This window comes from Oenanthe melanoleuca, chromosome 20 (assembly GCF_029582105.1).
Source record: "Oenanthe melanoleuca isolate GR-GAL-2019-014 chromosome 20, OMel1.0, whole genome shotgun sequence".
NCBI lineage: Eukaryota > Metazoa > Chordata > Aves > Passeriformes > Muscicapidae > Oenanthe > Oenanthe melanoleuca.
In genome coordinates, this window is record NC_079353.1 from 2,185,709 (window position 1) to 2,325,073 (window position 139,365).

General features: G+C 46.1%; 7 protein-coding genes across 13 annotated transcripts; 5 read left to right on the forward strand and 2 right to left on the reverse strand.

Moving 5' to 3' along the window:
* The first annotated feature begins 32,399 nt into the window (after positions 1–32,399).
* Positions 32,400–39,704, forward strand: FAM210B (family with sequence similarity 210 member B). Its single transcript, XM_056507201.1, has 3 exons — positions 32,400–34,539; positions 36,291–36,463; positions 37,967–39,704. Exons 1-3 carry the CDS (start codon positions 34,417–34,419, stop codon positions 38,181–38,183), a joined length of 513 nt encoding a protein of 170 aa, XP_056363176.1. The 5' UTR covers positions 32,400–34,416; the 3' UTR covers positions 38,184–39,704.
* A 385-nt stretch (positions 39,705–40,089) lies between these two features.
* Positions 40,090–45,088, reverse strand: AURKA (aurora kinase A). Of its 2 annotated transcripts, none has more exons than XM_056507199.1 (9): positions 44,995–45,088; positions 44,795–44,874; positions 43,886–44,165; positions 43,269–43,368; positions 42,556–42,747; positions 42,216–42,354; positions 41,749–41,897; positions 41,031–41,205; positions 40,090–40,771 (listed from the first exon to the last, which is right to left on the reverse strand). In XM_056507199.1, the coding sequence occupies exons 1-9, from the start codon at positions 45,080–45,082 to the stop codon at positions 40,586–40,588; spliced, it is 1,389 nt and encodes a 462-aa protein (XP_056363174.1). In that variant the 5' UTR covers positions 45,083–45,088; the 3' UTR covers positions 40,090–40,585. The 2 variants fall into 2 exon arrangements, with proteins under 2 accessions (XP_056363174.1, XP_056363175.1); XM_056507200.1 differs by having other exon boundaries at positions 44,789–44,874; positions 44,995–45,053.
* A 147-nt stretch (positions 45,089–45,235) lies between these two features.
* On the forward strand, positions 45,236–54,491 carry CSTF1 (cleavage stimulation factor subunit 1). Of its 2 annotated transcripts, XM_056507202.1 has the most exons (7): positions 45,236–46,054; positions 46,686–46,847; positions 47,537–47,732; positions 48,918–49,195; positions 50,801–50,998; positions 51,427–51,817; positions 53,043–54,491. In XM_056507202.1, the coding sequence occupies exons 1-7, from the start codon at positions 45,935–45,937 to the stop codon at positions 53,300–53,302; spliced, it is 1,605 nt and encodes a 534-aa protein (XP_056363177.1). In that variant the 5' UTR covers positions 45,236–45,934; the 3' UTR covers positions 53,303–54,491. The 2 variants fall into 2 exon arrangements, with proteins under 2 accessions (XP_056363177.1, XP_056363178.1); XM_056507203.1 differs by lacking the exon at positions 46,686–46,847.
* A 1,059-nt stretch (positions 54,492–55,550) lies between these two features.
* On the forward strand, positions 55,551–75,888 carry CASS4 (Cas scaffold protein family member 4). Of its 2 annotated transcripts, XM_056507120.1 has the most exons (7): positions 55,551–55,664; positions 55,800–55,851; positions 66,067–66,435; positions 71,051–71,155; positions 72,080–72,226; positions 72,733–74,061; positions 75,475–75,888. In XM_056507120.1, exons 2-7 carry the CDS (start codon positions 55,807–55,809, stop codon positions 75,886–75,888), a joined length of 2,409 nt encoding a protein of 802 aa, XP_056363095.1. In that variant the 5' UTR covers positions 55,551–55,664; positions 55,800–55,806. The 2 variants fall into 2 exon arrangements, with proteins under 2 accessions (XP_056363095.1, XP_056363096.1); XM_056507121.1 differs by lacking the exons at positions 55,551–55,664; positions 55,800–55,851 and adding an exon at positions 59,567–59,909.
* Positions 75,889–78,207: 2,319 nt separating this feature from the next.
* Positions 78,208–101,420, forward strand: RTF2 (replication termination factor 2). The gene is made up of 9 exons (XM_056507127.1): positions 78,208–78,313; positions 78,985–79,079; positions 79,176–79,269; positions 79,503–79,642; positions 80,568–80,646; positions 95,154–95,267; positions 97,977–98,034; positions 98,440–98,541; positions 100,074–101,420. The coding sequence occupies exons 1-9, from the start codon at positions 78,245–78,247 to the stop codon at positions 100,256–100,258; spliced, it is 936 nt and encodes a 311-aa protein (XP_056363102.1). The 5' UTR covers positions 78,208–78,244; the 3' UTR covers positions 100,259–101,420.
* On the reverse strand, positions 82,747–91,009 carry LOC130261177 (beta-1,3-galactosyl-O-glycosyl-glycoprotein beta-1,6-N-acetylglucosaminyltransferase 7-like). 4 transcript variants are annotated; one of them, XM_056507126.1, is made up of 7 exons: positions 90,665–91,009; positions 88,474–88,571; positions 88,281–88,384; positions 87,682–87,783; positions 86,007–87,031; positions 85,514–85,609; positions 82,747–84,590 (listed from the first exon to the last, which is right to left on the reverse strand). In XM_056507126.1, the coding sequence occupies exons 5-7, from the start codon at positions 86,974–86,976 to the stop codon at positions 84,364–84,366; spliced, it is 1,293 nt and encodes a 430-aa protein (XP_056363101.1). In that variant the 5' UTR covers positions 86,977–87,031; positions 87,682–87,783; positions 88,281–88,384; positions 88,474–88,571; positions 90,665–91,009; the 3' UTR covers positions 82,747–84,363. The 4 variants fall into 4 exon arrangements, with proteins under 4 accessions (XP_056363101.1, XP_056363099.1, XP_056363100.1 ...); XM_056507124.1 differs by having other exon boundaries at positions 88,281–88,571; XM_056507125.1 differs by having other exon boundaries at positions 87,584–87,783; positions 88,281–88,571.
* Positions 101,421–124,724: 23,304 nt separating the features above from the next.
* Positions 124,725–132,672, forward strand: TFAP2C (transcription factor AP-2 gamma). Its single transcript, XM_056507504.1, has 7 exons — positions 124,725–124,772; positions 125,953–126,429; positions 126,949–127,000; positions 128,424–128,646; positions 129,310–129,428; positions 130,654–130,795; positions 132,393–132,672. Exons 1-7 carry the CDS (start codon positions 124,725–124,727, stop codon positions 132,670–132,672), a joined length of 1,341 nt encoding a protein of 446 aa, XP_056363479.1.
* The last annotated feature ends 6,693 nt before the right edge of the window (positions 132,673–139,365 follow it).

The window sequence follows — 139,365 nt, forward strand, 5'->3', positions numbered from 1 at the left end:
CCTGCACATCCTGCTCTGTGTTTGATCCTCAGCATCCCACAGGGAACAGCCCCATGGGCTGTATCATTTTCCTGGGGCTCTCCCTGTGCTCCTGCCCCACCACAAACCAACCTCACCTTCCCTGTTTCTCCTAAATTCCCTGAGTTCTCACTTCCTCCAGACTTCCCCTTTCCAGCACTCCCTCTGCTCCAACACTTACCTAATCCTATAACCCTTAATTCTAGAAAAGTTAAATTTAAAAAAAAAAGAAGAGCAGGACAGGCACTAGTGGAAATTCTCCCTGTTTCAGAAGAGACCAAAGCAGAGCCCACTGGCTGGCAGAGCCAAATGCTCTCAGCTTTGTCTGTGTCACCAAGCCCAGCTCAGCAGTACCAAGCTGTCCTGTGAGCCCAGCCTGGCACACTTTGCAGCAGCTGGTGTGGCATGGAATGGAATGTGGGATGGAATTGATGTGGGATGGAATCAGCAAGGGGAACCACATCACTTCTGTGCTGTGCAAGGACTGTGCCTGCCTGTTGTAAAAAATCTCTGCTTTTTTCAGTGTTCTGTGTCTTACACTCTGGAGCATGGTTTGCCACGATGTTCTGCCTCAGGTCATTGTGTGTTTAGCTCTTGTTGCACCTGATGTCCTATTTATTTCTCTGATGTCCTACTTTTTTCTCTTTTAAAAGCAATTTAAACAGGGCTGATTCATACAGTGCTTTGCCTTTAAGCAAAACATACTCTGCTGAATAAAATCTGGAGAGATCACTGAGAATCATGTTTGCCTCTGTCAGATCACCACATCACACCAAACCAGTCTGGGGGCTCACAGAACCAGAAATGGAGTCTAACACTGGGCAGAAGCCTCTTCATTCAGAGAATCATGGAATGGTTTGGGTTGGAAGGCACCTTTAGCAGCCAGTCCACCACTACCCCAGGCTGCTCATGGCCTGGAATTCCACACTCTGACCACAGAGTTCCACAAAAAGGAGGAGAAAAAAAAAAAATTCCAGATTTTCAGTCCCATGTGCAAACACAACAGAAGGAAAATCCATAAAATCCCCCAAAGATCTCTCACCCCTTCTGGCCCCAAGCTCCCCACAGGTTATCCAGGAGTTGTGCAGAAGTTTATCCAGAAGTTTGTTCAGCCCCAGGTCGTTCTCAGCTCTCAGCCTTGCTTTGGAATTCGTGGGGCACGGATCCAGCACTGCAGGATCACAACAAGCCTGTCCCTGATGGGAAGGGACACAGGGAATGGCCATGGGAATGAACCCACAGCAGGAGATAGGGAGTGAATAGTGACAGCTGCAGAGCCAGGGGGAAGGATGGGAAAGGGAAATGGGAAAATGGGAAATGGGAAAATGGGAAAGGGGAAATGGGAAAAGGAAGGGAAGGGAAGGGAAGGGAAGGGAAGGGAAGGGAAGGGAAGGGAAGGGAAGGGAAGGGAAGGGAAGGGAAGGGAAGGGAAGGGAAGGGAAGGGAAGGGAAGGGAAGGGAAGGGAAGGGAAGGGAAGGGAAGGGAAGGGAAGGGAAGGGAAGGGAAGGGAAGGGAAGGGAAGGGAAGGGAAGGGAAGGGAAGGGAAGGGAAGGGAAGGGAAGGGAAGGGAAGGGAAGGGAAGGGAATGTAAAGGGAAATGGAAGGAGAAAGGGAACTGAAATAGAAAGGAAAAGGGAAAGGGACAAGGAAAGGGGAAGGGAAGGGGAAGGAAGGGAAGAACAGGGCTGCACTGCCAGCAGTGGGACAGATGTGAACATTTTGCTGAGGGGGAGCCCTGGCAGTGGTGCCCAGAGTGTTTTCAGGACAGAACTGCAGCCAGAGCTCCTCCAAGGGACACAGAGCCAGGGCAGTGCCCCCCAGCCCATCCCAGCACAGAACCACAGCCAGAGCTGGGAGCCAGAGCAGCATTTCCAGCTGGGAATCTGCCCTGAGCAGGACTGCAGTGAGATGCCTCCACCTTCAGAGCTGTCACTTGAAAACCAACATAAAATCTGCTGGGAATAAGAATTTTTTCTTCCTTGAGGAAATGCTGGGCTGAACAAGATATGTGCAGTTTCCCCCAGATGGTGTAAGAAATGGCAGGCTGAAATTATATCTTTTGCATCTAAAGGTATCATTATTATGGATTTATTGAGTCAGTTTTTCTGCAGGAACATCAAGAAGTTCACAGACACAGTAGGATTAGCATTTGCTCAAAGATGTGTCAGGAAATCCTCATATATTTAAGACAAATATTTGAATTCACAGGAACATGAGTTATCTGCTAAGTCAACACAGCATATTCTGCAAAATACAGACAGATCTGTTTCTTTCACATTAAATTCAGCACTGTGTAGGCAATTTCCCCATCAATAAATGTCTAAATATTTTATAATTGACAGCATTTGTATTAATGGGCAGATTGCTGAGTCCAGGCACAGAACTCTGCAGTCAAACAAGGTCTTTATTTGGGCCATTAGTACAAACAGCTTCATCACATTCCCACTGAAATAAGTTGTTTCTGTTTGTTGCAGCCCAGGTGGGGAGCAGGGCTGGCTGTTTGGTGGCTGCACTGAACCACTGAGGTGATTTGGGAGGAATCCAGAGAGGAATGGGGCAGCACAGAGACCCTGGGAGCCCCTTGGCTGTTGGCAGCCCTGGGGCAGCACAAGGGACACCAGGGCACTGAGACCCAGCAGCTCCTGGTGCCACATCCAAGGGCAGAATCCACCCATGTGGGATGAGTCAAGTCTTCAGACTGGATTAGAGGAGGGCTGGATGGGATTTTGGGCTGGGATTGCTCCCTGGGAGGGTGCCCAGAGCAGCTGAGCTGCCCCTGGGTCCCTGGCAGTGCCCAAGGCCAGGCTGGACAGGAATTTGGGGCAGGGGAAGGTGGGATGAGATCATCTTTAAGCTCCTTCCAACCCAAACCATTCTGTTCTGTCCCTACCAAAGCAGGCAGAGGGATTTGGGCAGCACTCAGCTGCAGGGTACAGGGCAGGGGGCTCACCCATCCTTTGGGAGCAGCCCCACATCCCCTGTCAGAGCTGTTACTGAGCCCCACCAAACCCTCTGCTGCTCCCCCTTCACAACAGCTCCCAGCACAGGCACCAATCCAACATTTTAATCACAGCTGTAACACAGATCAATCCTCTTTCAGGTGCAAGGCAGAGGAAAGAAACAAAGACTCACACAAATTATCTCTGAACAGCTTTCAGATGTGCTGCTCTGCCCCGTTCTGAAGGTTGAGGTTGGAAAGATACAAATGCAGGCTTGATTTGCAGTGCTTCAGTTAAAAATGCACATTAAGTGGGCAGAGGCTCTGAGGAAGGAGGAGAATGCAGATTTTTAGGGGCAGAGCCACAGGTGAACCCTGGCAGAGGTGCAGCAGCACAGCTGTGTCCTTTCCCAGGCTGGCAGTGGGGTCACAGCTCCAGCCAGACACCCCTGGTGATGGAAACAACCTCAACCAGAGAAAAACACAGCTCTTGATGCTTTAAATCCACCTGGAAAAGAAACATCTTTCTGTTCCTCATCAGAGTCATTCTAGATTTCACAGGATTTCAAATTGCAGCTCAGGGCTCTGTTCATTCATCACTCTCACAAATACAAACCTGTTAGACTCAACCTGAAACCACTGGGCAGGCCCCAGCACAGACCCTTGCTCTGGCACTGGTTTGGACAAAAGGCACATTTTCCATCCCACTACAGAGAGCAGCCCTAAATCTGCCTGGTATGAGAGGACTGGATATCTCAGGCAGGTCAGAAATGCCTCTGAAACAGAAACCATCACACTGGAACATGGAAATGTGCTGTGGTCAGTGGGGCAGGAGTCCAGGAGCTGGCATTTTATCAGGAAGACTGAACCAGGGTTTCAAAGAGTTAAGATAAATTTATACAATGTTCACATCATTCTGCAAACACTCAAGAAATGCAGATCCACTTGCTATGCACAAGAACAGGACAAACCTCCTTGCTCTGGGATGGTGATGGAGATAAATTTATTATCTGGTAAAATAAATAATCTGATATCTTCATGAGCCCACAGTTAAGGACCTGCCCTAAGCACTTAGGGATTTCCAAGCTTCTTTTGTCTTGTTTTACATTTTCCACTTATTTGTTTATGAAAAAAAAACCACACAGCTTTTATTTAAGATTATTCATCTCTTGTGATGACAAACTAAAGCACTGCTGGAGTGAGATTTACTCAGAAAAATCTGCAAACCCAAATTCTGCTGCTCCAAAGGTCTCCATTAGTCACAAACAGTCAGAATCCACCTCCAAGCCTCAAACTGCTGCAGTTTGGGTTTGTTCTGTGTCTGGTACTGGTTCAAGGCCAAGAAAGAGCATTTTAGAGACAAATTAAAGCACAGAGAGCAGCACAGGCAGCACAACCCTCCCAGCACAAGTGATGTAATTGCCACAGTTGTCAGGATGAGCTTTGGGGTTAATCCAGCTGCAATTGAGCTGCAAAGCCAGAGGCCAAACCTGATGGATGTGACACTACTCTGTATGAACATATAAATGTTATAAACAGGTATTTACTGATATAAAAATCAATGTAATTTAAATTAACAGCATGAAAACTTGTGGGTTTATGACATAAACACATGATCAGGAGCATTCCCAGCCATTTAAACTCAGTAATTAGGTATGAATTAATATTTAAGCACAAAACCCACAGACATCCTGAGAAATGTACATTTCTTTAGATTTACATATCCACAGAGGGACAAGACAGTGCAGGTGAGGGAGAACAGCAGAACTGTGGAACTGCAATGGGGAAAAACCATGAATTCTGTAAGAAGTAAAAATTAAAAGGGAGGGTTGTACATTAGGGGGGAATCTCAGAGTCTGTGCCTCTCAAGTACCTCAGGCAATGGGGAAAGAGAGAGGGAAATGCAGCTGGGAAAATGGGATGAAAAGGGAGGCTGATCCTCCAAAAATTGGAGAGAGCCCAGGGGAATGCCCCATTATTGGAATAAAGCAAAGAGGACTCCTCTGTCTCCTTTTTGGACATAAACCTCTGGTGTTTGTGGGTTAATTTTCCTGACACTCCCAACCCAAACCATTCCATGATCCCCCAGCAAGGGATGTTAACACAGAGGAGCTCGTTCTGCCAGTGAAATGCAGACTTTCCTCACTCAGGGTGAACACCTCTAAGGAAATATCAGTAAAAAAGGAGAGGCAGGAGAAGGCTGGTGGGAGGCAGAGGCTGTGGTGGTGTCTGAGGTGAGGAGAGGGCCAGGTCTGAGGGTGAACATCTCTGGTGCCCATCAGGAGACAAGAAGTGTGAAATCAAGAGCCTGCAGCTAATTAGGAGACACTGAGCCCTTGTTCCTGTCTGATTTCACAGAGCCTGCACCTTACTCCTGTCTTCAGCCTTCCAGACCAAAGCACCTCTTCACAAATCACTCAGAACGAGTCTGAGCTCATATTTCACTTGGGCAAAACACCAGACCTTGTACTTGCAGGCTTTTATTGCCTCTATGTACAGTCAATTATGTGCTACTTGTAAAGAGATTTGCCTTTAGTAATCTTAAAATTGTACAGCATGTACTTGGAAAGGTCTAAATCTAAATCAAGGACTCGTAATTTCAGGTTTTGAAATGGTACAGGGACAGTAAATAAATGTCATCTTTCATTTTCAAATTTCTCTGCATGAAGGGGGCTGAGGCAGGCTTGGGGAATCCACAACTTCTGGCAAAGCAAAGCAGAAAGGGGGAAGGACCAAATATGAGGCATGCAGCAAACTTATCTTTAAGAAAGCAATTAATGTGTTTGCATGGCTTGATGTACAGAAATTAAACCAACCACTTCACTGCTGCCTTCATAAAGTGAGCTGCATTATCTCTGGTGTTTGTGTAACAGACAATCTGTCTCTTCTGAAGGACAGCTGCCTGTCTCAGTGGAAGCAGGGCTATTTTAATGCACAAAGCAAGGGAAAATACCAATCCTGCATTGTGCTGTGACCTGAACATTCAGCTCTAGTGGAAGGGAACAGCAAAAATGGACAGAGTGCTCATCAGGGAACACCAAAGCACTGCTAAAACAAATCCTCTTTATTTAAAAGCAGAATCAGCTGCAATTGTCTCAAATCAATTTTCCCTCAGGTTTGTTTAAGCCTGTGCCACCCTCCCAGCAAAGGGCTGGGAGGTGCTGCTGTGGTTCTTTGGTCCTGCCCCTCCCCAGAGGCTGGGCAGCCTCTCAGCTCTCACCCTGCTGCTCTGCACTCCTCAAACAAAACCCAGCAGATAAATAATCCCCTGAGTGCTGTTTGACAGTGCTTCACTGTTTAATACTGGGAGAAAAAAAAAAAAAAAATCAATAATAATCCATGTGTGCACGTGGCACAAACCTGCCATGCCATAAATAAATAAATAAACCTGCAGCTGTGTGGCTCCACTTGCTGGGATGTCATTCCCAAAAAAATGCAGATGTGTGCCCAGGAGGAGCTCTGAGCAAGTTCCTCTTGGCAAATCCACTTTGGAGAGTCCAGAATAAACATTTACCATCAACTCAGGTAAATGCAATCACCCCACAGGGGATTCATTGTGAAATCAAAGAATCCTCCTGTCATTAAAATGAGAAGCAGCAGGAAAATGTGCACTGAGAATGTTAAATCAGGAATTGTGTGTGTTTGTAGACAAAGGGACAGTTGCATATTTCAGTGGTGAAAAGCTTTTACTAATGAGCAATTGTTCTCTTCTGCTACCTGCATTTAGATCAGAAAACTCAGGGCTTTTGCTTTTAACTGAGCAAGAGAAGTTGAAAGTGAAATTATATCCAACAAGTGGACTTGTGGGTGTAATAACAGTGCAAGTGTTGTTCCCATCACTGATTCATGGAATTCAGCCTCATTGTGGGAGATCTGATATGCAATTTGATAAGTCTGTCCTATTGTTATTGCCCAAAATCCATAAATCCTTTTGTTCTTAAGACAAGCCTCTTTAAAATAGGAACCAGACATGTCATAAATTCAATTACAAAGATAATAACTACTAAACCCTAAGTTTTAAATCATAAGCTGAAAAAAATGGGGATGACATGGGAAACAAGTGAATTATCATAAAACAGTACATTTTTATCAAGAGATAAATGAGTGTAGTTCTTTTTCAGAATTTCTATCAGTGGGTAATAAACAGGTACAAAACCTGTTGAAATTAAACAAGGCATAAATGGAATCAGACAGGGCACACATAAGTGACCAAATATTCTTTATAAAAAACAATTCACCAAGCAGACAAAACATGATGTTCTCTGAGTTTCACTGCATTATTTTCTTTTTCATATCATCTTACCCCAACTTGGTTTGGATTTGACTTCTCTGGTTGTTTATTTTGCTGCTTTCACCTGGAGCTGACACTACACTGTGACTTCTCCTTGTAAAGGGTTTTGTCTTTGTATTAAAATATTTCCTTTGCTGAAAGACAGAAAAAGCTGCACCTCCAATGCTCAGGTATTTCCAGAGGCAAACACAGAAATGAGACAAGGGAACATTTGCCTCCACCCTGCTCTCTTAACAAGAAGATTTTTTATTGTTTTATCCAGACTCCAGTTGGTTTGATAGGAATTAATCCCAACCACTGCTCATTCCCAAAAGGAAAACATCAAAAAAATTCCAGAAAGTTTTGGCTTTTGGCTTTGGTATTATTAATTTGTATTAGCTAAAAACATATTGTACTTGTTGGGTTAAATGATAAATAAGCCAATAATCCTTTAAAACTTAAACTGCAGACATATAAAGCACCCAAGACCAAATAACAAATTTCAATAACAACTAACAATTTTTTTTTTGTTCAAATAACAAAATATCTTCTAACAGGTGTCTGAATTCTGTGTGATAGCACAAGCACAGTGAAAATCAATGCTCTCCCTCAAAATGAAACTCATTATTTCTCAGGCAGGGTGGGTTTTAAATATCATCTTTTGACCTACGTGCAGCTCCTTAGCAGAACCTAAGAGCTGTTAAATTACTGACAGGCTGCATGTAGGAGAAATATTCAAGCCCAGCTCAATTATTATGTGCAAAGCAATATGAGAAGAGGTGTTGGGTTTCCCACTGGGCACCCCAGGTTTGCTTTTCTTTGGGAAAACTGGAGAAAGGGATTTGCTTTCCTCTGGCTGATGCCCTGCAGACCAAATGGGACTTGAGTGGTACCAAGGACTGAAGCATCTCCTGCATCCCTCCCCTGCTGCTGCCCTCTCCTGAAGGAACAGGATTTCTTATTTAGCCACCACAACCTGCTGCTCAGGAGTTTTCATCCTGGAAGGGGAGAGATCACAAAATATGTAGGGGACCCCACGGCTTTATCAAAGTTTAATAATGAAACTAGGAAAGTTGGCAGGGAGGATATTTAGCCTAAGGAACAGAGTTTTCAAAGACAGCTCAGGGAACAGAGTTCCCTGGAGAGCTGGAGCTATGTGACAGTTTTGTGGTTTGTTTTCTTAAATGCTGTCCCTTTGGAAGTTCTCCTTAATGAAAAATTATTCAGCTATCCCAAAGTAATGCTTTTCTTTTAATGTGATAATTACTAGCAATTTGTTGTCTAACTGCTGATCAGAAAAGGCAAATAACTTCTGAGGCACATGCACAAATATTGCTGTTTGCAAAATTAAATCACTGCTGGGCTGCCCCTTTCCTTGCTTTATTGGGAGCTGGATTGAGCAGGACATGCAACACAAGGTTCAATATCACTTTTTCTGAAGAGATAACTATATCAAGACTGCTCTGTAAATGGTGAGCAAGAGCCCTGCATGATCAAAACCACCACATCAAAGGGCTGGGAGCAATCTGATAGAATAAATAAAGGCAAGGATGGAATTAACTAAGAATACAGCTCCCACATTGAAGAGCAATGAATGCCAGGTCATTAAGCCATCTGCATAATCAGTGTGTTAAAAGCAAGGAGTCATTTCTCTAAGGGAGAAAAGTCTGGCAAAAAGCCTCATCTGATTGAAAAGTTGTAATTGTTCCCAAAAACCTGCTTAGCACGCTCACATTAATGCTGTGATGAATAGATTCCAAATAGATTTTGTTTCCTTTGTGAATCCAACAGCCCAGTGTGCAGGAAGCTGGGTAGTCACAGCCACTTTGGCTGGACATTCATGGGGTCTAAGTAGCCAAAATGGGCATTTTCACATCCTGCAAGTGGCAGCTCACAGTAAAAAACAGCAGCTTGCTAAGAACTTTCCACTCATCATGAGTTATAGATGTTTTTATACATTTATATTTATATATAAATATGCATTTCTACCTGGAGATGTACAAGCCATGCTTCATTTTCCTTATGGGTCCACACTTGGGATCAGTGGCTGACAATTCATAGAAAATCTGGAATTTTCTGGGTTTTGCAGTCACATTTGTCCTTGCACACATGAAAGCTGGTTTTGTTCATGTTGTTTTAATGAGAATTTAAGCACCTTCAGCTCTGCTGTCTTACACCCAGCTAGTTTCAATTTAAATGTGGAAAACAAACAAGACCCACACATTTACAAGGGTCATTTGAAGACAAACTGGCACAAAGCAATTTATAATTGACTTAGAAAGATGAACAAGTGACTCTCTTCTAGACATTCTATCAACTTAATCCAACCTTATGATTTTTATCTTATTTTCTGGAACTACAAAACACAGCTGGAGAAATTGGATGGAGAAATTAGAAAATGAAGGTGACTTTTTGTTTTTTAATTTCTCTGTGTACTTAAAGAATTACTGGGGCCAAATTTAAGGCTAAGAAAACTGGGATAATGATGAAAGAATTGGGATTGTTCAGCCTGGAAAGGAGAAACTTTGGGGTGACCTCAGTGTGAGTTCCCAGTGACTGGAGAAGCTGCAGGGAGGATGGAGAGAGGGATTTCCAAGGGATGGAGAGAGGGATTTCCAAGGGATGGAGAGAGAGGGCAGGACCAGCAACAGGACAGGACAGGACAGGACAGGACAGGACCAGGACCAGGACCAGAACCAGAACCAGAACCAGAACCAGAATCAGGATAGGATCAGGACAGGATCAGGACAGGACCAGAACCAGGACAGAACCAGGACCAGGCCAGAACCAGGACCAGGACCAGGACCAGGACCAGGACCAGGACCAGGACCAGAACCAGAACCAGGAACCAGGACCAGGACCAGGACCAGAACCAGAACCAGGACCAGGACCAGGACCAGGACCAGAACCAGGACCAGGACAGGACCAGGACAGGAACAGGACCAGGACCAGGACAGGACCAGGACAGGACCAGAACCAGAACCAGAACAGGACCAGGACAGGACCAGAACCAGGATCAGGACCAGGACCAGGACCAGGACCAGAACCAGAACCAGGACCAGGACCAGAACCAGAACCAGGACCAGGACCAGGACCAGGACAGAACCAGAACCAGGACCAGGACAGAACCAGAACCAGAACCAGAACCAGGACCAGAACCAGAACCAGGACCAGGACCAGAACCAGGACCAGGACCAGGACAGGACCAGGACCAGAACCAGGACCAGGACCAGGACAGGACCAGGACCAAGACTGGGGCCAGCGCAGGACCAGGACAGGAGCAGGAGCAGGAGCAGGAGCAGGAGCAGGAGCAGGAGCAGGACAGGATCCGGACAGGACCAGAACCAGAACCAGAACCAAAACCAGAACCAGAACCAGAACAGGACTAGGACAGGAGCAGGAGCAAGCACTCCACTGTCCTGCAGGAGGGCCTGGGTCCAGACAGATGTAACCCAGTTCTGCCTTCTCCACCTGGCCACAGGTGTTCACAGACTCGAGCAGTGTGCCAGTGTTTCCCTGAGATTCATGCTGATCAACTCTGGAAGGAAATCAGCATTAGGAAGCAGAACAACAAATAATTGCCACAGACAAGTACTGCAAAACAGCCAATTTGGCTGTGATTCAAATGAAAAATTACTATTACTCGGCCTTCATTTGCTATCTGCTGTATCAGAAGCTGTTATTAATCATATTCCCAGATCAGACTCCAGGAATAATGCAGTTTAATACCCAGCAGGAAGTGATACATCGACATAATCACCAGAGTGTACATATTTTGCCTGAATAATTGCTTTCTTTCAAGGGAGGAAGATTATGACCCACCACAAATCTTACCTTGACAAAAAACTTCCTTTTAAACAGACACCACTATGGGAAGAGTCACTCAAGTGGAAAAATATAAGCATTGGATGGAACAGTGCACATTAAATGGCAATTAGAGAAATTCTTCATTAAAAGCCAAACCCAAACCAAGCCACAAACCCAAGACAAATTACAAATCAATTACCTCTTACTGTCAAGCACATGGTAATGAAAGCTTTCTTGATGCCATACTGTGAGAGACTGGCAGGGGTTTTCTGTCTTAAAAAATAAAAAAAAAAAAAAAATCAAGGCAAGCTCTGCCTTGTTACACTGACCCACTTCAGTAACAAAAATGTTTGAGAATACCCAAAAACTGCTCCCAAAATCCATCAGGGAGATTCCCAGAGGGCTCAGTGTGCTGCTGGGAGCAGATGGGACTGGGAGCAGCTACAAACCACAACAGCAATACAAGGGGCCCATTTCCCCACAGTCTGGCTGCTGAAATGTGAATATTTGCAACTCCAGATTCTCCATTTACACTCTCCAAACAAAATCAAGCAGCCAGCAGCTGATGGCCGTGGACACTGAAGGAAATGCCCACTGAGAAAGAATGAGAGGAAAGACATTTCCAATGCATCAGCACTTCTGATATCATCAGTCATTCTTTTCCTGCTGCTTTTATTATCTTGGATGATGCCAATTGTTCCTTCCCTGGGCTTCCCTCAGGCAGCAGATTTTGTTTCCTGGCTGCTCTGGTTTGTGACACGCTGCCACAATTCCACATCCGTGCCTCTCGTTCTCCTGCTCTTGTTAGAAAGTGTGGGGCTCTTGGACAATAGATGATTGTCCTCTCTCTGGGGGCTCCTGCACAGCCAAGAAATCCAGCTGTGAGGCTCACTGGTGTTTCTGAGCAGTGCCAAGAGGTCATCCCACCCACTCTGATTTGTTCTGGCTGTGCCACCCTGATAACATTTTTACCTCAGCCATGCTGCCACTTAAAAGTTTTGCCATAATGCACTGGAAAGGGTTTTGTTGGGTTTTTTTTCCCTCCTCCACGTAATAAAAAGAAGGAAGACTGGAAAGATCCTGCTACTTCTGTAATCAAAAGCAGACTTCTTACACTTTTTAGCAAATTTTATTGCGTTTCCAAATGAACACGACAGGATTATTTGTTACTGCTGCAAACACTACGTCTGAGAACAGTGGTAAGTAAGGTAAAGGAGAGGGGCTGCTGCCACACATGGCAAATATTTCATGCTGAATTTATCTCAGAGACCTCTTTTCCTCAATACCTTTCCCCAGCTGCCAGTTTTCCAAGCAGGTTTGAGGTAACTCACGTCAAGAGGAGCTGCAGGAGAATTTCTGTTGGGAGAGCAAGTGCAGAGGGACAAAGCAGAGACCTCTCCAGCCCCTTCAGAAACTGAAAAATCAATGATTTTCCTGCCCCTTCCCAAGACTTTTGATTGCCTGTGATGTTTAGAGGTGGGCTTGGATTGTCTTTGATGTTCAGAGGTAGGGTTGGGTTTAAAAGTAGGTTCAATGACCTCAAGGCACCCTCACCAGTATTGATCCAACCTCAGTAATCCCATAACTGCACCCTGGCAGCTGTTCCAATGGGTTAATCCTTTTTGGGAAGCACAGCTGTTCCCCTGCTGGTGTCACAGCTCCTGTCACAGCTCCTGTCACAGCTCCTGTCATGCCATGGTGCAGCTCACACCAAACACCAGCAGCTCCAGGTCAGGACTGGGAAGAGTTTTAATAGAGACTCTTTTAGCAAACTTCTTAATGCTTCCCTCTCTTCTCACTCAGCTCCCTTCTCCCCCAGGAGATGAATTCATGTTTTATGAAGGTATTTTTATGCTACGGGGATAAGGGTGTAACTGTCAGGAGCCACCAAAAGCTCAAAGAACCACAAACACTCAGTTCTTTCCTTTCCTAGGATAAACTGACACAAAATGATGGAGTGTTTGTTTTTTTTCATCTTCTCACCTCTGCTATCAGCAGCAAAGATCTTCTTGCAGCATTTTCAGCAGGAGGAGGTGACTGGAGGACACAGCACTGTTTTCAAGGAAAACTTGTTTTTTTCAGGTACCTGCCAAGCACCATCAATACTTCATGGTGGTTGTGCTGACACAGTTCTCTGCTCACTGCCAGGTGCTGGGGCTGCTTTTATCATCCTTGAATATATAAATCACCAGCAAATATTTATAGTTTGTCACAGAAAAAACTTCTCAGTGTCTACCTGGTGTTGGTTACACAGTCCTAGGCCAGCCTGTAGGAAACAGAAGCAAAGATAAACAATTCCTGTGGATTGTTTTTCATTGTGGTGAAAATGGGATTCTTGATGGAAGCTTCAAACCAAGCATTACCTGGATAATCACAGAAAAATTAAAGCTGGGGAAATATTTGCAGCCATTCAGTTCTGCAGCCCAGCACCAGAAATTCACCTCCACAAGAAGAAAACCAGGTGGGTCCTTGCAGTGCCAAGTGGGGGTAAAATGTGTTTCAGGCTGAGCAGCTGGGAAACCTTCCAGAATCACAAATACATGCTAAGAAAACTTTTTTCTGTTTGTTTTGTGGTATCTAAAGATAGAGGAATTTTTCATGTAAAAGTCAAGTGTTAATCCTTCCCCATATCTTGTAGATGAACTTTATTTTCCAGTACCTAAAGGGGCTTTAGGAGAGCTGGAGAGGGATTTTCCAGGGACAAGGAGTGACAGGGAATGGCTTCAAGCTGGCAGACTGGGATTAATTACAAGCAAAAAATTCTTCATTTATTCAGAGGGTGGGGTGGGTGCCCCTGGATCCCTGGAAATGCCCAAGGCCAGGCTGGACATTGGGATTGGAGCACCTGGGACAGTGGAAAATGTCCCTGCCATGGCAGGGGTGGAGATTTCTTTAAGCTCCCTCTCAAAACAAATCAAATTCTATGAATGGAAATGTTCCAGACAACAACATTTTCTGTTTCCTGTGCTGGTGACGTGGATGTTATGGCACACTGCACTCCAAGCACTTGCAGCAACCATTTAATGCTTTCATTTTTTTCATTATATGTAATTTGGGATTTCTGAACAAGGAAGTGGGGAATGCATGGACAACCAGAACAGCTAAAAGCTTTCAATTAGCTCAGTACCTAGTTCAGTGCAATAAACATCACAATGAGTTTGGATTTATAGTTTTTTAAGCCAGCTTCTGAAACAGCTGCAGTGCTCAACTTTTAAAATCATTTCAGCATCACAACAATCTCAAAACTCCTGCTGCAATGAGGGAACTGAAGTAGGCTCCTTTCCACTAAAATTAGCCCAATTATAGATGCCTTAACGAGGCCCCAAGCAGAGTAGAGAGAATGTGGGCATTTTATTTTCTGTCCAAGAACAAGTCAGAGGCTATTTCTCCCTCTAAAAGCCTCAGGGAATCAGGAAGTTTTATGAGAGAAGCCAAGTAACAAAAGGGAGACTTGTTCAATCTCTGCCCCACCATCCTGTGCCACACACAGAGATAAAAGTCTTGAAAAGAAAAGGAGTTATTCCATGCCAAGGTGGAACATCCCTGGGCACTCCCAGCCAAGCTTCCCTTGAGGATGGCCACACTCAAGGCCACTGCTGGCAGGGCAGGAGCTGCTTGTACCTGGGAGAAATGAGGTCCTTAAACAGAGCTGGAGATTCTCCTCCAGGAGCCCTGCAGCTTCTAAACTGCATGGCATGAGCAGGCCAAGCTCTTTCTCTCACTGAGAGCAACCAGTCCTGCCTCGAGCCACACAGAACACCAGAGCCTCTAAAACACTGCTGCACACTGTTTAAATATTTTGCACTGTTATTGAGGAAAAAAAATCACAGTTTCATTAAATGTCACTGCCCAATTAGAAAGACCAAGCAATGCACAAAGGCACAACACTTGTTCTGCTTTTTATAATGAGTCCTGATTCTGAGCATAACGTGGGAACTCTGAGTTTATCCAAACTGCTTTTTTTCCAGGAAGTCTGATATTCCTTTTGCAATATAACTGATCATTTAGCTGCAGAGGATGCTCTGCTTTTTTGTGCTCTGATCTGGCTGCTGCAGACTCCACTTTTCCCCCCAGAGCATCCTTAATTAAGTGACTCTGCATTGTATCCAGCCTGCCAAGGGACACAGGGATGGAGCACAGCCTGCACTGAGCTCAGGGAGAGGCAGAAACAAGGACAGGAATGGGAATGGGAATGGGAATGGGAATGGGAATAGGAATAGGAAAAGGAATAGGAATAGGAAAAGGAATAGGAATAGGAAAAGGAATAGGAATAGGAATAGGAATAGGAATAGGAATAGGAATAGGAATAGGAATAGGAATAGGAATAGGAATAGGAATAGGAATAGGAATAGGAATAGGAATAGGAATAGGAATAGGAACAGGAATGGGTGTTCCTGTGGGATGAGACAGCCTGCAACCACAGAATGCCTGGCTACAACTACTCAGGCACCAGGACTGGGCTGAAGATATCCAAAAAACTCTTTGGTAATCGGAAGCATTTATTTTTTTTATATAAAGCAATGCAGTGTTTAATGCATTTATTGGTTTAAATAATAAATGATCATGGCTGGTGGTTTGCCCTTCTGGTTCACTGAGAATGGAGAAGTCAATGGCACAAATGCAAAGGTCAGACACAGGGGAGGGAGGACAGCTGTGGTGGCTGTGTCACTTTTCTGTAGCTTGTGGCTACTCTGGGTGTCACAGCCAGGAAGAAGAGAGCTCTGGCAAAGCTCAGCAATATCTGAAGAATTTTGTTGGTGTTACAGAATCATGGAATCACTGAGGTTAGAAAAAACCTCCAACAGTCCAACCTGTGCCTGATGCCACCTTGTCACCCACAGGTGCCACGTCCAGGCGTTCCTGGACACCTCCAGGGGTGGCAAAAGCAGAGTGGCACCAGCCCAGAACAGCCAAAAAACGAAAAGCTACAGCCCTCGAGTGACCAAATGAGCTCCAGTGCTCTGACACAATTCCACAATTCCCAATTTGTTCCTGAATCTCTCTGCTTTCATTTCCTTTTCTCTGTATATAGTAAACCAAGTGCTGATGAGCCTTGTGAATGGATGAGGAAAGGAAAAGTGTCACTTCTGCAGGTAAGACAAACACTGTGTGTTGGATTGGAGGCTCTTCTGGCACTCAGCTTCAGTCTTTGCTCCCTCCTGATTCCCTGGAGCTCCATTGACTCGGCAGGGAGAGATCAAGGGCAGCAGCAGAGCCTTGTCAGCCTCCACTGAGAGACTGAGAGCTCTTGTTAATCATCAAAGGACTTGTGCAATCTTTGCCATTATTTAGGAAATGGCCCCGTGAATGTGTCAGGTGCCTCCTTCAGCATTTTACAGACTGGTAGAGCATCAGGCTCAGGAAATGACACAGGAATGGAAAACAAAGGTCCTTGGAAAAGAATTTTTCACATGGGATGGAAAACAAAGATCCTTGGAAAAGAATTTTTCACATGAGATGGAAAACGAAGATCCTTGGAAAAGTATTTTTCACATGGGATGGAAAACAAAGATCTTTGGAAGAGGATTTTTCACATGGGATGGAAAACAAAGATCCTTGCAAGATTTTTCACATGGAATGGATAACAAAGGTCCTTAGAAGAGGAGTTTTCACATGAAATAGAAAACAAAGATCCTTGGAAGAGGATTTTTCCAGACCTGGTAAGGGCCTGCTGGGAAAAGGCAGCTGATCAGGGTGACTGTTAGCACAAGCAAGTTCAAATCTGCTGCTCCAATCCAGTTATTGGGCTGCTTGGATGCAAAGCTGAACTAATTTGCATTGATTTGTAATAACTTGCCCAAACTCACTCAGGAAATCCAGTGTGATGACCTAATACATCCTTATGGATGGAGAATGTCCCATTCTCTTCCTCCTCCCAGTTTCCAATAACTCTGTCCTGGGAAGAACAGAATTGTATTGCTTGGATTTTAGTGGGAGGCTTCTCAGACTGCAGCATCTGTGCAGATTTCAAAGGTTCCTGAATAAAATGAATCAGGAGACAAATGAGAATGAACAAACTCATCAGCATAATCAAAATAATAATTTAGTCACATTACAATTCAGACAGAAACAAGACCCCAAATGGGAAGCAGATATAATTAGCCCTACTTTCAAGCAGTATTAATGAACTTAACAATCTGTTTAACATAACTGCTTAGTAATTGATGTATGCAAATTTAACATTTCTATCTCCATTAGTGAAGTTTGAGAGGAAATGACAGAATATGTTCAAATTAATGCTCTGCAAGGTGAAAGGCAGAGCAGTGACTGCTGTTTTAGCAGCCTGGATCCCAGACACTGATTCATCAACTCCCACCTCTCAGGAGCAGCTGGGGGAGCCTGGCCTGACCTGGGAATTGGATGGGGTTTGGCTCTTCTCAATCCCACTGAGCAGAGTCTGAACCACCTGGTAATGGTTAAAGATTCTGCTGAATCCTCGACAGGGTCAGGATTTCACATCCCACACCCATTGCTGGTTTTTGGGAGAGATGCAATTAAATGTACAGAATGTGATGCTTACAAAGGGTGCTCTGAAAAAGCAATAAAAGTAACCCTGTGTATTTTTAAAGAGTAGGGTTGAACAGGGGAGAAACAAATTCACAAATGAATTTGTCACACAGGTAAAATAAACTTCACTACCTGATCATCACATAAGATTCATCACAATGAAGAAAAAAAAAAAAAAAAAAGCCAAACCCAAAAATAATTAAGCCAATGTGCATATCAGATTCTGAATTGAGCAATTTTGCAGCACTGAGCCCAGAATTTAAATGATCTAGTCTGTGGATGACTAAAGGTTACTGCTCTCACAATTCAAATGGAAAAATGTGTTCATCAAAAACATATCTATTAGCTTCACAATAGTAAGCACTCTGTGAATACAAAGAAGTATCTGAGGAATAGGTAATGCTGGAGGCTTGCCCAGCATCGAGGGAGCTGCCAGTTTTCAGAAACAACTACTCAATTTGTCAGCAAACACATTTCCCTTCCAAGCTCTGGAAGGAGAGGCCTGGTTGTACCCACACACTAATGCCCATGTTTGCAGCTCTATATACTTCAGTATTTTTAATTTTCTGGTAACTTGTCCTGATATAATTTTAGAGATTTTATTAAATATTTTATAGGGCAGCCCATTGTAAATCAGTCTCTGACATAATGTACCATTAGTTCCCATAGATCTTTTTCTGCAGCTCAAAAGCATTTCAATAAAGCTCTAAAAGCCCTGGCAATGACAACACACTGTGTTGTGCATCACCATGGCAATGCTTCAGAAAATAGCTTTGATTTGGGGTCAGGAAGATCAAACATTAGATTAGATTGAAAGTACAAGTTCATCTTGATACAACCTGGAACTACCATGGCCTGAGTGTCTGTTCTCAGCTGCTGAGATTGAGGCAAGGCTGAGAGAAGAATCCTGCTGGATGCTGGGGGGATTCAGACCTTCAGCAAGACCCAGGAATTCAAAGTTTGAGCCAACCTGTGTCAAAAAGGCAAGATTTCAAAAGAATTAATAAGAATTCAAAAGAAGAGATTGTTCTGGATCATCTGTGGCTTCTTGTATCATTCAGCTTTTCACTTAACCTTTAAATGATGCAGCTGGACTGCTCTAAGGTGTGAAATGGTGCTTTAGCCTTGGGTGTGAAAGAGAAAATAACATTTTTGGTACATTTGAAACCTTTGCTGCTCAATTGCTTGGCAGCTGCAGAGTTAATATCAGCCCTAGAAAAGCATAACAGCAAAAAAAAGGAACTTTTTTTAATAGAGGAGGTTGCTTGAGAAGTTTTTCATGTCGTTTTGTTGTGGGTTGTTTGTTAGTTTTTGGTTTTTTTTTTAAACCACAGAGAATGGAAGAAGGAAAAGAAAAGGATGTGGAGGAGGCAGGGAGTTATCACTGGGCAGTTCAATCCCAGCCATGTGTGTGATGTGGCTGCTTAAACTCAAAAATGGCAAAAAAAAAAAAAAAAAAAAAAAAAAAAAAAAAAAAAAAAAAAGTGAAGGGAGAAAAATCTTGTTTGTGTTAGTTTGGAAGCTGAGGCAACCCAGAGAGCTCATTCAAGGTTCCATCAATGGGAGATGAAAATCAAACTAAACAGACAAAGAAACAAATTGCCTAAGAGTGATAAAAGGGAAGAATTCTTCAGTAATACTTGACTTCAGATTGAGGGTGACTCATAAAAGAGAGATGTCCTGGAAAAATAAAGCAAAATTTTAAATATTCACTTGTTCTTTCAAAAGCTTGTCTCACCCATGTACTCTTTTATAAACACAAAAATAACTAAAACTCTAAGTATTCCATTGGACAGTAGAGCTGTGTTGAAGAGCACTTTCCAGGCTCCTTTCTCATCCAGGTACATAAAATGAGACATGAACTGCTCATGCAGCAATCTCGGCTTTGTAAAACCAAGAGAGGATGGATTTACTTATTAACACCCTGCCAGACCTTGACTTCTTCAAGGAAAAGCCAACATTTAACCTGAGCTTGGCTGCCGACTGGGCTGCAGGATGGGGCACTGTTCCCTCCCTCGGGATATTCCAGGTGCACAGAATATCTGTGTGAGCCCCTTCTCTGCCTCACTCAGAGTCCCAGAAAACCCAACCAAAGCCATGGGAAACCAGATTTCCTTCAGCTTTGCTTCTGCTGAGCAGCCCACAGCAGCCAGAATTGTTTAATTTTGAAAGTGCTCTGTTAACTTCTAATTCTTTGTTGGTTTCTATGGGCAGTTCTCTGTTACAGGAGATGAGGGTTTTGTCTTCAGCTCCAGCTTTCAATCACTTCAGCTAAATTCAGATCAGCTGAGAATGGATGAATCACCTGGAGGTCATTAACAACCGCAGCTCCCGGAGCTGGCACGGCGCTCGGAGGGGAATTTAAAGGAATTGGATGTTTTTCTCCTTCACCTCTGGGTCTGCTGGTACAGGAGCGTGGCTGAGCCGAGCCAGGAGCTAAACCCAGTGTGACAGTGACAGCCTGGAGGTGCAGCCGGGCTGCTGGGGCTCAGCTCATTAATTAGTCCTTCATTAAAGCTCGGGATCTGCATATGGGATTAATGCTCAGAGGCAGCTGGCCAGCAAGGAGCTGTCCCACGTCCCCGTGCGCAGCCAGCGGGGTGACAGCAGCCACACCACAAACAGCCCACCGTGCTCATTATAAAAGGATGGATTTAGCAATAAAAGTTAAATTTCATGCGAATGAGATTCAAACTTTTCTGCAACAGAGGACAAGCATAGTTTGGGTTTTTTATGAGGTCCCAAAATACTTGCTCACCACCAGAATTTTTTTTATCTTGTGTGCTTCAAGGAATGTTCAAAAAGCCACCAAATTGTTCTTAGGTACAATTAATCCTGAGCCTGAGAGCTCACAGTCTTACACTGGTTTAGGAAACAAAGTGAAGAAGAACTCTGAGTTGTTTGGAAATCAGAGATAAATCTGTTAATCAGATTTTTCCTGTGCTCACACATCCCAAAAAGCCCCAAAAAACCCAAAGTAAAACCAGTATTGATTAGAGGTTATCACCTGGGTTTGTTTTCTAGTTGCCAGCCTTTGAGCATTCATATGTGCAACCTTCAGCTCCTTTCATATTAACAGATATGAGAATGGGAATGGCACAAATTCTGTAACCTTTATTAAATGTACAACTGCATGTTTAGAAGAAAACTGTATATTTAGAAGAGAAAAACAGTTGGAAGTGTTCCTTGATCTTCAAAAAATGCCCAGAAAGTTGAATATTGGACATTCTTGACCTTTCTAATACACAAATGCTCCAGCTACAGAAGAAAAATGTAAAGTTCACCCCTGTTATTCTACAGCAGGAAATAAAATGCTGGACAAGGTGAGGTTTTTAAGTTAATACTAGAATTTTTTTTTCCTAAAAATAAAGGTCCCTCCATTCATTTGGAGCATAATAAAAATAAAAATATGTAATATAGACCCTAATTTGTGAGCACCTATAGCTGCTGCCTTAGAAATTCAATTCAGATGTTGATACCAGCAAGTTAAATATAATGTAGGTCCCTGTAGAAATTATTGCAAATTTTATCTTCAGTCCAATCCATTTAATGTTTGCAGGAAATTATTTTAAACCATTTTTGAAAGCTCCAGTGGCTTATGCAAGAACCCCTATTGTTAACCTAGATGGAAAACACTTTTCTAGCTGGCATTTTGCATCATTAAAAAAAAAATAAATCTTCTGCTGAGCATGAATACACAGCTTAAAATTGCACTTGGATTGGCATTGCCCACTGAGGTATTTCCTGTGAACTAATTACCTCCTCATTCCTTCAACTAAAAATCTGAAAAGTCCCAAGGTTTTTTCAGCATTTCATGTTTATACCATGGTTTGCTGCAAGGCCAGGCCCTGCTTGGCAGCGTGGGCAGAGGCAAAGGCTGCCATGTGCTCCCAGAGTCACATTTCCACCTGTTCCAGCCTGAAAGGGAAACTTCTGAACAGAGGGAAATTCCAGCTCCAGGTGCTGGTGCTGCTCAGTGCAGAACAGAGCAGAGGAGCAGGCAGGAGGTGCTGCCAGCGTGGCACAAGGGAGCCAGGGCTGCATCTGGGACAACATCTGGGGAGAAATCCCATTCCGAGAGAAACAGCTGTGGGGACATCTGAGGAGAAATCCTATTCCAAAAGAAACAGATGTGGAGACATCTGGGGACAACATCTGGGGAGAAATCCCATTCCTAGAGAAACAGCTGTGGGGACATCTGGGGACAACATCTGGTTCTGAGAGAAACTGTAGGGACAAGCTGTAGGGACATCTGGGGAGAAAACCTATTGCAGGAGAAACAGCTGTGGGAGACATCTGAGGAGAAATCCTATTCCAAAAGAAACAGATGTGGAGACATCTGGGGAGAACATCTGGTCCTGAGAGAAACTGTAGGGACAAGCTGTAGGGACATCTGGGGAGAAAACCTATTGCAGGAGAAACAGATGTGGAGACATCTGGGGAGAAATCCTTTTTCCAGAGAAACTGTGGGAGACATCTGGCAATAAATTCTATTCCAAGAGAAGCTGTGGGAGACATCTGGAGAGAAATCCTACTCCCAGAGAAGCTGTGGGAGAATGGAGTAAGGAACTGCAGCAGAGGAGCCACTGTGGGCCCTCTCAAGCTCCCCCACTCTGTGATTGCAGAGGAGCACAAGCTCTGGATATTTCTTCCCAATTTCACATGTGTGCACTTGTTGTAGGTGACTCAGGAGCTGCTTTATGTAAGGTATTGATCTGGGGTCTATCAGCTGCTAAAAATTCCTGTCTGCCACTGGTGGGTGAGAAAATTACTCAGGTATCACAGCTGGATGGCACTGGCACTAGGAGCTGAGGACAGATGACCTGGCTCCTAATTAACGTTCCCAGTTTCTATTAATTTCATCATCTGCAGCCTGGTGGTGATGTCACACTGGAGCAGCAGTGTGACACAACAGCTCTGCCCAGGCACTTCAGCCTTGCTGATGAATAATGGGCATTTTTGTAGCTCCTGGCAGCTGTACTGGGATTCTGCTTCTCAAATCACTTCTGCCCCCATTCCCACCCTCTTCTTTCCCTTCCCTGGCCCTTTTACCCAGGAAAAGCAGAGAGATTTTTCCAGATTTCCTCCTTTTTTCACTCTCTTTATATGCCAGGTTATTATTCTGGGCTCTCTGTGAGTGATGAATGCTCTGGTTTGTCATTTCAGTGCCATCTCAGCTTCAAAATGGACCAAAGAGTTCATCATTTCCTCCTAAATTCTTGAGTTTATTCTGAAAACAAAAAAGAAATAATCTGAGCTAAGCCCGAGACCTTTCTGCTCACTGAGAATTAAATACTGATATTAAATACTGGCTTACAAAAGACTGTCATGTTCATCAGCACAGTTCCTCTGCAAGTAAAGTGAAGATAAAACAGAATTATAAATGCTCATGTAACTTCTGTCTGCTCAGTGTTTTCCAGTCAGAGCATTCAGAAGCACTTCACCCCTCACAAAACCAGAATTAAACAGCTCTGGGCCTCATTGCAGCAGTGTGAACTGCATCACACCAGCTTTAAAATGAATTATTTTGGTGTAAAAATCCCTAAAAGATGTGTACATTTTTCTTCCATTCTTTAAATAGCTTTTAATGTTATTTCCATGGAAACCACTTACAAGTGCATGCCTGACGTTTGTGGGGTCAAGCATGATCCAGGAACTCCAAATCCCAAAGGCTGCATCAATAAGCTGAATTCCTGAGGTCCCCTCCCAGCAATTGATGCACACTGATGTTTATTTACTCCACAAGCCAGCAGAAAACAGGGCTGATTAACCCAGGGAAGTTTAGAGATGACAATGTATATTTTAGGCCTTTTTCTCCAGTACAATTACTTTGCCTGCAGTACTGTCAGAGGCTTTTCAAATAACAGGCAAAACTGGGTTTTGTAACACCAAAAGAGGAATTCTTTCTTTTCAGGCCAGCAAAATTCAGACTCACTTTGGCAGCAGAAGAGCCTCTCCCAAACCAAAGCCTCTTGGTTAGCTGTGGTGAATGTCACATCCATTAAAACCTGATCATTCCACAAACAGCTCAGAGCAAAGCAGGCAGCACCAGAGAAAGCTGAGGGTTTCTGGTTGTTAGCAAAACCTTCAGTTTTTCAAGGGTTTAATAAATCTGACACTCAATTAGAAGCAAAATATTCTCCCAATTCATTGTTTTTCTTAATTATCTCGAAAGAATTTCTAGAAGGCAAGTGAGCAATTAGTCTGTGGGGTGAGACATCACAGAAACCACTTGGGGTTTCCACAGGACTGGATCTGCTGCTGTTGCAGACTGGTAATAAGGCACAGATCACTCTGATTTACACCCATTTTATAATTGCAACACTCCTCATGTCACTGAGCTGCACCCAGCTAAACCAAGAGTGTTTTCAGGTTGAGTTTCTTCAGCAGCTTTTGGAATCAGGTTGTTTTTCAGGAATTAACCAGGGTTCTGGAAAAAGAAAGAAGATCTGTTCATAGTCAGCTTTTCTTCTAACCTTCCACTTTTTCTGTTTCTTCTTTGCTTTGAATGCTTAATAATCTGTGTACAACATTCAAGGTCCTTATAGCTTTCAAATTTTCAGCTCTCCTTCCTGATTCCCCTTTTAAATTCACATTACTTCATCTTCTTGCTCTTCTTACCCATTTTACCAACTCTGGGACCACAACAGCGTAATTAAGAATTTGCCTCAGCAAACTCCAGCGAGAAGTCTGTGACAAACCAATAAAGTTGCTAAATCCATGAATAATAAGTGAATTTTCATGCTCTATCCCACAGGATAACAAATAATGAAGAATCTGTTACTCATTATTAATAAGAAATAATGAATATTGGGATATTGGGAAGAAATTCCTCCCTGTGAAGGTGGGGATGCCCTGGCACAGAGAAGCTGTGGCTGTCCCTGCATCCCTGGCAGTGTCCAAGGCCAGGCTGGATGGGGACAGTTCTTGGAGCAGCTTGGGACAGTGGGAGGGTCCCTGCCATGGCAGGGCTGGGATGGGATGGGATGGGATGGGATGGGATGGGATGGGATGGGATGGGATGGGATGGGATGGGATGGGATGGGATGGGATGGGATGGGATGGTCTTTAAGTTCCAACCCAAACCATTCCATGATTCTCTGATGTGATTCCACGACGTTCCCAGCAGATCTGCTCACACCTGGCAGTGGCTCCAGGCTGAGCCCAAGCAGGCTGAGCTCCCATCAGCATGATGTGCTTTGGGCTTTCTCAACAACAAAGAGCCCCCTCCTGTCAGTGCACAGCTGGCTGGGGCACAGCAAGCCTTGCTCCCAGCAAGAGCTGGGCAGTGAGGACTGGGGGCTGCCTGGAGCCCAGTTACCCCCCAGCAGACCCCAAACCTCTGCTCCATGCCCGCTCCAGGGGAGCTGGCTGCACAGCTGCTGCAGGAGCCCCTCTCCACCAGCGTGGTTTTAAACCCAGCAATGAGTCATAAAAGCACTTGAGAAGGCAGCTCCCCAAACCAGCAAAGCCAGCAGTGCCATCCATTGACTGAAGGATGTAAGGCATGTGCCTGGCAGGGCAGAAATCCCTCCACTCTGCCTTCCTGCAGGTGCAGGGAACTTGGCAAAGTCTTCCTGATCTCCTGGTCTCAAGCATGTTCCTGCAATGCCTGCTCTCCAGCTGTCAGGTTTGTTAAAGGATTTCAGATACAGAACATCTCTGTTCACAGCCATGGTGAGGGATGGGTGCCTGTGCCAGTGCCAGGCAGAGAACACAGCAAGTCACAGGGTGGTCACACTCCCAGAGGCACAGAACAGGCTCTTCCCTCCTCCTGAGATCGTACAACAAGCACCACCACAAAGCAAGATCAGAACCAGGCACTCCTGGCTCTGTAACACAGCTGGGAACAGGGCACCACGTGCCCACAGCCCCAGAAAAGGTTCCTTATTTTGTAAGAACTCCAAGCTGACAGCCTCAGACACAATGACTCTGTTTGTAGTGGTTCTACTTCATCAATTCACACTTGAAAACATGACATAAATATTTTATAAATGATAGGTTGGATGCTTTAAAAGACTGTTCCCCATTGTTAAATGTTAGAAAGATCAGCAGACAAAAAGCTGCTTGTGGCTGTGGCTGTAATTCACATTGCTCCCTAGCTATGGGCTCATTATAAGCTACTCACATCCATGAAATGCCTGCACAGATGCAACATTATCAATATCTCAAGTTTGATCATTTAAGTAGTTACAAATTCTGGTGTTATCTCAAATTCTGGCTGAAAAGAAGAGCAGAAGAAGACATGGCATCTCTCCTGCTGGTGTCAGGATACTCAGAATCAGAGTAATGGTTTGGGTTGGAACCTCCCATTATCCCAGGCTGCTCCAAGCCCCGTCCATCCTGGCCCTGGACACTTCCAAGGATCCAGGGGCAGCCACAGCTTCTCTGGGCATCCTGTGCCAGGCCCTCACCTCCCTCACAGGCAATATTTTTTTTTCTAATATCCCATGTAAACTCTGTCAGATGCAGGAACAGAGGTAAGGTGCAAGCAGGGGGACCTCCCCTTGGTCAAAACACTTTTGCTGTTTGTTTGCTGAGCGTGGAGCCAGCAGGATTTGAGGATTTTGGTCCCTTTCTCCTGCTTTAGGGCAGTTCACAGGTGGGTTTTTCCTTAGGCCAGCCCCAGCAGGACCTGTTGTGCAAAGCAGAGGTGTCTGTTCCCTGCCATGCCCGAGGAGCACAGAGCTGTGCGTCACTCCTCCACCTGCAAGATGTGACAATTTGCGGTAACCTCGGGCAAACGGGGGCTAATCACCGTGCCCAGTAATTCACAGCAGCCTTTCCTGAGTGCAGATTGAATATTGCATTGCCTGAACCGCTTGACCAGAATCTCATTACGGCATTATGCGGTGAGAGGTGGAAAAGAGGGAATCTGGCCTTGGCTGTTACTCGTTCCATCTAAATGGACTGACAAGTGGCTTTACAGCAATATTGGTGAGGAGCAAAGGGCAGCAGAATCTGCCCTTGGAATGCGAGTTATGGGCTGCTACAAGAGGATGTCATCAACTATTTACACAGCTTTCAAGCCTGAAGGGGAAGAGGACAACTGGCTTTTATACTGTGAAAACAATCTGAAATTGCTGAACATTTAGAAAAACAAATGCAAGCCATATAAAATGGTTTGGGTTGGAGGGGCCTTTCAAGATCGTTCCACCATGGGCAGGGACTCCTCCCACTACCCCAGGTTGCTCCAAACCCCTTCCAACCTGGCCTTGGACAATCTCTTCTCTAATTGCCTGGAACGTTCTTGGCTAATTTTTCCTAACTTCTCATTAAGCTAAATTATCATCAGTAGTGTGAGGAATCAAAAATTAAATCCAAATAGGAAGTTCTTAAATGTAAAGAAGAATCTCTGTGCAAATTTGCAGGTCCATGGGAATCAGATGAGGTGTGAAACACCTTTTTTCACTCCACAAAATACCACTTTGTGCTAATGGCAGCAGATGTTAAACACAACTCAGCAAACAGCATCATTTGCAGCCTCTCTGTGTTCACTAACCAGCACAAGACATTGCACTTCTGCTGGGCTGCTCGACTTCCTCTGGCTAGAAGTTTGAAAACTCTTTTCTGGAGCTGCAGGTCTGGAGCAGACACTTCTCTGAGTGGGCTGCACTGAATGACAAATAGAGTGGGCTGAATGATAAATAAATAACCATCAAAAATCTTCTCCAAATGCCAAACCCCGGGTACAGGAATGACTGTTTGCACTTCACTGCAACATAAATATCAATCTGAGGGTAGAAATGATAGATTCTTTACAGACATAACTTACGGAAACTTTGCTGGGTGCCAGAAAAGATGAGTTACATGTTAAAGCCTGTGCTCCAATGACAAACACATCTCAAGGAACCAGCGGTGGGCACAGCAATTGTTGCTCCTCCAAATAAACCAGGTGAATGGTTACAGCAAGGTGAGAGCTGCAGCGCTCCTGTGCAGGGACTTTTGTGCCCTCAGAGCTCCAGGCAGGGCAGAAGGAGCTGTGTGGACACAGTGGGTGCCGAGGAGGAGGATTCTGCTGTCACTCCTGCAGTTCAGCTGCTCTGTGAGGAAATAACCTCCCTGCTCTGCCGGGCTATCAATCCCACACCCAGCAGGATGTGATTTGCACTCACACACATCCAAAAGGCTGCACATCACACCAGCCAAATGGAAAAACAGCTCATCAGAGGATCACTGGGGAGGGTCTTGTGGAGAGGAGAATTAATGCTGCTGCCTTGTGTCAACCAAGGTGTTGGAAAATATACCAAGTTTAACATTTTTTTAATTTTATAACTTTAGTCAGTTTTCACAGAATCACAAAATGAACTAGGTTGGAAGAGACTTTTGATATCATCAAGTCCAACCTATGTTCGCTTGCCCTGGGGGAAGGGAATTAGAGCTTCTCCCCAAGGGCATTGTCTCAACAGACTGAGAGTAGCACAGAAGATATTCACAGGATAACATCCATCCATGGCTATCAATGAACCATCAACTCCAAACAACACCCCTGGAGTGGTGGCAGACACCTGGTCTGGGAAAGAAGAGAAAAGAATGAGAACCTAATTAGCATCAGAAGAGATCTGTCACCAACAGGAAACCAAATACTAAGAACTATGTAACTTGGAACCGATGGACATTGAACCAATGAGTCACTGTGGGTTTTGACTGTCTAAACTTTGTGTAAAATCCAGTAAAATCCGTGTGTCAATGATTTTCTCTGCATACCCGGGCTATGTGTAGATGAAATTATTTCTGTGGTACAACAAGAAATAAAGTAATGCTTTCATTCTTTAACACTAAAAGTATTGTTGGAGGGTTTTTGTTTTTCCTGCAGCTTCGGTGACAAAGGGACAAAGATGCTGAAAGGATTCTGCTTCCTCCACAGAAAGGGAGCAGCACCAATCTGCTCCCTCACACACAGGGAATCAGAAGCAAAACCCATTCACTCGAGCAATATGAATATTCTCATTTCTATTTTCTTCTGTTTTCACTTTACACCTCGTTTTGCCCAGCCAGACTAAGGGGTTAAATAGCAAGAGCTGCTGAGGAGGGGAAATTCCCCTTTGTGCAGAGGCTCCCACACATGAATTGCCTGATTAAGGAGGATTTGAGCTGAACCCACAGTTCTCTTGCTTGGACAATCACAGATTCCCACACATCTCCAGGACAGGCTCACACTGCCCCATTCTTTAAGGATTTCCAGGTAAATGAAACCAGTCATTCCTTCTTTGCTGTCCTGTTTAGAGACTTTTCTTGCTCTGAAGTCCTCTCAGAGATGAAAATACGCAGACTGGCTTTAATTTGATTTAGCAATCCTAGCATTCAAACAGAATTTACCAAGATTTAATGACCTTCTACTTGTTTTGCTTGAGAAGAAGGATGTCCCTGAAAGCTGATTGTATGTACTGGAGGATCTGTGACCCAGAACTTCACTAATAAATATGTTTATCCACTACATATGGATATTCCTTTCCTGGTATCACTTTTATTCTTATTCAACTTATCGACTAGCCCCATTATCTCATCTTTATGATTCAAACACTCTTGGAACATGATGTGAAAAAGCCAATGTACTAAAGAACAGGACCACTTACAACTAGTTCACATGCCATGCCCTTAATTTACTACAATATGAAAAGATTTACCTTTGCTTCTGTTCTAAATGAGGTTCATGATCAGTTCACAGCTCCTCTCATTATGTTTATATGCATGACATTAGTACATTTGTAATAATGCTAAATGACACAGCTTCCAGCACGAAGAGGAAATTGCCTCCCACTCTCACACAGGAACCAATTCCTACGTGCCCATTAGAAGACATTAAATTTTGGTACCAGCACATTCACAATCTCTGAATTATTGGTAGATTAAATCATTTGGAAAACGTGTAATGAATCTTCTCTTATGCAATTTAGAAAACTTAGCAGACTTCTAAGATTTCTTCATCATCAAAATATCCTTGTAGTTTGGCTAAGACATTCTCCCAAGCTGGTACTGAATTACTGCTCACATTTACTCCAGCAAATGGATTTAACTCCTAAAGCAGCTCACTGCAGGGTCCCACAGTTATCAGTGGTTGTATTTAGCTGGGATTCTCAGCAAACCACAGATTGAGTAACTCTGCATCCTGGATTTCTGGTTACAGAAACTGCACAGTGGAGCACACTTCAGTTTTGTCCCTGTTCCCATACTGCTGTCAAACCAAGAGAGATTTTGACTTCAGAAAGTCAAATTATGGAAGGGAAATGGTTATCTAAGAGGTTTGTAATAGATATCTTGATAAAGAGTACCTCCAGTGTTACTACATTATACACAGTCTGATAAAAACATGACAAACCTTTCTGACAAATTACAGAGAATGGTCATTATGGAAAAGTCTTTGCCTCACAGGAATTCAAATTAATCTCCTGGTGACATTATACTTGCTGCCTCTTCAATAGCTCTCAGCTCAATTCCCAGCTTTCCTCTTACTGATGATAAACAGTGGCTGCAATAACACAAATAACACAAAACCAGAGCAGCACTCTCTGGCTGTTGGAAAATTGCAAATGGAAAATAAGAGTATATTTATGTAAAGACAGGCAGAGAGATGGAACAGGGGTTCAGACAGAGTACAAATGTAGTTGATAAAGAGCATTAGTAATTTAGATTTATTTTTAAATAACACATCCCTGAACCATCTGGATTTGGGGTTCACATCACCACACCCCATGCTCTTGTTTCAGAACTGCAGAACACTTTGTTGAGATCTATGTATTTTTTTAGCATTTTGCAGCACCCCTTTTTTCAGTTCATCTTATATTTAGTGTTTTCTTGAGCTGTTTCTGAAAGCTGCACCTTCTCCCTTGTTTTAGTTACAATGAGCAGGACAGAATTAATGTCTTTTTGCCTGCACTTACAAACCATCTTCACATTAAGGTGTCTCCAGCCTGGCTGTTTGCCCCTTTTCCACTGAGCACATATCACTGGGTGTTAATCAAATTCTTCCTTCCTGCTTCCAAGCAAAACCTCCCACTGAGATCTGGAGGCAGCAGACAGCCAGGCTGTGCATACACAACTGCCAGCCCTAATGCTTTCATGCCTCATTAAGTGACCTCCTACACTTCTCTGCACTTGCCCAGGATTTTTGGGTGCCCAACAACTCTGATGGATCTGCCAGACAGACAGGAAAGTGCCCAGTGTCCCTGTGCAGAGCCCAGAGCTGCCACTGACAGCTCCTTTACTCAGATCAGAATTAACTCCTGGGATTTTTTTTTATTATTCAGACAGAAAAAGGACAAAGCTGTAGTGTGCTCTGCTCAGAGCACTGCCATGCCAAAACCATCTGTCTGCTCTGGTGGTGTTGGTGTGTAAACAGTCACAGAAAACACACAGCAAACTGCTTTGGTGTTGGAAGCCAGACGCCTGGGAGTTTTAAACCTTCTGTGCTTTCTGACACTGACCCTCAAAAAACACTGCTTTGGACTTGAGGCCTTGGAGAAGGATTCCAAATTTGAGTGATGGAGTTAAAGTCACAGGTGTGTAGTTAGAATAGAAGTGTGTGATTTCACATAGTGAAGTGTTTTGAATTTGGAGTTTTAGAATACAGTAATAGGTATGGGATAAGATGGAGGTTCTTGGTTGTTGTCTCTCTATTGTTCCTTCTTCATGATTTCAGGCAGCAGTTTTTGGTTGGATAGCAAGTACTGCAGTGCAAGTCACAGGTGTTTGGTCATGGGGTCAAAAGAATAAATAATATTGGTTTTAGCTCTTTATTGAATAGTTAGCCTTTAAAAGACCTTGTAACTAGCTAGATTCACCTCCATTTTCTCACTTTTGGCTTGATAGCTGGAAGTGTTGCAGAACTCTCTGTACGTTAGGTAAGATTTAATAAACAACCAAGTCCGAACGAGAAATCCATCTCTTGAGTATTCAATCCCGACTCTGAGTGAAGGCAGAAGAAAAAAAATAACCACTTTCAAGACTTTGGAGCAGTAATAAACATTGAAATTGTGTTCTGAGAAACTATTCTTCTCCAAAGCATTCAGAGAGCAGCTGGATTTATGAAGCAAGGACTACAGGCAGTGTAAAGCCCTGGAACTGGCAGTGCTCTTGAGACAGAACAGATCGTTTCAATACAAGCAAAGCTCTCTGCCTCTCTTCCCCTGAGATGCTCCCTGAATCAGCCCATCTGTTCCGTGGTGCCCTGCACTCAACAGCAGCACTGCACCACGCTGGGCTGCCCTGTGCAGCTCCACTCCTGCTCCTGAACTGCTCTGGAGAGACCCCATCCCATCGATCCAGCACAGCTCTCCCACTGTCCCAGGCTGCAGAAACACAGGAGGAGTGTTATAGATAAAACCGAGATCAAGCCGAATTAAATATGATCAAAATAAGCGATATTTATTTTGAGAAATACGATCCTCGATGGCCACAATCAAAAAGGGACAGCGCCGAGCGCGGGATCAGCGCCGGGTGAACAGACTCTGATCTGATCCCTATCGCATCAGATCCCCAATGTTCACAAAACCGCCTTGGTCAGCCCAGTTTTTATACAGTTTTTTCAGACCAGAGCAGAGGTCTTTGTCTCTTTGTCTCCTTTCCTCGTTCTGCATATCCATGAGGTTTTCTTTCACTGCCTTGGGCTGGACAAATCCATATTCTGGGAGACGATGAATTCTGATGAAGGCAGGTTCAGGTTTACAGGAAGATGGAACTGAGATGTTTCTTGCAGGTCTTGGTTTAGGAAAGCTGGCATTCAGATGTATTTTTCCCGATGGTTCTGGTTTTCTTAATTGTGGGTGCTTATCGGGCTCTCATTGTTTGGGTGTTCCCTGGACAGTTCCTGAAAGAGCCATCTCCAGCTACATTTATTTGTTAATCTGAGCTGTCCTGCTTTTGTTGGATGTTACAATGATGTGATGAAGCAATCTGTGTCCTTTTCCTGCGTGGCCCTCTTTTTGGTTTCTGAGTTTTCTTTATTATTTTATTCATACAAACATTGCTTATTCTACATTATTGTACAACTTTACACGGATTGCATTATATCATATATATCACAGGAGGAAAGGCTTTGCAGTTGGGACAGAGCAGGATTTTATTGGACTGCCTTAAGGTGCAGATTCAGGGATATTCACCCTTCACCCTGCCATGAGCAGCTGTCTGTGATGGCACAGACCCATTTCAGAAAAATGCAGGGATTAAATGCTTGTGATGGCAGTTTGTAGGCATTTGCTCCCACCATGTTCTGTGGGGATTCTTCTTCTGAATGAGGCAGAGAGATGGGACTTCTGGTTGCTTTGAAAGTGAGGTTTGTTTTTCTTATCTCCTACAGAAAATGTGAGTTCTTGTTACAGGTGTTGAGAGCTTGGCCAGAAGTCACACCTCATGGTTACAAGATCTTTTAAGGATTTATTAGCCACTGCCAATTTCTGTTTCTAATCCAATACTAAGAAATTTCATCTAATTTCTTCCCTGAGGAAGAATCCCTGTGTTTGTTGGGGGTTGTTGGGGTGTCCTTGCAGAGCCAGAACTGGACTGGATCATCCTCCTCCAACTAAGAATATTCTGTAGCTCTGTGTATTTATAAGTGCCTGGAGCAACATGATGAGGCGAAATTATTTCAAAATGAAAGAGGGAAGTGTGATAATTGATAAATTATTTGTGTTAATCATAGAAGTTTTGGAGTTTGCATAAACCAGAATACTTAAAATAAAAAAAAAGAACATGGACCTAGACAAAGAGAAATATATTATTAAACCCATTCTGTTTAAATCCATCTGTTATATTATGTTTCCTAAATAAGTTGTATCTACTGACAGCTTGCAAAACAAGGCTTTCACACAGCCTAACAGATTCTGCAGAATCAGATTTCTTACCTTTGCGTGATCAATCACAAACTATCTACTAAAGATCAGAATTCCCACTTCTGTTTTTTATCCACCAAGACCAGATGGTTACCTGACCGATCGTCCAAGAGCTGTCCCACGGAAGTCTGGAAGTTTATTTGACCACCACTGCTTACCTTGCAGAACTACTACAACAAAACAATATCAATTATTGATTACTACAAGGAAAACCAGACTATAAAAAGGGAGCTACAAACCAAGTTCGGTGGAAGCGTGGAGGGGGAGGTGACCCCTCACGTTTCCCCAGCGCTGCTTGCTCTGTCTATATAAAATAACCCGATCTAAATTTTGCTGAATATCGAGACTTTGTTTCTTATTTGTAACAGAAGTATTAGACTGAATATTAGGACGGGATCCTTGTCTGTGAGGGCGGGCGCAGGTTTGCCGAGCTCAGCGGTGGCTGCGGCCGGGCCGAGCCCGCGGTACCAACAACATCCCGGCGCCTCCCGAACGCGAACGCTGCGGCTTTAAGGAGGCGGACGGGGCGTGTGCCCGGCCCGGCATGTCGTGAGGGGGCCGGGCTGCCATGTACCACCTGCCCCCGCTGCCGTGAGGGGCCGGGCTGCCATGTAACGCCTGTCCCCGCTGCCGTGAGGGCCGTGCTGCCATGTACCGCCTGTTCCGCATGTCCCCGCTGCCGTGAGGGGCCGGGCTGCCATGTACCGCCTGCCCCCGCTGCCGTGAGGGGCCGGGCTGCCATGTACCGCCTGTACCGCCTGCCCCCGCTGCCGTGAGGGGCCGGGCCGCTGCCGTGAGGGGGCCGGGCCACCACTTACCGCCTGTCCTTGCCGTCGTGAGGGGCCGGGCCGCTGCCGTGAGGGGGCCGGGCCACCACTTACCGCCTGTCCTTGCCGTCGTGAGGGGCCAGGCCGCTGCTGTGAGGGGGCCGGGCCGCCACGCACCGCCTGTCCCCGCAGCCGTGAGGGGCCGGGCCGCTGCCGTGAGGGCCGTGCTGCCATGTACCGCCTGTTCCGCATGTCTCCGCTGCCGTGAGGGCCGTGCCGCCATGTACCGCCTGTGCCGCCTGTCCCCGTTGCTGTCCCCTCCGCTGTCCCCTCCGCTCTCCTCCCTGCTGTCCCCGCCGCTGGGCCCCGCCCGGGCCGCGCTCCCGCTCCGCGCCAGCTCCAAGGTACGTGAGGGCTCAGGGGCCCAAATACCCCAATCTAAAAGCGCTCCTCAGCTTTTTGCGGCTGTCTTTAAGGGGTTTTTTTGAGGTATCATCCCCTCCGTGCCCTCCCATCCTCATGGGATCAGTGAATCGTGTTTGTCCGGGTTTCTGGGGGAGCGGGTTTGCACCTGCTGTGGGCACACTGTCGGTGTGAGCTTTCTGCACTTTGCGCCGTGCTTTCTGCTGCTTCCTTGCGAACCATCACGGGGTGTTTTGGATATATTTTTATGCTTAAACACGGAGTGTTTTAGATGTGTTTTTGTGATTTCAGTCGCTTGAGTGATGCGAATAAAATCGGTTTTTTAGCTGAGATGTTGTCGCAGAGTGACATGGAAATAGGCAGCAGCTTTACTTGATAAGCTGGACGTGATTCCGTGCATGACTGCCCTGGGTACCCCAAATAATATCTGTTGAAATGGTTTTTATTTTACATTTTGCTTCCATACCGTTCCTGGTGTGAGAGCCTGTGGATACAAGTGAATTGGAATGGGCTTGGAAGATCAGAACAAGGAATTTTTTTCAGTCCTTATGATCCATCTGAAAGATACAGAGCACATGAGCTGTGAAAGAAACATCCAAAATTATCCATTATGCTTGAAAATTTTAAATCTACAAGAATCAGGATAAGCTGAGCTACACAATTTCCTGTTTCTGTGTTTGTATGACTTCCTGTCAAAATGAAATACAAAATGACCCAAATAATTACAAAAAAGAAAAGCAGCAAATGGGGGTTAAGAGTTTGAGCGGGAGTGTGCTTATCATGAGGGTTGCAAGACCCTTGTATGCTAATTTAAAATCTTAATAAGTCCAAGAATTAATCAAGAATATTTTTTATTCTAATTTGTGTGCCTGAAAGCGCTGTGGGACACTGATGGCAGGCACTTGGTGGCTTTACCTGTCCTGTGGTGGCTGTGACATTGTCACGACTGCTGCTGAGTCCTCTCATCTTTCCTGACAATTGCTGACTAATTAGAGACAAATCCTGAGGGCTTTGTGGAAATGATTTCTTCCTGTCAGTATTTAATTTCTTTGATTTCTTTTCAGATTGCTTTGGGATATGGTTTAGTATGAAGTTCTGCACTTGGAATGTACTCAAATAGAAATCTATCAGTGGCTTCTACCGTGACAAACATTTTCAGTGCAGTTGGGCTCTTGACACCAGCCCTGGCAGGTCCTTGCAGACGTTGTGTACAATGTAGGAGCAGAGTTGCTTGTTGCTGTGAACAGTTGCAGTTGTGCCTTTGATCAGGATTTACAGGAATTTAAAGGTTGGATCTCTGACATCACTGAGCTGTTATTAAGTGGTACCAGGTGGGTTTCCAGTGCCACTGGCTGCTTAGCCTGGAACCAAAAACTGTGCTCAAGGAGTCCCTGGGTAAGGCTGAGCTCTCACACCTCAGTCTCGTGGCTCCAGCAGCTCTGTGGGTGTGCCTTGGCACACGTTTGGATCAAATAATCTGGTTTTTATTATGAAACTTGAATTGTGTAAGAGTTTACACCAAGCTTGGTGCATTCCTTTGACAGGGATAGTTGGGAGAAGGGAGCTTGTCTGGGCTGTCACAGCATCTGCTGTGCTGATGTGGAGGAGCAGAAGTGAGTTCCTGTCTTCCCAAATCCCTCTGTGTGCAAGACACTTATTTCATTATTTCATCCAACTGCAATACGATCTTGTGCATAATGCTAACAAATGCTTTCAATTGTTTTCTTTTTAGGGTGCAGCTGAACCCCTCAAAAAGACAGCCTCTGATCCCAGTGCTGAAGACAAGAAACTCAACAAATCCCAGCAGCTGAAACAAATTTTTAAAGAATATGGTGCTGTAGGGGTTTCCTTCCATGTTGGAATTTCCTTAGTATCTCTGGGAATCTTCTACCTGGCTGTGTCAAGGTGAGGTTTGTACAGCTCTAGGTAGTGGTAAAAGTAAACTACATTTACCATTGTGCTTATCTCTGACAGGAGACAGGCACTTTATGCCTATTGGATCTATAGTTACCTCCTGAATTTTGAGTATGGGTAGGTCCATAAATGGACCTGATCTCCCATCAGGCATGAGACAAGGGAATTGTACATGGTCATTTTGCAATCAGCAGGGAAAACAGCAGACACAGCACCAACATAACTGACCAGGCAGAAAATGTATTTGTTTTGCAGATATCTTTTGTTCTTGCTTGGTCTGGAGAGATAGAGCCAAAAAGTGCTCTGGGGCTTAGAGATAAATGTATTTTTCTGGGTGTTGAACACAGTTTGTGCAGTTGAAAATAACAGCCACTAGAACAGGATTAGAATGAAAATGTGGGAGAACTATACAGGAGTCAGGTGGGGAACTGTGTGTGTGGGAATGCATCAGTTACACGAGGTATTCCAGCTGAGACAGGGGAATTTACCCCAAACATTCCCTGCTGCTTATTCCTGACTCCAGTGGGAATATGTGAGTGCCTGATTTCTCCTGTTACATTGTGGCACAGGATGACAACTTTTCTTTTCTTTAGGTATGGTTGAATCCTTGATGAAATCTACTATGTCTGTATTAATGAACTTGGTGGATAATGCCCATTTGAGATCTTTAAACTTTCCTTCACTTGCTAGATTTTAGATAATTTATCATTTTGCACACCTCTGTTAGAACACCAAGCCTAACAGCAGGTACCTCATTTCCCCAAGACACAGAACAGAGTTTAACATCAAATTTGGGAAGACAAAACTCCAACACAAATTCACCTTAACTTTTTACAAATCACTTTGCAGAGACATTTTATCTCTAGGAATCATGCCACATGAAATTTTGTGAACATACAAAGTGCTGTGTTTATTTTTTCTCCTAACTAAAGCGGCGCTTGTCACGATCTGCTCAACCTGAGCAGGAGTCGTGATGGTTCCTTCGACCCCAGGGTGCAAAAAGACAAAAGCAAGAGACTCAGGTTTTATTCAGCAGAAAGCAGCAATGCATTTTATTGTGTGGAAACAATTCAGTTTTGTGATAGGAGAGAGAGAGGTAAAGGAAATGAAGTAAAAAGGGAGAGAGAAAGGGTGGGATGTAGCTACCAGCAGACGGGACACATCCTTGTGGTCTTCCAATGATAGATGTGTCTTCAATCCCTTGGGGAGAGAGATCTCGAAGTCTCTTTAGGAAAGTCACTTTTTATAGTCCTTTTCCAAAAGGTGGGAGATTTATGGACTGTTGTATGTGGAGACTGTCGCTCCATGACGCAGGTGCTGGAACAGGCACTATGCTTGAGCACAGCGTGGCAGCAGCAAGCACCTACACACAGTCCTTGGCAGGCATCCACCTCAGGCAGGCCAGAGCTCCGGCAGTGGGTCCCAGTCTCAGTCTGTGGTGGTGGTGGGGCAGATCAGACACTTCGTGCTGACTCTGCAGTTGTGTTTCCGCAGCGGTGTGGACATGGAGGCCGTGCTGTTCAGGCTGGGTTTCAGCGAGGCCTCTCTGCAGTCCAGGATGGCAGCTGGCACCAGCACCTTTGTCCTGGCCTATGCTGTGCACAAGCTCTTCGCCCCCGTGCGCATCAGCATCACCGTGGTGTCCGTGCCCTTCCTGGTGCGCTACTGCCGCAAGGTCGGCTTCTTCAAACCGCCCGCCTCGGGCCCCTGAGCCCTCCTGCCCCTCCAGTGCTCCCTGCCCTGCTCCCTCTTCAGCTGCAGAGATTCTGTCAAAGACTTGGCTGGCTTCAGGTTGAGCTCTTCTTACTTGTTCTTCCAGGTAAATGGCGCTGTGAAAAGTGCTGTCCTTGTCTCCTTTCCCTTTTGCTATTTCGTCTTAGGAAAAACCTGTTCAGGTGGGATCTGGTTTGCACTTCAAGTGGGAATATAATGCTTGACAATGAGCAGAGTTCTGGGTCTTTGTAATCCAGCTTTTTGAGCCTTCTTGTTTTCCTTTTCAAAACAGAATCATAGTATTGATTTATTACTGTGTAGCTGAAAAACTGTGAGATTCTCTTCCCAGCAGAATAAATATCTCACTCCATGGGTAGGTTTCTTATTAAGGGTATGTATTGGAGGCTGAAGTGGCAAGTGGGTGTTTCTTTTTGATAGAGGTTTTTATTACAGCCCTTCTTGCAGTACAACACAGGCACTGAAGTCACTTCAGTGGGAGCACCTCTGTGATTAATTATTGCAGTCATAATTGCTTTAGTCACAATAGATGAAGCACTGTTCTGAAACTATGTGTAGTGCTTCCATAGTCCAAGTTTGTATTGTTTGAAAATGTGCTAGGAGCCAGCCTTACTAAAGTCCTTTTGTTTTTTAAATGTCAATAGACTCAGAAGAAATCCTGAGTCTACTGAAATCAGTATAACCAGAATTAGCTGTGTGAACATCCTCCATACAGAATCAAGGCAGAAAGAAGCTGGAGGGTGTTAAGATTTTGAGATCTGGCTTTGTACTGGAAACTTTTAAATACTAAAACTAACCCCAGCACCTGAAGTCCAAACCTTCCAATTCCCAGCTTCCCAGGAAGAATTCCTGTGCTTTGGGCTGAGACTGGTGAATGTAGCAATGAGGGGGTTTTGCCTTTCCTTATGGGGACTCTGTGGTGATAGAAAAATGTGTTTACAGATGTGGACATCCACATTCCACCTTCCAGTTAACCTGAGTACTGATCCCCAAACAGATAAATTAGTGTCACACTGGGGTAAGCCTGGATTTTGGATTGCACCATAACTCCTTCCCCTCCCAGAAAGTCACAGGTTTCATGTGGACCAAGAATAAGAATTCCAAAATATCTGAGGCAGCCTTGTTTACTTCAGTTGGAATAATTTACAAGCAGGATGTTTTGCCTTGTAATAGAGGAGTATTAAATCTCATAATCATAAGGCTGAAATAATTTTAAATAAATGCACCTAAGAGTCAGTAGAAGGCACCAGCTCTAAGCTGAAGTTTCCTTGGTGTAAAGAAACAGCCTCATGTAAATTATGGTCAGAATTCTGATTACTTATATAGTTGTATAAACTACTGGCAGTTTGTTCAGATGTTTTTTGCAAAATATATTTTAAATTAATTCAAGAATATATTTTGAATTCTGGAATCCTTGCTTGTAGAAGGATCATTTTTTTAAAATTGTTTGTAAAATAGCAAGAAGTCTTAGATTGAAAAAACAATAAATTGCTTTCTCTTAGTTTGCTTCAAGTGTTTTACTGGAAAAGTTTGTCTTGATTTTGGTGGCAAGGGGGCTGACCCTTGGTCCATTTTAAAGAATGTCTTATAAACACATCTAGTGTTGTTACACAACGTGATCTGAAAGCACTTCTGAGAGAAAGGTCTGGAAAATGTTATCAGATGGGAGATTTTGAAATAAATTCACTGGGAAAAGGACAGAGCAGGCCAAAGCAAGCAGGTTAAGTAGCAACACATTTGGTACTTACCTTCTAATTCTAAATTGGGATTGTGGGATGGTGAATGACTGTGGTACCAACACTTTGAGCTTCCTTTTTGACAGAGGGGGGAATTCACCTCTGGGAGCAGGAGCCCAGCAGTGCCACACAGAACCTCACCCTGCTGGGTGCAGTATAACAAGTCTTTATTTTACAAACTGTGTGCTCACATTTAAAACTAGAGACAAAACCAATTGCCACATCATTTTTGGAACACTTAAAGGCATTCACCCTGCTCAGTTTCAGGTTATACCACAGGTAAGAGACCCTGAGCAGCCCAGGGAGGGAGGAGCAGTCATCTCCAGGATATTGCACTGTTCACAAGCCAGAACAACTTCCTTGTGGTGGAACAACCATTTTCAGCACAAGAGCCTCCAACAGCTTCATACTTATATCAGCAAACCTGGCCCACATGGAACTGATTTCAAGTACATTAAATATTCCACAAGCTCCAGCTAGAAATCAAATAATGTTATGCTGCAATTCGAGTTTAAGACATCAGCCAACCCAAGGATTTGCATCCCAATTGCCACTAGATTCCCAGACCTGTTTTCCTATTGTAAGCATTACAGTAGTCACAGTACAAGGTTCCTCTTGTTGATCCCCCACAGTCACCCTCCTAACACTATGTTTTGGATGGGGCAGCACCATCACTCTTCCTGCTGGTGGGAGTCTTGGTAGAGTTTGCTGTGATCCAGGGGTGGAGCAGCACATCCTTCAGGGGCAGGCGATGGAAGGGGTTGTGCTTCAGCAGCTTGGAAATTAAATCCCTTGCACCTTCTGTTACAAATGGAGGAAACTTGAATTCCACCTAAGGAAAAAAAAAAAAGGACATTAAAAATTAGAACCAAAGGTCTCTACTCAATCTCCAAGTTACCCCTGAAAGCTGTGCACCTTCTGCCTACTGAGATGAGATCAAATCACTTCATTCTAACCCTGAACAAGCTTCTCACTCCTTGTGAAAGTATTTGTATATTATTGTGTTCGTTTTCATTATGCTTCAAACTTAAGTTTGCTGAAACCTTTCTAGACCTAGAAGCACAACCCAGCTAATCCAGATAAGGACTTACCCTGGAAATAGCTCTGTAGGTTTCTTGATAGGTTTGTGTTTCAAAAGGTGGTTTCCCTACAAGGAATTCATAGCACAAAACTCCCAGGCTCCAAATATCCACCTTTTCATCATGTGTTCTTCCCTCAATCATTTCAGGAGGCAGGTAATCAAGTGTCCCACAGAGAGTTGTTCTCCTGAAGACAAGTCCAAGTTAATAATTGATTAAGATAATTAGAGGATCTATTTCAATAGCCAGATAAGAACTAATGCTGACAATCATCTGTACCTCAGTGCAGTCCACCTGAATGGACTCAGCACCACCACAGCTGGGAAAGAAAAGCCAACAGGACATTTTCTACTTCTCCTGAAAGTACCTCAGCCCCTGCAACCAGTCAGTCTTAACTCCTTTCTCCACCACATGTGCTAGAATAAATCTGTTCCTCCCACCCTCTAAGAAATAAACATAATACTGGAAATTTAGTTGAGTCCAAGGGCTGGTTTATCATCCCAGGGACCACAGTAACCCTACACCAAAACCTTCCTTTCAGAGTCAGCAGGTTCGACCTACAAACCAGGATAACACTCCTCTGCCACACCAGCTGCCTGTTAGAACCTTTGTTGTAGCTGCTTTTTCCCCCCAGACTTTCAAGAAGTTCCCACACATCTCCCTTGCACAAGGGCATAACACAAAGTGACACTACAGAAGGATTTCACTGCACAAGAGATTGAATTCTCACCTAGAGGATGGAGCATGCACAGACCACCCAAAGTCAGCAATTTTTAACTCTCCATTGGATCCAAGCAGCAAGTTCTCTGGCTTGATGTCTCTGTGGATCACACGCTTGGAGTGACAGTATGAGAGAGCATCTGCAAGTTCTGTGATGTACTGGTGCAGAAAGAACAACGTGTAAGCCACAATCTTTAAGACATTGTCACCTGAGTTTATCTGGCTGCAGCACAGCCTTATTGAGGCACAATTACAGCTTTAAGTTAACCCTTAACCCTTGAAGCCTGGCAATACAGGCTGTGCCTTGTAGCATTAAGCAATACTGAATATAAATTCCTGCACAGCACTAAGTCCTCCCAATTATTCCCTGCCCAGATGCCAACTAGCAGCTAAGGAATCTCAGTTCCCCCAGCAGAACACAGAGCTTGGCTCTATCCTGCAAACACACAGAATGGAGAGGAAGCTGGAACAACCTACAGTAGCAGTTCTTTGCTCATCAAACTTGGTGAGCCTCTGAAGTTCCTTGTAGACTTCTCCACGAGGTGCATGCTCCAGGATCAGGTAGACTCTTGTCACATCATGGAAGTAGCCATACAATCTGAGAATGTTGGGGTGCCTGCAAAGAGATTTCAATGTTCTTCTGAACCAGCTGTTTGTCCAAACCCTTCATTTCCCTGTCCTGCTCCCCCCCACTCTCAAGGCAAGCACAGGAATTTCAGCTCATCACACACAAATCTTATCATCAAGAAGAAACCTTATCATAATCAAGGCTACTTTATTTGGATGCAAACAAAGCAGAAAAATCACTAAACTTTACCTAAGATGAGACTGTATTTCCACTTCTCTTCGTAGTTGATGTTCTACACCAGCTTCCTCAAGCTGTGTTTTAAAGAGCACTTTCAGTGCAAGGATAAATTTGCTCTGTTTTTCACGTGCCAGGTACACATTCCCAAATTTTCCTTTCCCCAGAGGACGACCAATTTCAAAATCATCAAGAGACCATTGCCTTCTGCAAGAGGAAAGTTAAAAGTTCAATATTAGTCATTAAGAAAACACTGAAAATAAAATAGGCATTGGGATTTTTCAAAAGGAAGTTCTGAAAGCTATTTTCTTCCTTCCTGGAGTTTTTGCAGACACTACACCAACCACAGTACTACAAAATGAAGATTGTTTACCTAGCTGGGCTTGTTTAGATACTCCTAATGCAGACATATCACCAGGGCATGGCAAAACAATTTAAAGTTGCTATAAACAAACCCAATTTCATCCCAAATTAGACTCCAGCCTCCTCCCCAGATGAAGGAGGCTTTGTTTTCAGGAGGACAACATGACATCTATCATGTTACCCCATGGGAAGAGCTACTCTGCATTTAGCCCAAAGTTTTCTTCAGCTTGCAGCAAGTCCTTGCTCCTGACAATTATCAGGTCAAAGGCAGCTTTCCTGGTGTTGTGTCTGCAGTGTGGGGGTCACCAGGCACTACAGGAACTCCAGCAGGGCCTGGTCATCTAGAATTTAGGCATTAAACTTACTTTTTAGTCTCTTCACTTTTCGTTTTGGTCTCTTCAGTTTTCTTCTTGGCAGTCTCCTCCGTTTTCTGTTTAGAGGTGCTTTCTGCTTCAGGGTTTTTTGCTGTGTACAGAGAAGGAAATCAATTTATTTACCAGACCCATAAATACACACATGGGAACAAATCTAACCCTTGTGCATCATCTGAAGCAGCTTTTAGAATGCATTCAATTACACTTGAAGCAATCATAGTTGACTGCTAGGAAAGAAACAGTGCTGGCAAAGTGTAATTTTTAAAGCTGAGACTAAAAACCCATTCATTCTTTCCCCCTCCCCAAAACAAAAGCATTTTTGTGCACAAATCTTGGAAAACCTGTGAGGTCTGAGTGCCAATTACATTAACTCCCAGCTGGCTGCTGATCACCAAGAAGTTTTTAACACCAGATTGGCTCTAACTGGTTAACTTAGAGACAAATTCACAAGGATGATGCAGCAACACCCCAGGTGAACCATGTGCTGCTCTTCTGTTTAGGAGCACAACCAAGAACCTCCCTCCAGGACTGTCCCTGGATCAGCAGCAGCTTTAGGAGGATCCCGAGCAGCACAGCTCTGGTCACATGTAAATCATCCTCAGAATTACCAGGTGCTGCAGCCTGGGCAGGTTTCTCACTGCTCTTGCTTGCAGCCTGAGGTTTCACAGTTGTCAGCTGGGGTGGTTTAGGTCGGAGCTGCTGCGTGGTTTGGTTGTTGGACAGTTTTTGGGTTGACAACGCAGGTTTTTGGGCTTGCACAGGAGCCCTCTGGGCAAAGTTTGCAGGACACAGAACGCGTGCTGGAGCTCCACTGGCCAGTAACCGGCTCTGGGCTGAATGCTGGGACACAGGGACACGTCTGGGGGCATCCCCGATGGGGTTTGCAACCTTCAAAGAGAAACGATGACACGTTAATTGTGCAACAGCACACCAAAAACTTTATAGCTCCGTTCAGGATACCAAAACCACACAAAACTCTTAAGCAAAACACTTAAGAATGTCACGTACTGAGTGGTTGCTTATGCTGTTCTAAATACTTCGGTTTTATGTAAAATAGAGAGAAAGCACTTGTATTTCTAAATGGAAAAAATACATAATTAGGGTGATCTTGAGCGCTGCTACACGTGTTTATCAATAGAGACACTGACACAGTGCTTGCTTTGAAAAATGATATCTAAAATAATTTAATTATGCACACTCGCTTTCTCTTTAAAGGCTCTTAAATGCTTAAAATGTAAGAAGCATTTTCCCATTTAATAAGATATGCTAATAACTTCAAAAGTAATCTCGAGGCTCTGTTTTCTTCAGGAGAAAGCTACCGAAAGATAAACTACTAGTTTGAAAACTGTAGTTAACATACGATGGGGAGAAACATATTCACCAAGTAAAAACTAAAAACCACCACTCCTGAACCAACCAGAATTTTAATGGCAAACTCCCAGGCATCGAGCAACGATCCAGCAAAGGAAACTGCTCAGGACGAGGAACCGCGTGTTTTATCTGTTTTACACCTTTACCTTGGCAGCGCGGCCGGGATAGGCGGCGTGGTTCTCCTTGGCGTTCCTGTCCATAGCGGCAGCGGCACGCACGGCTCTGCCTGCGGGCCAGAGGAGCACATAACACATTAAATCCTTTATGAGTTATAACCCTTACGGATAGCGGTGCTGTACCCGTACCCCCCTGCCCGCCCCACTGCAGAGCCGGGCCCAGCACTCACCGAGACCCGCCGCCTCAGCGCCGCCGGAGCTGTTTGAATTCAAACCGCCGCGCCTTAAATACCCCTTTAAACCCCCGCCGCCCGCCATTGGCCGCGCTCCCGCGGCCCGCGCACGCTGATTGGCTGCTGCCGCGGGCGGCCCGCCCGCCCATTGGCTGCCTCCTGCGCACGCGCCGCGCCCGCCCCTCCGCTGGCGTTGTCGCCGCGCGGCGCGTTACGCACTTTGCGTAGCGCCGCGCCCCCCGCCGGCGCGCGCCGCCCGCGCACTTCCCGCCGGCCGAGCCGCCGCTTCCGCTACGCAAATCGCGTAACGCGCCGCGCTCCCACCTGTGGCCGCCGCCGTCTGCGCTCCGCTCCGCGCCCCGGGAGCGCCGCCAGGTCAGTCCCGCTGCCGCCGGACCCCTCCCGAGACTCCCCCATCCGCCCCCGGGCGAGGCCGGCCAGCGGCGCCGCTGCCACCGCGCGCGGGGCCGAGCGCGAGCGGGGCCATTGTGTGGGTGCCCCCCAGCACGGGCCGAGCAGGGCCGGAGCCTCCGGGTGCGTCCCGGCCGAGCGGCCCCGGGCAGCGCCACGTGCCGCCAGCGCTCTAGGGCGAGTGCCGAGCGCGAAGGCACCGCCCGGCCCGGCCTGAGCGACGCGCGGACCCCTCGCCTCGCAGCCCGGACCCGCACGGCCCCGAGGAGCCGCCGGGACAGCGGCAGCGCGGCCGCTCAGCGAGCGCGGCCCGTGAGGAGCGCGGCGTGAGGCGCTGCTGCCCGGAGCCCGCGGGTCCCCGCGAGGCGCCGCGGAGCGAGGAAACTCCACTCGGCACTCGGGGCTTGCGAAGAACTGCGATCCAAGGCAACTTTTCACTGTCTCCGCGGTGCTGAAAACAAGAGCGAAGGAGAGCCTCGTTGTGTGTGTTGGTGTTTACAAGTGGTTCAGGATAGGTAAAAAGAAGATGTCGGGTCGCCGTGTCGCTGCAGCGTGTGACAGACGACAGCTGCCCCGGGGCATGGGGAGCATGGCAGCGCCGCTGCTCGACCCGCGCCCGCTCCGGCTGCCCTTTCTCGAGGCTGACGTGAGTAGGATCGGGGAGGGGACGGTTCGTGCCGGGGCCGGGCCCGGCAGCAGCGCCCGCCGCTTCATTCCCAGCCCGTGCACGTCGCCGTGTTTGGGATCCGGGCTCTGGCGGAAGCGGCGCTCCGGAGCTTTGCGGCTGCGACACAAAAGGAGCCCCGGGCTCCCCGTGGGGGCCGGGCCCGCGCCGCTCCCTGCCCGCCGTCCCTCCGCCAAGGCCCTGCTGCCCCCCGAACGGGGAATGGGGATGGGGGAGAGGGATCCCCGGAAAGGGGAACGGGGAATGGGGGTCCCCGGAAGGGGAGCAATGGGGAGAGCGAGTCCCGAGTTCCTTGGAAGGGAGAATGGGGAGCGGGACCCCCGGCAAGGGGAGGAATGGCGAGAAGAGACCCCCGGCAAGGTGGGGGAATACCGAGAAGGGACCCCAGGAAGGGGAGGAATGGGGAACAGGACCCCGGGATCGCCCGCAGGGAGGGAACGGGGAGCGGGACCCCCCAGGACCCCCGAAGCGGGAGCGGGGCTCGGCACTCCCGGATCCCCCCCCAGCCGAGGGCCGGAGGGGGTGGCGCGGTGGGTGCGGGGGTGTGGCGGTGCCGTGACGCCGCCCCGTTGTGTCGCCCCCCCTCCCCAAGAGCCGCCTCCCATCGATGTGCGGGCGCTCGATGCAGCAGCCTTCGCGGAGGAGCGTCCTGCGGGCCCGGCCGCCCCCGCCGCTGCCGCCGCCGCCGCTCGATGCGCTCCGCGCTCCCGCCGCCATCTTAGGGGCAGAGCGCGGGCGGCAGAAGGAAGGCTCGGTACGTACCGGCAGCGCCGGGGCCGCGGCTGCGGCAGCGCCCCGCGGGGTGCGAGCGGCGGGCGGGCGGGCGGGAGGGCGCGGCGCGGCGCGGTGCTGCGCGCCCCGTGCATCCATCCATCGCAGCGCGGGCCCGCCGGCAGCGCGCTCAGCCCGCGGGCTCGTGCCGCAGCTCTGCTGCCGCTGCTGCCGCTGCTGCTGCTTACCTCGGGCCGCCTCGGCTTGTGCCCGAGATTTCATTTACACAGAAAACACGCGCAACAGGTTTTTCCTTCTCTTTTGCTTCCCTTTCCCCCCTCTTTTCCTCCCTCTTACCGCCCCCTTTCCCTTCTCTTTTCCTCGCGTTTTTCCCTTTCCCTTCTCTCTTCCTTCTCTCTTCCTCCCCTTTCTCCTGTCCTTTCCTCTTCCTTTTCTTTTCCCTCTCCTCTCCTCTCCTCTCCTCTCCTCTCCTCTCCTCTCCTCTCCTCTCCTCTCCTCTCTGCCTTTTCCTTTCCTTCTCCTGCCTTTTCTTCCCTCTTTCCTCTTCTTTCTCTCTTTTTTTCCTCCTCTTTTCCCTTCCCCGCTTTCCTCCCCCCATCTCTGCTTTTCACCAAAACCACAGCAGTATTTGGTGCCTGCCCTGAGGTGTGTTCCAAGGTTCTGGTGGTTTCATGCAACTCTCTTGTATGTGATTTTTGTTCTTCATTCCAGGCCCCCCCAAGGCAGTCCCTGCTCACAATGTATAGGACAAAAGTCAGTTTGAAAGACCGTCAGCAACTTTACAAACTGATAATTAGTCAGCTGCTCTATGATGGATACATCAACATTGCCAATGGCTTGATAAATGAGATCAAACCACAGTCTGTCTGTGCACCCTCTGAACAACTGCTGCACCTAATTAAGTTAGGTAAGCTGGAATCAAAAGCTGACATAAAAGTCTAGTTTCTAATTCCCCAGTGAATTAAGAGGTTGGTGTCACAGGAAAGACACCTTTGATGCAAAAGTGGTGTCTGGTAATAACACTTGTACATTTGGGCCTTTGCCTCTGTGAGGTTTTTTGAAGGTCATTCCTGTTTTATTAACAACAATCCAGATCCCTGAGTGTTGCCCAAATCTGTTTGAACTCCTCTAAGGGCACTCAGGGTTCTGGGTGAGCAGCAACCTTCTCAAAACATCCCAGTGAATGGAACCACAGATCTGAGGGAACATCTCACCCTCACAGTTCTGCTGACTTCAGAAATAAATAATTTCTATCTGGTTGTTCCTGACAGTGTTGGAAAGGGAGCAACTCCTTCCATTGGCAATCTTTGCTGGCTTTTATTTATCAGTCCCCAGGAAACAGCTTCACTGTTGTCTCCCAGTAGTTCCCTCTGGAAGTGCTGTAGTGTAGGGAGAACAGGGAAAACCCCTGAGCTGCTGTTGGAACAAGCTGACCAAGTCCTGGAAGAGCTCTGGCCATGACACCAAGTGTAACTGAACTGGTTCTGCTGCCTCAACTAGCTGAGTTCTGAGGATACAGATCGGTGAAGCTTTCGGTCTGTTTGAAAATACAAATTCTAGATTTAAAATGAGCAGATGGAAGCAGCAAAAAAAATCACCACTGGGCTGAAAACTCTTGTGTCTGCCCTGTTTCCACTTGCAGTGTTGAACTCTCTGGTCTGTAGATGCATCCTGGAAATAAAGATTAAAGTCTGTGAAGTGGGCTTGAGGACCAGCAAATTTTTTTTCCACACAGTCCTGGGATAGTTTGGCTTCAGTGGAATAAACTAGTAAAAGAATCAATAAATTTTTTGGGTTCTTTGCCTTAAAACTCATGTAGTAGTGTTGGGGCTTGTTGCTCCCCTGTGAAAAGCTGACATGGAGTCTGTCCATGGTCAGTGAGTGATTCTCAGTGCATTTATCAGCACTTTGCAGATTTCACTGGGGCATTCCCAGAGTTGGGAGCTGTGCCCGCTGCAGTGCAGCCCGGCTCTCCTCTCCCCAGCGCCGTGTGACCAAACCTGCTCAGCCAGCCCGGCTCTCCCCGCGGGGCTGCCTTTGCCAGAGCCTTCCCTGGAGCAGAGGGGCTGAGCGGTGCCCTGTGTGTCCCCAGGCATGGAGAACGACGACAGCGCCGTGCAGTACGCCATCGGCCGCTCGGACACCGTGGCGCCGGGCACCGGCATCGACCTGGAGTTCGACGCCGACGTGCAGACCATGTCCCCCGAGGCGTCCGAGTACGAGACCTGCTACGTGACCTCCCACAAGGGGCCCTGCCGCGTGGCCACCTACAGCAGGGACGGGCAGCTGATCGCCACCGGCTCGGCCGACGCCTCCATCAAAATCCTGGACACCGAGAGGATGCTGGCCAAGAGTGCCATGCCCATCGAGGTGAGGGGTTGGGATCGCTCTGGGATTGTGTTCGTGCTGTGCCCATCGAGCTGAGGGGTGTAATCGCTTTGGGATTGTGTTTGTGCTGTGCCCATCGAGGTAATGGGTTGTAATTACTCCAGGAATTGTGATAAGTGGTTGTAATCACTCCGGGAATTGTGTTTGTGCCATGCCCATCGAGGTGAGGGGTGTAATCACTCTGGGAATTGTGTTTGTGCCATGCCCATCGAGGTGAGGGGTGTAATCACTCTGGGAATTGTGTTTGTGCCCTGCCCATCGAGGTAACAGGTCTTGTAAGCACTCTGGGAATTGTTTGTGGTGTGCCCATCGAGGTAAGGGGTTGTAACCACTCTGGGAATTAATTGTGGTAAAGGGTTGTAATCACTCTGGGAATTGTGGCAAGGGGTTGTAACCACTCTGGGAATTAATTGTGGTAAGGGGTTGTAATCACACTGGGAATTGTGTTTGTGCCGGTGACCATTGAGATAAGGGATTGTAATCGCTCTGGAAACTGTGTCAATGCCCATTGAGATAAGGGACTGTAATCACTCTAGGAATTGTGTCCATGCCATGCCCATTGGGATAATGAATTACAGTTGCTCTGGGAATTGTGTCCATGCCATGCCCATTGAGATAAGGGATTGTAATCACTCTGGGAATTGTGTCCATGCCATGCCCGTGGAGGTGAGACATTGTAATCACTCTAGGAATTGTGTTTGTGCCATGCCCATTGAGATAAGGGATTGTAATCACTGTCCATTCCATGCCTGTTAAAATAATGAATTGTAATTGCTCTGGGAATCCTGTCTATGTCATGCCCATTAAGATAATGAGTTGTAATCACTTTGGGAATCCTGTCCATGCCATGCCCCTTGGGATAACTCAGGAATTGCAACCACTCTGGCAGTTTTCTCCACATCATGTCTGTGGCTTGTGGCCACCTCAGTGGGTCACACTAAATACCTGTCTCAACATATTCCCTGCTCCAGCAGCTGCTCATAGAGTCCCTTGGAAGGAAGAAGAATCAGGGCAAGGACACAGGTGTCACCCCTGGCAGCAGGGAGAGAGCTGAGCCAGAAGTTGCTTCTGCTGGGTGCTGATCATGGCTGTGTTGTCTGAGCACAGTTCATGTTAAATCCACTCTCTGCAGTCCCTGTGTTTTCACTGGGATTTCAGAACTGTTTCACACATTGATTTGCTTTATCTTTCTCCAAGGCAGTTATCAGGTGGCAATGAAAAGGGGGATTATTTTGCACAGAGCACACACCAAACTCTCAGCAAAGAGCTGCAGTTTTGGTGCAGCTTCTCAGTTCTTCCAGCAGTCAGTGTTTTGCTTTGGGCTGTTTATGAAGGTGATGTTTTCTTACACCAGTTCTTTGCTACTAAAGTAGTTTGTCCTTGAGCCAAGTTGTTTTGACGTTCATAAAGACACAGGGATCTTATTTGTTATATAAAGGGCTTCAAACAACCAAGGGAGCAGATTGTGTGCCTGGTTGTGTCAGAAAGGAGCTGCTGTTCAGCCACCCTGGCAAGGCTAAAACCTACTTTTCATGTCAAAAACCTGCTTCATTTTCTAACAGCAACCTGTTGAATGTTTTTTTGTAGGTCATGATGAATGAGACAGCACAGCAGAACATGGAGAACCATCCTGTGATCCGGACTCTGTACGACCACGTGGATGAAGTGACGTGTTTAGCTTTCCACCCAACAGAGCAGATCCTGGCATCTGGCTCAAGGGACTACACACTTAAATTGTTTGATTATTCAAAACCTTCTGCCAAAAGAGCCTTCAAATACATCCAGGTGAGATACTGCTCAGAGCAGCCACAGCTCAGATGTGAGTGGTGAGGTGGTGTGAGCTGAGCTGTGCCTCAGGGGTTAGGGTTAGGTAAAACATTTGCAGACATTGTGTTTTAATTCTGTCCATCATGGACACTTGTATTTGAATCTAGAGCCTACCAGCTTTTCATTCATTAGACCAACTCTAATCTGAATTACCTTGGAAGTCAATTCTTTTATCTTTATTCCAGAGGAGCATTTGGGGTTAGGTGATGGTGGGCTTGGGGGGTGTGATATCCCAAAATAAGGGGGCACTGCAGGCTGCTCTAGGACAAAACCTACAATACAGCCACGGGCAGCCTGTCATTCCAATCCCACAGGAAACATTTTCCAGTTTGTGCAGCAGCAGCACTGACCCTTCCTCACCCCTCCGTGCGTTTTTAATCCAACAGGAAGCAGAGATGCTACGCTCCATTTCCTTCCACCCTTCTGGGGATTTCATCCTGGTGGGGACCCAGCACCCAACCCTTCGTCTGTACGACATCAACACCTTCCAGTGCTTCGTGTCCTGCAACCCCCAGGACCAGCACACCGACGCCATCTGCTCCGTCAACTACAACGCCAGCGCCAACATGTACGTGACAGGCAGCAAGGATGGCTGCATCAAACTCTGGGATGGGGTCTCCAACCGCTGCATCACCACCTTTGAGAAGGCACACGATGGAGCTGAAGTCTGCTCTGCTATTTTTTCCAAAAATTCCAAGTATATCTTGTCCAGTGGGAAAGACTCTGTGGCTAAGCTCTGGGAGATCTCCACTGGTCGGACGCTGGTGAAATACACAGGTATGTGGCAGGTGACCTTCCAGACACCTTCTTTTCCAGGTGCAGAGCCGTGGCAGGGCTGGAAATACTGCCAGAAATAATCATTCCTAAAGGCAATGGAGAAACCGCTGCTCTGAGGATCAATTGCCCAAGATTTTTGAAAAAAAAATCCATTCCAGAAGAGAAGCTGTGATTCTGTGTGTCAGTGTAAACATATTTTAGTCTGAGTAGATTTTGGAGAATTTTCTGACATCATTACTTACTCCATTGTTCTGGAGGGAAGTTATCACTGAATTGGGGAAAAGCAAGGAGAAGCACTGAAGCTACTTCAGGGCAGTTGATTTAACCACTAACTCTGTGGCTCTGAAATATACCTACAGCTGGTTTGTTCCCTTTTTTGTGTATTTTTTTCCAAGGATGCAGTTGTGTGCAAGGTAGTCCTTGGAGTGTGCTGACAGTGCCATGCCTGGATCTCAGCAGGATTTAGGGAATAATGAATGCTGTGGTAGATTTGCATGAGAGGTTTTAGGGTCAAGCACTGATGTGTAGGAGCACAAAAGGTGCTGGAAATGGTGTGTGTCAGTTTTTGGGGTCTGTAGGTCCTTTCTGCAGTGCAGCTCTCCTGCTCCCGGCCAGCAGGGAGCAGCACTTTCCTGGGAAACTGTGCAGGATCCCAGGCAGGCGCTGTGCATGCACAGTGCCTTTAGGAAGCACTTCTTACCTGAAGGTATGGCCAGGGGAGGTCCTACAACGTGTGCTGTGTGATAAATACACTGAGAAGTGCTCGAGGATTTTCAGGCTCTGTGTTCTTTCTCCTTGCTCACAGCTGAAAGCGTCATGCAAAAATAGAAGGCAGAAATGTTCTTGAAGGTAAAGGATGGGATGAGGCTCAGCTGGAGTAGGTATTTCTGTTCCCTAAGGAATTTTAGAATGTATACATGGACAGCAGGAGGAATTTCCCTGTGGAAAGGGTGGTCAGGCCTTGGCAGGGAGTTTTGGAGTGCCCATCCCTGGACGTGGCACTCAGAGGCCTTGGGCTGGTTCCAGGGTGGGGATGGGGCACAGCTGGGACTCAAATCTTTCTGCTCCTGTGATACAACTACAAAGGAGTATCCGTGCTTGCATCACCTGTTGCTTGTGGCAGTGGTTGAACAGCAGAGAAAATATAACTGTAGAAAATTGATACTTAGGGAACATTCCTCTTAGGTATTGCAGATGCCTGACGTGGCTGTTGTGCCCGTTGCAGGTGCAGGTCTGAGCGGCCGCCAGGTGCACAGGACTCAGGCTGTGTTCAACCACACGGAGGATTACGTGCTGCTGCCCGACGAGCGCACCATCAGCCTGTGCTGCTGGGACTCGCGCACCGCCGAGCGCAGGAACCTGCTGTCGCTGGGCCACAACAGCATCGTGCGCTGCATCGTGCACTCGCCCACCAACCCCGGCTTCATGACCTGCAGCGACGACTACAGGGCCCGCTTCTGGTACAGGAGATCCACCACAGACTGAGCAGAGCTGCCAGCAGGGATGGCCGCTCCTGCAGCCCTCTGCGTCCTGTCAGACGTGGCAGGAAAAGAGCCAGCACTGAGACTTCGCACCCCACGCTAATTTTTTTATTAGTGTGCGTGGTTACATTTTTGTAAGTCATCTCTAATTGTACTGAGGGAGGGAGTGGAGAATGACATGATCTGGCAGGAAGGGCTAAGCTTGTTCCCCTGCCTGTCTGAATCACACACAAGAGAATGGGACTGTGCCCTGCTCAGAGGGGCAGGAGGAGCCAGTTCTGCTGTGTGTTGTGTCTGTGCAATCCCACTGAACTCTGCTAGAGAACAGATCACGCAAAGAGCAGCAGAACTTGGTGTAGATACTTCAATGAAGCCTTAAGCTGCCTTCAGCTACAATTCATTATTTGTAAAGCTCTGGTTTGTATCTTTCAGTCTGGGGTTTTGGTGAGTTGGTTTTTATGTTTCTTGTTCATTGGCCAAGCAGGCCTTGAGTTCTGAGTTGTGCCATAAGAATTCACACAGCATTTTAACTGGTTTGGATGAATTCAAGGAATGGTCTTCTAGTTCTGGTGTTAAAACTCAGACTTTATCTCATCCTGTTTTGGATTTATCTTAACAAGTGGGACCTCAAAACGAATTCCTGATAGTTTTAAGGAGTATCCACATTGCAACTAAAATGTGACAGTGCTGCTGCAGGTGAAAATGAGAATAATTTTGCCTTAGAGACCTTTAATATCCTCTCAGAGAAAGGAACTTGTGCATCTGAATTTTTGTATGTGTACCTCAGAAATGCCACTGTTTCATTTGACTGAGAAATGTTCATCTATGTCTGCTACACAGCACTTCAATTACATTCTTTTTTATTAGTCACAAACCCAGTGCCCAGTGTTAAGAAACTGTTCTTAAAACTTCTCCAAGTTGGAAAATTCACTACTTATTCTCCCAGAGATCTGCCTGAGCAGAGTCTAAACTTGTTTTTTGAGGCCTCCTCATGCAGAGCTCTTGGGCATCACAGCTGGGAGATCCTTTGCTCAGAGCTCAGCACTTGCCTTGTGAGAGGTTTTAAATGGGAGGTGGTTCTTGCTGCTGGATTAACTCCCATTACACTGAAGAATTGTCAAGGGCTGGTGAGGTACAGGTTTTGTCTGTATTTAAATAAAGATTGCCTTTTAAAAAGTTTGATACATAAAGAAGGAATTGTATTTGTTTTCTGTATAACAAAGGAGAAATGGTCAAATATGGGAGACTGGGACTTGAATTTGTTGTGTTCCACCTGAATCAGGTGCAATTACAGACTCAAAATGTAGAATGTGGATGGTTATTTTTTAAAAGAATGGAATTTTATTTTCTCTTGCAAAACCATTTCTAAGGCTTTAATCCTCTGTGCTCCCCCTTTGCCCCTGAGTTTGTGACCCTTCAGAAGCAGTGGTGGTAAGAGATAGTGGTGCTGGTGCCTTTTTTGTGGAGAACAAGGAGAAGCAGAGCTGGGGGGGAAAGGGAAGTCCTGACACAGTCCCTGACGGTGATGTGGGATGGGTGACAGCAGTGGCCTTTTTATTTTTGGAGTGCCACAATTTTTTAATTCTGCTAAAGCACCTGTCCATAATTCATGCACTTGTTACTGATGTTTGGAATCTGCCTTTAAAGCCCTGGTTTCTGGTTTATGTGTGAAAGCACCACTGTGGTTGTGAACAGTGGGAGCTCTCACCTCAAGCTTCCATAATTCTGGGTTTGAACTTGCAGTGTAAGAGAAAAAAGTCACTTTTTTAACATAAAACCATCCTGCCATTGGCACCCTGCTGCCTTTCCATGTCCTGGACATCTTCCTCAGGCCACAAGGTTGGTGGTTTGTGTTGGAGAAAGAAGGGCTGGGAAAAACAGAACTCATTCTGTTCAGGGAGAAAATGCAGCCCCAGGGTGAAATGTAATGTCCAAGGGTTGGGTGGGGTTTGGAAGGAGCTGTTCTGCTGGAGGTGTCCCTGCCCATGGAATGAGCTGCTCCCTAAGGTCCCTTCAGCCCAAAGCAGGCCCTGACTGCAAACACCTTTTCCTGTGCAACTCTGGAGGTGCCTCGGGCTGCTGTGAGAGCCAGGAGAGCCTGGCTGTGCAATCCTGCCCTGCTGGCACTGGGGCTGTGCTGCCTTATCAGGGCTGTGCAGCTCCTCCTTGTGCCAGAGCCCTGATCTCACTCTGCAAAAGAGGAAACAGCAGCACAGGGCTCACACTCCACTGCAAGAAGCTGGTGACAGAAACCAAGGCAAATCCCACTTGCACACATCATTTTCTCACTTCGAGTCACCAGAAGGGCTTTTTTTAGTTTTTATTCTGTCCTCCTTTTATCTTCTGTTTATCAGATACTATCTTAGGTGAGAACCTTGTTCTCAAGCTGCAAGTGCAGTTAGGGGCAGAGCTGTCAGATGGACTGTGCTGAGGGGGAGTTCCCAGTGCCTGGGCACGGCTCAAGTGTCCCCACCCTGCTGTAATTCTCTGTATTGCTCCAGGTGGGGAATGGCAGCCATGGATGCAAGCCCAGGGAGCAACACAGCTGCACAGGTAGGTCTGGGGTTTTGGGTAGGGAAGGCTTGATGTCTGAATTCAGTGGGATTCTTGGTGGGGTAGCACTGATGGGAACCCTCCAGTTCTGCCCCTTCATGGCCAGAGGGACATTGAGGGGCTGGAGCCCAAGGAAGGGCTGAGGGAGCTGGGAAGGGGCTGGAGAATTCCTGAGGGAGCTGGGAAAGGGCTGGAGAATTCCTGAGGAGTTGGGAAGGGGCTGGAGAATTCCTGAGGAGCTGGGAAGGGGCTGGAGAATTCCTGAGGGAAATGGGAAGGGGCTGGAGAATTCCTGAGGGAGCTGGGAAGGGGCTGGAGAATTCCTGAGGGAGCTGGGAAAGGGCTGGAGAATTCCTGAGGAAATGGGAAGGGGCTGGAGAATTCCTGAGGGAAATGGGAAGGGGCTGGAGAATTCCTGAGGAAATGGGAAGGGGCTGGAGAATTCCTGAGGAGCTGGGAAAGGGCTGGAGAATTCCTGAGGAGCTGGGAAGGGGCTGGAGAATTCCTGAGGGAAATGGGAAGGGGCTGGAGAATTCCTGAGGAGCTGGGAAGGGGCTGGAGAATTCCTGAGGAGCTGGGAAGGGGCTGGAGAATTCCTGAGGGAGCTGGGAAAGGGCTGGAGAATTCCTGAGGGAAATGGGAAGGGGCTGGAGAATTCCTGAGGAGTTGGGAAGGGGCTCAGCCTGGAGAAAAGGGGGATCAGGGGAATTTCTGGCTCTGCACAGCTCCCTGCCAGGAGGGGACACTGGGGGGATTTGGGATCTGGGAACAGGAACAGGGACAGGAGCAGAGGGAACAGCCCCAGGGGAGCTCAGGGTGGAATCAGCAGGAATTTCCCATGGAAAGGGGCTCAGGGGTTGGAACTGCCCAGGGAGGGTTGGATCCCCATCCCTGGAGGTGTCCCAGGAATTCTGGAGGTGGCACTCAGAGCTCTGGGCTGGGGACAGGGCACAGCTGGGAGGTCCCAGAGCTCTCTCTCTCCCAGCCCCAGTGGCTCTGTGGCTCTGTGAAGTGTTTGGGTTCCTCATCTCCTTGTACCCAATGTCCCCCTGTGCTTTTCACGGTGACAAAAACACTGGGAGAAATTCTTGTCTCCCAAGAATCTTCTTAGCGAGGATCCTGAATAAAGCAGGACTGAAAACCAACAAATACCCAGAAATAACCACACATGTGAAATTACAACGATCCAATGTCAGGTTCCACCTCACTGCTGTGCTGCAGAGACTTTAGAGCTCCTTTGCCAGAGACTTTCTGTGACAGCCCTGCTGCCCTCTTGCATGACTTAACTTCTTTATGTTACATGCAAACCAGAAAACATTTTGAAACACTCTGTGTTCCTATTTTGAAAGACTGGAGCCAGTGTATAAGGTTTGTTACATTTATTTCTGTATATATTCCATCTAGATTAGTTTTATACAGATCAGAGACCCTGCTGCAGCTGCAAGGGCTGGAGAATGCTGAAATCTTGATTCAAAGTCAGAGCCTTGCACTCCTGCTGTCTGCAAGTCCAATAAGTGTCATGGAATTAAGATTTTAATCATGGATTATGATCTCAGTGTTTACTGTAAATAAACTGCTCCTGGAAATTTCATAGAAAATGTAATGGGGGGGAAAAGCTTAATAGGATCTCAGTGAGTAATTTTTTTACACTTAAAATTTTCCATCAAGGCTTGTAAAGATTAGGGAGCTACTTTTTACATTGAGTCATCAGTAATTCAGCCAGGACATTTCTCATCTCTATACAGAGAAATTTTCAATTTCTAGCTATATTTCCAGTTCTGTTGAGTGGATTGTCAATAAATCAATGCAATGGTAGCAAACTGATTTCCTATTCTGCTGTGAGCACTTTAGACATGGCCAGAGCCACCCAGTCAACTTCAGCTGAGTAATCAAAAACCAAATTCATTTCTGCAGCATCATTTATGAGCTGTTTATATGGCCCTCACCACCCTGGCAGCACTGTTTATTCTAAAATTTGGATAATATAAAAACACAAAGGGGTTTTTTTCTGCTCTCTGGACTCCCTGGACCCTCAGCAGTGTTGCTGTCACAGGAAAAGCTCTGCAATTACCCCTGTGCCCAACTATTGCCCCTGCAGAGGTAAAACCCCCCTGAAGGTGATTTCAGCCTGGGTTCAGGCAGCAAGTGCTGTTGTTTGGCTGTTGTTGTATCCAGGGGCAGCACAGGAAGCGTTGCAGCCCTTGCTGCAGTGTCAGACCCCACAGCCTCCTGCAGTGGCACAGCTTTGGCTGAGCTGCTGCCAGAGGGAATTGGGAGAGTGTCTGGATGTGCCTGAAGTGGATCTGCAGTTTGTCTCTCCCAAAATGCCCCGTTCACATCTTGCCCACAAATAGGGGTGTGGGGAATGGCAGAGATCCTGCCCCTGTGCCTGCTCAGGTGAGACCTCACCTGCAGAACTGCCCAGCACAGGGAGGAGCTGCAGCTGCTGGAGAGGCTCCAGAGGAGGCTCCAGGGTGATGCAGGGATGGAGCAGCTCTGCTGGGAGAGCTGGGATTGTTCACCTGGAGAGGAGCAGACTTGGGGTGAGCTCCGTGTGGCCTCAGCCTGAAGGAGCTGCAGGAAAGATGGAGAGAGAGGATTTCCAAGGGATGGAGTGACAGGACACAGGGAATGGCTTCAAACTGACAGAGAATGGGTTTAGATTGGATTGTAGGAAAAAATCCTTTTTTCCTAAAGGGTGCCCAGAGCAGCTGTGGCTGCCCCTGGTTCCCTGGCAGTGCCCAAGGCCAGGCTGGACTTTGGGAATTGGAGCACCTGGGACACTTGGAGGTCCCTGCACAGCAGGAATTCCCTCTGGGCTTCACTCATGGGAACATTTAATTGTGTTCGAAAGTAGTTCTGTGGCCACAAGTTGTGGGTTTGCAACTGATATTTCTTCATCACTTCAAATGCTGGAGCACCTGAAAAACTCCAGGGTAGCAAATGAATGGCTCCTAATCACCTGCATGAAGTGTCTGCTTCTGATATTTAAAACAAACAAACAAACAAAGCAAAACAAAACAAAAAAAAAAGCAAAAAATAAAAAAAGCCACAAATGAGCTGCTTAGTGCCAGGAATTCTTTCTCCTCTGGACAGCAGCTCCCAGCCCAGGGTGTAAATTTTGTTGATGAAGCTTTTCAAGTCAGCATTTAAGATATTAAAGTGTTTTCTAGCTACAGCATTGTGGCTTTGAGAGCCAGTGTCTAATTTAATCTTGAAGCTACTGTGGAAAGAGGAAGGAAAAGGCTTTTACCAGAGAAAAGCCAGCGTGTACAAAGGCAAAAGCAGAAAATTTGCAAACCCCAAGATATCCTGAGGCCAAAGTGGTAAAACCTGTGCACCAGCATGATGTGGACTCAGCAAATAGCAACCATTAATAATTTTAAATAACATGACACCTTAATAATATTCAGGGTTTTTTAGAATACTCCAAGAAACAAAACCCCTCAGCTGCAGGTCACCTTCAGCTTTCCTCCTCAGTTTTCTGCCTCTGCAGGGGGAGGTTGTTTTGCAGGGGGGTTTATAACCACAAAGGAGTTCTGTTTAGTTTTCTAGAGAAAGGTGAAAAGTCTATCAAACCTCACACCACTTTGAAGTTTAAAAAGATAAATATCTAAAAAAAAAAAAACCAAAAAACCACCAAAACCAAAAAAGCCCCCCCCCCAAAAAAAAAAAAAAAAAAACAAACCAAGCACAACAAACCAGGAGTAAAAATTGCTGCTGCAAAAATGCTTCCAAATCCAATCCCCTTCCTGGCCCAGCCCTGCTGCCCTGGGGTTTCTGCTCAGAGCAGGGAGGGCTGTCCCTGCAGGGGAGTCTGTGTGTCCTGCACATCACCAGCTGCAGCCCAGTGGCTCCCTGGAGAGAATTCTGCTACGTAATGAGCTCCCCCCATTCCCAGAGCTGCTTTCCTGGGGCTCCCAGCGAGCAGGAGGTGGCAGAGGCTGAGCTTTCCCTCCCCAGGCAGAGCCTGCAGTGCTCCTGACAGGGCTGGGGACATCCTCCTCCTCCTCAGGTGATGGACTAGCAGGGAAACAGGCAGCAAAATGAAGGTTAATGTAAGTACTGGGCTCTTTTCTTGAATCTCCTGATTTTATTAGTAGTGGATAGAGGGTGAAATCTGCATCTGGCAGGGTGTCTTTGCAATGTGTGTGTTCAGCTGATTTGCACATCACTAACAGAGCATGTGGTCCTAATTTTTAAAATATAATCCAACTAGATCCTGTCTCAAGAACAGCAGTGTGGCTGAGGAGGGTGAGGGTTTGTTCTGTGTACATTGGATAGTAACAAGTTTATTTAAAATTATCAGGAATGACCCAGACTGGTCACTTCCACATTCTCTTGGATAAAACTAGGTTAAGAGTTCAGCTGTGTATTACCTCGAAAAAGATGATTATGCTTTTGCATAGATTCCTAGAAAATGGGTAATGGAAATGTCTCAAGAATTGAGGTCACAGTGAGATGAGGAAAATGCTAAGTAATTTCAGTCTTTGCACTGAGGGTAAGGACTGGCCACATCCTGCAGAGCAGTGTGCAAGGAGAACTGGAGCTCAGAAGAGGGAAGGAGTGCTCATTTTCAGGAAATGCTGTTTTCTCCTGCTCTGGGGAGGGGATCAGGGATGGATCAAACCCATTTTGCTGTGGTTTGTCAGCAGCTCTGCCCCCAGCCCCAGGCTGGGCTTTGTGCTGAGCCTGGCTGTGCCCAGGGAGCAGCTCAGCAGCCCCAGCTGATCCCTGGCAGCCGGGCAGGGCAGGCAGGGCTGTCACCATGTGTCCTGTCTGTCACCATGTGTCCTGTGCTAATGACAGGCAGGAGCAGGCTCCAGCTGCTGCCTGGGCGAGGGGATTCACACCAGTGCTCAGGCCAGGTGGAAAACCCACTTTGTTGGATAAATATTACAATTGCTTACTGAGAAACCATCCATTTCTCAATTTATTCAATGCATTTGATTCATTTGCTCAGAAACATGACCTTTGCAGAGGGTGGCAGCCAGGTTTTGGGGGCTGGTAAGTGCAGCCCCAGGAAGCCACAGCTTTGGGAGTTGTGCTGCTGCTGATTTCTGTGAGTCAGAAACCCCCACCCCTCATCACACAGGGACAGCACCCTGGCACCTCCAGCTGCAAGAATTCCTGAAAATTTTCATTTTTCAATGCAAAACGTGCCATTTGCTCCTGCTGGGATTCCCTGGGAACGTTCTGCCTGATCCACAGGCAGGGAGGGCAGGGAGGGTGAGGACCCTGCTCTGTGCTCAGCAGGATTTTCTGTATCTCTAAAACCACATTTAGGAATAAATGCAGTCAGGTGTAATTAAGATGCTAAATGGTTTAAAAAAGTAAAAAAACCCTAAAGTGATTGGGTGCATATGGGAGGAAAAAAAAGCTTTGAGGACCCAAAGCCCAGGAATATTCACATTCACACAGGGAGTGTTTGGAGCAGCAGGAAGTGGAAGTTTATTTTCTCTTGAACTTGGGCATGAGAGCACTTGTGTGAAAATAAAAATAAGTGAGTGGGGTGAAATCCTGGCTGCACTTGCCCCATTCTGGTGGCTTTAACACTAGGATTTGATTGACTTTGGAGAAAAGAGAGTTTGGGGGAAGTTTAGAGAACTCCAGTTTGTAATTCCCACCTCTGCAGCACTGCCTTGTGTGAAGCTGCGGGATTTGTAAGCTTGGATTTTTTTAAGTGGTGGTTCTGTATTTGATCAAAAACTGATTTGACCACTTAGAATTCAAAACCTGCAGATCAAGACCTGCTTCCACCCCCACAAAATCAATTAAATCAATAAAAATAAGTCCTGATGTTCATTCCTCCTTGAAGCTCACACAAAGCTTCTGTATGAGCTTTTCCAAAATGCACAAACAAAACAAAAAAAATGCAGAAGGACCTTCTGCAAATCACAGGAAATGCTGCACATGCAGGTAGAGAATGATCTGAGCTTTTAAAGCAAATTCTCCTCTTTTCCTGTGGATGTTGATGTGAACTCTCCACAATTAACTGGGAAAAATTTAAGAGATTCAGCATGGCCTGGGGTTGAAAAGAGAATTCTCAGGGAAGTCTGTTCCCAGCTAATGGATGATGGAGAATGTTTATTTCTGCAGCTTTGTTGGGAGGTGAAGAGATTAACTGGAAGCTGCTCTGTAAACATGTCAGAGGTGTCAGTGATGCATGAGCAGAGCTGTTTAGCAAACACAGCCCACTGCTGGATTTCTTCCTCCTCAAATATTTTAAGTCCCACTTTCCTGCAGTAAAAGAGCTCTCACATATATTGATGTGGAACATGAGAAATATTTCTCTCAGTCCACAAAAACTCCCAGGATTAACCTGTCTCTTTATTTACATGATGTCAGTAGGGGTTGTTAAGGAGCAAATTGAAGATAATAAATGAAAAATAGCTTTTTTATCTGAAACCCTGTGAAATAGTGCAGTACTCACATGAATTAATATAGGGTAGGCAGATTGAGATTTTCCAAAAACTGAGTGTGATGGGGGTATAGAACAAATAATTTGTGATGCTTCTGTGCAAGATGCTCAAATTGTCATGTGCTGTACATCACTGTGTTCACTTGGATTTTTCTAGCTATGTTTGTATATATTTTATAATGATTTTTTTTCTGTTGCATGGTCCTAGACACTAAAGATCAGGCTTGGGATAGGAGAAGCATCAGGAGATTTTAATAACAGTGGGATGTTCTTTCCTTAGCATAAATATCTATTGTGTACACAGACCACAGATGTCAGTCTGAGGGTATAAAATTTTACATTATACAACTGTGCACTGATCAGCCTTCCTGCTCCTAATTACAATTTCCCCATTAATAAACATGAGGCAGCAGCTTTCACTCCTATGGCTCCCAAGGGCTGCCAAGGCTTTAGAGAGGGACCAGTGCTGGGTAAGGACCTGCAAACAACAGAGATGTGGAAAGTCCAATTTGGGAGGGGAATTACTGCCTGCACATCTGAGCCTCGCTCCACTGGAGGAGATGCAGGTTAAGAAGCACTTGCAGCTCCAGCAGAATTTGGAAGTGAAGCTGTGCAGACACCCTGCACTGTAAATCCCTTCAGGGGGTGACTCCCTTGCTTTGCCCTGGCCTGGATGGAGCTCTGGGGGTCCCAGTGCCTTGGGGAGGAGCTGCAGGGGACACTTTTTCCTCTTTTCCAGCTCTGTGCTCTGTCACCAGCTGATTTAAACCCACTCAGTGAGAGCAGAGCCCCAGCACTGCCTCTCAAGGTGCCTTTAGGATGTTCTTTGTCTTAGGAGAGGTTTTACAAGGCAGCTGATGAAGCAGCAAGAAAAGAAGGAAAATCACTGGGACCTCACCTGTGCTGCTTTGGTGCTTTTCACACGTTTATTGCTTAAGGACACGACACACAAAGCAGCAGAGAGCTCCACAAGCCCTGGCTGGGGAGGACACACAGGACACAGGACAGGCAGAGCTCTGCTGGCTGACAGGGAAACGCAGCTCCCAGAGCTCCCAGCACAGCCCCCTCCCCTGAGCATCCCGAGGGGCTCCGGGTCCTGGGAATGCAGGGCTTGTTTACAGCCAGGGGCAGGTCAGGGATCTCTGCTCACAGCAGAGCAAGGGGCTGCCACAGTGATGCCTCACACATGTCCTGGGGAGCTGGAGAGCAGACAGGGCTGGTGCAGAGCCTGCACTGCAGATAACCCCATCCCAGGCTCTGCACACAGACGTGGGGGCAAGCACTCCTGCAGCGTCTGTCTGTGGTGCTGTGCACTTCACTGAAATCCTGAAATACTGAAATTCTGAAATCCTGAATTCCTGAAATATTGAAATACTGAAATATTGAAATCCTGAAATCCCGAAATCCTGAAACCTCAAAATCCTGAAATCCTGAAATCCTGAAATATTGAAATACTGAAATCCCAAAATCCCGAAATCCTGAAATACTGAAATCCTGAAACCCTGAAATCCTGAAATCCTGAAAACTCAAAATCCTGAAATCCTGAAATACTGAAATGCTGAAATATTGAAATTCTGAATTCCTGAAATATTGAAATACTGAATTCCTGAAATATTGAAATCCCGAAATCCTGAAATCCCGAAATCCTGAAATCCCAAAATCCCGAAATACTGAAATATTGAAAACCTGGAATCCTGAAATCCTGAGGCTGGACAGCAAAGGTGTGCTCTCCAACTCCACAGTATCCAGTGTCTGTCCTGAAACTTGGAATTTAATTAAACCCTGCCTTAGCTGGAAAACCTTTGGGATTTGGGGTTTTTGTTTTTGGTTTTTTTTTCTTTATTAAGCTCTTCTTAAGAGCTCCACTGACCCTGCCTGTCCAAGATCTGACAATCTCAGGTCAGTCATGTTCAGTCAGGGCTTGTCTCCATCATTTCTCTAGTCAAAGTCTTCTTTTTTTCCATTCCAGCTCTCTGGATGGGATATGAGATGAACAGATCTGTTTTCTAGCTAGGTCAGGTAGCTCAGAGTACTCTATGATTTAATTGATTAATTAATTAATCTCCTGCTTGGCTTGATTTGGGATGGTTCTAGAAGTGCCTGGGTTTGGTTACAGTGTGAGCTCCAGAAATGCAAAATCTGAGTCACTGTGCTCTGCCTCAGCCTGGCCTCTGGCCCTGGGATATTTGCCCATCTTTATTGGCCAAACCAAAGGAATGTGTGCTGTGCCTCGAGCAGAGACCCTTCTGATGGAAAGGTTTGTGTCTCTGCTTATAAAATTAGGCTCAGCAGCATCTTCAGTGCACTGTTTCCACAGGAAAGGGGAAATGTCAATATTTAGATGTTTTTTAAAACCACAAATGAGACAAATGTTCCTCTGGGCTGTGTGGGTGCAGTAGGAAGGGCAGCCTTGCTGTGTGTGCCCCAGCCAGGCTCAGATCCTGAGCCCAGCCTTCCTGCCCCTTCACCCATTTCCTGCCTGGGGCTGGATAAGGCTCTTCATGTTGGAAAAGGGAGAGTTTTCCTCTGCCCAGCGTCCTTGGGGCTGAAGAAGTGTGTCTGTGCAGCATCCAAAGCCCAGGAGCAGTGCTGATGAGTAACAGGAAAAGCTGGCTGTTCTCCCTCGAAGTGCAGAGCCCAGCCCCACCCCAACAGGGGATTCCTGGGGGTCTGACTCCAACTTTTGGCATTGTCCCAATCAAAAGTGGATCCCACGTTCAAAGCAAAAGCCAGGCTGGGCCAGGGGGCCAAAGGAGCTGCTGTCCAGCCTGGCAGCTGCCCTTGTCCCACAAAGCAGCCATTGTTCATGGGCACCCCGAGCACCCAGCAGCGGGTTTGTGTCACCAGCTGCACTGACAAACTGGGGTTCTGCTGGGCAGCTTCAGGCCAGCTGCTCCTTCACAGCAAATGCTCTGGACAAAAATACAAGGCAGCACGTTTCCTATTTGGGTGCTATCTCTCTGGACATTACTTGCACTTTCTGATATGAAATTCATGCTGTCACACAGCTGGTGTCCTGCTGACTGGGAAGCAGACATTCCCATTTTAAAGCTGAGAGCAAAATTTATATTGAACTGGAAAAAAACCTACAAATAACATCTACAGCTTTCTCCAGCCTTTGCACAAATGCCTGGGGTGACTAAAGCTACCTGCTGGCTCTGGCTGCCCCTGGAGCCAGGCTGGACAGGGCTTGGAGCAGCCTGGGACAGGGGAAGGTGTCCCTGCCATGGCAGGACTGGCATGAGCTGAGCTTTAAGGTCCCTTCCCACCCAGAGCATTCCATGATTCTCTGATCTTGTAAGGAGTAAACATGAGATGGAGAATTCACAGTATTCCCATATTGTACACACTGATCTTATCCAAGCATGTATTCTTGTAATTTTCATTAGGACCCCCAAACATCCTTTCTCATGATTCTTGTTACGATTACATCGTTTCTCATGACTTGTTACGATTAAACAATAATTACATTCAATTACCAAACAAATCATTACATTTAACAATCATATTATTTATCATATGATGACTACACAGGTGCAAATCTCAATGTCCATTCCCAGGGCCTAGTTCCCTTTCCCAGGCCTACCAGACCCGACCTTTCTTTCCATCCCTGAATTGCATACAATGACAATGTTTTAGAAATATTTTAATCCTGTGCTAGCCCACAGGCCAGAGGGAGTCTCAGTGAACAGGGGTGGGTGAATGAAAGCGGGATGGAGGTGGGAACACCAGGCCGGGCGCGAGGAGCGCGGCCCGGGTGTGACACTGAGGTGACAATGGCGCTGCGTCCCCAGCACAGCCTGGCCAAGGCGCTCTACGACAACAAGGCCGAGTGCTCGGACGAGCTGGCGTTCCGCAGGGGCGACATCCTGACGGTGCTGGAGCAGCAGGTGCCGGGCAGCCGGGGCTGGTGGCGCTGCTCGCTGCACGGCCGCCGCGGCCTGGCGCCCGCCAACCGCCTGCAGCTGCTGCTGCCCGCCCCGCAGCCGCAGCCCCACGGCATCTACCAGGTGCCCCCCGCGCCCCGCGCCGCCCCGCCGGCCGACACCTACGAGAGGATGGAGGGATGGCTGCCGCCGGCCGGCCCGGCCCAGCCCGGCTACCGCGTGCCGGCCCTGGCGGCCCAGCTGCTCCGCGACAGGACCGAGCGCTCCACGCACCAGGTGAGCACAGAAATGGCACTGGGGGCTCTCCTGAGCCTGAGCTCCCCACAGCAGGACAGGTCAGTGGTTTAAAGTACCAGGTGTCCATGACAAGACCGAGCGCTCCACGCACCAGGTGAGCACAGAAATGGCACTGGGGAGTCCCCACAGCAGGACAGGTCAGTGGTTTGAAGTGCCAGGTGTCCATGACAGGACTGAGTGCTCCATGCACCACGTGAGCACAAAAATGTCCCTGTCTCTGGGCTCTCCTGAGCCTGAGCTCTCCACAGCAGGACAGGTCAGTGGTTTGAAGTACCAGGTGTCCATGACAGGACCGAGTGCTCCATGCACCAGGTGAGCACAAAAATGGCACTGTGGGCGCTCCTGAGCCTGAGCTCCCCACAGCAGGACAGGTTGATGGTTTAAAGTACCAGGTGTCCATGACAGGACCGAATGCTCCATGCACCAGGTGAGCACAGAAATGTCCCTGGTGTCGGCTCTCCTGAGCCTGAGCTCCCCACAGCAGGACAGGTCAGTGGTTTGAAGTACCAGGTGTCCATGACAGGACTGAGAGCTCCATACACCAGGTGAGCACAGAAATGGCACTGGGGGTTCTCCACAGCAGGACAGGTCAGTGGTTTGAAGTACCGAGCACTCCATGCACCAGGTGAGCACAGAAATGTCCCTGGTGTGGGGTCTGCTGAGCCTGAGCTCCCCACAGCAGGACAGGTCAGTGGTTTGAAGTGCCAGGTGTCCATGACAGGACCGCGCGCTCCACGCACCAGGTGAGCACAAAAATGTCCCTGGTGTGGGCTCTCCTGAGCCTGAATTCCCCACAGCAGGACAGGTCAGTGGTTTGAAGTTCAGATTTTCCCAGCTGGTCACTGAAGAAGATTCAGGAGGCCATTTTCTGCCATTTCCAAGGTTGTTTATTGTTTCTTAGAGATCCAAGGCACACTGCCTGCCCTTGGGGTAGGGCTTATCTTTTATACTATAAATTACCTACCTAATATTTACAATTACTTTCCAATACATGACAATTTTATTACACTGTCCAACTCTGTCCCAGACCAATCCAGTGATGCCAGCCTGGCACTAACATGGATGGCATGAAGAAGAAAAAAGAAAAGACATATCACACCCCAAATCCTCCATATTAGCTTCAAACCCCCTAATATAAACATTTCTAAAAATTCACTTTTCTATCTTCTAACAATCTAATTTATACTCTACTTATTTTTTGTCACTTGTAATTCTTCATGCAATGATGGTAATTTTTCTCAGGGGCTTAAATCCAGTCCCCAGGAGTCCTGGGCACCATGCCAAGGCCTCTGAGACCCCTGCCAGGGCATCTAGAGGCATCCAGGGAAGCCAGGGGAACACCCTGCACTCCCACATAAAAACAGATGTGAGATCATATTTGAATTAATATTTTGATTTTTGTACCGTTTTTGTGGAGCACAGTTTGGTTCCACAATTCAGATCTACACAAAGAGGGTTTTGGTAAATCTCCACTTGGTTGTGGATGTTCTTCAGGAACTGCACCAAGCCCAGAAGGTTTAAAATACCATATTTTAAAATGTAAAATACCAATTTGGTGTTTAAAACAATCGCTGGGAGTGAGGAAATAAGAAAGGCTGAGATTTTCAGTGGAGTTTGCAGCAGAAGAATGATGGTGTTTAGGAAACTCCCATCAGTTTATAGCGTCGTGTGAGAAATGCTGCTCTGGGCAACAGATGAGAGCCTCTATCTTCTGTACTCCCTCACCTTTGTGACAGTTTAAACCAGCTGTAAAATAGGGCAGGAAGTAAAGAATATACCATTTGTTTGGGAGAATCTATAAATGATTTACAAAGTTAAAATAACAAGACACAGAACCTTCTCCTCTGATGGGCCACAGCACACAGCCATCCAGAGTCCTCTGGGTCTTTGCATCCATCTGCACAGGAACATGATCCATCATTTATTAAAAATCACCCTTTGGTGTGTGGTTGCTGGGTTTGGTCTGGTTTTTACAGTCTCCCTCTCTCTTGTGCTGTCACTAGGCTTGCACAAAGCAGCAGCCCCTGCCAGACCTGCAGGAGGACACAAACTTTTGTTGTGTCCCCTCAACCAGTTTCTCTCCCAGCCTGTTTTTGCTGCTGCTGAGACATTAACCAAAGTGTACAGGAGGAGAGCTGCCACCAGTTCCCCCAGTTATAGAGAACAAATTGGTTTTCCAGGGTTTCATTACAGCTCCCTGGCCTGGCTCTTCTTTCTCCCAGCTCCTTGTATCTGACATTCAGACAAAACATATACATGGAATGTGCAGTTTGATTACATGTTGCTGGTTTTTAAGATCAAATCCTCGTGCTTTCTTCAGGGAAAAAATGAGTGGGGAGTGTTTCCTAATGAAAGGGAAATAGGGCAGGAGGGAACATAGTTCAAGCACAAGGTTTTGTTCAGTTCTGTGAGCTCTCCAGCCCTGGCTGGCTCTTTATTCTGTGTATGGAAACCACATTAGAAATTCTAATTGGAAGAGGAAGAAAATCCAGTTATATAGTGTTTTAGGCTGATTTAATGATCATTTGATTTATGGGGCTCATTCAGCCACCTTTCCTCCTGCTGTGTGGAAGGCCAGTCGTGGAAACCTCACTGCTGCTTCCTGCTGGGTGGCAGGTGGGTGCTGGAAAACAACAAACTCAGGGCATCCCTGGTGACCAAAACCTCATTTTCAGCTCTGCAGCTGCAGTGCACAACCATAACTCAAACTCAAACTGAGTACAGCTACCAGAGACTCCTGCACTTGCTGTCATCTGATTTCTCCTGACCCTAAAGGAGCCATTTGCAAACTGAATCAGAGATTGGCATCAGTTTTCCATGTTGTGCCAGCAAATCAGGTGGAAAATGTCATCTATTCTTTATGTGGATGAATAGTCTGGCAGAAGAGCTCCTTGGCTCTCCCTGTCTCACTTCATGGATTTATCCACCTAAGCCGTGTCTAGTCTGAGAATGGAAAAGAATGAAGAATGAAAAAGAAATGTCCCAGCCTCTGATGATTATCCAGAATTGAGAGTAGGGCTGCCTGTGGCACAGTGTCCCAGCTGTCCCCACACCAGCTGCACCCTGCTGGCCACAAGCTGTCCCAAGGCAGGGGAGCTCAGGGAGCACAGAACGATCCAGACCATCCCCAGAGATCTGTGGCACAGCTGGCAAAGCTGCTGGCATGCTCAGCTGTCCTCTGAGCAGCTGGGAAAAGCCACTGGGAGTCTTTGAGGGAGCTGACTAAAAGCAATGAAACAAAAAGAAATCCCTCAGAGCCTGGGTGTTTTCACCCCACAGAGAAACCTCATTGCTTCTGCCCCACACACAGGGCACATTCTGGTTCTACTGCCACTGACAGGACCTCAAAAAGAACCATGATGTGATATCCAGTGAGTTTCCTTTTTGCTGGACTCTCAGATTTATCCAGCTGGAAGCAGACCTGGGCTGAGGATGGCTTTCCTGACATCCCTTATCTTTTACCCTTTCACTCAGGGAAGCTGTGCCTGTTTCGAAGGAAGATGCTCATGTTCAGCACAAGCTGCCCAGGATTCCCCATCCCTGGAAGAGTTCCAGGCCAGACTGGAGGGGGTTTGGAACAACCTGGGATAGTGGAAGGTGTCCCTGCCCTTTGCAGGGCTTTAAAGACAGATGGTCCTTCAGACCTCCCCCCCAAACCAAACTATTTTGTGATTCTGTGATTCTCTGTCACAGAGCACTAAGGGGATTTGTCTCACTCCTCACTCCCTGTTTTCAGATGAGAGCTGAACCAGGCAGAGTGGAGCTGCACTCTTCTTCCCCTACCATATTTCCCCAACATTAATTGCTGCAAGACTTGCACAATGGAAATCTCTCCCTCCAGTTTCAAACCACTGACTGTAGTATCTCACCCCAGCACTGTTTCTGGAGGTCAGTTGTTTGCAATGGCCCATTTATCAATTAGCTGAGGGCAGCCAGGCTAAAGGCAGGCTGGATGGACAAAATGTCATATTTTAGTGGTTGATTTTTAAAAAGAGAAGTCCTAAGCCAGCATTCATATTTTGTGACATTAATTGTCCCACAGATCTGGTCAAGGCTGACTGCAAAGATATAATTCCCATACTGGACTTCCCTGTTTATGGAGCTGGACAGGACATCAAGGTTTACTTCTTCCAAATGAGTCAGTCTTTCTTAACTACAGAATAATGCTCAGCCTGCACTTTTAGCTGCTCTTACACTAAATTGGCTTGGCCCAATGGCTGTGGGCTTGGAGAAGTTGAAATTTCCACACTTCCTTTTTTGAGTGGTTCTGCTTTTGGGCAGATAAAAGGTTTAAGTGATAACTGCAGCTGGATTTTCTCCAAATATTTTTTGGTTGGTAAGGCAGGTTGTCTTTGATACCTATGTGCCAATTCAGATCTTACCCAAAATATACCAGAAATGCTGGCAAAGGAGAATTATTTGGGAATAAACATCCTATTGCTTGGAAGGCCAGTTCCTGTGTCCCCTGCAGTGAAGAGCTGAAGGTTTTTATCACTTAAGAGTGATTACTCTGTGTTAAATGACTTTTCAAAGCTGTCCTGAGCTTCCTGCCAATCCAGTTTTATCTTTATTATTATTTTTTCTTCTCTCCAAGCACCTGTTTACCCTCCCAAGAGCCTGCCGGGCTTCAGCCCCAAACATCAGGGGGGAGGTGTATGATGTCCCCTCCATGCAGCACTGCAGGTCCCTGCTCTCCCAGGTGAGTCCTGTCCCATTCCCCCAGGTAAATCCTGTCCCACTCCCCCAGGTGAGTCCTGCCCTGCTCTCTCCCTGGAGCTGGCACCCTGAAGCACCTCAGAGTAAATCTGCAGGTCAATTCTACTGTCACCCTGGGTTTTTTTTTTTTTGTTGTTGTTTTTTTTTTTTTTTTGTTTTTTTTTTTTTTTTTTTTTTTTTTTTTTTTGTAAAATTGGGAAGAAAATAATTTATTTTTAGCTCAAAATCTCAGTTCTCCTGAGTTTCTTAGAAATTTAAAGGCATGTGTCTTAAGTCTGGTGTGTTTCTAATAAACACTTCCATTTTTTCCATCACTAAGGGATTTTCCCGTGGATTCCTAGGAACAAAAGTTGACACTTCTGAATTCTCTGTGCCAGTGTCAACCTCTCTGCCCCAAATCCATGAGGAAACGTGGTGGTGTCATTTGGTCAGGGTGATCTGGGGATGTTTAGAGAATAGTCACATGTTCAGCAAGAAACTGTCACCCCCAGCACTCTCCTCCTGGGAAAAGCACACCCTGGATTTGGTCACATTTGGTCACACTGTGACGTGTCCTGTTGCACAACCCTGCCCTTGGTGCTGTCCCACTCCCCTGGGGTCAGTGAATGTCACATTTCCTGCAGCTCTGAGGCTGTCACCAGGGTGGACAGCCACCAGCCCTGTGCTGTCACCTCCCACACAAAGGTGTGAGTGGCACTGAGCAGCCCAGGGCTCTCCCCACTCCTGCTGCCCCCTTCCACTGCCCAGTCCATTGTCGTCCACAGATTTCCTGGAGTCACCCCCTTTGTGTGAGGGGGTGATCCCTGCTCAGACACAAACCTATTGTTATCAAAGCCTTTGATGCCACCCAGGGCTGCAGTGTCTCTAGAAAGGATCCAAATAAACCTTTTTATTTCCCTTTGAGCAGAGTGGTGCCACTCCCCCCAGCACACGGAAGGGCTCCGTGCTGGGCAGATCCACTGAGAGCTTCCAGGCAGAGCAGAAGCAGCTTTACAACATCCCATCCAAGCCAGAAAAGGCAGGAGCTGGCAGCCAGGACTCCCCAGCAGGCAATGTGAGTAAGGCTTGGTGGGCACAGAATGATCTGTCACTCCTGGGATGCCTGGCTTGGAGCAGGGACAAGTTTCCCATTTCTTCCCCACTGTTTCTTACAAAATAAATTGTCATGAATTTCCCTTTTCCAGCTTAGAGTCCAGCTGTACACACATTCATCTGCATCAAGCAAAATTTAAATTCACTGAAGATGTTTGGGCAGAGTCAGTGGTGTCTGTTGGTGATTTATTGCTTGTCAGGGTGTGCATGTGAGTGGGGAAAAAATCAAGTGTCTACAGATTTCACTGGCTGGGGACTGCTGTAGGATCTAATCACCTGTGCTCCAAATTTTACCTTTTATATGTGCAGCTTGTGCATGTTAGAAAATAAAAAACACAGGCAGCCTTTCTGTGGTGCTGTTCCATCAACATCAGTGGATTGCACACATCTGTGTGCTCTGAGAATTCAGTTCTGTTTCTCATTCTTGTTTAAAAACATGGTTTGTGTACCCTCTGTGCTCTGTTACAGTTATATGATGTCCCTCCCAAAAGAGAACTCAATGACTCAGAAAATAAATCTCAGAAGAAGTGCTGGGGCCATTACAACACTCTGCCAAACCCTCGGAAGTCCGAATGGATTTACGATATCCCAGTATCCCCTGAAAATTCCGGATTCAAAGCAAACCCTGCAGGCCAGTGTGTGGAGAAGCAGGTGCTGTATGACATTCCCCCAGCCAGGTTCAAGGCTGCAGCCACAAGCACTGAGGCCAAGGCTGGAAATGCACAGTTGTACGATGTCCCCCCAGCACAGCGGAAATTAGAAACGCCCCTCTACGACATCCCATCCTCACGGGACCTGCTCCTCCTGCCACACAACAGCAGCTCTGAGGCACCCCCCGGCCTCCTGCCTGCCCAGGCTGGCAATCACATCTCTGAGCAGAACGTTTATGACATTCCCAAGGGTTTGCCCAGTGCTGGGCACTCCAAGAAGGAGATGGAAAACAACAGTGATGGCTTTGGAGACCAAGCACACGGTGCTTCTCCACAGCTCTCAGTGGATGCCAGGCCAGAAAACAACAGTTTGTGTGTCTCCAGTGTGGACAGCAGAAGCAGCACTCTCTCCTCACCCTCCAGCTCTTCTGCTGAGTTGTTTTCTACGCTGTCACCATCAGCAGAGCCTGCCCAAGAAATCAAGCTGGAGCTGGAGGCAGCCATCGAGACCCTGACCCGGCTGCAGCACGGCGTGTCCAGCTCCATCGCCAGCTTGATGATCTTTGTCAGCAGCAAGTGGAGATTGCAGGAGCACCTGGAGAAAAGCCTGGAGGAGATCCACAGAGCAGTGGACCACATAAAGGTGTCCATGGGAGAGTTCCTGGCCTTCGCTCAAGCCCTGAAGGGAAACGCCTCCAACCTCACGGATAACAACCTGCAGGCCAGACTTAAAAAGCAGCTGGAAATCCTCGTGAACTCCTACAAAATATTGACAGAAACGAGGGAAGCTCTCAACAGCTGCAGCTGGTCCCTGGAGGCTTTGGTGCTGAAGAAGCCCCAGAACAACCCTGACGACCTGGATCGCTTCGTGATGGTGGCCAGGACGATTCCAGACGACATCAAGAGGTTTGTGTCCATCATCATCGCCAACGGGAAGCTGCTCTTCAGGAAGAACGAGAAGGAGCAAGAAAGGAAGCAGCCAAAAGTGAACCTGGAATGCAAAATGGCAAAACAAATCCCAGTGCCAAGAAGAGTAGAAATTGAGTCACTCCAGAGAAAAGCTCCTGAGAAATCCGGCCAGAGCCGGGTCCCTGTGGAGAAAGCAGAAGAAAATTCCAGTGAGGATTGTGATTATGTCCAGTTACAGGTCAGTGACAGGGGGTCACTCTCTGTGTTCTTCAGCCTTTATAGATATTATGTTATTATTTATCAGCTATTTTACCTTTGCACCAGTGCCACATTCAGTTTGCAGTACATTTCATTTTCCAGACTTTCCATCGATCCAGGATTTTGTGACAGTGCTGGATGGCACGTGTACAATGAGCAGTAATTCTAATCAATAGAGAAAATAAAATATTTTTATCATTCTTGCCAGTTTAAATTCATTTGGGAGGCAGTAATTCCATGCTTCCCATTTCCCTCAGTTCTCTTCCTGCTACTACATTGTGTTTGGCACGACAAGAGATGTTCCTTCCCAACTTGAGGTGTCATGGAAATCCTGTTTGCATAGAAATTAAACCCTGTGTATTGTCACATTTAGTTGTTAGAATAATTCTGGATGATTGCTAGAATCTCCTTAGAATTACTGAAATATCTGCTATCTCTCTTAGTTTCCCAAAGAAATGCTGATTGTAATTAACATTTCTTTTGTTGAAATGTTTTTTTTTTTATGTTGGTTTCAGTCTCAGATCTTGCAGGATCAGGTACTGCATTTTTAGGAGGAAAAAACCTACAGCTCCTTCTGATAAATTCTCCATTTCTATTTGTAACATGAAGGCTACAGAACAAGTAGTTGTTTCCCCATGAAATACAAGAAAACCACATTTATATTTAAATACTTTATGTAGTTGTTTCAACTTTGCTTTCATTTTAATTCATAATAGGCACAGAAAGTCATTTTAGGTAAAGAAGTAGCAAAGAGTACAGAGTCAAACCCAGTGGTGTTTCTGACTTTGAGAACATTATTTATGAGGGCTTTCAGCCCCTGATTTCTGTGCTTGCTAAAACTCAGAGTAATTTGCATTCAGACTCACATCTCTATACATAGAGACCTATTTGCTTCTCAGGGATCATTTTCCCAGAATTAGTGCTGAAAACCTGTGAAGAACACTTAGTCCCTCAAACAAATCCAGTTGAAAGTCATACAGTTTATTTTATTGCCTTTCAGCATCACTTGGTATAAGGCTGTGAGAATCAGTATTTCAAAATATCTTGTCGTGCACTGGAACAAAAGTGACTCTTGTGCATTTTAATCATTCATAACCCTGATTAAGTCCATTAAAGACCAATGTTTTGTATTATTTGGAAGCTTCAAGGCCAGACTGTGTAAAGGATTGGTGTTTGGCTGCAGCATTTCGTGTGCTATCCATTATTAAAACTGTATTTAGGGGGAAAAAGGCAATCAGGAGAATTTCCAACACTTTATGGAAAGACAAATTACTGTAAAGGCTCCAGGGTGGGGCGATTTGCAGACCACAAGAATTTAGGGCAGAGCAACCAAACAAACAACCAGAGCGTGGCACCAGGCTGAATCAATTTTTATTTTAACCCTTCTCTCCAGGTTTTGCCATGTGCAAAAAAGACTGAAAATGCCAGCAGGCAGGAGCCTGCCAGGAAACCCCCCCTCCCCGAGCACTGCAGGCTGTGCTTCGCCGCCCTGCACAAAGCCATCGGCGTCTTCTCCGCCAGCCTCAGCAGCCAGCAGCCCCCCGAGATCTTCATCTCCCACAGCAAACTCATCATCATGGTGGGGCAGAAGCTGGTGGATTCTCTGTGCCAGGAAAGCCAGGAGAGGGAGGCCAGGAGCGACATCCTGCAGAGCAGCAGCCGCTTCTGCAGCCTCCTCAAGGGCCTGGCGCTGGCCACCAAGAGCGCAGCGCTGCAGTTCCCCAACGCCGAGGCCACCAGGGAGCTGAGGGAGCAGGCAGAGCAGCTGGCCCAGTACAGCCAGCAGTTCAGAGCCTCCATGGACTGAGCAGCCACGGCCTGCCTGCCCTGCAGGAATTCCCAGCAGGAATTCCGGGGGAGCTGGTAGCAGGTGAACAACCCCACATTCATAATTCCCACCAGGAGATCCCTGGGTGAAATGTTAGCAGGTGAACATCCCCCCTCTCAGAATTCCCACCAGGAATTTCCTGGATGTTGGTGCAGGTGAACATCCTCACACTCAGAATTCCCACCAGGAGCTCCCTGGGTGAGCTGGTAGCAGGTGAACATCCCCATGTTCATAATTCCCACCGGGAACTCCCTGAGTGAACTGTTAGCAGGTGAACATCCCCACACTCAGAATTCACCAGGAATTCCCTGGATGAACAGTTAGCATGTGAACAACCACCCTCTCAGAATTCCCACCAGGAATTCCCTGGATGAACTTGTAGCACGTGAACAACCCCACATTTAGAATTCCCACCAGGAATTCCCTACGTGTTGGTGCAGGTGAACATCCCCCCTCTCAGAATTCCCACCAGGAATTCCCTGGGTGAAATGTTAGCACGTGAACAACCCCACACTCAGAATTCCCACCAGGAATTCCCTGGATATTGGCACAGGTGAAGATCCCCTCACATTCAGAATTCCCACCAGGAATTCCGGGTGAACTGTTACCACGTGAACATCCCCACACTCAGAATTCCCACCAGGAATTCCCTGGATATTGGCACAGGTGAAGATCCCCCCACATTCAGAATTCCCACCAGGAATTCCCTGGGTGCAGGTAGCACCCAGCAGGTGAAGATCCCCGCAGCAGCTGATGCAGAAGAATTAAATCTGCACTTTCTCCACTGTTCACACCCTGCCTGGAATTGTCATCACCACAGCACCTGGGTGGGAATGATTGCTGTTGAAAGTTTTTGATTATTGGACTGATTTCTTATTTTTTATTCTCTGTGTATGTCTGATAAGTGTATTCTCAATTGTGTTTTCTATTTGTGTATAGACTCTCTTTAAATGTGGCTGCACAATGTTCAGTAACTTATGTTATCCCAATATCATTTCCTGAGGACTTTATGCAAAATTTGTATTTACAGGGTTATTTTGTTTTTTGTTCATTTTTTTTTTTTTTTTAACAGTTGCAAAGCTAATTTTTGGTTTTAACAAATGCAACACGGTACAAAATCTGGTCAATAGGAAATGCACCAGGCTGGTACCTGAGCAGAGAGGAAAAATCTGGGAGAATTCCTGACTCCTAATAAATCTACAAGGAGCACATCACCCTCTGTCACAGCTCTCAGAGCATTCCTCCAGCTAGGAATAAATAAATAAATAAATTTTTTCCAGTGCAGAGGTTTTGGCTACACCCACGCTAATTGCAGTTCTCATCATTAATTTATTTTCCAAAGCCTGGCAATGAGCAGCCATGGGGACCCGCTCCCCTCTGGGCATCCTCTCGCTTGTTCTCCTTGTCACCCCGTGTTTCCAGCAGGATTTATCGCTGACATGAGTCACTGTTGTTATAAATGAGAAACAAAGTCTCGATATTCACAAAATTTCCATTGGGTTATTTTATATAGACAGAGCAAGCAGCGCTGGGGAAAACACTCCACAATTCCACCCAACTTGGTTTGCAGCTCCCTTTTTACAGTTTGGTTTTCCTTGTAGGAATAGATAATTGTTATTGTTTTGTAGTAGTAATTCTGCAAGGTCATGTAACCATCTGGTCTTGGTGGATAAAAAACAGGAGAAGTGGGAATTCTGATCTTTAGTAGATAGTTTGAGATTGATTACACAAAGGTAAGAAATCTGATTCTGCAAAAAAACCTTTCAGATTTATGGAAAATTCTTTTTTTTTTTCTTTTTTTAAAAACTGGTTTACACAATATTCATAAGAGGGGGATTTAAACAGAGTGGCTTTAATCATATATTTCCCTTTATCTAGGTCCATGTTCTTTTCTTATTTTAAGTATTCTGGTTATTCTTGATATTCTCCAAAACTTCTATGATTAACACGAATCATTTATCAATCACCACACCCGTGACATTGCTGAGGGCGGGACACGCCTCCTCAGCGCCCGAGCTGGGCCGTAAATCCTCTAAAAATGGGTTTTCTGAGGGATTTCCTCATAAAAATACGGGATAAACCTGCGGGAAAGGGGTAGGAAGGGCGCTGGGACCCCCCCCCGCGCTGAGTTGGTACATTCCCCGCACCCCCGGTCCCGGCGCGATGGGATCGCCCGCCCCGCCCCGCCCGGGCGCCATGGCCACGCCCCCAGCCGCCCGTTGCTAAGCAACAGTGATGGCGGCTAACTGATCGTTGCTAAGCAACGCGTCATCGCTGTACGCCGGAAGTGGCGTGTTGTAGCCGGAAGTGCGCGACAGGAGAACCCGGAAGCGCCATGGGTTGCGATGGCGGCACCATCCCCAAGCGGCACGAGCTGGTCAAGGGGCCCCGCAAAGTGGAGAAGGTCCGGAGGGGCTCCGTGAGGGGCGGGGGCTGCGGGGAGAGGGGCCCGGCACGTCCCGGGTGTTGCGTCCGGTTCTGGGTCCTCGTGGCCAGAGAGCCCTGGAGGGACTGGAGCGAGTCCAGGGCAGGGAACGGAGCTGGGAAGGGGCTGGAGAATTCCTGAGGAGCTGGGAAAGGGGTGGGGGATTCCTGAGGAGCTGGGAAGGGGCTGGAGAATTCCTGAGGAAATGGGAAGGGGCTGGAGAATTCCTGAGGAGCTGGGAAGGGGCTGGAGAATTCCTGAGGAGTTGGGAAGGGGCTCAGCCTGGAGAAAAGGGGGATCAGGGGAATTTCTGGCTCTGCACAGCTCCCTGCCAGGAGGGGACACTGGGGGGATTTGGGACCTGGGAACAGGAACAGGGACAGGAGCAGAGGGAGCAGCCCCAGGGGAGCTCAGGGTGGAATCAGCAGGAATTTCCCATGGAAAGGGGCTCAGGGGTTGGAGGTTTGGAGAACTGATCATGACTTTTACCAAAACCTTCTGCTGAAGTTATTTTATGAATTAACTTCAAGTGCACAAAGCAAGTTTGGTAAGAAACTTGGGGATTTGATGAACGCTTCAGGTATAACCTCATTTTATGCTTAAATATGCAAATATTTTTAAATAATGAGTGTTTTTTTTTTTCCTTCCAGGTTGACAAAGTTGCAGAATTGGTGGCCAGGTGGTTCTACTGTGCCCTGAGCCAGGAGAAGCTGTGTCGGCCCATCGTGGCCTGTGAGCTGGGCAGGTGGGAATGCTCCCATGGGCACCTCAGGGGTACAAATAAATCAAATATAAAACATGGTGGCAGCCCAGTATAATCCCTGCAATTTTTATGTTACAGGTTGTATAACAAAGATGCCATCATTGAATATTTGTTGGACAAATCCCCTGATAAAACCCCCATGGAGTCTGCATCCCATATCAAGAGCATTAAGGTAAGCAGGTTGTGTTTGATGTGAAAAGTTAAAATAAAATTAAAAATTAAATTCATTAATAAAGTAAAATAAAATGTTGAATGAGTCATGCTGTAAAATCTATTTGCTTGTGTTCCCACTATGAATTAAAGTGGTGAAATAACAAAATGCAGTGGAAAAAAATATGAAGGATTGTTATCATAGCTCAAAAACCATGGGGGGAAAAGCTTCAGGTTTGTGTTTTTGTTTTGCAGAATGTGACAGAGCTGCAGCTGGTGGATAACCCAGCCTGGTGTGGGGACAAGGAGAGCATCAAGGGGGACAAGTATGATGACCTGCAGTGTGCACGCTTCATCTGCCCCGTGGTGGGGCTGGAGATGAATGGCAGGCACAGGTGGGTGCTCAGGTGGGACAGAGCAGGAAATCTGAGTGGGAAATGCAGGGTGAGGAGTAGCTGTCTGTCAATGTTGGTAGGGAAAAGGTGACCAAATGTTGTTTGGGGACTGAAGCACAGGAGATGGGATGTGACCTCCCTTTGTCACATCACAGCAGGAAGGGACCTTAGAGCTGCTTCAGTGCCACCCCTGCCATGGCAGGGACACCTCCCACTGTCCCAGTGTCCATCCTGGCCTTGGGATCCAGGGGCAGCCACAGCTGCTCTGGGAATTCCATCCCAGTCCCTCCCCACCCTACAGGGAACAATTCCTTCCCAATATCCACTCCAGCCCTGCCCTCTGGCACTTTGAAGCCATTCCCTGGGTCCTGTCCCTCCATCCCTTGTCTAGAATCTCTTCCCATCTTCCCTGCAGCTCCTTCAGCCCTGCAAGGTCACACTGAGCTCACCCCCAAAGCTTCTCCTTTCCAGATGAACAGTCCCAGCTCTCCCATCCTTCCCTCACATTCTGTCTCTCCCTGTGTTAGGATCAGACAGGAGATGGATTCTGTGTTCCAGCCCTGCAGTATATCTGTATTTTATTGCTCTGGGGCAGAGAATTTCCTCCCAGCCTGGTTTGGGCAGAGCAGCAAGTTCTTTGTCTGAGGAGGAATTCACATCTTAATGGTTGCAAAGAATTTCTTCCTCCAGAGAGGGATTAGCCAGAAGATACTCAAGATAAAAACCCATAATACCTATTGTGCTTTAGTATACCCATTATTTTTCATTCAATTCTTACATCATGCAAATTAAATTAATTACCTCCTTAACTATGCTGATAGTTTAATTAGATGCAAAAACTTGTAAAGAAGGTGGGCTGTGACCTGCAGCACTGCACAGATCCCTCTTAGTTTTCTTAAAATTGTTCTGTGTTGTCTTTTTGAAGGTTCTGCTTCCTGAGAAACTGTGGCTGTGTGTTCTCTGAGCGTGCTCTCAAGGAGATTAAAGCAGAAGTTTGTCACAAGGTGAGATTTCCCAGCTCTAGAAGCAGTTGGGCCATGTGTGTGTTTATCCAATTGCATTCACTGCTCTGAAAAGGGAGTTTTTAATCTGAATGTGCAAATTTGAAGTGGAACTTGTAAAAGTTCTGTTCTATGATGGCCTCAAGTATTTTTTTGTGGTCTTTCTTAATTCAAAAAATTATTCTAAATAATTATAAAAATGAGTATTTTTTGTTCTCAGAGTTTATTTTGCAGTAACTAGTTTAGAATTTCCATTTTTTCCCAATATTTGATCCTAATTTCAGTTTTTAAAGTGGTGATTGGTTGGTTTTGGGGGTCTTGTTTAACTGGTAATTTTTTCTTCCTGAATGCACATGGCTTGTGTTTTATCAGTATCTGTTCTCTGGTTGAACTGGTTTTAATATCAGGTTATGTTTTGACCCCTGTATTTTTACAGGACATTGGGTTTTGCTTTTTAATATTTTTGGGCAGGCCAACTTTGTAGAATTCTCAGCAGTACTAGAAAATTCTTGTAGAAAATACTGACTTTATAGCTGATCTCATTGTACAGGTTTTTTTTGTAGCTAAGAACAATGATAAAATGGGAAATACCCTAAATTATAAAATTAGCAAAAATCAGCAAGATTTGTGGTGAGAATTGCCACACTTGGGCAGTTTTTTAATTTCTGTGAATATCCTGATATTGGATAAAATATGGATTATATTTATATCAAACAAGAGTTGGGAAGGGAAAACTTTTGTCTTGGTAAATTATTGGTTCTGGTAAAGTTTAATCTCATATTGCTCCTTTCATTGCTCATTTTGTTCTGTCTTAATGGCTTTGTTTCCTCTTGGCAGATACTAATTTATTTTTAATGAGGGTTTATTTGCATCTAAATTTTTGTTGATGGATGGGTGTAACCAGAGCATAAAATGCAGGAATGAGATGTTTTGTCCATGGTTTGGCCAGTCTGATAATCTGTGGGAAGAGCAGGGAGAATTTTTTAGTGCTGGTTTAAATTGGAGAGCAGGCTTGGTAGATGAAGTGCTGGGAACAAATTTTGTAGCTTCCACTTAGATTTAAAGGGATGGAAAAGTGCTTTGGTCTGAAATAGAGTAACTTAAGAGTGCAAATACATCTTGTAAAGCATTTTTACACAGAAATAAATTTGGTTTGAGCCGTGTTTTTGAGCTTTTGATCCCTAAGAAGGGCAAATTTAAACTCTGAACACTGTCACATGCTAAAATGTGACTTAGTCACATTTCAGTCAGCAGGCAGAGAAAGAACTTTGCCTCCAGATGTGGAATCTGCAGCAGCAGCTCTGCAGATTGGGATTTCTGCTGCTTCCTGTTCCATTTGTGATGGAATCTGTCAGTTTAAAACTTGCACTTTGGAGCAAGGTTTAATTCTCCAACAGCCCAAAATTAAAAGAACAAGCAAGACTGTGTCTGCTCCCTCTTGTGGATCTGATGGGGTGTTGGAGATTGAAGTCTGTGTTGGTCTGTGGATTTTGGTGTGCCCAAATATTGTGGAATTTTTATTCCAACTGGCATGCAAGTTCTGGCATGGGCAGTTTTTGGAGTCTGCTATTTGACAGAAATGATGCTTTAATTTGGAAGCTGACTCTCTAAGAAGTTCCTATGGATGTACAATATGCCAGGAGTGGTGTGGAGGCAGGATAGAGGTTATGGAATTGGTGCTGGAAGTCCTTCTGGGAGTCACTTTGAAAGTTAAGGACAAGATTACATTTAAAATGTATTTTCTTGGATCACTTCAAAGTTTATTTTGGACTTGTTTTCAGAGTCAGCTAAACACAGACTTGAAATAGTGCCCTAACTATTAAGCTCTGTGCCATATCAAACACTTAACCCCATGTTTGATTTAGATATGAAGCTTTTTGAAACAGAATTTGTGCCTGTGGCTGTCAGATCCAGTGGCTCCTGGAACCAGAGTCACTTTGGCACTTTCTGCTCTTAGGGCACCAAAATTAACAAATATTTGCTCAGGTCTGAAAGTTGTGATTGATCAACTCTTAACATAATAACACAGAATTCATGAAGGCTTTTCATGTGTTTAAAGGAGGTGATATAGTCATGGTAATGACAGGAATGAGCTGAATACTATTTCTTATTACTTGAGAATGTTTAATGATGATTTTTCTAAGATGTAGTTTCAAATACAAAATCCTTTAAGCATAGAAGTTCAGGCTGCAAAGATATTCCAAGTCATCCCAAAATTGTATTTTCAGAGTCCTTTTTGTGCAGGCTTTTTGCCTGGTTTAATTTCCATGATATACAGTGTCTGGCTATTGAATTTTTCATTTTAATTCAATTTGGAAGTGATGCATAACAATAGTTCTGTGTGGTGAAAGCTGGAGACTGGATTTGCAGTGATTGCAATAAGGAACTGTCTGTTTTAAAAGACATCATGGAGTGGATAAATCCTGGCAGTGCCTACAGTGGACTGGGCAGAAATTAATAATGAATATTGCTATGATTAATACATGCCAGAGACCCATTAGCTTCACTAATGGTTTGGAGAGAGACTCTCAACAAGCTCAGCATGAACATGTGCCCAGCTTTTATTTTCCTTTTCTTTTTTAGCTTTATTTCCCTCCATAAAAAAAAAATTTAAAAAGTATCTGCAGCAATATTTAGCCACAGGATAAGTGCTGGATTATCCATGAAACTGAGCACACGCCTTTGGGTCGAGTTTGTAAATAAATAGGGACCAGATGGCCTTTCTTTAGGTTAAAGTTCATTTGCAAGAAATGATGTTTCCAATAAACTTGTGTGGGAAAACGAGGAGTAAAGTTCCAGCAACCTGGGAATAAGTTTGTAACAAGAAACTTTCATGTCAGTTGATTTTTTTTGGGAATGAGCTCAATCTGTCACCAGTTTTCTTGTAAAAACTCAGGGATGTTTTGGGTGCATATTGAAGATTACATTGACATTGTTAATTTTAAAATTTATTTTTATTTATTTATTTTTTACTTACAATTTGCAGTTTCTAATTAAGTGGGTTGTTCAGGTGTTACTGCACTTGCTGCAGGCTGTTTGATTCTCTCTGTCAGGTGCACTGGGATGGAAAAATGTTTGAAAAATGTCTTTTTGCTCAGTTTTCCTATAATCCCTGGCCTCCAATTTTCTCTGTCTCCTTGCCCTAAACTCCTGCAGAGATTCAAAACAGAGACTTGGAGACAAACATGTGTTGCAGGAACCTTCCTGTTATTAGGAGCAAAGCCTGGGAAGGGCAGCAGTGATGTTGCCATGCTACAAAATGAAATTAGGGATGCAGCTGGTCAGGGGAAATAAAAACAAACCCACACCCCCCAGTGGCATGGGCTGTGTCACAAACTGGTTGTCACTGATGTACAAGCTGTGAAATTTTAGCATCAACTTCATTATTCAAAGCATTTCATGAGAAATTCGGTGGCCACGACTTCAATTTGTTATTTCTCCGTATTTTATCTTGGTTCAGTCACTGCTTCCATCCTGTTATTTTCATGCCAGTTAGTCATGCTGGAATATTGACTTCTCCAGCTAATAAGTCACTTAATAGATGATGAAGCTCCCCCCTTGTCTTCAGCAGAGATTCAGACATTCTTTGGGAATTAACCCATTGCCGCCGGAATAAACAGAAGATTTAGGGAGCGCAGGACTGTGCTCTACCCTCCCTGCACAGACTGAGCCCTGTTTTCCTGCCAGGATGCTGCAGATCCCTGGAGCAGAGGGCTGTGCTCAGGCTCCCAGCTGCATGTTGAAGTGGCTGTGCTGCTGCAGGCGCCAGTGCTGCAGGACTGGCACCTGTGCCTGGCTCAGCACCTTGAGGCGCAGCCGCCGCTCCAGGCACTGCAGCACCAGCGGCTCCCTGCCCGCCTCGAACTTGTTGGCAAACAGGTGGGGGGACTCAATGATCCACTGCAGATCCCCCAGGCCATAAATGCAGATGTCTCTGACATAGTGACCTGCAGAGAGAAATGGAGAGGTGTGGCAGCACAGCTGGAAATGAATAAACGTTGGGTTTTTTTTTAAAAGTGCTTTTCAGCTTTTGATTTCTGCATAGAAATCAAGCTGGGGGAAAATCCTACAACATTATAGACACAAGGGTTTGTGTTTTACATCAACAGATGTTTGTTACCTCCAGCTGCTTCCCTGCCACGTTGCTCTGCTTAATAAAATTCTATAGCTGGGCATCAGATACTGTGATCTCCCAATTTTATAACTGGGCATCAGATGTTGTGATCTCCCAATTTTATAACTGGGCATCAGATACTGTGATCTCCCAATTTTATAGCTGGGCATCAGATACTGTGATCTCCCATTATGATTCCCTGCTCAATCACACCTGGGCTCAGCCTGCACAGTTTTAATTTTAGTTATTTCTGCATGTTCTCCATGTGGTTATTTTTTATTGCTGTTCAAACTGATTTAACCCAATGTTGATGGAAGTATCTGACAAACATCCTTGTAGGTAAAGCCCCTCCACTGACTGTTCAGTCAAATTAGTGTAATTGGTAATTAGGGGCTGAAAGAAGAGTTGGCAGTCTATGGATACTGTGCTCATCTCAAAATATATAAAATAGGTAACTAATATAATTAGTGCATTGGTAATTAGGAGCTGAAAGAAGGGTTGCAGTCTATGGATACTCTGTTCATCTCAAAATATATAAAATATGTTACTAATATATTAATATAACCTATATCTCAAAATCTCTTTAATTGGATATACTGCAGTAATTTATAGGGTGCCTTGTTTTATTTAATTCTTCCAAAATAAATTATATATGATCACTGAGGCACATTTAGTAGCTGGTTTAAATAATATGTAATAACCAATTAATGCTCATCAGCAAATCAAATTTAAGTTCATGATCAAAATTCACTTTACCTTTGCAGCCTTTGTGTGAGAGTCCTTCTTGATCTTTCCATTTAATGGCTCTTAGGTCTCCTTGCCAGCCTGCATTGGGTGTAGCCCCAGGAGCATCTTTAAAAACAAAAGGCTCTGATGAGATTCTTTTCTACATACTACAGGGAAGATTTTCACTGCTGGCCACTTTCTAACTGCACTTTAAGTATTTATTTGCAAATGCTTATGTCATAAGAACAGATACCATTCTCAGTATTTTAATTCCTTGAGAGCAAAAGCTTTCATGCAGTAAAAAATTTTGGATAAAAAGAAGTTTTTTTTAAACTCCTGCTCTGCACTGAAGTAGCAATTTCCTACAAGCTCAATTTGTTTCTCAGCCACCAGATGTGACTTTTCAGGAGGGCAGCACCAAAGCTGAAGGAATGACTTGATTTCTGCAGTTTGGAGCTCAAAGCCTCTCCCTCCTGAGCCCTGCCCTCTGGGTTTATTCGTGGCACAAATACCAAACTCTTACCAGGCAGACGGTTGAGGGTGACCCAGTAGTGCTCATCAGGGCTGTAGGTGTCCCTGGACCACTCCAGCAGAGCTTTGGCCCGGGCATCCCTCAGCGTGAACTCCACAAAGTCCTTGGTGAGGATGTAATAGGCACTGCCAAAATAAATGGTGAGGTTGTGTGGAGGCTGAGCTTTCCTGGCCTTGGCTGGGTACACGTAGGGCACCCCAGAGTGGGTGTACTCCCTGTAGCTCACCTCTGTCCTGTGCTTCACATGCAGGGGCTGCACTACCCCAGGGGTGATATTTTTACCATTCCACTTACTTTTGATGTATTGTATGATTTCTTTATTTGTTTTCAAGGGAAAATCTTGACCACACAGATTAATAACATAATGCCACTGGACTTTGGAGTTGACCAGGTCTCTCATGCAATTAATATCAGCTTGTAATCTTGAAAAGCCTGCATAGACAACATGTTCTCTTTTTGAGGAAATAAAAATATTTTCGAAGCAGTTAACGATGTTCTGTACAGCAGTTTTATAATCTCTGGGTGACTTCTCATCAATGTGGATGCAGTAAATATTCTGAGGCATATAAATAGCTCTGAGCAGCCTCACAAACATTTCCAGCTCCTTGTGAATTGTAATAATGTACGCCAAGGAGAAATTTCCTTCTTCCTCTGACAGTGGTCTGGTGATGAAATGCAGAGTTTCCAGGACTGTGGAGCAGCTGCAGGATGTCTGAATGCAGCTGAGTGCTTTGGCCTGGTAGGACTTCTGACAAAAGTTTCCAATTTTGAAGGCTGCAGGTTTCCCCACGAAAAGAGCTGAGCAAAGTTCATCAGGGTAAAAACCACACTCTGCTCTTTTGAATTTTTGGTCGTTTGACTCATCATAAAGTGGAACCTTTAGGTAGATGAAGGTGTAGATGAACATACAGACAGCAGCACACATTAAAAATCTTGCTTTCTTTGCATGAAGTGGGTTCATCTTTCACTTGCAGATCCTGTCTTCTTATCATAGTCCAATTAAACATTCAGATAATCTGAAAGGAAAAGTGAGGTAGAGGGAGAGAACCTTTCTGTTTATGTTATTTTTTAAATAGATGCCATATAAATGTTGGAATTACTACCAGGAGGAAGAACTGTGTGTGCCCACACTGAGTGCACTCAGCCCCTGGGAATGCAAAGACAGGAATTTTGTATTTCCAGGACAAAATGATCTCAAAATGATGCAGAAGAACCCAAAAGGGCTTTGAATTGTCCCCTGCCTGCCCAAGGGGGGCAGTCCCTGTGCTCTGGGGTGATGGGTGAGCTCTGAGTGCTGAGGAACAGCTGCTGAGATTTCCTCAAGGCTGGGAAACTTGAAGTTCTGCCAGAGGATCAGAATTCAGTAAATTAAATCAACAGAAAATTTATTAAATAAACAGAAAGAAGAGACTAAAACACAGTCCACAAAATTCACTGGGTTTTATCCTTATAAAGTCAGCTAATGTTTCTAACTCTGGGATTTTTTTTTTTTCCTCTAACATCTCTGTGCTTTGGAAAACTCAACAGGGGGACAACACTCATTTCTTATTTTTGGTATTTGTGCATACCCTGAGATAAGAACACAACTGCCAGCACTGGCATTCTGAAATAACCAATTTACAGCACTATTAGCACAGGAGATTTTCCACTGTGGTTTTTTCCTTGCCTTTATCTTGGTGAACAGTCAGAAGAATGAGAGTGCAGCAGTCCTGAATCCCACAGCAATTACATGAAGTCTTTATCCTTGAAGCACTTGGTATCAAAATTCCTGGAGAAAAATACCAAGGAGAAGGTCCATCAACTGCCATTAAGCTGAATAGTTAAATTTTTAAAGATTTTCATTTGATTTTAAATGTAATTAATTGTCCCTTCTTTTATTCAGTTATTTTTTTAAACAAAATTTGCATTTCACCTTGAAATATTCTACACATTGCAGCTGTCAAAATCACAAAGTATTTGGCTTTACACAGAAACAGAGAAAAATTAGCTTTTTATAAAGGGAGTTTCATTAGAGGAATGCTGCTGTGGTTAGAAGGCTCAAGGCTTTCATTAGAAAGAAGTTATAATACTTCTTTTTAATAAAAAGTCAGTATCTCCCTTCAAAGCTTGAAAATAAAGAGAGCATTGTAGTTAAAGCAGCAACGAAACATAAAATTCAAAAAGCATTAAGAACACAAACTGGAGGGCAGGGATCCTCCATATTCCCACATTTTTAAGATGTTATTAAGCTATTGGGAAGGAATGTATTTATCTTTTGGTCCTTACTGGTATGCACTGGAGCTCATGCTGGAATGGTGCCTCATTCCAGAAAGGAGAGCTCTGTGTTAGGTGCAGGGCTCCTCCACTTTCCTGGGATGTTCTTTCAGCAGCTCAAAGAAAAACATGAGGAAATCAGCTCCCAAGAGATTATTTTTTTTGCCTTGGAGCTCCTCAGGGATCCATTTACTGGGTAAACAACCTTGATGGGAGGGTTCCATCCATCTGAACAGAAAGCTGCAGTGAAGCAAGCCCGTGTCAACCTTTGGATGCTGTGCAGGAAGCAGAGCAGGGATGCCACTGCAAGGTGAAAAACAGGAGTTTTGCATTAAAAATGAAATCCATCCTGTGCCAGAGCCCAGAGGCAGGACCATAATGTACATACCCAGGGGCTGGAATTGGGGAAACACTGATTTTTATGGAGCTGGACTCGGAAAAACTCTTTATTCTGAGGGAATAACTGGCAGGAGGAACATTGGGATTTAGTGAATGTCACGAGATCTGTGGGATCTCACAGGGAAGGTTCATTCTGAGCATAAGAATTACACTAAAAACACTAGGCAGCTGTAAAAATATTTGGGATTTTATACCTGATTAAACATAAAACAACACCCAGCTCATGGGTTCAGTCCCTGTACAGATCATTTACTTGGGAGTTGAACTCAGTGATCATTGTGGGTCCCTTCCAACTCAGAATATTCTCTGAATCCATCCAGAGTGAAGGTGCCTGGCAGCTTTTTTTTTCCTTAAATACACTTTGGACATATTGCAAATTGTAGTTCTAGGGAACCAATCTTTAAGCTGCTTGTTTCATACACCTGAATTTTTATTACCCTTCCAGTAATAGCTTCTGGGGCTGCTTCAGGCTGTTAAGTGTTTACAATGGATTTTTTCCTACTGGACTGTGTGACATCTAGAAACTGTATTTTTATGGCAGCATAAAAGCAAACAAACAGCCCATAATCAGCTAAGGGCAGCAATTCCTCTCCAGTGTTAACATGGTTATGGGGAGCAGCTGAATGATGGAGCCTGGCCTGCAAGAACAGAATTTCACATCTTTCAGCCTCAGGAGGATTTCAAGGAATGAAAGCAAAAAGTGGATTTTTGGTAGTGTTTGACCAGGTTTAGAGCTGGAATTGCAGCTGGATATGAAATGGGTTTTTAGCAGGATCCTCTCAGCCCTGTGTGCTGGCAAGGATTATTCTCCCAAATTTCCTCCTGCCCTTGAGGAGCAAGGATCCCATTGGGAATGTCCACAGTCCATAATAACCCTGTCTGGGACCATCATGCCCTTGAATCTTATTATGCAAGAGTGCCATGACAGGTATTTTTTGTTAGCAGAATGTCTCTGAAACTCAGCATTTCTTACATTATGCACAGGTTTTCTAAATCTGGAGGATGAAGTTGCATGAATTTTTAAAACTCCTGCGAGCAGTGTGTGACATTCTTGGGGAAAAAAATAAATAAATAAATAAATAAATAAATAAAAAAGGTAGGGATTTTCAAGCACCTTTGTGGATGTTTTTAAGGATATTACATGACACATAAGTAAACTAGAGAAAAGGGAAATGATGATGATGCCTGGAAAAAGCTGATTGAGACCCCATTAGCACATACTTGGCTGTGCTTTTTGTAGTAACAACTCATTCTGCTTTTTGCTGCTTTTCCTTGCCACTGCATTTAGGACTGCATCACTGCACCTCTGAACATTCTGTTTTCTCTGGGCTCTTTCTCTTTGCCTAACATTAAAGTTTAGATAAAATTTGCTTTGTGTAACCTCATAATTTAGCGACACAAATGGCTTAGGAGTGCTTCATCTTCTAATAAAATGCTGGAAAAGCATTAAATACTTATTTCTACTTTTTTATAGCTGATTTTTTTTAATTTGAAAGGTATTTATGCAGGCATTAATACAGACATCTTATAAACAGGAGAAGACTAATTAAATCCTTTTAAAATGTTAAAATCAGCTCTTTTAAGTGATTTTTTCATTGCTTTATTTTTTATTTAAATGGGGGTCAGAATACGGAGTCTGCATCTGGATTTTGAGATGCATTGAGTAAAGACATTTCTCCATCAAACCCAGTTATTTAAATCATTCTTACTTAAAAACACTGCGTTAGAACTTCCTGATACACATGCAGCAAATGTATGAAGTTTTAGTGTTCATCTTTCCTGTTTTTCCTGTGATTTTTTTCCTCATAGCAATTTAAAACCAAGGCAGTGAAAGGTATTTAAGTTTAAAAAGTTGCATAAATACTGCGATTAGTAGTAATGACCTCCATCACTCTGCGCGTCTCACAAGGTAAAGAAGGGGAAAAAAAATACTGACCTTACCGCAGATTTGAGAAAAATTCGAAAGTGAAATAAATAAAAAAAGGCTGAATGCTTACCTGGTGCGGAATTAGCCGGGACACGGCAGCACGGCAGAGATGGGCGCGGGTGCCATTGTCCTTCAGCGGCGCGTCCCCGCTCCCGGGTTAACCATTATCGGGATCCTGCAGCAACTCCCTCGCTCCCAAAGGGCTGGAAAAACCCGCGGGGATGTGCGGGAATACTGCAGAGCAGCTGGGGAATTGCTGTGCCTGGAGCCCTGTGCCCTGTGCTGGGAGAACTGGGAACAACCTGCCGCCTCCTCCTCCTCCTCCTCCTCCTCCTCCCATTAACTATTCGCCTGCCGAAACTTTCCAGTTGGAGAATTCCAGCTGGGGAATTGCTGTGCCCCCAACCCTGCCCTGTGCTGGGAGAACTGGGAATAACCTGCCTCTGCCTCCTCCTCCTCCTCCTCCTCCTGCCCTTAACTATTTGCCTGCTGAACTTTCCAGTTGGAGAATTCCAGCTGGGAATTGCTGCTGCTGCCAGCTATTTCCAGTGGCTGGAAATATAAAGAATAAAGAAAGAATATAAAGAATATATAAAGAATATAAAGAATATATAAAGAATATAAAGAATATAGAAAGAATATAAAGAATATATATAAAGAATATAAAGAATAAAGAAAGAATATAAAGAATATAAAGAAAATAAAGAATATAGAAAGAATATAAAGAAAATAAAGAATATAAAGAATATAAAGAATATAAAGAATAAAGAAAGAATATAGAAAGAATATAAAGAATAATATAAAGAATATAAAGAATATAGAAAGAATATGAAGAATAGAAAGAATATAAAGAATAAAGAAGGAATATAAAGAATATAAAGAATATAAAGAATATAAATAAAATAAAGAATATAGAAAGAATATAAAGAATATGAAGAATATAAAGAATAAAGAAAGAATATAAAGAATATAAAGAATAAATAAAAAATATAAAGAATATAAAGAAAATATAGAATATACAAAGAATGCAAAGAATATAAAGAATAAAGAAAGAATATAAAGAATATAGAAAGAATAGAAAGAATAGAAAGAATAAAGAAAGAATATAAAGAATATAAAGAATATAGAAAGAATATAAAGCATAAAGAAAGAATATAAGAATAAAGAAAGGGTAAATGCAAGATCTCCCTGAAACACAGACCTCGCTTAGCAAAAGTTAGAAATCAAGGTGTAAGTTAGCAAAAGAATTAAATGTGAGCATCCCTTAAAAATGTAACCACTTCTGCAAATCAAGCCCTGAGTGGGCCAAGGAGATATTAAAGGAAGGGTTTGAATGGAATTTCTGGAAAATAAGGTCTAGCCCTGGTAGGGTAGGGAGATAAGAGATTTAGGAGTGGCTGATGTGTCTGAACATTTCTGTAAGCAAAGGTTCAGCCCTGAAAAAGGGCCAGGAAAAAAAGAGGAACTGATACAAAAGGCTAGAAAAACAGATTGTGTGGTAATGGATGGGGAACAGGAGGGCATCATAATGAAGCACAGCTATATATTCCATAAATAGAATATATTCTACATATTCTATTCTATAAATATTCTATATTCTATTCTATAAATAGAATATAAGTCCTGTAGCAGAAAAGTCAGATGTGTGATGAATATGTCTGGTAGAACCATGTGCCATGTTTGTAACCCTGAGATAAAGAAAATTATGCAAGACCCCAGCCCTTTAAACTGTAACTTCTAGATAAGCAAACAAACGAGAGCAGACACCAGAATTACAGAATTATAATTCTCTAGATTCTGTAAATCTAAAATTCTGTATTCTGCCACAGCAGAAATGCACAGGGAGGTTTTAACCCCTGCGTGTTCTCTGGTGCCATGAAGGTGTGTTTTGCTCTGCAGATTCTTTGAATCTTCCTGCACACACACTGTGTTTGCTGTTACAGCCTCTCAAAGGTTATTTGGGGATTTCATAAGAGGAAAGTTGAGTTTAAACGTGCTGGGATTGGCAGGAAACATCCTGATGAAATACCATGTTGGTCAGAAATAAACAGAGAAAACCTTGAAGTTGAGGCACAGCTGCAGGTAGGGCAGGTACAGAGTTATCACTGATTTTAAGAGAAACTCTGTAAATTGGGGCTTTTTTTTAGACTGTTTTTGGAATAGATGCTGCAGCTCCTGAGTGAAAGTTCATGTTCTGTGAATCACTAGGTGGGGAATTTCCACTGCTCCCAGGTTGTCCTTTACTCTCTGACCCTTTGCATGTCTGGGTTGGGTGACAGTGTGAAAAAACATGTTCAGCTCCTGAACTTTTAATGGCTAAACCTCTGGAAAATTCTCCCTCTTAAAACCAGTTTTACTTAACTGTGCCAAGCAAAAATAATCTTTAATACATGAACTTGTGTGGCTGGGAGATGAAAAGTGATGGATGATCAGTTCAATCCTCTTCCTAAATGGCTTTTTTTAGAGAGGCACACTCAGGTTGTGACCATCCATGTCCCATATCCTGGTGGGAATTGTGCATTTCCTAGTAATGCTCATGTTCAGAACTGCATGAATTCACTGTGAAAATTTGGGAAAGAGCCTTTAGGTTTCTCTGAAGACTTTAAACTGTAACACTGCTGTAAACATTTAGATATGGAAACAAATTTGCCTGTTGTTTATTTGTGTTACATTAAGACTGGAATAGTCCTGCACAGAATTACCTAAAAAAACCCCAGTGTGTCAATGTAGTTTAGAGCAAAAATTAATGTACAACTCTTGTCTTAGGAGCTGAAACTGTCAGCTCTAGAATTCAGGATGTTATCTGAAATTAAGAGTTCATTACTGCTTTAAAAATCCTGTCTTTTATACTTTAAGATGGAAAAGAACCATTTGTCCTTTATTCAAGGTGCTTTATTCAAGCAAGCACCTTCAACTATATTTAAAGGCCCAAGATAAACAAGGTACAGCAGAGGAGACCCTGTGATATCATAAAATAAACATCTGCCCCAGGACCTTAATTGATCTGAAGAACAAACATCTGAATTTACAAAACTGAAACTTCTTTCTGCTTTTTGTCTCATTAGGATGTTTTGAAGGGTATGGTCTCTGACATAATCCAATGTTGTCATGGCAAAAAAATTTCTGTTTCAGGGAATGGAAAGAGCACTTGTCTTCATTTCCTTCTCAGTTTTGAACAATTCCACCTCTGTTTTCCAGATGGGAACCTGGATTTGCCTCCTCTTTTAAAATGCAACACTGAATGAAATTAGAATCTACTGACAAAATCTGTTTGAGAAATGCTGTATTAGGAAACGCCCTAGAAAAGAAATTGTGGGTTTCTAGAAATGAATCTGTGGGGCTTGTTTAGAATCAAGTCAGCTGCCAGCTCCAGCCTCAGAATGAAGACTGAAATTCTTGATTTTGGAGCTTCTCACTCCCAAGTGTGAGATCCCACCAGGCTGGGATTTCTCATTGAGTAGAAATGGAAAAATGTGGGTTATTCCTCCATTTCTTGTGTGTGACTTTTCCTCTCCTGCTGCTGCCCTGTGCCCCTCCAACCCCTGGTTCTGCTCTCAGCCTCCCTCCCCTCGGGTTCAGGTTCATTTTTGAAGCTGTACTCAGCACTTGAGCAAAGTCCTGCCCATATGTCCTTTCATTTGTTTAATTCCTACTGCAAATACAGGAGTAACCTTTCTAAACCTTTGTTTAGAAAAAGAAGAGTAATGGCAGAGGCAGGATTATAAATTAATCTCACAGATTAATAGAAAGCTTCTGCATTTAACAAAATAACCCCCCAAAAAAAACCCCAAAACCAACCAAACAACCAGAAAAAACCCCCAAACAAACAAACAAAAAAAGCAGATTGAGATCTTAGACAAGAAAACATCATGGTCAATGTGCTGGTACATCAAATGATTGCAAATGTGCACAGGGAAACATCTGTGCCTTCAACCATGAAACAAATGTGGAAGTACACAGAGCACATTACAGCCATTATCCAGATTAATTTCTGAAACTAGTTGGAAACTTGGGAGTGTTTGATAAATCAGATAAGGGAATGGTCTCTGTGATTCAGTCCAGTGAGGCAGCAAGGCAAGGGCAATGAATTATTCTGCTTTTATGAGCCCTTTTTATCCCCACAGTAAAATAAAAAAAAACACAAAAATTACAAAAAAATAATAAATAAAGCACCCTCATGTTTTCATGTCTACCAGTTGAAGATAAAAATTTGCTGTCTGTTCCACACCTTTGGTGTTGTCCCTGCTCAGTGTAAGGAAACTGCTCTTATCAGTTGTTTCTTATCTCACTAAATTGAAAGACAAATTCTAGAGCAGAATGGCATCAAGGTCTTAATCAAATGCATTCATAATGAAAAATCAGAAAATACTTTTGGGGTATAGCTATGGGGTTCAGAAAATTGAGTAGATTCTAATTAGGGATACTTTTAAATAAAAGTAAAACAAGGAACCCATGAACAGAAAACACACAAATGAAAAAAAAATTAATACTTCAGAGTGTTGTTTGTAGGAGACAGAAAAATAAATATGGAACTTTGTCCTTTCTTTTCTTTCATGAAGTGTGGTGTTCCCTTTCAAGAGGAAGATGTGATTGTCCTTAATGGCAATAAGGAAGATGTGGAAATTCTGAAGAAGAGGATGGAGGAAAGAAGACTTAAAAGTAAATTAGAAAAGGTAAGATTTTTATACATTATTTGTTATAAAATTTGAAGAATTCTTGCAGTGAATCTGCTCTTAGATTTGCTTAGATCTGTATAAAAATGGAGGAATTTACTCTGTGAGCTGTGTTGTGTTTAACTTTGAAAAGCAATGGGTTTTTTGTGTGTATTTGGCCAATAACACCTTGAAGCTGTACATCCTAAACTTTCTCCTGACCAGGAAGAAGTGCCTCACACACTCAAAATGGGTAAAATGGACTCTTGCAGCAATATTTGAGGGTTTTCTTGAAATCAATTCATTCTAGTAATGAGCTACATCATCCCTGTATTTCTTGTGGCAGTTCCTGATGATAGCATCAGTTTTTTGATCTTATTAAATGTCTTTTATTGGCCTCTGTCAGAAACAGGATGTTGGGATCTGTGCATTCCTGGGCTGGTGCTGTAAGTGTGGAAATTTGAGTTTTGTGGTTCTCACAGTCCTCAGCACTTCCTGCACCCCTAATTCCCACCATGCTGTTGATGCCTTTGCATTTTTCTCTCTGCCCAGGTAAAAGGCAATGGAAATTAAATCCTTGCAGCCCTGCCTGGGAGCTGTTCTGTGCTCTGAGCTGCCCAGTGACATCTCTGCATGTGGGAATTTTGTCAGCACTGCTGTTCTTCCCTGAACCCCCTGGAGATGCCAAAGCAAGCAAACCTTTGGTGCTGACTCAGGCTTAGCTGGGTCTCAGGAACACAAACCTGATGCCTTCAGCATCTGAGACTTGAGATGGAGGTTTCATCCCTCGATTTTGCCATGCAAATATTTCCCTGGTTTGTTTTAAAACAAATGCTTGTTTGCTTGCCAGGGAGCATATGATTCCTTCTCATCACAGGGGCTTTATTCATCTGTGCCAGTGCAGCAGCTCTGGGCCTGGGCAGTACATCAAAAGGATGGTTTTCCATAAAAATCCTGCTGTTCAGTTTCCTGTTTTCCATAGCTCTGCATCTCATGTCTGACAGCTTCTGGCATAAGGGTGATTATCTCATGGTGTCTGTTCAGAGAGTTTTTTTTCTCTTTTTCCCCTCAGTACTTGGTAGCTAAAAGTTTTAGGAAAAAAAAATAAATTTTTAATTTGTTGCTAGACTGTTGCAGATCTCAGTGGGTGAGTGAGTGGTTGGTTGCACTTAGTTTTTTTTTTGAGAAACAGGGCCCTGACAAAGCACCTGTAGCTTTGGGTCAAACCATTTGGAATAATGTGGAAGGTGATGCTGCCCACAATTTCTGCACAGCAAATACCTGAGTGTGCAGGGCTGTGGTTTTTGGGGTGACAAAAGGACACAGTGCCCTGCTCCTGGGGCTCTGTGTGCCCTGGGGGAAGATGCAAATGGGATTTGTTTGCTTAGTGCAGAATCACAGGGCAGGATTTGCAAATCCCTCAGCCTCAGGTGGTGACCTTGGTGCCCCAGCTGGCACCAAGCTCTGCTGTCTGAGCCTGGCAGCTGCAGCACAATTCCCATTTTCCTGCCACTGCTCTCCACATTTCCTCCTGCCTTCCTTCCTGCTGGGGAGCTCAGTGGATCTGCTGTGCTTGGGGCAGGAAGCACCAACTCCTTCCTTTATTCCCATGGGATAAAACATCAGGAAGAGCAGCTGGGACCAGAATGAAAATGATTGAAGCTCATCTGTCACTGTGCCCATACTGAAATCTCTCTAATCTATATTCTGCACAGTGAATTTATGCATCCACAGAGTTACAAACATCTAGAAGTGACTTTCCTTTGGCAATCCACCCCTAGCAAAAGGTGGAGATTTCCTGCTCTGAGGTTTCCCAGGTGGGCCAGGACTGGTCTCTGGGAGTTTGGAATGGGATGGGGCCATTGGGATCCCTCCATGGATCTGGCACAGCCTGGTCCTCTGCCACCCCCTCCTGGGCTCAGCTTTGCAGCAACTTTTGCTCTGGCATTTTTTCCCTTGAGTTTTCATCCTCTGCTTCACAGCAGGGCTTCTCCTGAGCTTTAGAGCAGAATTAAATATATTTATTTTCTTTCTTGTGCAGCTGTCTTAAAACATGTTCACAATTCAGGGTGTATCCAGTGACAATAATGCTAATGGCTGTTCAAATAAATCTTTTTTTTTTTTTTAATCAAAGCCAGTAATGGAATTCTTCTTGTTTTATCTGGTTTTTATCTTCTGTTTTTCAATCTGTACAAACATAAATTAATTTGGAAAACCTGCTGCAGAGATACCTTTTAAAATTTAGATTAACTATTTGCATCTTTTCTTCCCAAACAATCCTGCAGCAGAGGGTCCAGTTATAGACAGGAGAGAATTTTTTTAATGGACTAAACAAAATTTAATGGATACAACATTCTGGGTTCTTCTGAAATTTTTATTGAAAAACATCTCTATTGATTATAATTAATTGTAAATTACTTATTAATGCTGTGCAATTTACTGTTGTACTGTGTGAGTTCAGTTGATAATAATAACACACCCACCTTTCAAAGTGTGCACACCAAAATATTAAATCCAGACAAATCCAATTTTGTCCTGCAGTTTTATTTAATGTAACTTCAGGGTTCTCAAGATTACTATTTTCTACATGTTTAATACAGAAAACGTGGAAGGAAGAGTTCTATTGGGTAAGAAATAAAAATACACTGAATTCAATTCTGTGTCTATCAAATAGTTGGGAGTTTTATTTCCTTTCAGTCCATGACCAGATTTCTGCTTGTTTTGTTTCAGAAATCAAAGAAGGGCAAGGCAGCAGCTGCAGCAGCTTCTCAGCAAGAGCCCTCTGCAGGTAACACAGCTCCAAATTCTGGCTCACCTTCTGAGTCTTGAAGCTGCCAGGATTTCATCTTTCTTTCTTTTTTTCTTTCTTTCTTTCTTTCTTTCTTTCTTTCTTTCTTTCTTTCTTTCTTTCTTTCTTTCTTTCTTTCTTTCCTTATTTATTTATTTATTTATGTATTTATTTATGTATTTATTTATGTATTCATTTATTTACCTTCTGAGTCTTGAAGCTGCCAGGATTTCATTTTTCTGTCTTTATTTATTTATTTATCTATCTATCTATCTGTCTGTCTATCTATCTATCTATCTATCTATCTATCTATCTATTTATTTATTTGCCTTCTGAGTCTTGAATTTATTTATTTATTTACTTACTTACTTACTTACTTATTTATTTATTTACTTATTTATTTAGATTCTCCAGGTCCTTCCAAAGCTAAGAATGGAAAGGATGGAAAGGATTCTGTCAGTTCCAGCTCTGGGGAAAACAGGCAGATTATCTTCACCAAAAGTTCAGGTTGGTGGCTCATCCTAATGTGAAAAATGGGACCAGATTTGATTGTTTATGTCATTCTAATATTGCTGATTTAATGAGATAGAGATTTTTATTTATACAGTCATGGGTTTTCCTGGCTGTGAGGTAGAGGAGGAGAATTTGCAGTTTCCTGATGTAGAGTTGATCAAAAACTATGTTATGGCACTTTATTTGGATAAATTTTGTTAAAAAACACTGATTATTTAACTTTAATCCTGTGTTTTACCTGCTAATTTGCTTGGGAACACTGAAACAGAACTTCAGGATGCATCTACAGCAGCCTTGAAGCTTTGATTAAATTTGGCAGCCTTTAAATCCAAAGAATGATGCCTTCTCTTTATTTAATATTTATTCTGCTATTTAATGTCCCCATGCTGATATTTTCAAACAGAATGGGAACATTTTTAAGGTCAGTCTGAGTTTTCTGTGGGAACAATTAAATCCTGTACATTAAAAAAATCAGAATAATTTGAAGAATCTGGGAATGATGACCTGTAGATGAACTGGGAGAAGCTGAAATTCCATCAGCAGTGCCTGACCTGCCCTCTACTGTCTGCTTTTATAAAGGAAAAACTTCAAAAAATATTTCATCCCACATGATGAGAATTGCTCCTGGATGTTGAACAACCTCATAATTCTAATAATATTAATGATTTTTTTTTTTTACTTTCTGAGGGTGTAAAAGAAAAAAAAAAAGTGCATTTTTAAGTTGTTTCTGTTGGGCACACACAGTTCTGTGAGGATTTGGGACAGAATACACAATTCTGTGAGGATTTGGGATTGCAATCCCAATTCTGTGAGGATTTGGGACAGAATACACAATTCTGTGAGGATTTGGAATAGCACACACAGTCCTGTGAGGATTTGGGACAGAATCCACAATCCTTGGGAGCCCCTGTGCCTCAGTTTCACTCAGGATTTTGAATTTCTGTGTTCATTTCTCTGCACCAGAGACTTGGCTTTTTCACCATCCTGCAACTTAGAAGATGAAATAGCAAAAAAAAAAAAAAAAAAAAGAAAAAAAGAAAGAGATTTTTATGTAGCAGTAGATATAATCACTGATAAAAATGGTATCAGAAACAAAGATGGGCATTTCCCCACTGCTGATATAAAGTGATGCAGACCATTGCTGTTGGTCATAACTTTGGAAAGAATAAAGGGAACAGAATTCCCTGGGAAAGGTGTGGCACAAGTTCAGCTTTTGGCATTTGAGAGCTGATTTCTAAACAAACTGCAGCCTGTGGGGGCTCTGCTGTTGCTAAAGACCAGAGACATTTTTCACTTGCAGGAATAAATGTTGTCAGTACTGAATTGCAGTGTAAGATTTACAGAATTCCTCTCTCAAGATTTCTAAATGTATTTTGAGTGTGATTTCTAAAAGCTGTTGAGTCCAGTTATGGGAGATATATTTTAGTATATACATTTTAATTTTTAAGCACTGTTTTTCATCTTTATTTAAATACCTTTATCCATTGGAAGCTGTCATGCTTCATTCTGTTCCTTTTTCCCCTCAGAGAATGGAAATCCATCAGTCCCAGGAAAAGTCAATAAAGCTTCTTCCAGCAGCACCAAGAGATCCATTGCAGACAGCCAGGACAAGTCTGAGGCTTACAAATCTATTTTTACAACTCACAGCTCAGCAAAACGTTCCAAGGAGGAGTGTTCCAACTGGGTTACTCACACTGCTTACTATTTCTGAAACTATTTCTGCAGCCATGAGGAGCACCCCTGGCTCCTTTCCTCCCCAGGGCTCCTGTTCACAGCTCTGTCCTTCCTAAGGAGCTGAATCTGTGGTGTAGCAGAAGATTTCATCCTGAAACATTGGATTTTTTTTTGCACAAAAATTCTCTTTTTCTCCTGCCAGTTGCATGTTATCCTCAGTCAGATCCTCAGGAGGAGTTCCTGCTCTCCTGTTGATTTGTGCCACCACTGTCATTACAGTTTTCAGTCTATTACTACAGAATTCAAACCCTCTGTAACTTTCTGCCAGCAAAAAGAGAAATAATGCCTTTTTTTACCCAAGCTAGCTGGGCCCTCAGTAGAGCCATGTATTTCTAAAAGGTTCTGCAGGTATTTTCAAATAATTTACCTTTTGACAGAGTGGATGACAGCACAGCCATGAAAATGTTTGTGCAGCATTCTTGTCCATATTGTTGTAGCCTGTTTTTAACAGCAGAATATTCCCTTTTTAATGTTTGAATCCCATAATACCCACGTGGAATGACCAGAGGGAAGGCTGGAAGTTTTTTCCCTTTCCTCTCTCTCCCTCTTATAAAATTGAAATCTGTTTTTCTAATCTTGGCACAAACTAACCAGAATAGAAATGCAGAAAGCAGGAGGCTTTTGAAACCACTTTATGATGTTACCTTGTTACCTTTGTGTGTGAAAATGATTAATTATCCTTGTAATTTCTTTTTAAAAGAAGTGTCCCCATTTATAATTGGCAGTAGTTACCTGGAGATTCAAATGCTGTGTTGATATTTGCATAGGTGGTCTCTGTGATTCAAACAGCTTGAATGAAACTGCTGGGATTTTATTATTATTTTGATAGGTATAATTAAAAATTGGCTTGCTGTAGAATTTATATGGTGGTAAGAATTTCTGTTCTCCAGAGGTGTGAGCACATCAAACAGTTTGAGGTTTGCTGGAGCTTCCAGGAAACATTCAGGCACATTTTGTATGCATGGCTGGGGATCAGCTTTGTTCTCCTTGTTCTCTACTCTTTTCATTATTATTATTATTATTATTATTTGTTGCTTACAGATAATGAAATTTCTGCACTAAAGGTGTCCCATAGTAGAGCTTTTGTTTGCAGTTTAATTCTGTTGTACAATACATATTAAAATCCTGTTGGTGTTTTATAGGACTGCACTTTTCTTCTACTTACAGCAGTTATAAATCCTAAAGGGAATTAATTTAATGCTTTTGATGTAGTTTTTACTTTGCTAGAAATACACATGGAAACACAATATTCAGTTTTACTTCTCTTTGTTAGTGAGAAATCAGGCAGAGTCCAAGCTGTTGATCTCAGGTTTTCCTGCCTCTGGGCCATGATAGTGACTCCTTTTTTCTCCTTTCTGCTCATCTATTAAAACAAATTCCTGGCTAATAAATTGATAATTGTATAGATTCTTACTGCAGCCCTGGGTTCATCAGCTCATGCTCTGCCTCTCTGCCAGGGTCGTGTCCAGCATTCCACCATCCCCACCTGGTTAAACTTAAAACATTTCTGGTTATGGGAGTGTTTCCATTGGGGCTTTTCCTTCCTTTACAGAACTCCAGCTGGGAAGGAATGTGAAATATGGTTGGAATATGAAATATTTCTGGGCTGTGATGCAGTTCTTGCCACAGCTGGTGGCAAACAGGACCCAAAGTGCCACTTGTGCTGTTGGCAGCCCAGGATGGGCAGCAGGCACTGGAATGTTGACTTGGCAATTTTTAATGGATTCAAGGGAATAGTTTGCTGGAGGATGTTTGCTTTGTTGTGGTTTTGCTTTTTTGTTGGAGAGGGCAATTTAATTTTCTTTTAATGTAGGTGAATTTGAATGCTGGTGAAAGCTGAAAACTGCAGAAGTCTTAGAATCTGAAATCTGTGTTTTTTGAGATGCCACATGAGTCTCTTGCAGCACTGCAGCCATGGGGCTGTTCTGGGGAATTCATGGACAGTTTCATGCTGTTCAGGCCTCAGCCTCTCTGCTGAAAAGCTCAAAAAAGAATCCAGTTAGTGCCAGTTGTATAATTGGGGGTGGATTTGGAGTGGAACCTGGGGACTGGACTGAATGCAGCAAATTCCTTCACACACTGGTGGTGGGAGCTGGCCCAGGTGTGCAGCAGTGGAAAGGGGCTGGAAGGGTCTCTGGAATGTTCTGTGCCCTGAGTCACCATCCTGGAGCTGGCATGGGATGGGTTCAGTCCTTTCCACATTGATGCCTCAGAATCCCAAAACCTGAGGGATTCCCACACCCATCATCAGTGCTCAGAGCTGCAGCTGCCACACATGAGATCATCACATGCCACACATGAGATCATCACATGCCACTCAGAAATGCTGAAAGTTCCCTTCAAAACATGCTGCTGTTAGATTAAAATGTTTCTTAGTGATGTCCTATTCTTAGCTAAACTGAGCAGAGTTGTCTGTGAGTGTCCTGCCTTGCTGGGAGCCCAGACCTCAGTTGCAGTCAGGAGATTTTGCTTCAGATTCAGACCCTGCCAAATAGTTTCTGGGTTGCATTTAAAAATAAAAAGGCTGTTTAGACATTACAATCCACAGAGGGTCTGAAATCAGCATATCCTAAGCTGAATACAAATCACACAAAAAGGGTTTTGTTGGGAGGGTCACAAATGGAACTGATTACTGCTAGACAGTGTGGATTTCCTTCTGGAGGATGGAGCTGCTAGAATTCCTTCCTGACAGCTAGAAATTATAATTGAGTTGGGTTTTTTTCTGTGCTTCAAACTTAACCAAGCTTCAAAATGAGTAAGAGGGATGGAATCCAAATCCATCTGCAGCTCTGCCTACAAACCAGGATTTTAATCTCAGTGCCCAGATCCTGGGGAGGTGCTGCTGCCAGTGTCAGAGCTGTGGCTTTGTCAGGCACTGAACTTCATGTGGATTCAAGTATCTCTCACAGGTCAGTGACAGAATTCAATTTACAGACTGACCACAGATCTCATTTGGGCAAGAGCTGGTTTCATTATGGCTTTGAGTAAAATGCAATTCTCTTTTGAAAATGTTTCCCTGCCAGCTCTTTGTGACACGTCCAGCAGAGCCCAACCTTTGTGTGGTGTCTGTGAGAGGTTTTCTCTAAAGTCAGGAGCTCTCTGCTGAAGAGAGCCCCTTCCCCTTGCAGAGTGTTCAGCTCTGACTGCACTGCTACTTCTTCCATCCACTTTCTCCCTTGTTTCCTCTCATTTACCTCTTTTCTTCTGCTGCCTTCAGAAGTTTCTTCAGTGAAGGAGAAGGGCAGGGAGCAGGGAGGGTGATGCTCTGGTTTTTCAGCCCCTTTTGCTCTTTTGGAGTTTGTCCTGCAGCCAAGATGGGGTAAATTATCTCCTTCTTCCAGGTCATGTCCTAAATGTGACAAGAGGATAGACTTGGAGTTTGTCCCTCCTCCATCAGCAGGAATTTCCCCTTGGAAAGGGTGGAACTGCCCGGGGAGGTTTGGATCCCATCCTGGAGGTGTCCAAGGCACTCAGTGCTCTGGGATGGCAACAGGGATCAGTCTGGGGATCAGTCACAGCTTGGACTTGATGATCCTGGAGCTCTTTTCCAACCATAGTAATTCCATAATTCTGTGAAATCCTGCCCTAACTCTGTGTTGTTCCCCTAAAATAGAAACAATTAGACAGTGTGAGTTTTCCTAACAGTCATGGATATCACATTTTTGTTCTATGAGTTTCCTCTTTTTTTTTTTTTCTTTCTTTTTTAATTAAAAGCAATTTTTTTTTAATTAAAACTAATTCCAAGGAATGCCTTGGTCTCAGTGATAAGTGAGGTTTGCCCTGCCTTTTTGTGCTGGCCAGGATGGGTGTAGCTTTCTGCAACTTGCCTACAAAGCTAAAGAAATGCAAAGCAGCTTATTGCTCAATTCTGCTGACTTTAGCAACTAGGGAGGACAAATTAAAAAAAGAAAAAGGAGAATATCTAGTCTCAACCTGGGCATTTAATGGGTCCCAAAATGTGCTGAACTCTTTAGTCTAAATGGGCTCTTTAGTGTGGTGTCAAATAAGTTAAAAAGCGAGGGAGCTTTACAAAGCTGCCTTCATTGTTCCAACTTGTTTCACTCATGTTAAGGCTAATGTACATTTATTCAGACTGACAAAGTGCTGAATTTACACAACAGGGATAGTAATAATTAGGTCAGATACTTTTCAAATGGCAGAGGGGGGTGGGAATACTTGACTCTTTCATGCTTATGAATGGCAATGATTATTAACGCTGGCCAGGCCAACCACAATAGCTGCAAATGCTCCTCTCACCCCGCGGATTGCCCTGCGCGGCCGCTGCCACCTCCCAGCTCCTCCCTGGCTGCTCCGGCTGCCAGGCGGGACGTGCAGCTCTGAGAAATGCCATTCCTGATGGCAGGACACGGATTTTCGGTGAGCCCTGGGCTCCCCTTCCCTGCCGGGGTCTGACTGGCACCAATAAATCATATCGACAAAATTGAAAACCCGGCCATTAAAACTGCATTGTGCGCTCAGCTGGATGAAGTTCAGCTCTGATCTTTCACTTTAGACTACCCAGTTCTTAAATATTTCTGGTGTTGCCCTTAACCATTCACAGCCCGGTCCCGGGGGAGATGGGGTGTCCGCACCTCGCACCTTTCTCAGGTATTTGGTGCTGGTGGCTCCTAGGACAGAACCCGGATTAGTCAGTCCGTGGAGCTCATCCAGCACAGCAGGATTTGTTTCTCCAAGAGCTTTTTTACCCCCTTGTCTTTCCTAATATTTGAACAAGCGCTGTTGTTTAATTCAGCGCCGCCCGATCTGCTCGCATTTGAATTGCTGTCAGCAGCGGCCGGGCTGCGCTGCTCGCATCTCTTAAGCTGCAGCCATTTACTCCCCCATTGAGATTTAAGCTACTCCAAGCTCATTTGGTTTGCATGTTCCCATTCCTTAAGGAATCATTAAACCTTTCCCAGCGCTCCGCTCCCACTGGAGGCTCCATGGACGCAGCCAGCCGGCGTTCCAGTGGGCAAAATCCGAAAAAAAAAAAAAAAAAAAAAAAAGCTGGAATTTCACTGAATAGGCGAAGTTTGAGTGTCCCGCACGCCTGTTCCCCCAGCTCTCTGTAAATGAGCGAGGTGCGCTCCTGGGTGTGCAGCCCGGGGAGTGCGGGATCCGCTCTGGAGCATCCCCGAAATGCGGAGAAGTGCCGAGATCCCGAAGGGAGTGGCTGGGCCAGGGCACGGGGCTCGACTGAGCCTCTTAAGGACTTTTGGGGTTTAGTTTGTTCTATTTAAGGAATTTGGAGCCGAGCGCCCGCGGGCTGAGGCCGGGCCGCGCTTCCAGGGGCGGCCACGAGGGGGCGGCAGCGGCTCGGGCACGGCAGCGGAGGGAGCGCCGCGAGCTGGGACAGGGACAGAGGGACAGAGGGACAGGGGGACAGGAGAGGGGACAGAGGGACAGCAGAGGGGACAGAGGGACCGGGGGACAGAGGGACAGGAGAGGGGACAGAGGGACAGCAGAGGGGACAGAGGGACAGAGGGACAGGGGGACAGGGGCATAGGAGAGGGGACAGAGGGACAGGGGACAGAGGGACAGAGGGGACAGAGGGACAGGGGGACAGAGGGACAGAGGGACGGGGGGACAGAGGGACAGGGGGACAGAGGGACAGAGGGACAGGAGAGGGGACAGAGGGACAGCAGAGGGGACAGAGGGACAGAGGGACAGGGGGATAGAGGGACAGGGGGACAGAGGGACAGGGGGACAGGGGGACAGAGGGACAGGAGAGGAGACAGAGGGACAGCAGAGGGGACAGAGGGACAGAGGGAAAGCAGAGGGGACAGAGGGGACAGAGGGATAGAGGGACAGGGGGATAGGAGAAGGACAGAGGGACAGGGGGACAAGAGGGGACAGAGGGACAGGAGAGGGACAGGGGGACAGAGGGACAGGGAGACAAGAGGGGACAGAGGGACAGGAGAGGGGACAGAGGGACAAGGGGGTGGGAGAGGGACAGGGGGACAGGGGAACAGAGGGACAGGGGGACAGGAGAGGGACAGGGGGACAGAGGGACAGGGGGACAGAGGGACAGAGGGACAGGAGAGGGGACAGAGGGACAGGGAGACGAGAGGGGACAGAGGGACAGGAGAGGGGACACAGAGGATAGGAAGGGACAAGAGAGGGGACAGGAGAGGGAGAGAGGGGATTGAGGGGACAGAAGAGGGACAAAGGGACAGGAAAGGGGACAGGAGGGATAGGAGGGGACAGGAGAGGATGCGGGAACAGAGGGGATGGAAGGACAGAGAGGACAGCAGGGGATGGAGGGACAGGAAGGGACGAGACACGGGACAGAGTGGGACGGGAGGGGATGGGGGGACAGGAGGGCACAGAGCGGGCACATCCCAGCCCGAAAGCCCGGCCCGACCCTCCCCAGGGAGCCCCCGGGCTGCTCAACCCCCCGTCCCAGCCCGGCAGTGCCGAGTGTCCGGAGCGGGGCTGGGCTGTCCCTCCGGGGACACGGAGCGCTGGTGTCGCAGCATCCGCCGCTCCAGCGCTTTGCTGCGCTGGGAAATCTGAAAAATCTCCGAATTCAGGAGAAATCCGTCCTGTCTGCCGCGCTTTCCCGGCTCTTGTCACACATACGGTGTTTGTGCGCCTCAGCATCGGGGGTTTTTCAGCACCGTGACCGTGAATTTAACAGTGATGAAGAGATGGGGAGAGGCAGCGCCCCGCTTTTCATGGGGTGACTCCCAAGTGACCGCAGCGGATTTCTCTGACTGCCTCGTACACTGATTTCTCAAAGCGAGCTGGTCACAAAATAAAAGGTTTGTTACACAGAAAATTCTGTTTCCATCCCAGATCAGAATGAAAAGCACAAACTACTCTCCCAAGAAAAGTTCTGTAAGGTTCTGTTTCGGGAGAGTTGTTCCATTCATGTTCAAATATTTTCTTAATAAAAACAAGCTACTCAGAGAATTATCACTGCATATATCTTAAATTTGAAATGAAATCAAATATTTTGCTCTGTCACCTCCTAAAAACTGCGTGTTTAGGATTTAAATCCTATTTTCTGGCATCTGTATTAATTTGCAACATTCTCTCCTTGCAGTGTTTAGTGCTTCACATTTGATTTGGAGAGATCCCAGAGCCGAGATGGAATTTCAGAAACAAAAGAGGGAAAGAAAAACTTGTCTTCTCTTTTAGGGTCCTGCAGTACTGGAAATGCAAAAGCTGCAGAGTGAATATTTAACGAGTGCATGAGAATCCAAAAAAAGTGTAAAGCAAATGCCATGCAGCAGTCTCCTTGCCTTGTCCAACTAGAGCAGCACTAAGACATTAAAAAATAGATTTACAGATTTCATAATGCGATTGCAACATTCACACAGGTTGGGATTTTTAATTTAACTTCGAACTGGATGGTGCAGATTGCAGGGAGAGCAGCACGGACTTTATTCTAATGGGAGAATTTGCCTTATGCAGGATTAACATATCAAAGGCAGGGCAGGATTTGGGGACTCGGCACGACTGATGCCATCCCTCCTCCCGGTGGGCGTGGCCTATCCCCGAGGGCGTGGCCTATCCAAAATGGGCGTGGCCTATCCAAAATGGGCGGGGCTGCTCATTGGGGTCTCTATATTATATATAAATAAAAGGAAAAATATTATATGTCTGGTGCAGCAGTAGAAAATTTAAAGCTCCCGGGGAGTAAATTTTTTTTTTATTTAAATGTTTTAAAGTTTTTTTTTAAATTGTTTTTATTTACACCCAGGGAGCCTGAAAGTTTCTACTGCTGCTTTTTTTAAAGCTAGAAAGGAAAAGAAAGTTAGAAAGAGAAAGAAACAGAGTGAGAGAGAGAGAGAAAGGGAAATAGAGAAAGAGAGAGACAGAGAAAGAGAGTTAGAGAGAGCAAGAAATAGGGGGAAATAGAGTGAGAGGAAAGTAGAGGGAAACAGAGGGAAAGAGAAAAAAATAGAGAAATAGAGGGAGAGAGAAAGAAATAGAGAAACAGAGAGAGAGAGAAAGAGAGAGAGAGTTAGAGAGAAACAGGGAAATAGAAACAGAATGAGAAAGAGAGGGAGACAAACAATATAAAGGCAGAGGGAAATAGAGAGTTAGAGAGAAAAAGAAACACAGAGAGAGAAAGAGTTAGAAACAGGGAGAGAGAGAAAGAAAAAGACTTAGGGGTTAAAAGGAAGTAGTAAAATACAGTTAAAGAAACAGACTTACAGGGAAAGAGTGGTAGAGGGAAATAAGGATATAGTGATGGACTTAGAGAACCAGAGAGACACAGAGAGGTAGAAATAGAAAAGCAAAGCCAGAAATAGACTGAAAGGTAAAGTGAGAAGCAAAGCAAGAAAGACAGTGAAGAAAATGAATAAATCACACCAAAGAAAGATAGGAGCTGGGGGGGAGGAGGAGTGGGGTATCTTTATTAGATTCAGCTTTATTGAATGAATTTTAATTTACACTTCATCAAAACACAGCCAGACAATGTATACAAAGGCAGGTACAGGTACAAATTGAATTACAAATACAATCCATACACACACTGTTAAATGCAATATAGGGCAATACCTGGAAATGCAGCAGCAGGTTCAGAACAATACCAAGCCAAATCCATATTAACACAATATATCCCTCCTGTTTCAGAACTGTTGATCACAGTTTATTTATACAGGAAATCCAAAAGACAATGGGCAGGACACCCCTCTGAGCCCCTGCAGTGCCAAGGGCTCATTTTGTGTCTGCCAGACTTTGCTTTGTACCCAAGACATCAGAGGGATCACTGCACCTGCACCTCCCAAGGGAGGACATCCCTGGGCCCAGGGGCAGGCTGAAAATGTGAAAATGTGAAAATCCACCTCCCTGACCAGAGGTTCTCCTCAGCAGCTGAATTCCCAGTGTCACATGGAGCGAGTTCTGAGAAAACTCTGCTCCCACCCAGCCCTGGCTGCTGTGAGCTCTGTGCTCTGCTGGGCTGCTGTCACCATCACAGGGATCACCCCTGTTCCCCACTCAGGAAATGGCCCACATGAAAACAACCCAGTGATGGATGAACAAAAGGAATTAGGAAAACTGTATAATTTTGCCTGAGAGCTCTGGTGCCTTTGGGAAGCATCACACAACCCCCAGCACCAGAGGTCCCCTCAGACACAGGGCCAGAGCAGCAATTATTGATTTCAAACCATCCCAGAGCTGTGTGGCCACAACATCCCAGGCCAAAACTGGAGCAGCCAGAGCAAACCCAAGCAGGGCAGCTGCTCACAGGGCTGGAGATCCCCTGGTGCAGATATGCAGCAGGTTTCCTGCAGGGACTTGTCTCAGTGAGGAGCTGGAGTGCAGGCACGGGCTGCTGCAGGGGAGGAATGCTGGCTGATGGAGCAGGGAGCCCTCTGCATCTGGAGTGAGGATTCCTGCTGCTGTGGAGCTCCTGGAGGAGAGGTGGCCAGGGAACTGGGCTGTTCCAGCTCCAGAAATGGAAAATGAGGCTGTGAGCTTGTAGTGCTGCTGCCTGAGGATAAGGATGCTCAAATTAAGCTCTTGCTCTAAGACTTGGCCTTTTTTGAAATCTCTGCTTCCCAGCAGCTCAGGGCTTCATGGGCCTTTTCCAAACAACCTGAGCAAAGAAAAATAAAGTTTTCTTCACAGTGTGCTGATCCCTCACATGCACTGGAAGAGGCTAGGAATGCTCAGAGTGGAACATGCTGAGAACTGGCCAGAAACACCAGCCCAGCAAATCCCAGCGTGGGCATTCCAAGGGCACAGACACTGCCCAGAATGGTCATTTTTTACCCAAAATGTTGGATTTGAAAATGCAGCAAAACTGCCAAGAAGGAGGTTATGCCACATAAAACACCCAAAGTGTCACTCTGAAAGCCACTGTGGTTTTTGTATTATCTTTTTACATGATTTCTTTGCCTTGCTTTTTCTAAAGCAGAAATCTGCTTTAGAGGAGTCTGGGCTGTATCAGAGGCTGAGATCCATCCACAATGTTGGGGAAAATTCATGGTGGCATTTGCAGCTGTATTTGCTGAATTTAATTGTTCTTCTTGTCAGGTTATCCTATATTAAATAACAGGGTTTTTGTCTTTCTTTTTTTTTTTTTTTTTGAGATGAAGTTTCAGATTTATCTGAAGCCAAGAAACAAGTGGGTGTGAAATGGGTTCATTCCTCCCCATCAGAGCTGGGTTCAGGACTTAGAGATTATTGAAACTGCTTTCCCTCATTCAGCTTGGAGCATTCCCATAGGATTTTTAACCTCTGAGCAGGTTTCCTTTCATCAGCAGGGATTGCAGCAGTCTGCTTCTCCTTTGGTGCAAAAGTTAAATATTAATTTATAGCTTGATTGCATTGAGATTTCAGAGCTGTGCTGTAAAAATCGACTTTGCTGTGATTTTACCTGCCCAGAGATTACAGGCAAATAACACTTGACAAACATCCCATATTTGATGATATGTTGAGCTCCAGAGTATTTCTATTAAGCTGCTCTGAAATTATTCCCAAAGGATGCAAACCTCGGCTTAGCTACAACTGTTACCCACAGTCTTTAAAGAACATTCTGAAACCTTTTTGCTAAACAATCTGCTCAGCTGTTACCAAGTTTTACCCAATATTCAAATGACACTTTACTCCTTTTCAACCCTTGCCAAGCCGAGGTTATTAAGAAAGAGATACAAATTAAAAGGATTAAAAATGCAACTCTAATTAAACACATATGAGCAGTTAAAAGTCGGCTCTGCCCTGGTTATCTGTGCACACACAAATATCACACACAACCTAAAACAGGCAAAGTCCCCATTAAGGACTTGCTGAAGGCACCACCGGGGTAATAACACACTCTTCCTTCTCTGCAGCTTCTTCTGGATAGATATTTATTTTTTTTTTTAATGGGATGAGCCATTGCTCTCCCCACTTGCAAAGAAGAGGAAGCTGAGGGTGAGAGCAAGGAGAGGAGGATTCTCCTCTTGCATCCTCCATGAACTTGAACTGTGTGACCTCATCCCTGGGGAAGAGCTCCAGAAATTCTGTCCCCAGAATTTTTTTCCAGAGGTTTTGTCCCCAAAATCTGTGGCAGTGGCACGGGGTGGGGGTGGTTTGCCTTTCCAAGCAGACCTGGGGTTCCTTTCCAGAGGAATGTGCAACAAAAACACATCCAGCCACGCTTTCTATGACAAAAGTGAGTTGGTATCTCTTAAATAAGTATCCAAACAAGCCCTTGAAGACACGTAATCACCAAGCAGCATCTGTGATCACAGCTCAGCGTTTTAAAGGATTAGGGGGGGATTAGGGCGTTTGTAAATTCCTCACCAACCTTTTGTACAGGCAGGATGGAATATTTTTTAAAGAATTCACAGTCTGTCTGTTAAAAGCCTTTATTCCCCTGATTTGTGCAGGGTGTGGACTGCTTTGGGATCTTCTTTAGCATAACATGGCTCATCAATCTAGGCTGCATATGAATTCTGCTTTGTGTGATGCCTAATAAGTTTTGAGGGCTTTCTGCTCCTCATGAAGAATGGGAAAACCTCCTTGCACTGGGGAATAACAGGTCCTTCCATTGTGCCACTGGTGCTGCTGGTTTAGCACCCCTACCCAAGGGAAGGACATCACCTGGGGGAAGAGGTGAGTGGGATTTGATCCCCAAGAAGTGCTCCAGAAAAGCCTCTCATGTCCTGGCACTTCTGGGACCAACACACCATGATTGGCTTGAACATTCACAGGAAACAATCAGGGCTCAGCAGACAGGGTAACAGGACTTTCCTGCTTTTTCTGGGGCTGGGAGAAGCAGCTGGACAGGGAAGGAGAGGAGCACCTGCATCCAGGGGAGATGAGCTGGCATCATTTGGGTACAGGGAGTATCAGACAGGGATGTGCAGAGCATCCCTTGGGCCAAAGGAATAGGAAATAATAATAATAAAAAAATAATCTGTTTGCTTGACTGGGTTCATTTTCCCATATCCTTTTTGGCTGCTGTCATCTTCTCCCCAAAGCTGGATGGAATTCCTGTGCTGCCCAGCTCTACCTGCAGCTCCCAGCAAGCTGCAGCAATCCTTGCAGCAAAAACAGGCTGCAAACTCTGGGCTGAGCTTTCAGCTCATTTTTGTTCTCCAAAAAAAATTCTGAATGTTCAAAGCTCTGCAGCTGATATTTCCTCTATCATTTTATCACTTTTTCTTCAGCCAAAAGCTAATCTTGCCCATGAAATCTGATTTTTGTGTGTGATCATTCACTCCTGCTTGTCTGGAGACAGCTCAGAGCTGTGACCCTGGGGGTCTTCAGGAGCTGGTGAATATTTCTGGACACCTCCATGGGTGAGCAAAATCTGCCTTTGACAATTCTACACCTTCTCATCCAATTTTCCCATTTATTTTTTACTGTTTTGACCGAGGTACAACCATAAGGAGTTGAAATGATAGAGATAGATAGATAGATAGATAGATAGATAGATAGATAGATAGATAGATAGATAGATAATAAATATTTATCCCTGGAGGTGTCCAAGGCCAGTTTGGGCAGGCTTGGAGCAGCCTGGTCTGGTGGGAGGTGTCCCTGCCATGGCAGGGGTGGAATAAAATGAGCTTTAAGGTCCCTTCCAACCAAATTATTCTGTGATTCCACAATTTAGAGGAGTGAGGGAGGCTCTCCTCAGTGTCACCTTCTGCCCCTTTGCTGTTATCAGAGCTGGGAACTCAGGTAAAAATTGATTTTTTTTTGGTAAAAATCCAAGCACCAACATCCCCCCCACCAGGAAAAGAGGGGGAGATCCCATCCCATTATTCCATCCCATTATCCCATCCAGGTTCTCTGCTCCCTCCTGGCTCCCCTTTGCTGTTTTTTGAGCACTGTGTGTTTTTGGGGAATTAGGGATGTTAATTTTTGTTGCTGCCTGTCCCTCTGGCCCCAGGGCCGGGCTGGAGAGGTCCGGGAGCTCTGAGTGTGTCCAGCCAGAGGTGCTGCTGTGCAGAAACACAACCACGGGGTTTTGTGGGGGCAGCCCCGAGGAAAGGCAGCAATTCACAGAAGTTAATTAACCCGAGAAGCCACCGGGCTGAAATGCAGCCACCTGCAGAGCCAGCAGCCGCCCCAAACGGGAGAAATGTCCCAGTCTGGGAGCAGAGGAGTGGGTGTAAATCTTCCCTTCACAAGTGGGGAGGGATCAGCACACACAGGCCCAGCAGCAGCCCAGGGTATTGCTAATTGCAGCTTCACCTTTTAGCTAGATATTAAAAAAAGAGCTAATCCCTGAATATTTAATGTCCTGTTTCTCCATGATTCATTGGGAAATGGGAGTAACAGGAAGAGAGGGGCAGAAAACACTGAGCAGGGTTGGGGGAAGATTTTAAAAAGTCAGGGATTGCTCTTTTTGGGCTGCTCCTCTCCTTCAGTAATTCCTGGGTGACTGACAGCGACCTTCCAGGCCAGGAGTGTCGGGTTCAGACCGGGAAATGCCCCTTGCATTGGTCATGATTGCCTAATTAGCAGCTCAGTGTTTCCCAATCGGTGACAATGACACAGGTGCCCGGCAGGGCTGGGGGCTGCAGCACTTGGCAGCTTTTCCTGGGAATGAGCTGAGGATATTCCAGAGCCAGAGAGGAGCCCCCAGCCCCAGCTGTGCCAGGAGGAAGGTTTTTCCCAAATACCAGACCTGGGAATGGCCTCTCTGCCTGGCAAGGAAAGGGGAATGTATTTGAGTGTCCTGGTGGGAGAAGAAGAGAGGAGAAGAGAGGAGAAGAGAGGAGAGGAGAGGAGAGGAGAGGAGAGGAGAGGAGAGGAGAGGAGAGGAGAGGAGAGGAGAGGAGAGGAGAGGAGAGGAGAGGAGAGGAGAGGAGAGGAGAGGAGAGGAGAGGAGAGGAGAGGAGAGGAGAGGAGAGGAGAGGAGAGGAGAGGAGAGGAGAGGAGAGGAGAGGAGAGGAGAGGAGAGGAGAGGAGAGGAGAGGAGAGGAGAGGAGAGGAGAGGAGAGAAGAGAAGAGAAGAGAAGAGAAGAGAAGAGAAGAGAAGAGAAGAGAAGAGAAGAGAAGAGAAGAGAAGAGAAGAGAAGAGAAGAGAAGAGAAGAGAAGAGAAGAGAAGAGAAGAGAAGAGAAGAGAAGAGAAGAGAAGAGAAGAGAAGAGAAGAGAAGAGAAGAGAAGAGAAGAGAAGAGAAGAGAAGAGAAGAGAAGAGAAGAGAAGAGAAGAGAAGAGAAGAGAAGAGAAGAGAAGAGAAGAGAAGAGAAGAGAAGAGAAGAGAAGAACTGCCAAGGAGGAAGGGGGCTTTGAAGGCTCAGCTCCCTGCTGGGCATCTGGTCCCCATGGGAGTCCTCTGCAGGCCCACTCTTTATTTTAATTCTTTAATATTTAATTTCTTTATTTTAATACTTTAATTCACTGATCCAGAAGGAAATTCACACAGCAGAAGCAGTGCATGGAGTGATGCAATGAGGGCCTGGAGCTGGGTCCTGCTGCTGAGAGGGCTCAAAAACAGAAGGAAAAGTCCCCCAGTCCCTTTTTGGCACTGCTGAGCTGCTGGTGCTCCACAAAAGGGCAGCCTGAGGGCACAAGCAGTGCCAGTGAACCCGGGCACTGCTGCCCCATCCAGCACCCTGGAGGGCAGGGACAGGTTTGTTCATCCCTGCTGTGACACCAGCACAGGGCTCTGCCTGCTCCAGCACACACCCACCACCACCCCAGCAGCTGAGCCCCCAAAAACCATCCTGACATGGAACCATGGCCATGGGATTGCTCATCTGGCCCCTGGATGCCTCCAGACAGGATTTGGCATCTCCTGGCAGCACAGCCTGACACAGGGAGTTGCTCTGGAGCAGCCAAATTCTGTCAGTGTAACTGCAGTGAGCATTCTCTGCAGCCCTGAGAGTTTGGTGGGGCACAGAGGGTCCCTGGCATGGATGCAGAGCTCACAGCTGCTCCTGGGGGACCAGGGCCTGGCCAGAGCTCCCTTCCTGCCAGCATCCTTGCAGGGAAGCAATTAAAGGTGTCAAACCAAAGAGGAATACACCTGAAATAGTATTTACTGCTATCAGTGGTGCAGAATGAGTATGGATGGAATTCTGCTGGACCATTTTAAATGCTCTTTGCTGGTTACAGTTGTTCTCTGCTGATCCTTGGGCTCTGTTTATTTTGGAGAACCAGAGTCCTTTTATTTGTGCTAATAGTCCACCTGTGATAAGAGTGAAAAATAGTAGAGATAAGAAAAGCCTGTCACTGCAGCACTGCTGAGGCTGGGAAGAGCAGAGCAAAGCAACTGAATGTTCTCTCTGGTGAGAATGAACTTTTAAAGGGTCACAGATGAGGATCAGTGAGGAGCACAACTCCTGCTCCATTCATCACTGGGACACCCAAACCCTGGAGAAATCCCTGGGTATTCCTGGGCCCTGTTTGTTTTTTCTCAGACCAGTTTCCCAGCTAATGCTTTTCAGAGACAAGCCTGAAATTAAGATTTCCATATTTATGTGCCTATTAACATAGATACATTAAAAAAACTTAATGAGCTTATGTAACAAATTGCTGCATGACATTGTAAACGACTGGGGAGAGGATCTGTACTTAGGGAGATAAGGATGGCATTTGCAATGGCACCAGCTGGGGGAAAATTACAAGGAGCAGCAATTGCATGGTGCAGGTAGACTGAGACTGTCCTGGAGCCTGCAGGTGCTGTCCTGCCAGCCAGGTGTGTGTGGGGAGCCTGGCCAGAACCTTCTGGCTCAGCTCACACGCAGCCACGGCCTCCACCCAGGGATTTTCCATATCCCAGGGACCAGCTGAGGCTGTGCTGGGAGCCAGCATCGCCCCTGTGCCTTCCTGAGCTGAGCAAGACCCTTTGGGCACGTCCCTGTGCTGCTCCAGCTGTGTGCCAGCAGGTTTGGGAGCCTCCAGCCACTGCTGTGTGCCTGCTGCACGGGGAATTGCTGTCCCAGCACGGCCAGGTCACAGCTGGGCAGCTTGGGGCAGGCTGAGCTGGAGGTTTTGTGGCTTGTAGAGATGCTTTACATCTCCCTGCTTCCTGCTTCCCCTCTCTGAACAAGGAAATGGCTCAGCCCAAAACTTTCAGGGCAGGAAGGCAGGGTGCTGCCTGTGTGGGTAGTGCAGAGCTGCTGGAGGGAAGCAGAGCAGGGCAGATTTTCAGTCTGGGGCTGCTGGAGATGTAAATTCTCCTCCCCTGCTTGGTGCAAACAGCATCCTCACCACCGACCATGGGCACAGCACGAGAAGCTGAGGGAGGTTTTCAGGGAGGGAAGGCTCAGGATTTGGAAAGCAGAGTGCTCAAACCCTTTCCCTCCCCAGTCAGGGCAGTTTTATACAATCAGCAGCGTGGGGCTCTTCCACCCAGGAAACCAGCACTGGGCAAAACTGCGGCAGCAGAAGTGTGAACTCATCCCTCCCTCCGTGCTCTGGGCAGCCTCCCTGTGACCCTCCACACCCCTCTGGTGTTGAGCAGGGCCAGCTCTGGGCTCCAGAAGGCACTGTGGGCTCCGAGAGGTGTGGCTGGCTGTGCTGGAATGAGCCCTGGGCACAGGGGCAGCTGCTGTCCCCATCCCCACGTCCCTGGGCATGGACAGGGAGCCCGGGCATTCCTGGGGCCCTGGGGGCTCTGGAGCACCCTCACACATGGCTCTGTTCCCCTGTCCCCACCGTGGTGCCTTTACTGATGTCTGGGGCAGAGCAGGTGATCCCTGTCCCCACCAGGAACACCACAGAGAGCAGGGAACAAACCTCAACTCCCTGTCCCCGTCAGGGAATTGAGCTGTGATTTGGGAACTGGGAACAACCTTGACTCCCTGTCCCCATCACAGAACACCTCGATGATTTGGGAACTGGGAACAACCTCGAATCCCTGTCCCCTGCAGGGAACACCTCAGTGATTTGGGAACTGGGAACAACCTCAGCTCCCAGTCCCCACCAGGGACACCCCGGTGGTTTGGGAACAGGAATACCCCGGTCCTGGTGCCCGCTCGGAGCGCTGTGATCGCTCCCAGCCCAGCACATTCAGAGCCGCTGGGAGCAGCGAGGATTCCCTTGGCAGAGCTGCTCGGGATAAGCCCCGCTGACAGAAGAGCGCTTTAGCCGCTCTTTTCTGTGTTTGCACAAGAGCAGCGCTTTATCTCTGCTGGCAAAGCTCCCCCGGGGCTGCTCCGCTCCGGGACAGCGCATCCGTCCCAGCGAGGGGCACCGAGCCGGGCTGGGCTGGGCTCAGCCTCCCTGGGCACCCGGGCTGGGCTGAGCTCAGCTTCCCTGGGCACCTGGGCTCAGCTCAGCCTCCCTGGGCACCCGGGCTGGGCTGAGCTCAGCTTCCCTGGGCACCCGGGCTGGGCTGAGCTCAGCTTCCCTGGGCACCCGGGCTGGGCTGAGCTCAGCCTCCCTGGGCACCCGGGCTGGGCTGGGCTCAGCCTCCCTGGGCACGGCTCAGCTTCCCTGGGCACCTGGGCTGGGCTCAGCCTCCCTGGGCACCCGGGCTGGGCTGGGCTCAGCCTCCCTGGGCACCTGGGCTCAGCTCAGCCTCCCTGGGCACCCGGGCTGGGCTGGGCTCAGCTTCCCTGGGCACCTGGGCTCAGCTCAGCCTCCCTGGGCACCTGGGCTCAGCTCAGCCTCCCTGGGCACCTAGGCTGGGCTCAGCCTCCCTGGCCACCCGGGCTCAGCCTCCCTGGCCACCAGGGCCGGGCTCAGCCTCCCTGGCCACCCGGGCTGGGCTGGGCTCAGCTCAGCCCGTTCAACCTCCCTGGGCACCCGGGCTGGGCTCAGCCTCCCTGGCCACCCGGGCTGGGCTGGGCTCAGCTTCCCTGGGCACCCGGGCTGGGCTGGGCTCAGCCTCCCTGGGCACCCGGGCTGGGCTGGGCTCAGCCTCCCTGGCCACCTGGGCTCAGCTCAGCCTCCCTGGGCACCCGGGCCGGGCTCAGCCTCCCTGGCCACCTGGGCTGGGCTCAGCCTCCCTGGCCACCCGGGCTAGGCTCGGCTCAGCCTCCCTGGCCACCCGGGCTAGGCTCGGCTCAGCCTCCCTGGCCACCTCGCCGTGCCCAGGGCTAGCCCGTCATTTGCATGGGCGCAGCCTGACCTGCTTTGAGCCCGTGTCTGCCGCTGCATTTGCATCAGGTGAGCTGAGCTGGTTTTGTTTCGCTGCTCGGATTGTTTCCCATTCCACTGCAGCCCGGCACAGGGAATTGGTGACCTCGTTCCTCCCCGCTCGGCGGCAGGGCTGGCTCTCAAAGGCATCACCCATCCTGCTCTTGGAAAAATCGCCTTCCCTGTCCTCCAAATTCCCTCTCGGCCCCGACAGACCCTTCCTTGTCCCGCGGGTCTCCAAGGCAAAGCTGGCCGTGCCCCAGCGGGAGGAGCAGCTCCTCTCACACCCTGCAAGGCTTTCCCGAGCTGCTGCCCAAGGCCACGCTCCCGGCCTTGCTAATCCCGGCTCTCTGGACACCCAGCTCACCCGGCAGTCCAAATCGGCTCTGGATCAGCTGTGCACCCAGCGCTGCCTTTCTGCTGAGCCAGACACGGGGTTAGGCTCAGCTCTGGAGCGTCTGTGCATTGGTTTTGGGGGCAGGATGATGGACCAGGTCAGGCTGCAAAGACATCTTACCCAGCATAAAACTGCTGCAAGTTAGTGTCAGCTTCATTTTCAGTACATCTGCATTGGTAGAGTGAATTTATACTGACTTACTGCTTTCCAGTGCCGGATTTTTGTAGGAGGAGGAAGAGATTTAAAGTGCTTGTACAGTTTTGCCTGGTGGTGTCTGGATTTAGGAGCTCCTAAATCCCAGAAATGCAGAAGCCTGAAATGCCTGAATTCAATTTGGACAGAAGCACCCTGAGTTATATTGCCTCTGTTTTCTTGGTGAACAGCGAGGAATGTGGGGTTTTAATAGAAGAAAAATCACCTGGACATCCCAAATCTGTGTCCCTCTGCAACCCCACCTGAAATTACCTGAGGGTGGATAAGAGGCTTCAAAGTAGTGAGAATTCTTTCACACTGGAGAATCCCCTCCGTGCCTCTGCAGCACTAGTGCTACAGGAAGTTTCACAGATAATTTCACACGGACAAAATAAATCTATTAAAAAACCACTCAGCCCTTGCATGTGTCTGCTACAGCAGCCAAAATCAAGTCCTTGAGAGAGTTTTTTGAGAGAGTTCAGATTTTGTCCAGCTGAGTTTGATGGAGAACTCCAGGAAAAACGGGCTATTTAGAGGGATTAGGAGTTTTCAAGAAACTGGACTGTGGAAGTAAGAGAGTAACTGAATATGTTTTCTTTACTTACTTAAATTGCCTGCAGGGAAAATCCTCAGCTTCAACTCACATGACCCATTGTCCTGATATCAAGGTCAGTTTACTGATTTCATCACCCCTGAAGAGTGAAAGGTAACTAGAAATAAGAAAACTGACTGCTGCTTTGTAAATTCCTTCCCTCCTGCACAGGTGCTGTCTGCATCTCTGCTTTATATTGTGCACAAAATCATCTTGGAAGGTGTTTAGACAAATTTCCTCTCGTGTCTGTGTGTATCTATGGATGCACATGGAGAAGTGAGTGTTTTAAAAAAGATTGATTGATTGATACAGTGCAAAGGCTGCAGGACCCCTCGAATTTAGGCATAGAAAAGACTCTTTGTACCTGGTGCCCATCTCTGTCCCAAAACATCAGCATTGTGCCCCAACATCATCACCAACCTTTATTTTTTATAATATGAATTATGTCTATTGAGACAAGGGCTTGTTTATATTTTTACTTACAGGAAATAGCCTAAGTAAAAATGTGAATCCTGATTTCACTTTTAGCATTGTGGTGTTTTGACTGTTTGGGGGTTTTGATCTTTTATTTTGAGCCTGTTCCCTGCAAGAGGGAGCTGGATTTGATTACACACAGTCCAGCAATGACAGCCTTTGGAGCAAGCTGGCTAACAGCTCCTGATGGACACGAAAAGGAGGGAATTTAAAAAACCAGAGCATCTCTCCAGAATGGAATGATCATCAGGCAAAATGTCAGAGCCCTGGGGAGGCACCTCAGGGTCGTTGGGCAGAGATGGTGTTGGGAACCAAAGCTCCCACTCCTCTCCTGGTTCCACCAGATTAGAATCCAGCTCTGGCCACTGCTGGGATTATTATCCTTGTTTTATGAATGAGCAGCTTTACCAAGGTAAATGCAGCTGCTGTCACACTTGTGGCCATGCCCTGCCTCAAGGACAGGCACAGGCTGGGAATCTGGATGCTCCTGTGCCCTGTCCCATGCTGTGGCTGCAGGCAGGCTCGTGTGAACTCTCCCCCTCCCAAGTGTCCACCTCCTGCCACAAACCACCCAGCCTGACAGAACTTCTGTGTGCAAAAGCCAGAGAAACTCCTCTGCAGGAGCCCCGGGCAGCTGCACATCCCTGCTGAGCCTCTGCCACACGCCAGGGAGCATCTAACCCAGGGCCCAAAAGCACCTGGTGCCAAAGCCTGTCACTTCTGCCCAGGAATTGCTAAACACCCTCTGTGCTGCAGGCTCACAGCACGGCATGGCCAGGGGACTCTGCTCCTCCAGCTCCAGAGGGAAGGAGCAGGAAGGAAACATAGCTGGGATCGTCTTTATTAAGCAAATTAATAGGTTGGGGGAAAATGAAGGAAGCGTGGGCACTTTCTTCTCGCTTCCTGCAGAGGTGAGGACTGCAAGCTGAGGCAGGGAGCTGGGCAGGGATGCAGTCCTGTCAGTGCAGCCCCTCTCCACTCCCCATCACCTTCACTTTTGGGGGGACTCGCACTCACAGCCCTGACGGGGGCTGCCTGCGCCTCTAATGCCGGTGTGGAATCACAGAATCACAGAACGGCTCGGGCTGGGAGGGACCTTAAGGATTACCCAGTTCCACCCCCCGCCCTGGGCAGGGACACCTCCCGCTAGCCCAGGCTGCTCCAATCCCCGTCCAACCTGGCCTTGGGCACACTTCACACCGGGGCAGGTGCCCGGAGCCCCCGGCGCTCCAGCCCCGGGCTGCGGGAGCCTCGGGGGAGCTGCGGCAGCCCCGGGGCTCTGCGGCTGAGCCAGCGGCTCCGCTGCGCTGCCGGGGGGGCACAGCGGAGGGCGAGGACAGCCAGGGATTCCGGGGATGCTCCCGGTGCCGGCAGCCGCACCGCCCTCCGCATCCCCCGGGGCGCCGCAAGGGAGGAGAAACGGCGGAACAGCGGGGAAAAAAAAACCCTTAAAATGTGCCGGCTGTGGGATCCGTCCGGCAGCGCCGGACTCGGTGCCTCCCGGAGCGGGGTGGCCGCTTTTGGGGAGGGGGCGGACAGCGGGAGAGGATGCGCTGGGGATGCTCCGCGCCCCGCTGCCCATGACTCTGCTGCGGAGCATCGCTGGCACGTACGTATCCCGTCCCGGGGACCCCCCGAGCCCCCCAGGAGCCCCCCGACTCTGCCCCCCGGCTCTGGGGGTCCTGCCCCTCCGGTGAGCATTGGGGGCTGGGGGGACACCCCGCTTTCCGCGCCGGGGAAGCTGCGCGGAGTCTCCCGGGGCCGCGGGGCAGCAGCTGCCGCTGCCGAGCTCTGCAGGAGCCCAGGCGACAATCCGGACAGGTTGCTGCAGCCTCATTAACAATACAGATATGTGTGTGTTTAAATAATTTTTAGAGGAAGAAGGATGTAACTAATTAGCATCCCCACGCTCTCTTTTAATTGCTGCCAAATAGGAAAACTACTGCCTGTGACAGAGGCGCAGCAGTGGGCTCTGGCTCCCCTCCCGAAGCGTGTTCACGCCTGGGGGTGCTGCGTGCTCCCCACGGGAAACTGCAGCCTCGCCAAAAAGGGAACTAAGCCCCTGCTGAGCAAGGCACCTCTTCTGCTCGCAATCAGGGGATATCCCCGAAGTGCGAGCATCAATTTAAAAATATTTATTTATTATTATTTTTAAACCAGTAAATAAAAGCCGCCACCTGTCAGGAGCCACCTCCCCCTCCTGGCTGCTGGTCGGGCCCTGCACAGCTCTGCCCCGTGTCGGTTCGGTGTCCCTGCAGTGTCCCCCGGCTGTCTGGGTGTGCTGGACCCGGGGCTTCCTCCGCGGGGACCCCCGGCCCGGCCGCCGCTTCTCCCGCTCCGAGCGCTGGGGAAAGCCCCGCTGCGGGCAGGGAGCGGCTCAGGAAGCCTCATCCCCTCCCTGAGCCCTCGGAGGAGACCGGAGCAGCTGAACCCGGGCACAGCAAAGCATCCCCGGGCAGCAGCACCGCTGCAGGGCCCGCGTCCATCACCTGCCGGGCCGGGCACCCGGTGGGGAAACGGGCAGTGCCCGCCCCTGCCCTGCCTTCCCTTCCTTTCCCTTCTTTTCCTTTCTCTTCCTTTCTCTTGTTTCCCTTCCCTTTGTGCTCCCCGCGGATCCCGGACCCTGCGCCCGTCCCTGGCAGCGGTGCGAGCACCGAGCGAGGAGCGAGGGGATGTACGGGAAAGTTTGTCTGAAACTTTGTCGTGTTCAGCCTCGTCTCTGCTCCCCTGGCTCGCTGATTAGGAAGCCGAGTGCTTATTTCGGTCGCCTTGTTTGGCTAATTTCTTATACATCCCTCATCCTCTTCCATACTTCTATTTATAAATATTATTCCTAGATATACAATAAACAATAAGAAAGCAAATCTTCGTGATTTTTTGAAACCAAAACGAAGGTGTTCAGGCACTGACAATGCCAAAGAATGATAAAATCGTGTTCGTTTCTCAGTGTGACATTTCTGAGCACAAACAAAATCTGGCTTCTGAGGTTAGAGTAAAAATAACCAACGTCGTTACAATTCTCCTTTGGAAGGAAGAGCTGATCCCAATCCAGGGAGGCTCGACGGTTCCCTTCCTCGTTTCTTTCTAAATTCATCTTGTCCCTTTAATACAAATGAACTTTAAGCTCCCCCTGTATTTTATTATTTAGATTCCTAGTCTTAATGACGCCAGGAGCAGCGCAAGCACACTTGCTAATAATCGTCGCGAACTGCATTTCAAAGAAACATCCCTGGAAGAAAAACACCGTCGTTAAAAAAAAAAAAAAAAAAAAAAAAATAGAGACTCCACCAAAAATGATAATGTGGAGTCGCTGATGATGATGGGCTTAATACAACTGCTGCAAATCAGCACCTGCGCGGTAGATAAGGCAGATAACACCTCCAACAGTTACTTCCAGCACCCCCGTCCTCCTCGGGTTTATTTTTAGATCATTCATTCAGTCTGATGGAGAGGTTTATGCTGTTTAGATTTTTTTTTTTTTTTTTTTTTAAATTAGCGTTCTTGTTATTTTTTTTCCCTGATCTTTAGTGGGGGGGGGAAAGTGAGTGAAGTGTGAACTGGTTTAATCTGGAGACGTGGGTCTATCTGGGGCCTTTAATAGCAGCTCTGAGGCGCTGGTCCCCGGGCGCTGATAGCCGAGATCTCCGCAGCCAGCACCGTCCAGGGTCAGCTTTTGTCTCTGCCACAATAAACAAACACTCGCTCCTCTCATGTAAATGAGCAGCGATCCGGATGCACCTTAAAACACTGGGAGAAGTCGTTGCTTTTGAAAACGATGTTCATTTTGTCTGACACACATAACTGCATAGATCAAATGCCTGCAGAAAGGTAGCAATTTGGCAGGGAAGTATTTTCTAAGCTTAGATGAAAGTGTGCTCACGGCGTCCGAAAATGCCTGTCTCACCTCCCACCTGCTTCCCCAGCCCCGAGTTTGCGCGAAAAGATTAGACAGACGGGATTTTCGTTAAAAAAAAAAAAAAAAAAAAAAAAAGTAAAAAATTAAAATAAAAATAAACCAGTCGCACAATTCACAGAACCCCGGATCGGGGACGCTGAATCAGGGCTGCTTTACCTACCAGGGGTTCGACACCACGGCAATAATCTTGTCGGATCATTAAGTAAATTATACCTTAAACATTGGTAGCTTACAAGTTGTAATCAGTAATTCAAACTCTTGACAATTATGCAAATAAAAACCCGGCAGCGCTCGGACTTTCTCGCTTTTGCTACGAGGACTTTTTTCCGAGTTTATTTCTCCCAAAAAAAAAAAAAAAAACAAAAAAACAAAAAAACAACAATTTCCAGGCGTGGGGGCGGCGCAGTGTGGGGGTTTGGAAAAATCCTTCCACGCGTGGGGGAGCGGGGAACACCCGGCGCTGCTCCCAAAAAGAGGGGAGTGGGGGAAAGCTGGTGCAGCGGGGGATGCCCACGCGTGACCCTTTCCCTTGGGGCATCCCCAGCACCCCGAGGGGGGCTCGGGGGGCTCCGGGCCGGGCTGCCCGCCCACCCTGCGCGGCCGCGGAAGGAAGGACGGAAGGAGTGGCTTGGGGCTGCGCGCTCCCTCCCTGGGGAGGAGTTAGGATAATCCTATTGCCATTAAGGGCGTCTGGGCAGGGGAAAAAAAAACCCGAGTGACCATAAGCGCGTTGGGTTAGTCCGTGAGCTGCCTTCATGCCTGCCAACTGAGCTCCGAACGGGGGGCCGCTGCTCTTCCCGGCGCCGGCGTGGATTTACCGCCCGTGGCGGGGGCCGAGCTGTTCTCTCCGCAGCACCGCGCACCTGGTCCGGACGCTGGACGCCATGTTGTGGAAACTAGCAGATAATGTCAAGTACGAAGAGGACTGCGAGGTGAGAGGCTGCGGGGAGGGGACGGGGGTGTCCTGCGTGGGGTCCGCAGCCCCCCGGGCCGCGCTGCTGCCAGCCCGGCCGCGCCGGGGAGCGCCCGCTCTCCCTGCCCCAAGTGCCCGCTTTGCGTTCGTTCTTTTTCCTTCGGAGGTGCGAGTTTTTATTTTCGTATTTTTATATTTTTCATATTTTTGCGTTTTCATATTTTTGTATTTTTGTATTTTTTTTTTTTTTCTTTACCGAATCTTTCCAACTCTTGAATTAAATGCGCCCCGGCTGGGAGAAGCGAACTAGCATCCCGCACGGAGCAGAGCCGTGCGGGAGCGGGGATCCCGGAGCCGCGGGGATCCCGGAGCCGCGGGGATCCCGGAGCGCACCGCACCGGGCGGGATGCGCACGGGCCGGCAGGTAGCAGGGCTGAGCCGGGCAGGGAGAACCCTTCCTTCCCACGTTCATCCTCGCCGGGAGCAGCTCCCGGGTTTTGATCTCTCCGAACTCGTCTGTGTCCCCAGTGCCCCCCCGGCTCCGCCTGCTCGGCTCCTGCAGTCCCCTCTTCACGCTCCATTGGGACCCCATTCACCTCTTATTAACTAGCCCTGTTATTTTAATGACCGTGAAGCCAGAAGCTGCCAAATCCCTGGATCAGCTCAATGTAGACATTTCAGCTCTCAGTGCTGAGATTGGAGGTCGGGGCAGAAGCAGCGATGTCCGGCTGGAGGCGGCAGCGCGGTCCCTCCCGTCGGGCAGAGCCGGGAGCCCGGCCCGGGCGCCCCTCGGGGGGGGAAGGATGGGAATACCGGGGTTCCCCATCGCTCCAAGGGCTCCGCAGCCCCCCGGCCCCGCCGTCTCCTCCCCAGCCGAGGCAGCGCGGCGGAAACGCGGCTGCGTGTCTGATTTGAATTTTTCTGATTTTAATGATGTTTCTGCTGACTCGCACAAGCGGGAGAAGGGTTGGTCGGGTGTAGTTGCGATGCGGAGAGCAGCGAGAACTGGTCTGTAACCTCTTCCCTGCGAGCGGAGCTGATTTTCCGCCGAGTGCCTTAAAAACACCAAACTCCCCGCGCAGGAGCGGGGCGCTTCTCGCTCTCCTCTCTCCTTCCCCAGCGCCACCACCCTCTGCCGCCGTGTCCCCCCACCCCTCTGACGGCCACCCCGCTGTCCCCCACCCCTGTGTGCTTTCCAGGACCGGCACGATGGCAGCAGCAACGGGAACCCGCGGCTGCCGCACCTCTCCGCCGTCAGCCAGCACCTGTACAGCCCGGCCCCGCCGCTCTCGCACTCGGGCGCCTCCGACTTCCAGCCGCCCTACTTCCCTCCCCCGTACCAGCCGCTGCCTTACTCCCAGTCCAGCGACCCCTACTCGCACCTCGGGGACCCTTTTTCCATCAACCCCCTGCACCAGCCGCCGCCGCCGCCGCCCAGCCAGCAGCAGAGCGCTTGGCCGAACCGGCAGAGCCAGGAGCCGGCGGCGCTGGCCCCGCACGGCCGCCCCGGGCTGGTGCCGCACCTCTCGGCGCTGGAGAGCGGCTCTGCCGCCAGCCGCAGGGAGACTTTCCGCCGCTCCGAGCTGCTGCTGCCCCACGGGCACGGGCTGGACGCCTCGGCGCTGGCCGATAACCTGGGCCTGCACGATATGGCCCATCAGATGGAGGAGGTGCAGGTAAGGAGCACCCGGACCCCCCTCGGTGACGCCCCGTCCCCTTCTGCACATCCCATCCCCTTCTGCACATCCCATCCCCTTCTGCACATCTCGCTCCTTTCTGCTCATCCCATCCCCTTCTGCACATCTCACTCCTTTCTGCACATCCCATCCCCTTCTGCACATCCCATCCCTTTCTGCACATCCCATCCCTTTCTGCACATCCCATCCCCTCTGCACATCCCATCCCCTTCTGCACATCTCACCCCTTTCTGCACATCTCACTCCTTTCTGCACATCTCACTCCTTTCTGCACATCTCACCCCTTTCTGCACATCTCACCCCTTTCTGCACATCCCATCCCCTTCTGCACATCTCACCCCTTTCTGCACATCCCATCCCCTTCTGCTCATCCCATCCCCGTCCGTGCGGAGAAATCCTCATTTTCTGCCCCTCGGGATGCGGGTGCGCGGGGAGGGGGTGGGTTTTTCCCTCTCAGCGCTTCCAGGTGCGAAACTTTCTCCCCCTTTCTCTTTCCAGAATGTGGAAGACCAACACTTACTAATGCATGACCAGACAGTCATTAGAAAAGGTCAGTAAGGTGGCACCGCACTTCTACTTTCCCTTGTCAATAGTTAAAAGTTCAATGACGCACCGGTGAAGTGACGCCCTATTATTTTTATAAAGACTGATCCTTTGGGATCGGGAGGGCTGAGCAGTTTTTATTCCACTCTCTGTGGCTGGATTGTTCTAAAGGTGGCGGCGGGGACAAACTGCCCTGGGGTGTGAGACTCCTCTGGGGACACCACTGTCCCCCCTCGTGTGCTCTTGTGTTATGGCTTTAATCGAAACCACGACCTTGAACTGATTTTAATCTTTCCTGATATACGTGTGTATAAAGTAACACGGGGCTTTTCCTTTGTTTGGGTTTTTTTTGTTGCTTCTAGAACTCGAAGGCAGTTTTGTTTTTTTTTTTTTAACTTTTTTTTTTTTTGCCAACTTTTTTTTTTTTTCCAACTTCTTTACGAGACTTGAGAAAAGACTGAGTTCGCTGGCAGAAGACTGTTTGGCTTTATCTTAATCGAAATTTGTTTGTAGCTGAGGTTTCGAGGAAGGAGGAAGACGTATTGACTCAATTTACAGTAATTTCGGTTTTTTTCCCCCTTGCTTTTGTTTTTAAACAAATTTGTGCTTAAAAAAAAAAAAAAATCAGAAGTTTCCTCTGAAGACTTCAAACAAATACCTAACTGAGGAAAAGCAGAAGTGTGTGTCAGAGCGCTGATTGCTGCCTTTAGCTCATGGGAGAATAATTTCGCTGTCAGATGCACCACTGACAAATCTTCCCCCTCCGGGAGCGGGGCCGACCTCGGCTCTTTAACCCTTTCACCGGCAGCGCTGGGTGAACTGGGCGGATTCGGGAAAAGCTGGATCTGCGGTTTGCCCCTTCCAAAGCCTTTGTTGTCCCTCCTCACCTAAAGGCCGAAGCTCTTAACGAGGAGCAGCTCCTTACTTTCGGTTCTCCCCTGGGCTGCGTCCCTCCCTGTGGTGCTGCTGTCTGGTAGGAATTTGTTGGGATTAAATTCCAAAGGCGGTTTCTTAAATCTGCGTGTGCGAGGTGGAAGATGAAGCCCGGCAGGAGCTGGGAGGTTTCTCCCTGCCCTGCCTTGGGAAGAGTTTTGGCAGTGGCTGGAGGATGCTGATTTGGAGTCTGTGGTGGTACCAAGTTTTTGTGAGCAAGGCTTTCTGCTGCTGCAGGGTTATGGTGGGGTTTGTGTGCCTTGAAAAGCATCCTTGGTTGTGTTCAGCAGCTTCTTGCAAAATCCAGCTGGTCAGGAATAGTTTTGCGGCCTTTTGGGTCCCTGTGATAGATGCTGGGGACAGGAGCCAGTGGAGTGAACATTTAACACCGAACAAAATCCTCCAGCGTGTTGTTTTTATAGCAAGAAAACTCCTTTGCCACTTTGTATTTATTTTTCGCGTGTATAAAATCCCTGCTTTCCCTCCTCTGCTTGCAGGTCCCATCTCCCTAACGAAAAGCAGCGCTCTGAGCCTGCCCTGCCAGAAGGATGGGTTAATTGGGGTGGTGATCAACCCCAACGAGGTGTTCTGCTCCGTGCCAGGGCGGCTCTCCCTGCTCAGCTCCACCTCCAAGTACAAAGTGACCGTGGCAGAGGTGCAGAGGCGGCTCTCGCCCCCGGAGTGTCTCAACGCCTCCCTGCTGGGAGGAGTCCTGCGGAGGTGGGAGGGATGGAGGGATGGATGGATGGATGGATGGATGGATGGATGGATGGATGGATGGATGGATGGATGCCCTCCCCTCCCTGCCTGCTGTTTGCTTTCCCCTTGTTTTGCTGAGTGTGAGCAGCCACTGAGCCTTTTAGCGAGTTCCTGATTTTTGAGCAGCCCGATGACGCTGAATCCTAATAGGCTTTGGAAATAAAACTTCTTTGCACTCCTGCTGCCTCTGGAGAAGTGCTATTCACAGCTCTGACAGCAATTCTCATTCTCTGCTCAGGGCTGGGGTTTTGTCTCAAAACCAGCACATGGAGCTGTCTCTGATCCCCAAGACCCTATGGAATGATTTTTTTATTAAATCTTATGGTCCTGATTAATCATTTTCCTACATCCTTTTTTGCATCCACTTCATTTGGCTGGTGATCATTCTACAGCTGTTGGTTTCAGTGGTGCAGTTTGAAATATTCTGATTTTGACCTGCTGTGTTTCATCCTGGCTGGTTTGAAACAGAGCATTTAAAAAGTAGGTCACTTGAAAAGAGCCTGTTTTATATCTTCTCCCCACCCCAGTAGAACCCTATTGAATGTCAGTAACTGGAATTTCTCATCTTAAAAAGAAGTGTTCCCTGAAGATAAATAAGCCCAATTTTTTTCTCTTTAATTACAGAGCCAAATCTAAAAATGGTGGCAGATCATTAAGGGAAAAACTGGATAAAATTGGCTTGAATCTTCCTGCTGGCAGAAGGAAAGCTGCAAATGTGACACTATTGACATCTTTGGTGGAAGGTCAGTCCTGAGTATGTCTTAAAAATAAACTTTCTCCCTTTGTGCACAGCTTTTATCCTCTAGGCAGAGCATGGAAAGGTTAGAAAGTCCCTGAAAGTGATATGGGGTTTTTTTGTTTGTTTTAAAGTGAGCATGGTGGGGATGTTGCAGCAGCTAAGGAAGGGCTGTGCTGCTTTTGGGGGGCTCTTCTCTCCCTTGTGAGCCCTGCTGACACAAACCCAGCCCCTGCTCCTCTTTCTTCCCAGGATTCTGGCAGGGATGCAGAATTCCTCTGTCCAGTCTGTCTCTCCAGGGCTGTTTTGGCTTTCACAAGGGCTGAAACTCCTCACATCAGTGGGTTTGGCTCCTTGTTGGGAGACTTTGGCTCAGCTGCCTGCAATCCTGCCCTACCTCAGCGGTGTCCTCAGAAGCTTTGCTAATAAACAAGCTTATAAAGTGAGATTTATAGCTTTGGGCTTCCTGCTAGGAAACTGGAGCCCCTTTAATGTGTGCCATGTTCTGGGGACCCTCTGTCAGTGGAGCTGACCTGAAGGGTGTGTGTACATGGATGTGTGTGGTTTGCATTTGCTGTTCCTGTTTCAAACAGCTCCTGGTAGTGCCACAGTTTAATAGGAATAGAAGCAGCAGCTGAAATGAAAAAAGAGTGGGAAATGATCTAACAATACCTTCCTGCTGTTTATAATGCTGCAACTTGCATTTAAAAGCTTGCCTTGGAAATTTCAGACAGCTGATGTGTGCACAGGCACATTGCCCTGGTCGCACCAATCTCTCTTATTTTAAGCCTGATCAAATTGTTTTAATTAAAAAAGTGACCTGGTTATACACCTTGCAATTTGGTTTTCTGTCTGAAAATTCTTATGAAAAAAAGTGTACTAAACTGAAAACTTTTATTATAGTGTGGGATTTAGTTGGCAGATATTTTTAAATATCAGTGGACAATTTGATCATGACTGAATTAAGTTTTTTGCTGTGCAGATTCCAGTTATTCTGGATAGAGACAGGAATTTTTCTTTCTAGTATAAAAGCAAGAGAATTCTTTTTTGTAGCAGTCACCCTGTAAATCTCTTTCTCAAAGAAACCCTGATCCATCAATTAAAAAATGGTAGTGATAGAATGGTGTCCCTTTCCAAAACTTCAAAAATCCATTTTTTTCCTTCATGCCCCTGATTTCCTTGCAATAAATGATATTGTACAACTTACCAAGCCCTCCCTTTCACCCACCCAGGTGAAGCTGTGCATCTTGCTCGTGACTTTGGCTACGTGTGTGAGACAGAATTTCCTTCCAAAGCAGTGGCTGAGTATTTAACCAGACCACACATGGGTCGCAACGAAATGGCCAACAGGAAGAACATGCTCCTTGCTGCAAAGTAAGTTTTCAGCTTGGATTTCATTTCTTTTCTCCTTTTTGAATGTGTTTTTGTCTGGCTGTGGCTGTCTGTGACTGGGGCATAGTTTGATAGATTTTTGTGTGTAATTTTAATTAGGAAGATGAAGCAATTCTTTCTATTTGGTTTTTTGGTTTGAATTCAGCTGTGGCAGCAGTTTTATTTTAGGCTGAACCAATAATAAGGGTAACAATCCTGTAGGTGACTAAAGCAGTTTGGACTAGTTGTGCTCAGCTGCAGTAAAGATGTCAGGGAGAGTCCTAAGGAAAAAGGTGTGACAGGGATGTGGCCTGGGAATGTGAGCAGAGCCAGGATGGAGCAAGGGCAGCTCAGCCCTGTGCACTCTCAGCTGCCCTTGGCAGCAGCAGCTCCCGAATTTCCCCTGGGACTCGGGGAGCAGGAGCTGCTGGAGAGTCCCTTTTTCCTGTTCTGGCTGAGGATTTTCATGGTTCCCTGGAAGCATCCCCTGGTAGGTGTGGAAAGTCCCTGTGCTCAGACAAATCCCTGTTGCAAACTCAGTGGAGGGGAAGGAAGGAGAGGAGCTTTGTCCTGGCTGTTCTGCACACCTGGTACCTGGAATAAACCCTGTCCTGAGCAGCCCCTGGGAGGAAATACCTGGGTTAACTTCAGCTTACCTAAAACTGCTGTTTGGAGTGCTCAGCTTTCCCCTTTCCCTGCTGGGCTCCTCTCAGGTTTAACAGAGCTTCAGTCTGTGATTTGTTGTGCTCTGAGATGTTTTCTGGGATTGATGTAATTCCATGGTTTTGGCAGCACCCTGGCTCTGCAGAGGAGCTGAGAAAAACCTGCCTAAACTGCTGAGAAAATTTCCCTTTGTGCTCACATCAGGTGTGCAAAACCCACTCCTGGTGTTGAATCCATCCAGCCTTCCTTTAAAACAAAAATCTTCTTTTGCAAGAATAGATCTCTTAAAAATTTAGAAATTTAGAAATCTACTTTCCCTTGCCTATAGTTTAAACATTATACTAATTTTTCCTGAGCACTCCTTCTGCTCCTGAGTGTTTTCCTTGTTGGCATTGTTACTGGCAGTAATAAAAACCCTCTGGAAGATGTTTGTGATTGAGAAATTCTGATAAAGTGATGATTCTGTTAAGATTGCTCAGCTCCTGGGAAATCCCTTCCAGGGGACAGATTTACAAGCAGCAAACAACATATGCTGGAGCATTATTAAGCACTCATGTTTTGCCAGGCATATGTGTCAGTGTTTGCAGGATCAGGGCCTCTGCCTCCCTACATATACATGGAATATACACAGCTAAATTAAATTTCTTCAGCTGCTCCAGCCTTTCTGATCCTCTCAGCTGCAGCTGGGGAAGTTCTCAGAGGAACCAGCCCTGAATTCTCACTCCAAATCTGAGATGCAGAGATTGTTTGCAGAGCGTTTTTTCTGATGGGGATGCAACAGAAGGTTTGTCAGGAAGTGACAGAAATCTAGAAATTTAATCTGGTTTGAACATGATGCTAATGGGTGTTTTTTTTGCTTTAATTTTAGACACCGAATTTCTCCTAGAAATATTTGATGCGAATTCCTTTGTTATTTTGGTTTCTTTGTGTGTTGCAGGCAGATCTGCAAGGAATTCACAGACCTCCTCACTCAGGACAGAACCCCCCTGGGGAACACGAGACCCAGCCCCATCTTGGACCCTGGCATCCAGGGCTGCTTGACTCATTTCAGCCTGATCACACACGGCTTTGGGAGCGCTGCCATCTGCGCTGCCATGACCTCCGTCCAGAACTACCTAAACGAGGCGCTAAAAATCGCCGACAAATCCTACATGAGCGACCAGAGCCCCGCAGAGAGCAACAAAACCCTGGACAAAATGGACAAGCACAGGAAGTGAGAGGAAAAACCAGACTTTGCACAGACTGAGATCTTCCTGCCAGGGGGAAGGCAGAATTTTTTTTTTTTTTTTTTTTTTAAAGAAAAAATAGGGAAAAAGGGGAGATTTAAAAAAAACACAAAAACCATTCAGGATCTTCACTCCGTGAGACAAGTCTTGCTAAAAGCTGCAGTTTCCCTGCTGGTGGAAGCAATTCCCTGAAGATAAGTACTTGGGACAAGTGTGTTGAATCCTTTGCTGTAAAAGTGGTGCTATAAAGGGGGGGTTGATGGAATTATACAGAGATTTATTTAGATTCCTTCTCCACATCTCAGTATCTCGTGGGTGACCAGCTTCATGTGTAGTTTTTAAGAGCCAGATGATTTTTAGATGGAAGCCTGTTTTACTCTCTGATACAATTTTCAGGGGTTCATCCAGTAACAATAAAGCAGTATTAAAGAATGGCATAGAGATTTATGTACATTAAAAGTTTTTTATAAACATCTGAAAATAGTAAGGTTATTCCGTGGGCTTTTTTTTTTTTTTTTTTTTTCATCTGTTTAGTTATTTTTTTTTCTCTTATTTTTTTTCCTTTATTTTCAGATTAACATAGTACTAAAATCCTACTAGATTTAAAATGGCATTTGACATGCTGATTTTTTACAGAAACATTCAGGCTTTTAAAAACTGCAGCAATGTTGGCTGCAGTTTATATTATCTTGGTATTTTTTTAACGAGGACTAGTTCAAAATGAAAATACTTTTAGAAAATTCACTTTCTGTGTCTAAGGATATTGCAGCTTTATTCACATATTTATATTGTCTTGTTTTTAAATTCGGGGGGGAAACTTGAAAGAATAGGCACATAACTTTTTTTTTTTAACTTTTTTTTTTTTTTTTTTTTTTTTTTTTTTGCCTACAAAGGCCAAAAAATACTTCCAGGGAGGCTTTATGTGTATTAAGGGAAGCAGTGTGTTGAATGTAAATATTTATTTATGTGTAATTTAATCGGATTTGTAAATAATGGTGAACTTTTTAATACTTTTTTTTATAAATGGGTTTCAAATTTTAATTTTGGTAAGTATTTCAAAGGTAATGGGTAAGCTAAACATATCTTTAGGTTTCTGCACAGGTATGTTATACAGGGTATTTAAGACTTTTTTTTTTTTTTTTTTAAATCTCAATTCTTGCCACTGAAGATTAGATTTAATCTGAGGTGTTTGTTCACAAAGCAATAATTTTGTGCATCATTCACCTGGTAACTTGAGTAGACATGCAAAAAAAAAACAACAAAAAACGAGTGTGTGAGTTAGTGTGTATGTGAATAATGAAAGTTCTGAGCTATCTTCACATATTTGTAAATGTTCCCACTATAATTCTGATGTATATGATAACCATATAATAAAAGTATTCTGGCTAGAAGCATGGAATGTTTTGTTAACTGAGAGCAGCTCTGTTTTCCTTCTCTGCTGGGGTGAGTAGCACTAGAGGACTTTATGTATTGAGTCATAATTGCAGCACTTTGTTCAGATTAACAGAACAGAAAGATGAAGCTGTTTGCCAGTAAAACTAATGGTTTCAATTAAACACGTTCTGTATCTCCAAGAATCTTTTTTTTTTTTTTTTCCCCTCCCTAAGATGTCATGATCTTGCTCAAACACAAGCTCTGCCAGGCTGCCTCTCAATAAAACCCAATCCCACCAGCTTTGTGTGCTGCTGAATCTGCCTGTCCTGCAATAATCTGTCTCCAAATATTCAAAAAAACCTGGGGGGGTGGAATCTGAGAGGTCTCCCATCTGCTTTTGGCCGAATTTTACTGATTTCAGGAAGTTTTATGTGTTTCAGAAAGTCCTCAAAGCGCTTTTTGTTGTAGGGGTGAGGGAGGAGCTGAGATTTTTGGTGTCTCAGAGGCAAAATAGCCAAACGAACCTTCCTGCAGAGAAATTTGGCTTTTTTTCCCCCAGTGCTTTCTGAAAAAGGAACCTAAATCTGGGATTGAGTGTATCCCTGGCCCTGCAAGACCTGACCAGTCCTTGAGGAAGGTGGCACTGGGCTGGCAAGAGGGAATTCAGCTCCCACCACAGCAGATTTTCTTACAGAGACTGTAAAAAGGACAAAATGTACCATTGCTGAGCACCTTGCTTACAAATCATTTCTGTGTTCTCATTTCCCCCTTCAGAGGGTAAAGGGAAAGCACTGGAGGTGTGCAGGGAGAAGAAAGGGAAGCACAAAGGAAGGAATGAGGGGTGAACTGGGAGAAAAAGCTGGTTTGGAGTTGCAATCCAGCCCCCTTCTCCCCTAAAGAGGTGTGAAATTCCAGCCTTTGCATTTGTTAGACTCATTGTGGCGTTGCAGAAATGAGCATTTTGGACCATCTGTAGGCACAGGCACAGCCAGGACACATGATGACTAACAGAACTTCTGAAAAACACAAACAAGCTGCCCTTCTGAAGGGTATTTTTATGGATTTTAAATATATTTACACACAGAAATCTGCTGGCTGCGGTGAGAGTTGTTTAGAAAATTCAAATTCAGTGCTACAGTTCTGTTCTTTTTTTTCCTCTTTCTGCTGCTGGGCTGCTTATCCAGCATATATAGGAAGATATTTGAGCTGCCAGACAATGGAATCTTGCTTTTTTTAAATTTTTTTTTTTTTTTTTTATTAATGCACAAAACCAGGCAGTGAAATAATTGCCCCTTGGGATAGGAAATAAGGATGTTTCCATTTATTCCTGCGTGCATTCAAGCAAAGCCAGTCAATTGTCTAATGTACTGACTGGGGTTCTATTCATATGTGTGGAACATCAGAAATGTGCAGTTTCCATTACCTTAGAGCTTTTCTTTGCTGTATGTTTGAGCTGGGAAATCCTTTTGAAGCTCAACCACCTCCTAAGCTGTGCCAGCACCATGAAACAACAGCAAAATCTTAATCTGAAAAGTTAAACTTGTCTCACCCCAAGTTATTCATTTTAAGGAATGTGTTAATTCTTGGGGAAGCTAAAAAGTGAACACCCAAAAAGGCACATGCTTTTTCCTGAACCTCAAAATTTCATGTTTTTTCTGCTTTTACACAGAATATTCCTGAGCTGCCTGAAAGATAAAGTTCTAATGTAAGATTCTTCAGAAGAATTTTCACTTCCTTTAAAAAAAGATGATTCAAATCACTCTGTCCAATCTTTTTCCTTTGCCATCAAAAGAGGTTTGGTCATAAAGTGGAGGAAAAAGGCTTTAAACTAACAGGAGTTTAAAAATTATTAAAGTGCTACCCTCCTACAAAAATAACCACAAAATAGCTGAATTTATCTTATTCAGCAAAAAATTGCCTTGTGGAAAATGAAAATATTTCAGCCATCTCTTGCCTGGGCTCTTCCCAGGTGGATCCATGGCAGGCAGGAGCTGCTTCCTTCTCCTGTGGCAACCAAGGGCCTGGCCTTGGCCACCTGAGGGGCCTGATTCACACAGCATTAATTGCAAACTTGAGAATTAATCAAGAATCCACCTCCTGAAACTCTGTGACTTCATGGCACTGCTGCTTTCAGTTGAAAAATAAATTTTTTTTGCAGCTTCAGAGAGAAATAATGATGCAAAACTAGGAAAATATTAAATAAAAATAGAACTTTTGTCTAAATTTAGTAGCTAATTTCAATTCACTTTATTTCTGACTCTCAGTTTTAATTTGCCCTCTACTTATTTCACTGTTATTTATTGTTTCTCCCTGACTCTTGGCTGCAGCCCTGCTGCCTGTTCCTTCAGAATTTCGCAATATGAGCAAACCCAGGAATGCATCTTGAAATGGGCCTTGCTGTATTTTGTGCAGCCCTTTTTTCTCTCTTTTTTTTCTGCATTCAGTGTTTTTGTACATCCTTGTAGAAATTTTGCCCTGATTGTGGTGTGGAACCTCCCTCCTGACAGGGCTTTGAGAACTTGTTCTAAAATAACAGCTGCATTATTGTATTGTATTTATTTTATTTTATTTTATTTTATTTTATTTTATTTTATTTTATTTTAATTTATTTTTTATGTTATTTTAATTTATTTTATTTTAATTTTGGAAAAATGGGGTGCTGTTCACACTTTGTTCCCAAACTGTTACTTCACTAAGAGAACACCAGGTTAGGCACAAAGATGCTCCCCTGTGACTAAAATAAATCTCTGAGTGACACATTTGTTGATAATGCAGGAGGGTCTGTGAGGGGAGCCTGGAGCCAGCTTTGGGGGTTTGTTCCCAGACACAGTTTTTGTGAAATCTGGGCTCTCCCAGGCCACTTGTGGCTGTCAGGGCATTTCCCTGGTGTTCCCATCCCTGTGCCTCGTGATCCAGGGAACTCCATGGGTGACCCTCTCTGCCAAAATTCCTCAGGGGCTCCCCTGGAATCATTTTTAGGAGATTGTTACTGTTCTGTATCCTTTGCTGCCTTGTCCCCCTTCCATTTTCACTTTCACAGGGTTATAGAAATAAGTTTATTCCCAGTTTCAGATGCCACTTTGCATTCACTGGATGCTCCTGCCTGTCTCACTGGGATGTTCCAGCTGGTTTCCATGTACCATTGTTGTGTAAGGGCTGCCCACAAATATTCCCTTTTTCCTCTCTTTTAGCTAACCAGCTCTTTTTAACTGGTTCATGTCAAGGCTCCTATGCCATGACACACTCCCTAAATATTTATATGGAATATTTTTTACTCATAATTTAAAATTAAGAGCATGTAATAATACAGACACTTGCTCTGTGTCACAAAACTCAAATACTTGTTTGTGAGTGCAGCAAAAAGTCCAGAGATGGAAAGTGAACTAAATAACAGGAGAGATCTTTTAGGTGAGCACAGAGTTTATATTTCCAGGTCAATCAGCATAAAACCATGAGAGAAGTGGCAGTTTAAACCAAAGGTTGGAAAGATAATGTTCTTCAGCTGATTGTTGCAATAAAACAAATTATTTGTTATTAATTGAAATAGTTCTTCAGTGACAGAAAGTGGTTGAAAATTCTGCCAGCTCCCTTGCTAAAGAGAGAGAAGGGAAAATATTTAATTTCAGCTCTCTGGCAGGATGGTTCTTGTCTGGAAGCAGAAACCACTTCTGCCAGGTCTTCATCCTGTCCTTCCCTCTTTGCATCACACCTACCCCACAGAGAAAAGGAAAAAAAAACCCAAACTCCATGAGCAGCTGCAGGTGTGGGGTGTGCAGGAGAGCTGAGAGCACAGACCTGGCAGGTGGATGTGCTGGAGCAGAGCTGGGATGGAGGCACACACATTCTGGGCTGGGATGCTGAAACAATAATTAACCTCCAGCAGAGCACTGGGGCAGCTACCTGGGACCAGCAATTTTCTCCAGCAAAACTTGCCCCAGCTCATTTGTCGAGCTTTGAATCTTTAAATCCGTAACTCTAATTAATTAAGAATCTCTAATTACCCAAAAAGGGTGCTCTATATTTAGGGTTAAGGTGTGGTGAAATCCAGAGAAAACACGAGAGAAGCTGGAGGATGTTGAGAGCAGGAGATGCCAGGAAAATGTGTTTTCAGAGGTGCAGGGGAAGCCAAATGGCCACAGGGCAGGTCCTAAAGTGCCAGGAGCCACTGCCCAGTGCTTGGACATCGATCCTCGTGTTCCTAAAAATGCAGCGACCACCAGACCTGAGATTCTGATATTGGAGACCCAAAGCTGAGTAACCCTTGGCATTTAAACAAATAAAGAAACAAGTGTTGTTTTCTAAACAAGGAGCACGTGGGGTGAGGCTCTGGTTCGTTGCAAGAATCAATCTACAATCTCACAGTTTTAACAAGAAACATCGGTGGGGCAGCGCTGAAAATATCAGTGCAGGTGGGTTCTGGCTGTGCCCTGTCAGAGGGAAAAACCCGTTCACACCTGAAGGTCTTATTGCTTATTAAGTTAAAATATATCGCTTTCAGCTGGTCTGTAACCAGCGGTGTGACAGAGGCATCACTCGGGCTGAAGTTCGGCTTTTCTGCAGATCCTGTTTCCAGACCTCGCACACCAGACTAAAGCATTTAGGAATGAGTCTGCGGGTTTGGGGGCGATTTGCTTCAGCAGAGCAGCAGACACAAACCCGAACCATTTTTTTTTTTTTTTTTTTTTTTTTTGTGGGGTGTTACTGCTCTTTCCCGAGGATTTGCCAGCACCATCCTCCAGCAGAGGTGAGCGCTGATAAGAGAGCCGGGCACATCTGCATGACTATGGGGCCGCTCAAGGAGAGCTATGCATGTCTGTGTGCGGTGAAGTGTCCCCTGAGAGCCCCGAGCCGATAACCGGGATCTTTGTGCTGATGGCACAGGAACGCCGCGCTCACAGCCTTTGTCTGCTGCCAGATAAAAGTTGATAAGGCGCTGCTGGGGCGTTCCTGGTCACCTTCCCGCAGAGAGCTTTTCCAGGGATGGATTCACTCCAGGAAAAACCGCTGGAATGGGGGGAGGATTCCGAGTGAATGTAAAAAAATTGTTTCTGGTGATTTTTGTCACGGCTTGTGCGAAACAATATCAGCGTGGCTCAAATTTATCCTTCTGTGTGTGTGTGTGTTGGCGAGGTAGGGTAGTGACTGGGATCAGAGACGTAAGGATGAGAACGAGCTGGGCGAGAGCTAAAAATGTGTTAAATCGATGACGGGATTTCTTTAGTATTCATTTTCCTTAGATAAGTCACGGTCAAAAAAAAAAAAAAAAAAATACAAGCGTGATGAGCCCTTCGGCTCGCTTCAGACAGCGCT

Excerpts from the sequence above, each read along its gene's own strand:
- FAM210B (XM_056507201.1), top strand. The coding sequence starts at position 34,417 with ATGTACCGCCTGTGCCGCCTGTCCCCGTTGCTGTCCCCTCCGCTGTCC. Across the intron at positions 34,540-36,290 it reads CGCTCCGCGCCAGCTCCAAG|GGTGCAGCTGAACCCCTCAA; the intron begins GTACGTGAGGGC and ends TTTTCTTTTTAG. Across the intron at positions 36,464-37,966 it reads TTCTACCTGGCTGTGTCAAG|CGGTGTGGACATGGAGGCCG; the intron begins GTGAGGTTTGTA and ends GTGTTTCCGCAG.
- AURKA (XM_056507199.1), bottom strand. The coding sequence starts at position 45,082 with ATGGCGGGCGGCGGGGGTTTAAAGGGGTATTTAAGGCGCGGCGGTTTG. Across the intron at positions 44,875-44,994 it reads CGCTGAGGCGGCGGGTCTCG|GCAGAGCCGTGCGTGCCGCT; the intron begins GTGAGTGCTGGG and ends TCTGGCCCGCAG. Across the intron at positions 42,355-42,555 it reads GAAATACAGTCTCATCTTAG|GCACCCCAACATTCTCAGAT; the intron begins GTAAAGTTTAGT and ends ATCTCTTTGCAG.
- CSTF1 (XM_056507202.1), top strand. The coding sequence starts at position 45,935 with ATGTCGGGTCGCCGTGTCGCTGCAGCGTGTGACAGACGACAGCTGCCC. Across the intron at positions 46,848-47,536 it reads GGCGGCAGAAGGAAGGCTCG|GCCCCCCCAAGGCAGTCCCT; the intron begins GTACGTACCGGC and ends TCTTCATTCCAG. Across the intron at positions 47,733-48,917 it reads GCTGCACCTAATTAAGTTAG|GCATGGAGAACGACGACAGC; the intron begins GTAAGCTGGAAT and ends GTGTGTCCCCAG.
- CASS4 (XM_056507120.1), top strand. The coding sequence starts at position 55,807 with ATGGCAGCCATGGATGCAAGCCCAGGGAGCAACACAGCTGCACAG. Across the intron at positions 55,852-66,066 it reads GGAGCAACACAGCTGCACAG|CACAGCCTGGCCAAGGCGCT; the intron begins GTAGGTCTGGGG and ends CTGCGTCCCCAG. Across the intron at positions 71,156-72,079 it reads GCAGGTCCCTGCTCTCCCAG|AGTGGTGCCACTCCCCCCAG; the intron begins GTGAGTCCTGTC and ends CCCTTTGAGCAG.
- RTF2 (XM_056507127.1), top strand. The coding sequence starts at position 78,245 with ATGGGTTGCGATGGCGGCACCATCCCCAAGCGGCACGAGCTGGTCAAG. Across the intron at positions 79,080-79,175 it reads GTGGCCTGTGAGCTGGGCAG|GTTGTATAACAAAGATGCCA; the intron begins GTGGGAATGCTC and ends TTTATGTTACAG. Across the intron at positions 98,035-98,439 it reads TCAGCAAGAGCCCTCTGCAG|ATTCTCCAGGTCCTTCCAAA; the intron begins GTAACACAGCTC and ends TTATTTATTTAG.
- LOC130261177 (XM_056507126.1), bottom strand. The coding sequence starts at position 86,976 with ATGAACCCACTTCATGCAAAGAAAGCAAGATTTTTAATGTGTGCTGCT. Across the intron at positions 85,610-86,006 it reads CACCCTCAACCGTCTGCCTG|ATGCTCCTGGGGCTACACCC; the intron begins GTAAGAGTTTGG and ends TTGTTTTTAAAG. Across the intron at positions 84,591-85,513 it reads CTCACACAAAGGCTGCAAAG|GTCACTATGTCAGAGACATC; the intron begins GTAAAGTGAATT and ends TTCTCTCTGCAG.
- TFAP2C (XM_056507504.1), top strand. The coding sequence starts at position 124,725 with ATGTTGTGGAAACTAGCAGATAATGTCAAGTACGAAGAGGACTGCGAG. Across the intron at positions 127,001-128,423 it reads CCAGACAGTCATTAGAAAAG|GTCCCATCTCCCTAACGAAA; the intron begins GTCAGTAAGGTG and ends CTCTGCTTGCAG. Across the intron at positions 129,429-130,653 it reads ATTGACATCTTTGGTGGAAG|GTGAAGCTGTGCATCTTGCT; the intron begins GTCAGTCCTGAG and ends TCACCCACCCAG.